This window comes from Rhinolophus sinicus, chromosome 5 (assembly GCF_057876585.1).
Source record: "Rhinolophus sinicus isolate RSI-liver-muscle chromosome 5, RSI-T2T, whole genome shotgun sequence".
NCBI classification, from domain to species: Eukaryota; Metazoa; Chordata; class Mammalia; order Chiroptera; family Rhinolophidae; genus Rhinolophus; species Rhinolophus sinicus.
This window is the reverse complement of record NC_142505.1, coordinates 47,418,549-47,556,250: the sequence shown is the minus strand read 5'-3', so window position 1 is coordinate 47,556,250 and position 137,702 is coordinate 47,418,549. Positions and strand designations below refer to the sequence as shown.

General features: G+C 53.2%; 6 protein-coding genes across 19 annotated transcripts in view; 3 read left to right on the top strand and 3 right to left on the bottom strand.

Moving 5' to 3' along the window:
• The window catches only part of NISCH (nischarin), a 31,913-nt gene extending 23,688 nt beyond the window's left edge, over positions 1-8,225 (bottom strand). For 2 of the 6 annotated variants that reach the window (XM_019724324.3, XM_019724325.3), the window contains exons 1-3: positions 7,999-8,225; positions 5,745-5,828; positions 4,858-5,040 (exon numbers count right to left, since the gene is read on the bottom strand). In XM_019724324.3, coding sequence (XP_019579883.3) covers positions 4,858-5,040; positions 5,745-5,828; positions 7,999-8,094 — 363 coding nt within the window. In that variant the 5' untranslated portion in view covers positions 8,095-8,225. The remainder of the gene's footprint in view (positions 1-4,857; positions 5,041-5,744; positions 5,829-7,998) is intronic. The other 4 variants (XM_019724321.3, XM_074313063.2, XM_074313064.2 and 1 more) reach the window with 4 other exon arrangements.
• A 1,370-nt stretch (positions 8,226-9,595) lies between these two features.
• On the top strand, positions 9,596-12,664 carry TNNC1 (troponin C1, slow skeletal and cardiac type). Its single transcript, XM_019724116.3, has 6 exons — positions 9,596-9,722; positions 11,235-11,265; positions 11,480-11,626; positions 11,900-12,014; positions 12,236-12,372; positions 12,456-12,664. The coding sequence occupies exons 1-6, from the start codon at positions 9,699-9,701 to the stop codon at positions 12,485-12,487; spliced, it is 486 nt and encodes a 161-aa protein (XP_019579675.1). The 5' UTR covers positions 9,596-9,698; the 3' UTR covers positions 12,488-12,664.
• Positions 12,665-18,463: 5,799 nt separating this feature from the next.
• Positions 18,464-30,017, top strand: SEMA3G (semaphorin 3G). 2 transcript variants are annotated; one of them, XM_019724327.3, is made up of 16 exons: positions 18,464-18,647; positions 20,387-20,547; positions 20,661-20,723; positions 20,951-21,070; positions 21,355-21,445; positions 21,560-21,676; positions 21,903-22,048; positions 22,253-22,367; positions 22,463-22,532; positions 22,837-22,981; positions 23,257-23,488; positions 23,583-23,674; positions 24,317-24,358; positions 25,067-25,295; positions 25,608-25,747; positions 27,065-30,017. In XM_019724327.3, the coding sequence occupies exons 1-16, from the start codon at positions 18,539-18,541 to the stop codon at positions 27,503-27,505; spliced, it is 2,313 nt and encodes a 770-aa protein (XP_019579886.2). In that variant the 5' UTR covers positions 18,464-18,538; the 3' UTR covers positions 27,506-30,017. The 2 variants fall into 2 exon arrangements, with proteins under 2 accessions (XP_019579886.2, XP_019579885.2); XM_019724326.3 differs by having other exon boundaries at positions 27,062-30,017.
• Positions 30,018-35,471: 5,454 nt separating this feature from the next.
• PHF7 (PHD finger protein 7) lies at positions 35,472-48,938 on the bottom strand. Of its 5 annotated transcripts, none has more exons than XM_088798451.1 (11): positions 48,136-48,938; positions 46,900-47,004; positions 46,049-46,101; positions 45,564-45,655; positions 41,595-41,696; positions 41,115-41,239; positions 40,470-40,629; positions 39,801-39,907; positions 39,207-39,323; positions 38,658-38,782; positions 35,472-35,609 (listed from the first exon to the last, which is right to left on the bottom strand). In XM_088798451.1, the coding sequence occupies exons 2-11, from the start codon at positions 46,938-46,940 to the stop codon at positions 35,545-35,547; spliced, it is 987 nt and encodes a 328-aa protein (XP_088654577.1). In that variant the 5' UTR covers positions 46,941-47,004; positions 48,136-48,938; the 3' UTR covers positions 35,472-35,544. The 5 variants fall into 5 exon arrangements, with proteins under 5 accessions (XP_088654577.1, XP_088654579.1, XP_088654578.1 ...); XM_088798453.1 differs by having other exon boundaries at positions 48,256-48,938; XM_088798452.1 differs by having other exon boundaries at positions 46,900-48,938.
• Positions 48,939-49,056: 118 nt separating this feature from the next.
• Positions 49,057-57,821, top strand: BAP1 (BRCA1 associated deubiquitinase 1). Of its 3 annotated transcripts, none has more exons than XM_019724331.3 (17): positions 49,057-49,236; positions 49,333-49,362; positions 49,465-49,519; positions 50,499-50,631; positions 51,000-51,119; positions 51,592-51,653; positions 51,737-51,879; positions 52,140-52,218; positions 52,670-52,793; positions 53,076-53,223; positions 53,698-53,882; positions 54,298-54,431; positions 54,972-55,450; positions 55,558-55,718; positions 55,978-56,070; positions 56,191-56,263; positions 56,477-57,821. In XM_019724331.3, the coding sequence occupies exons 1-17, from the start codon at positions 49,200-49,202 to the stop codon at positions 56,608-56,610; spliced, it is 2,190 nt and encodes a 729-aa protein (XP_019579890.1). In that variant the 5' UTR covers positions 49,057-49,199; the 3' UTR covers positions 56,611-57,821. The 3 variants fall into 3 exon arrangements, with proteins under 3 accessions (XP_019579890.1, XP_019579891.1, XP_019579889.2); XM_019724332.3 differs by having other exon boundaries at positions 49,088-49,236; positions 52,670-52,757; XM_019724330.3 differs by having other exon boundaries at positions 49,111-49,236; positions 49,333-49,519.
• A 521-nt stretch (positions 57,822-58,342) lies between these two features.
• DNAH1 (dynein axonemal heavy chain 1) lies at positions 58,343-133,566 on the bottom strand. Of its 2 annotated transcripts, XM_088798448.1 has the most exons (78): positions 133,487-133,566; positions 129,543-129,927; positions 128,414-128,486; positions 126,406-126,580; positions 125,821-125,977; positions 124,816-124,948; positions 122,057-122,218; positions 121,220-121,472; positions 109,153-109,310; positions 108,062-108,273; positions 107,061-107,359; positions 105,477-105,627; positions 104,496-104,689; positions 104,182-104,407; positions 103,455-103,574; positions 102,901-102,983; positions 101,763-101,904; positions 101,121-101,276; positions 100,500-100,698; positions 100,167-100,420; positions 99,372-99,584; positions 97,641-97,805; positions 97,030-97,151; positions 96,764-96,869; positions 96,028-96,207; positions 95,237-95,377; positions 94,458-94,621; positions 94,098-94,211; positions 93,171-93,359; positions 92,798-92,903; positions 92,012-92,125; positions 91,478-91,627; positions 89,912-89,998; positions 89,640-89,826; positions 86,866-86,957; positions 86,517-86,671; positions 85,202-85,379; positions 84,198-84,392; positions 83,989-84,108; positions 83,567-83,725; positions 83,319-83,426; positions 81,963-82,103; positions 81,665-81,825; positions 81,061-81,218; positions 80,556-80,729; positions 79,727-79,765; positions 76,868-77,046; positions 75,574-75,804; positions 74,693-74,889; positions 74,079-74,214; positions 72,938-73,146; positions 72,537-72,708; positions 71,549-71,740; positions 71,079-71,189; positions 70,140-70,325; positions 69,532-69,723; positions 68,159-68,326; positions 67,877-68,068; positions 67,550-67,681; positions 66,941-67,066; positions 66,181-66,300; positions 65,900-66,049; positions 65,615-65,775; positions 64,685-64,910; positions 64,357-64,552; positions 63,907-64,058; positions 63,274-63,470; positions 62,885-63,033; positions 62,471-62,625; positions 62,264-62,395; positions 61,760-61,930; positions 61,501-61,680; positions 61,255-61,431; positions 60,621-60,791; positions 60,318-60,448; positions 59,605-59,956; positions 59,049-59,283; positions 58,343-58,482 (listed from the first exon to the last, which is right to left on the bottom strand). In XM_088798448.1, exons 2-78 carry the CDS (start codon positions 129,891-129,893, stop codon positions 58,361-58,363), a joined length of 12,816 nt encoding a protein of 4,271 aa, XP_088654574.1. In that variant the 5' UTR covers positions 129,894-129,927; positions 133,487-133,566; the 3' UTR covers positions 58,343-58,360. The 2 variants fall into 2 exon arrangements, with proteins under 2 accessions (XP_088654574.1, XP_088654573.1); XM_088798447.1 differs by lacking the exons at positions 58,343-58,482; positions 59,049-59,283; positions 59,605-59,956; ... (4 more) ...; positions 61,760-61,930; positions 62,885-63,033 and having other exon boundaries at positions 62,471-62,629.
• Positions 133,567-137,702: the final 4,136 nt, after the last annotated feature.

Genomic DNA, 137,702 nt, shown 5'->3' with positions numbered 1-137,702 from the left:
TCTCTACTCTTTGGGGCACAGGAAGTGCAGGCTGCTGCAACACTATCTACTTAGTTCCCTAGGCTGACCTTCACCTTGGGAAACTCTTGACTCAGACAGGAATGAAGAAGTGCCTCAAGCTCTCAAATACAGAGCACTGCCTCCTCAGAGGAACTCCGCATCCTCAGAGTATCCTGGTTACACTGTGGCGTCGTGTGCACAGCAAAGGTGTGCAGTCAGGTCTCCCCCTTCCCCCTCCCAGCAGGAAGAGACGGGGGGGGGGGGGGGGGGGGGCGGGGGGGGGCGGAGGTGCCTCGGGGGCCCTCAGTCTAAGCTGCTGCAGATATTGCCAGGTGGTCACCTGCAGGGACAGGTGACTCCCCATACATCCCATCCAACCTGTGCTACAGGGACGTGAAGGTGCTTTAGGGTGCCACAAATGTCTGAATTATTTTTTAAAAGACATTCTTTATACTTCAAGTACCATTCTGACTGAGCATATGCGTGCACGCAGAGCCCCACAACCAAGTGCACCCCACAAAACCCACGCTAGCACTCAATGCATAACCCCAGGCCAGCCCGATGTCTCTGCTTGGCACACACTAGGCACAGAGTGCTGGTCAGCAGGGCATTCAGGAGGGACTCAGTTACACAGCACTGTGTGGTTCACATAAAGATGCTCCGCATGTGTGTCCCTAACTTCCATTTCCTGTTTGTGAGGCGGCATCCTAGCAGGAGTCAGGTATATTATGTGCCATGCAACCTTAAGTACAAATTCCCCACTGAGGGATTCAAGCCTAAACTTGAACTAAACAGAGCTACAAGACTGTAAATTGCAAAGAAATCTGTTACCATTTACAGCCTCAGTACATTGCAACTAAAACAAATGACCATGTGGATGCTAAGACTAATGTGGAGATGGTAACAGTTCCATCATTGCTCCTGACTTCTAATTTCAAAAAGCGTCTTTGTTCTAGCCAACTGGCTTTAAAATAAGAAAATGATATAAATGCTACCTTGGAAGAGAACTGAGGGCCTTTCCTTACCAGGACAGCCAGCACTGGCTGGCATCTGGTGTGCCTCGCCATGGGCCATCTCTCTTCCACTCTCTTTACCCTCACTTTTCTGTCTTCTAAATCCTCAAGGGCCAGGGTCATCACTCTCCAGCTCACAAAAGGAACTGGGACACAAAGGTTAGAATGTCTGACTTGGAATAAAACTGTTGGGAAGCAGCAGTGCTGAGATAAACTTGGCTCTGCCTGTCTCCCAAGTCCACAGGTAGACAGCCTACCCCAAAATGGGGTGCTGGAATTCTCCCTGTGATTCCACTTCACTGAATTTGAAAACCTCTGCTCTAGGGCTTGTGGGAGGAAGTCTACAACTGAGGGTCCAGGAGTATGGGGACACAGCCATCTGAAGAGAGACAGCACCGCAATAGGCCCAGTGCCTTCTCTCTGCAACCCGGAGCTACACGGACCCCCAGATTCCCCATCTCAGAGTTGGCTGGGAAAGGAGTGCTTTCTTTCTTTGCCATTAAAATCCATATTGCAAAAGAATGAAGTTGGACCCCTTCGTCACACCATATACAACTTAAAATGAATCAAAGACCTAGAAGTAAGAGCCAAGACTATAAAATTCTTAGAAGAAAATGGTTGTAAATCTTTATGAACTTGATTTAGGCAAGATATGACACCAAAAACACAAGTGACCAAAGGAAAAAATAGATAAAATGAACTTCACCAAGATGTAAAACTTTTGTGTTTCACAGGACACTATCAAGAAAATGAAAAGACAGTCCACAAACACAATGGGAGAAAATATCTACATTATCACGTTTCTGAGAAGGGTCCAATATCCAAAATATATAAAGAACTCCTACAACTCAACAACAAAAAGACAAGTAACCTAATTTTTAAAAGTGCAAAGGATTTGAATAAATTTCTCCAAAGACATGCAAATGACAATAAGCATGTGAAAGGGGGCTCAGCGTCCTTAGTCATCAGGGAAATGCAAATCCAACCCACAGTGAGCTACAACTTCACACCCTCTTCGATGGCTCTCAGAAAGATGGACAGAAACAAGTGTTCGCAAAGATTTGGGGCAATAACGTATAATTGCTGGTGGGAATGTAAAATGGTGCAGCTGCTATGGAAAAAAATTCAGCAATTGTTCAAAAAGTTAAACAGTTACCATCTGACCCAGTAATTCCCCTCCTACTATATGCTTAACAGAAACAAAAACAAATGTCCACACAAAACTTCTATATGAATGCTTATAGCAGCATTATTCATAATAGCTGAAAAGTGGACATAACCCAAGTGTCCCTCAAGTAATAAATGGATAAACAAATGTCCATAAAAGGACTGAAGTACTGATTTATGCTACAATATGAAACGACCTTGAAAACATTATGGTAAGTGAAAGAAGCCAGTCATAAAGACATATATTGTATGGGTCCATTTATATAAAACCATGGAGAGAGAAAGTAGATTAGTGATTGCTAGGGGCAAGGGAGGATGGGAAATGACTGCTAATGGGTACAGGGTTCCTTTTTGGGTGATGAATGTTCTGGAATTTAAATAGTAGTGACAGACACACAACTTTGTGAATATACTAAAAACCAGGCAATTGTGCACTTTAAAAGAGTGAATTTTATGGTATGTGAGTTATATCTCAGTTAAAAATACCCACACCTCAGCCAAATAGAGTTCCCTGGGTCTACCCTGTTGAATGTCAGCCCCACAAGAGGTGGAACATGTTGGGAACAATTTCAGAGAGGTCACTGATGGGAGAGGTTAAGAGGAATCCTTCTGTAAGAGCTCCCACCCTGTAGAAATGGCTGACAAATCTTTAGGACCTGTTTGTTCAAACTCATTTGAAGATCTAATCTAGTGGTTCCAGATCAGGAGCAATTTCGCTCCTCAGGGGATATCTGGCCAAGTCTGGAGACATTTTTGGTCCCCAGATAACTGGGTGACGGAGGTGTTCCTGGCATCTAGTGCGTAGAGGCCAGAGATGTAGCTAAACGGAGTAAAGAACAGCCCCCACAACAATTACTCAGCCCCAAATGTCAATAGTTCCACGGTTGAGAAACCCTGATTTAATTTAACGATGGGTCAATTAATTTTTTAACACCTTGAATTTATATAACCCAGGGACCTCTTTATAACTGTAATTTCAAACATGTCCATACTGCTCCAAGCAGTAGAGTATGACTCAAACCAGAATCACACGTGGGCCAGCTCCAGGCCCATCTCAGACAAACTATCTCCAAAGAGGAGTCCAGGCCTTTCTATGCTCAGAAATGAGAAAACCTGAGGTAGCCAGCGAGACCAGCTCCTCCAAGACCTGGGTCTCAAGCAATGAATCATACTTTCAAAGGGTGGCTTACCAAGTTTTATTCGTACATAGTTAATCAAAGCTTTCTTAAAGTGTGGTATTTCTTAAAATACTAACCAGTAAAGTTTGTCTGAAAGACTTGTGTAAGAAATGGAAATTTTTCTCACATAGGGACAGAAAATGTAAAAAAAAAATCTACAAAAGGAAACTGCTGCTAATTACATACATTGCTGGTCGATGCTAAATAAAACCCAAAGCATATATACATATTCCATCTGTAACTGCCATCCTTTTTCCCCTCGTGTCCCCACCACCACCCCAAAGCCTAGTGGCCCAACACTAGTGCTATTGCCCAAATATCCAGGCTCAATCTAGCACTCCAAGAAAGGTTCAGCTGTCTTACTCTGAAAACACTTCAAGAAAAGTTATGTTTTAAACACGTGTGGGCCTTTAAGACCACAACCCCGTAATTCCCTTCCTAAAAGGCAAGCCTGAAAAGGGAATGGATTCTTTTCTATCTTTGTCATATAAAGGAAAAATAATGAAATGTAAATTATCTAAAAATCTATCACCCAGAAATAACTACTACTAGTATTTTGATGTATAACCATCTAGAATTTTCCTAGACAAATATATTCATATAGACTCTTTTTTTAATAAAATGGGACCATACTCTACCTACTGTTTTATGGACTGTTCTTTTCATATAGTAATATACTTATTTTCCTCTGTCAACAAATCCACAGCCGCACCACTATTTCCCTAGCAGCACAATATCCAATTATCTGGGTGTATTCTTTTGATTGTTTTAAATCACCTCCTTTTGGGCTTTTGATTGTTTTCAGTGTCTTGCTACAATCCTGGAACGATCACCTTTGTACCTAAATCCTTTCTGCAGTTGCCTGATTTTTTTCCTTAGAATAAATTCTAAGAAGTGGAATTGCTGATTGTTTTTAATGTTCTAGTTTCACACCGCCAAACTTCCCTCCTTGAAGCTTGACGACTCACCCTGTCGCCAGCAGCCCATGAAAGCTGTTCCTTTATCTAGAAGGGAGTGCAGAGTGGCTCCACAACATACACTCCCATCAGAGGACGCTAACCACCCTCACTCACCTTATGTCCTGATGATGCCCAAGATAGCAATATTCTGCCAGCACAGAGTGATCCCTTCATTAGTCTTGAGCTATGAACAATAACTCAACACTAGTCTATGCCAGGTGTTAGCTGTTTCTCCTCTATCTCCATCCATTTGGACAGAAACCTAGCTTAAACACCCAGATGGTTTTTGGCAACCAAAATGCCCTGTAGTGGAGGAAAACCTCTGTATGGCCATAGTCTATCTAATGTAAGGCAGATCTGTCAATGAACATGCTTCTGCCCACATCCCATCCCTGCTAGGGTGATGTTCCTCTGTCTTCTTACCTCTAGATCAAACCCCAGCCCACCTCCCCTCAAAGCTGAGATCTACACTGGTTTGCTTCCTTGAGCTTGGGTGGTTGTGGGTTTATAGGCAAAAGAGGAAACCTGAGAGGAACTTACATAGAACTGAAAATGCAAGAAATGGGCCAGCACTCTGGGGGCCACGCCAGGGAAGGTAGCCAGGAGTGTCTGGAGGTAGACCTCCAAATCCTTCTCCCTCTTTTCCACCAAGCTTCTTGAGTTTTTCCCAATTATCTTTTTGGGCGGAAGCAGATTTTTATCAATCTTCTTCTGTGCAACAAGCTGTAAGAAAACATAAGCATGTCAAGCACAGACCAAGAGGTCCTGTGACTGTGCAGGAGCAAGACTAGGCAGCCTGTCATGAATTCCCCAGCCCCCGTGGCAGCACTACCAGGATTAGTGATCAAACCAGTGCCTCTGGGCTTGGCTGCATTAAGTTCAGTTAGTATCAGAAATACCAATACAATTCCAGACAGGGAGCTCCACCTGGAGACTCTGGATGGAGACATTCAAAAAAGGCCCCTAAAATCACTATCTTTTCCAAACCAGGACAAAAACCAATCAGGGGAGTGGTCTGTCTTTAAAACACTCAGGCTGCAAATGACCCAGACAAAGGTATCTCTCTCCAAAAGAAAGAAATGGAATCATAGCCAGTTTAAAGTATAGGCTGTGGAATAGCTGTAGTCAGGTCAAACAAGTTCAAACCTGTTCCCTCACTGGGAAATTGTCCCAGCATCTTACATCCAAGCTAGGATTGGCAATCTTAAAATTGAAGTTCAAATATGCTCCTTGCACACCGTCTCATGCTAGGGTTGAAATCCCAGAACCCACCAGTTTTTTTGCCAGTTACATTAATAAACTGGTTTATTAAAGAACAGCATAGGCATGGAGCCTGTTTTGCCCTGAAACTAATACACGGTACAATGAGAACTTGGCCTGAAAGCCCCAAACCCTGAGACTCAGGTCCCCCAGCTCTCAAGGGTTACCTTTTCATGCAGGTCATGGAAGTCACTGTAGCGGTGCTTGACTGTCCATTCATGATTGCCATCAGTGACCTGGATGATGTAAACCTATGAGGGAAAACAGGCAGCCCTTGCCGAGTCAGTAACAAGGAGAGCCCCACCCCGCCCCAAGCAATAGCTGCAGTATACCCAGACCCTCTCAAGCCACAAGACAAAGTTAGGCTGCCCTTCCCCACCAGCCTCTGCACCTGACTCTTGTTGCACAGCAGGGTCCCCTCTAGCCTCCTCCATGGCCCTAGCACTGTATCTGGCAGGCACACAGGATGTTTGTGGCTCTAGCCAACAGAGAGGAACGGAAAAGGTGACTATCATATCAAACCATCTCTTTAGATTTTTACCTCCAGTCTCCTGGTAATTCAATGCCCAATCCAACCTGAGCTGCAAGCAAGGCCATCTCTTCCGAGGGAGGCAGAACAGGGCCGGGTCTGGCAGGGCTAGCTTCTCTGTTGTATGTTTTCCTAGGTGCCCTGCCCGTATCCTGGAAGCAAACCCTATTCTAACCCTTTCAGCTGGATCACAGCTGCGATTTCTGATGCTGAGCCAGTAGTCAAGGCACCAAGAAGCTGATGGATGGGTGGGATGGGAGGATAGTGATGGACTATCAAGCCCTAACAGAAGGCAACATGACTTAGCAGTCAGGGGAATGGGCCTTGGGATCAAGGAAGACCTGAGGTCAACACGTGACTGCCATTGCCTGGCTGTGCTTATGGACGAGTCACTTATATAAGTGACTGGGAAGCCTACGTTTTCTCTGAGCCTCAGTTCTTCCATCTTAAAATCTGGTAGGTTTAAGAATCAAATAAGGTAATGCATGTAAAATGCTTTGTACAGGGCCTGCTACGCAGCAAGTGTTCAATAAAAAGTAGGTGTGTTAATATTCAGTTCAGCACACCCGGAGCCAAATGGAAGGTTGGCCTGGATCATCACATCCCCCACACCCATTCAGAGGAATGGCTTAGCCCTGGCCAATAAAGAGAGCTTTTGGAGCTGACCCTCCAACTGAATGCTGCCCATGGGTGATTTCCAGCCAGCCATCAGCTTAGAGACCTCAACCCTCATCTGGAGGAGGACCCCTGGTCCTAGTGTCCCGCCCCTCACTGCAGCAAGCAGGGAAGGGGTAGAAAAAATTAATCAACTCAGCTGAAGCCTCCACAGAGAAGCAGCCATTTCTCCAGGGCTGGCCTGTTGTTCCAGGATCCTCCCCCAGCCCCTCTTCCCAGCAAGGCAGCTTCCCTCCCCCTCCTGCCCAAGAAAGGAGAAAGAGCCAGAGGAACGACCCTCAGGAGGAGGGTTAGGATGAGGGCCCAGGGGGTGGGACGAAGGCAGGGCCAAAGACCCCCACCCTCTGGGAACAAAGAATAGGAGGCTGGGAGGTGTTCAGTACGCCCCCACCTCAGGACCAGACTCTGCCAGGCAGCCTACCAGATCCATAGGCCTGGCGTCCAACCCCATCCAGACCCAGGAGGGTTCCATCAGTGCCCTAAACTCTCCTCCCTTTCATATCCTCCATTTCTCCCATAGCCTGGGTGTGTTTGTGTGACTGTGTGTGGGAGGGGCTTGCTGCCCCAACTCGCCCCCAATGCCATGAAAACACCTAAGGTTCCTGGGTCTTGCATTTTCAGCCCTGAGCAATGCCCCCGTGTGTGGGTTCCACCCTTACCTCTTTCTAGTCTCGGCCTGAACCCCAAGCCGCCGGGCCCCAGACCTGGAGCAAATCTCAACAGCGACCCTAGGTTCCCCAGATCAAGGCCCGGCCCCCTCTCCTCTTTCGCGGCCAACAGGGCTCTGACCCTTCCCCCGATTCCATCCATCAGCGATCCTCTCTTTAATCCCCCTCTTCCCGGACCCCCTCTCCTATCCTCCCAGGCTGGCATCGTTCCAGGCCTAGAGGATCTAGAGGACCCTCCGTCTCGTCTAGACGCCCTCTCCTCCCCAGACCCCCTTTATCCCCAGATCCTCCCCGACCCTAGCCTCCTTTCTGAACACGTACGCCTTCTCCAAAAACCTCCCTGGGCTCCACCCCAGGGCCCTCTTCCTGGACCTACGGGGCCCAGATCCATTCCCCAGCAACCCCTATCCCCGGCCCCCTCCTCGAAATCGCTGGCCCGCTACCCATCCCTCCCGGGTCATGGAACCCGGACCTCCTCCCCAACCCCCCGACTCGGACTCGGGGTTCCAGCCGCCACCCCCAGTTCGGGCACCCACGGCCCCAGCACACCGTATACGTGTCCACAAGCTCAGAGCCCACGACGCGCGCTTCCTTGGCCGGTTCGGCCTCCCGCTCCGGCCCAAAGCTGCGCGCTACAGTCGCCATGTTCCGGGTTTCACCGCCTCCCGGCGCGGACTGGCAGCAGCAGGGGGCGGGGTCAGCGTCCCACCTTCCCCCGGCTCCCACCGTCCCCGGCCTTCGCCGCGCCCCGTGCCGCCATCTTGGCCCCGCCTCCTCCTCTTGTTTCCGCCCCGCCCCTCGCGCATAATTGACAGCAGCCACTCACGGCGCGCGTGCGCAGGCCTGTCCGCTTGCGTCATCTGTATCAGGTTGGTGCCGCCGGTCGCGCTCCTAGCAATCGGGGGGAAACTGAGGCCCCGTGCAGGTAGCTCTGGGCATTACCTTTCGGTGCCCGAGAGGGAAGACAGAAAGCTCCACACGCCCTCGCTACCCGGAGCTAGTCACTGCTCCGCCTGGCTTCAGTTTCCCTCTCCGAAAAAGGGAGGCAGTCATCGCGCTAGCTCTTAGACTCATTCTTTCCAGGCTAGAGAGGGTTGAAGAAGATATGAGCTGTGCGTAGAGCCTAAACAGGGACAGAGTAATTCTGGAGCAGTTCTTAACCTCTCCAACACTCGGAAATCTCTGTTACATGGGCTGCTGGAGAATTGAGTGGGTTAATTCATGCAGTGTCCGGTTCACAAGGCAGGGAGCTGGTGTGGTTTTCAAGACGGTGTTCTGCACGGTGGGCGTGTGACGGTGGAAGGAAGAGTTATGTGCTGGCCATTGGGCACAAGACATATGGTGACCTACTGGAGCTTGAAAGGGGGTGACAAACTAGCCCTGGACTCAGGAACTACAGTGCTGGAATGGGAAGCACAGGCACAGAGATAGAGCCCTAAGCCAGGGGAAGACCTGGACCTAAAAGAGGGAGTAATAGCCCAGCTGTGGAGGGGAAGGAGGGGGAGAGCCTGGCACAGACAGGGTATCTATAGGCGTGTTTGTTGGCTGACTGAGTGCAGCTAACCAAACCCAGAACAGTACTATGTGGAGATGAGGGGTCCGGGTAATGGCTCCTCTGGCACCCCTGGCTGAAGGGCTCTAGACCACTCAGTCCTAAGGTGGGTCAGTGACTTCTTTATCTACCAGTTCATAGCACTGTACTCAGAGCTTAGCACTCCAGGCTTCCCTTGGCAGGGCCCTATACTCCCAAGCCTCTCCTTGCATACAGCTGCCCTCCACTGCAGAGTTTAATACAAGGGCTGCCAAATCAGTCAGACCTTGGCCAAGTCACCACCCCTCCAGGATCCTCAGTTTCCTTATCGGAAAGTGGGAGTAATGTCACCCACCCCCCTGATTGGATAGGAGATTGAGCTGCTGTGTAGGGGCCTTGCCTGAGCCCCACTACTTTGCAGCTCCTGTCCTGTCCTGGGCTCATGTTTTCATTCATTCAAGAAAACTTTCCAAGGAGTCCCCTAGAGGCCATGGGGGAACAAAAGGAAAGAGACTTGGTCCTTACAGGCCTTCATCTCCTTGTCCTGGGCAGAGGACACAGGGACTCAGGCCAGTCTGAGATCACCAGGACCGGGGGAGGGGGTGGAGGATGCTCCATGCTGGGGTGGGCTGGGCCGGGAATGCAGCTGGGGCAGGGCTATTTAAGCCCAGGGCTGACTGCCTGGCAACCCCAGCAGCCTGCCCTGTGAGTCGCCGGCATGGATGACATCTACAAGGCTGCGGTGAGGGACTGGGCTGGGGGGACCCACTGGGGGCTCACTCATCTCAGAATGCGAGGTGGGGGAGGGCAAGGTCACTCCAGGGATGTGGTGGGGACCCAGGAGAGGACCCACATACTTTCAGCCCAGGGCCTCGAGGGGATGGTGGGTCTGGTGTTCTGGGTGTTGAAGGGGTTCAGGGACTGGAGAGGATCTGTCAGAGTGGGTAGAGGAGGAGGTCACACCTTGTAGGATCATGTCTGTCCCTGTCTCCAAGTGTCTAGTCTGTATCCACATCTGTGGTCTCTCAGCCACATCTCTCTGCCTTTGTGTCTCTGGTCTCTGGAGCTTTGCTTTTCTCAGCTTCTTCTCATCTTTGTTCCAAGCTGAGTCTGAGTCTCAGCCGCTGTCTCCCTGTCCTCACCCACATTTCTGCCCCTCACATTCTGCTTCTCGCACACTCACAATCCCCCCAGTCCCCTCCAGCCCCTTGGCTGGCTGAAGATGCTGTGGAGGGAGGGGGTGACAGGAGTTGTAAAGAGGGGGCTGCAGAGTCAGAATCCTGAGGTAGGGAAGAGATTTTGAAGTCTGAAGCAGGCAGGGAAGGACTGGGCATGGGGGAGAGCTGGGAAGAAGGAACAGAGAACTGGGGCCCAAGCCCCCATCTGGCCCAGCAGGCTCTGGGCTCAACGGCTTAGCCAGGGGTGAGGGCTGGAGAGTGGTTACCTCAAGTCCCTGCAGCCTTCTGGGGTCACTGAGGGGCTTCAGATTCTATTGTATTGGGGTGGGGGGGCTGGTTTGCTGACCTCTCCCTGCACCAGAGACAAGGACATCTGGTATAGACAGCTGTCCCCAAGGGAACCCCTCCCTTAGCCCTGGGATTGTGGTCCCACTCCTCGGCAGGGAAGGGCTATAGCTGGCTCTGGGGGCACCCCTTCCTATCCTGCAGTAGTCCATGGAGCTGGGGGAGCAGCCCTCCGCCTGTGCCCATACAAGGCCTGGCGGGGCTGGGGACTAATTTTGGCTCCTGAGGCACCAGCAGGCCAGGGGGCTAGATAACACTGCCCCACCCCCTGCATGCCACAGTCCCCAGAACAATCACCAGGTTTAACTTTGTCGCCCGTTAAAAATAGCCCAGTGGCCATGCCGGTCAAGTTACAGTGGGTGGCTTTACCTACCCCCACACTGGGTTTATTGTCCCAACCTGAGGGACAGCTGTCCCTCAGGCCACCCAGCTTGGGTTTCAGCAGGGGTCCAATAGGGCACTGAGTGGTCACTAACTATTGTTACTCAGGGTCACCTTGTCACTGGAGGGTTGCCCACCTGTCACCCTGGCCCTGAGCCCAATCTCGGTGAGGCCAGCTCGGTCACCTCAGGGTTTTGGGGGCAAGAAGGGAGGACTGAGGCCTCCACAATGTGACTAGAAAATGGCCCGCCACTTCCTGGCTTCAATCTTCCCACCTGTGGAATGGGTTGGTTTCCTCAACAGCAACTAAAACCTGGAGCCTGAGTCCTGAGACCTCTTTTCCTCTCTAGGTAGAGCAGCTGACAGAAGAGCAGAAAAATGGTGAGTACCCCAACACACATGTAGGGAAACAGCAGGGCCGGGCTGTGGGAACAGGAGGACCCCAGGCTGGAGAACAGAGGCTGGGGTCCCTCTCGTTGTGACCTCAAAGGCTCAGAGGGAAGTGGGCAGATTGGCCGTAGGGGTCTTGCCTTTTGGGGTCCTGGCTGCTGAGCCCTGGCCACTGTGTTCCCCACCCCCCCACCATCGGACACAGAGTTCAAGGCAGCCTTTGACATCTTCGTGCTGGGCGCTGAGGATGGCTGCATCAGCACCAAGGAGCTGGGCAAGGTGATGAGGATGCTGGGCCAGAACCCCACACCTGAGGAGCTGCAGGAGATGATTGACGAGGTGGACGAGGATGGTGAGCCCCTCTGCCCTACAGGCCCCGGACCCATCGCACCCCCAGGTCACTGGGGACCTGAATCCTGTGTCTGCCACTTATTATCCTGTGCTCTTGAAGGAACTGTTTAGCCTCTCTGAGCCTCAGTCATCTCATATATAAAGAGGACATAATGACCACCTTGATTCATGGGGTTGATGTGTGGATGCAGTGAGAAAAATGGGGTCTAGGGTCAAGGGCGATACCAGTCATTCTGACCATCTCTCTTTAATGGCCGTGTCACCTACCCCCCAGGCAGCGGCACAGTGGACTTCGATGAATTCCTGGTCATGATGGTTCGGTGCATGAAGGATGACAGCAAAGGAAAGTCTGAGGAGGAGCTGTCTGACCTCTTTCGCATGTTTGACAAGTGAGCATGTGACCATTGACCTCTGACTCCAGCTCTAGCAGAGCTGGGGAAAGAGAAACAGTCTTGTGACCTCCAGGCCTCAGTCTCCCTTTCTGTGTAATGGGGGAGTGGGATGTTCCATCTCTCAGTGGCCCTGCTTCCCTGGGTCGTGGGGTGGGGCTGCCTCTTCCCCTCTCCAGTCCATGGCTCTGAGACCCGCCCCTGCCTCGGACTCACTGCAGAAATGCTGACGGCTACATTGACCTGGAGGAGCTGAAGACAATGCTTCAGGCTACGGGCGAGACCATCACGGAGGACGACATTGAGGAGCTCATGAAGGACGGTGACAAGAACAATGACGGCCGGATCGACTATGATGGTGAGGGCTGATGTACCGGCTTTCCCACTGCCCACACCCTGCCAGCCCCCACCTCTGACCCATGCCTGCCACTCTCTCCACAGAGTTCCTGGAGTTCATGAAAGGGGTGGAGTAGAGGCCGACCCTCTCCCAGAGCTGCCTGTGCCACCTTCCAACTCCAGCTGGGCCCTGGGGTGGGGCAAAGAGCCGGTGTCCCCAGGATGTGAGCCTGGGCTTGTCCTTGACCGCAGGCAATCCCTGACTCCCTCCCCAGCCCTGTCCTAGGAATGCAAATAAAGCCATGCTCCCTGGAGGCCTGGTGTCTGGCTTTCATTCCAGCGGCTGTGGACTCTCTTCGTCAGGGTTACTCGAGCCCTGATGACTTTCGCTGTGCCAGAGCCTGGGCTCTAACCTCCCCTGCACGCCACCTTCTGCGGCAAGGGTTAGGCTAGATCAGTGACTCCCACGCTCCATATCCCACCTGCCCCCTTCCTATCTATAGTGATTCATCACTTGGAGTCTCTGGTGGCCCAGGAATCTACATTTAACAGGATCCTGGAGGCATGACTTTGGTCAGCCAGTTGGCAGCCAAGGGGTCCTGTACTTGAAGAAATAGCTGCAGCACCCACCTAGGCCCTGGATGCACTTGGCACAGCAGCTCCAGCTCCGTCTTGCTGCAGGGCACTTGTTGGAGGGCAACATCTTGAGCAGGGCACTGTGGGGCCTAGTGGGCCTGCAGCTCTAGTCCATCTGCCACTCAACTTGGATTTCCCACTGGCAACATTGACTCCCAGGGACCAAAGGGCATATCGCCTACTGTAGCTCCTTCACCCATTTGACAGGTGAGTAGCCTGGGGCCCAGAGAGGCACAGAGACCTGACAAGGTCCTCCAGCGAGTCAGGGGAGAGCAGAGCTGCTTAGCTCCCAGTGTGGGCTCTATCTGATGGACCAGGTCCATATGGGCATAATTTCTAGTTCCTGTGAACCTCAGAGGCTCCAGCAACCTACTTTCCTTCTCTGACAGGACATGGAGGCCCGAGGCCTGGTGGCTCTCAGGTTAGTGGGGGTGCCCAGGCCAGAGCTATAGCAACAGTGACACTGGTCTGGGGGGAGGCAGGTGCTGTAAGGACGTAGAGGTGTAAGCAGTGGTGCTTGCAGGAGGGACAGCTGCCATGTGCCTAGGCTCCCGTCAGAATGTCAGCAGCTGTCCTTGCTCCACCCAGCCACTCCACAGCCTCCCCACCTGTGCCCCAGCCTTAGCATTCCCCAGACAGGCCCAGCATTCCGGAGACAGTCTTGGAATTCTGGAGATGCCTCCAGTGGAGGCCAGCGCCTGCGGGAGCTTCCTGGTCCCTAGAGAGACCTGGGGAGGGAAGAGAAGGAGTCTTCCCAAGGGGGCCTGACTTCGGGAGCTGGAGAACTCAAGGACTTACGAGTGCACCCAAGAAAAATGACATCTCAGGAGAGGAGGCAGGGCCACTGTGGGCAACACCACCAGCCAGTGTAACATTCCATGGTTTAGTCACACCTAACATGTGCCTGGCACAGGCTGGATGCTGGGACCCTTTAGAGAGAGGCCCTAATTTAATGGAATTTACAGTCAACTCAGGAAGACAAAGAGGGAGATGGGAAACCAGCACAGTGCCGGAATGAGGATTGTAGAGGTGTGGTAGCCATGAGATAGAGTGGTCCGGGAAGGCTTCCTGGAAGAGGTGGCACTGAACTGAGGCTTGAAGTAAAACACAGGGAACCAGCCATGTGAGGGCATGGGGAAAGAGACTGGAGCATTGCAAGAGCAGAAAGGCAGTGTTGGGCCGGGAGCTGAGCCTCGGCAACCTTAGGGTGAGATGGCTTTGTGGTTCTCAGCACAGTGGGGCAAGAAGGGTGGAGGGAGGTGAAGGGATTCAGGGCATGTTTGGAACTAGAAGGCTTGAATGTGAGGTGTGAGAAAGTAGGGAGTCAAAGATGAGCTTTCACATCAAGGACGAAGCTGCGATTTCCTGAGCTGTGGAAGCCTGGGGGAGGCACAGGCTCTTGGCCGTGGGGTATTGGGAAGTAGAGGTTTCTTTTCTCCTTTAGATTTTTTTTTCTTCAGTTTCTAACTTTTCATTTTGAAATTCTAGGCTTGCAAAAATAGTACAAAGAACTCCCATTAACACTTTACCCAGATTCCCCAAATATTAATGTCTTAAATAGCCACAGGACAATGAGTAGGCCCAGGCCACTACTAACTCATCTGCTGACCTCACTCAAATTTGTCAGTTACCCTACGAATGTACTCTTCCTGGACCAGAATCCAACCCAAGATCACACACTGCATCTTATCATTCTATCCATTTACTCTCCTCCAATCTTTGTCAGTTTCTGTCTTTCCTCATCTTTCGTGACCCTGACACTTTTGAAAAGTACAAGCCAGTTGTTTTGTAGAGAATCTCATGCAATTTGGGTTTGTCTGGGGTTTCCTCCAGATTAAATTCAGCTTACGCATTTCTGGCAGGGTGATCATATGAGAGATGGAGAGTCCTTGGTCCATGTCAAAGTTGAGATGCCTCTGGATAGGACGGTGGGGATGTCAAAGCAAGGCTAGATCTAAGTGAGAGGGGAGAAGGAGAGCTATAAACTCGGTGTCATCAGAATAAGTGCTTCCCCAGGCCTGATCCTGGATGAGGCACCAGAGAGAGAGTGTGTAGAGAGAGGTGGCCCAGGACTGGACACTGGGCATCCCCCATAGGCAGTCTGGGGGAAGAGACGTGATCGATGAGGTGGGAGAGACCCTGGGTGAGTGAGGGGCCCTAAGAGCCAGGAGGGAAGAAAGGAGGCATGGAGGACAGCTGATGGTTCTGGGGATAAGGATCCTGGAGTCCTCTGAGGCCTTGGGCACCGGGACACGAGGGTTTCATCGTAGCAGTAGGATGGGAGCCCGGCTGGACAGGGCCAAAGGAGTAAGTGAGATAAAGGGGAAATGGAGAGTGTGGACAACACTGGTGAAGTTTTACAAATGCTCAGGGAACAGAGAGAAACGGACTGAAGCCAAGGGGAGATGTGAGCTCATTTCAGGAGGGAAATCAGGGAATGGCCTGATTGCTGATGGGAACAATTCAGTGAACATGGAAAAGGAGTGATGTAAGACGCAGGGCAGAGCTGCAGAAGGTAAGTGGCTACAGGCCTCTGGGCAGTGTTTTAAGGGTATGGTATAGCACTGAGCCTGGAGGCAAGCTGGGCGAAGAGAAAGGGGGCTCAAGGCAATGAGGGAAGAATTGTGGCAGTGGGGGTACCGAGTGCAGGTCGTGTGTCCAGAGGAAGGGATGTGCTGAATGCTGATACAGCAGGTCATATCCTTACTGGTGGAGACGGAGGATGGGTGGCTGAGCTGGGGGAAGGCAAGGACCAGGACCTGAGAGGCCAGGGGGCACCGGAGGCATGTGGGATCCTGCTGGGCTTGGGAGAGGAGAAGAGAGAAACCCAAGAGTTAAGCCCTCTGTGAATGAAACAGGAGGATGGCTGGGCCAGCTGTATAGAGGGCTGGGGTGGCTGGCTAGTGCCTTAAAGAAGAGGTTCAGAGGGAGAGAGCCCTGTGGGATTGTCTCAATCTCTCTGTTCCAGAATGAGCTTGGTGGGAGAGGGACTTCCTTCTAAGCATGCCCACCCCAGGATTCTAGCTGGGAGAGGCCAGGCTGTGACCCTCCACATACCCACCTGGTGGCACCTGACGCATCACACACGGATATGCCGCCAAGGGCCTCTAGCTCCCACCAGCACACGGCACTGCACTCCTCTACATACATCACCTAGTTCTGACTGTTTGGTTGCGGTCAGTCTTCTTCATTTCTTTCGGGCTGTCATCCTTTGCCTGGATAGTGCTTCCTTCATGAAGCCTCCCTTGATTTCCTCCATCAGGAGCAATCACTGGACCATCTCTCACTGCCCCTGCCTCTTCATATTATGGTTGGCTGTTTATTGCTCGCTGCCCCAAGAGGCTGCAGTTTCTCCTGGGTGGCCCTGCTGCCCCAACAGGTCCTGACACAGTGGGCAGCTTTGGGATCTCCTGCAGTTCCTACTTTGTCCATTAGATGGCCCAAGAAGCACGTGGCTTGGCCAATTGACCTGAGAAATCAGGAGCACCTTTGGGTCTATTTTTCATCTACAGTTTGCAAACGTGTCTTTACAGAAGATCCTTACTTTCTTCCCAGATGGGGAAACTGAGACTCAGAGAAGGAGAAGCCCTGCCTTAGGCCACACAACTAGTTAACCTTAGAGTTTGGACTCCCAAACTGTTTTCCTGCAGTGTGGACTGTCCCCCACATTCTGCCCCAGTAGATCCAGTCCTCCCCTGCAGCCTCAGCTGGGGGCCTGACTGAGCTGAGACCCCCAGGACGAGCTGGCAGGCTGAAGAGTTGTTTGGCCTGCTGCCCACAGCTGGTGGCCACATGCTGTCTGGCTCAGTCCCCAGGCGGATATTGGCCCCCGGCCTGGGGTACCTCTTGAAACATCTCTCCCTGGAGACAGAGGCCGAGGGGCTCTACCCCTCCAAGGGACCAGGATATAATCACCATCATGGCAGCTCCTGCACAAGCACTCCTGACCTGTTTATACTGCCTGTCACACCCAAGGCAAATGGTTCCTGGCCCTGAAAGGAGGAGACGGAGACTCAGAGAGGGAAGGGTCTTGGCCAAAGTTCTCCAGTGGAGTCAGAAGTGGCTAGTCATTGGCCTCCCTGAGCAGCCCCTTACCCAATCCCAGGTCAGCCACCCCTCTCCCCCCTGAGGAGATATATGTATGTATATATACATGTCAGAGGGAGGTGGGGACAGGGAGACAGGGTTCAAGGTCCCTGGGTCCTTCTCATACTGACTCAAGGGGCTGACTTGTTTCCCTTCCAGGGTTGAGATGGGGAGGGGAGGTGGGTTCCTCCCAGCAACCCCAGAAGCAGAAGAGAATCCCAGAAGGGGCAGGGTTGATAGGGTCTGTTCTTAGCCTGTTGTATGGCCTGGGCTTGGTCTTTCCCTCTCTGATGCCCCCAAGTTTCCTGACCACCATCTGAGGGGGCTCAATCTGGCCCATCTGGGAGGCCTAACTTTCAGGAGTTTCTAAAATCCTGGGCGCTCCAATTCTGGCTCAAAGTTGAAATCTTCTCAGCTCCTAGGACCTCAGATTCTACGTATAAGGATCTGGGGTGGGGTGGAGTGGCAGCTGTGTGTGTGTGGGTGGGGACAGGGGCTGCTGTGGGATGGGGCACGGGGAAGTCCCCTCACTTGACTCAGTTTAGCCCCTCAGTCTCTTCTCCTTGTCCCTCTTCTGTCGCTTTCTTGCCCCCGCCCCGTATCCAACGTCAAGGCAGAGTGAGTGGGGGTGTGAGAGCCCCCACTTTGGAGGTATCATAGATATAGGGCCTACAGGGCAGAGGTAGACTCTGGAAGAACCCACCACTCACTGAGTGACACTCTTGGCCCTGGGTCTCTGGGAAGACTTGATGGCTGAGAGACGCAGGATAACGGGAGGGTCCCCTGCCTAGTCAGCTGGGATGGGGCCTGGAGGCCAGACATTCATTTCTTGCCAATCCCAGTTCTGTGAATTATGGCAGACCTCAAGCCTGCACCCAAAACATGGAGCCCCTTGGGCTGGAATGACCCCGCCCCAGGTAACTTGGGCCCTGCCAGGGGAGCTGAGGAGCCAGGCCAAGGCTTCAGGGGGCTGAACCCTCCTGGTATCAGGGACTTAGACCTAGAGGCGGTTTGTGGGGGTCTCTGTCATGGGTGCTACAGGGTCAGGGAGCAAAGGAGAGCCCAGCCAGACCCACACCCAGCCCATCAACCTCTGATCTCTGACTTCCTACCTCCCTTCCAGGGTATCTCCCCCCTTGACATTTTGCTAGAGCCTGGGGACTTGGGTTTGTGGACATTTTTGTGTCAACTACCCACCCGCAGTTGGGAATGAGTCTTCCCAACAGTGAACTGTGAAACCAGCCAATCTGACACAGAGGCATCAACCGGGCCAGTCGGGAAAGAGGGAGCAGCTGCAGGTGGATGGCAAGGGCCCGTGCCCCTCCCTCTTCCTCCGCCTTCCTGGCCCTGGACGGGGTGGAGCCACTGCCTTATAAGTGGCAGGCCTGGCGGCAACAGAACAAACTACAACCAGCAGCAGGACTAGAGGCTGGCTGCTCGCAGCCTCGTGCCCTTGATCCCCCAGCATGGTCCCCTCGGCCTGGTCCATCTGCTGCCTCCTGGGGGGCCTCCTGCTTTGCGGGGGCAGCCCCAGTCCTGGCCCCAGCGTGCCCCGCCTGCGGCTCTCCTACCGAGGTACGGGTGGGTGTGCCCTGTTCGTGTGCATGTCCGTGGGAGCCCCAGACCCTACAGCACACCCAGCAGTGGGGCCCCAGCCAGTCCCGGGCAATCTGTTCTGCCAGCTGGAGGGATGCTGTCACTCTCTGCATAGCCCATGGGAAAGCCTTCTCAGTCATTCCCTGGGATGGTGCTCTGACTGCCACCAGCGGCAGGCGCTGCGGAAGAGGCCGGGGGGCGGGGGAGAGAGACAGGTCCTGCCTGGGAGGCATGGCCAGGGTGGAGGTAGGAGAGACAGAGACACGCAGGAGGAAAACCTGAGGGGGCTGCTGAGAAAAGGAGAGAGACAGAGGGAGACGCTGAGAGACCTTGGTACAGATGAGCAGAGAGCGATGGGGATGGGCAGACAGGGCACGTCTGGAGGTTCTGCACTCAGCCGGGGCTCCTTACCCAGGGCAGACAGCGGGGGAGCAGGCTCCTGCCCTTCTCCTCCCCGCCTGGCAATGGGGCCCCTCACCCTGTCCCCACAGCCTTGCCCCCCATCTGCCTCTTGCAGCCCACTTCCCAATGCTGGGCTTTCCTCCTCCTTCTTCAAAGCAGCCGATGAGGTTCCTCTGCATATCTAACCTGATGGGTTATGCCACAGCTGGCACAGGCCTCCTCTGAATCTGTAGAGATGGTACATGGGAAAAGGTCCCTGAGACACACAGAGTCTTCCACAGAGTCTTCTTCTTGGAGAAGCCAGAGGGGTGATCACCTTTCCCTGGGAGCCCCAGTCCAAGAGGGGAGACCCAGGCTTACTCTGGAGAGTCTGAGCGGGGAGACATGGATCCACTCTGGAGAGTCTGAAAATGGGGCCTGGGGGGAGAATGTGGTTCTGCCCTTGGAGCTTTGGTTTTGGGGGGAAGTCAGGCTATAAGAAAAAGCCCACATAGCGCAAATCCCCTCCAAAGTACTGTCAGCCATGGAGGGCTTCCTGGAAGAGGCTGTCAATGAATTTGGGGATGGAGTGGGTGCTGGGCCAAGGATGACCCCTTGGGCAGGCATAGGATACTCAGCCTTCCCAAGGTGGCCAACACCCCTTCTTACCATATCCTGCTGCCTGCCCCTTGCCCACCCATTACCTCCACCTCCCTAACCCAATCCCAAGGACCTATTCCATCCTTGACTCCTAGGACTAGCATCCCCAGGCAGCCATCCCCCATCCCTAGGGCCTAGGTGGGCAGGGTCTATGGAGAAGAAAATCCTCTTTAACCACACCCCTGGACTAGTGCCTGGAGCTCCGCCGGCCAAACCTGGCCTCTCCCATGCTGGGCCTTTGCCAGGTGTCCCCTCTGCTGGGAATGCTCTCCCCTGCCTGTCTGCCTATACACTGCTCAGGCTCACTCCCCCTTCCTCCAGGCTCTCTCTGCACTTTGCCCAGCTTGCTGCCATAAGTTCTGACAGTAGGGCCATCTTCCCTGGGGGCTGAGTAGAACATAGTGGGTCAATGGAAAGGAGAGGTTAACTGGAAGATCAAGGGGCTAAGGAATGGAGGAATAGGTGGTGGCCGCTGGGTGGGCTGCGCTGGGTGGGGGGGTCAGAGCTCCTGTCCCACCCACCCCCGGGAGCCATTTCCCAGAAGCCCTCCAGCAGCCCTGTGGATGGAGACATTTTCCAGATGTGAGTGTGTGTGGGGTGAATGCACAGCTGGGACCCTCCACCTCTAAACCTTGGCTGAGCAGCGGGCCCTGAACCCCTCCCTTGCTCCCTTGTAGACCTCCTGTCTGCCAACCGCTCTGCCATCTTTCTGGGTCCCCGGGGTTCCCTGGACCTTCAAGCTATGTACTTGGATGAGTACCGGGACCGCCTCTTTCTGGGGGGTCGAGATGCCATCTACTCTCTGCGGCTGGACCAGGCATGGCCAGATCCCCGGGAGGTGAGCTGGATTGCCTGGGGAGAGGGTCTGTCTGAGAGCCGGGCAACTCCAGATGGGGGGTGGATGAAGATACTCAGGCTGCGAGGTCAGGCGTCAGCCGGGTTGTGTTTCAGGTCCTGTGGCCACCGCAGCCAGGACAGAGGGAGGAGTGTGTTCGAAAGGGAAGAGATCCTTTGGTGAGTGCTGTTTGTAGTGACTGCCCCCAACCCTGACCAACACCCCAGAATAGCCTGGGCCACTCCCCAGGGTGCCGGTGCTGGGGGCATTTGAAACAGGTCCCGAGGACTTTCGCAGTCCATGAAGAATGTCAGCCTAGACCCCAGAGTTGATCACCAGGCAGGGCTGAGCCTTGGGCCCCAAAGGAACGGTGAGCATCCCTCATCTCCCGCCCCTCTGCCCCTAGGTGGAGTGTGCCAATTTTGTGCGGGTACTGCAACCACACAACCGGACCCACCTGCTGGCTTGTGGCACCGGGGCCTTCCAGCCCACCTGTGCCCTCGTGGCGGTTGGGCACCGTGGGGAGGTAAGGCTAGAGCGGGCCCCACAAGGGACTGGGAAGCAGTGACATTCCTCCAGGCTGCCTGAATGCTCCCAATTGAGCCTGGGTGAGGGCAGAGGCTTCAGGGGCCTTGAAAGGCGCCTTTGTGCCAGGGAGCTGACCCCATTGGCAAAGCCCTGAACTGAGGGCTTCTTCCACACCCCCTACCCCACTCTCGAGCTGCCTGTGATGGCCATTGCCTGGGTGGGGAGAGGCTAGTGCTGCTTTCCCAGGTGACACCCCTCCTTCCCTCCTTCCCTTTCCCCCAGCATGTGCTCCGCCTGGAGCCGGGCAGTGTGGAAAGTGGGCGAGGGCGATGCCCACATGAGCCCAGCCGTCCCTTCGCCAGCACCTTTGTAGGTGGGTGATGCCCAGGCCTGGGTGGCCACTGGGAGGATGGGAGCCTGCCAAGGTCTTTGGGAAAGGATGGTAAGTGGGCCCTCCTCCCCTGACTCTGTCCCCACCCTACCCCAGGTGGGGAGCTGTACACAGGCCTCACGGCCGACTTCCTGGGGCGTGAGGCCATGATCTTCCGGAGTGGGGGTGCCCGGCCAGCCTTGCGTTCTGACTCTGACCAGAACCTCCTGCATGGTGAGCCCAGGGGTTTCCTCAAGGCTAGGCTGGCTGGGGTCTGCCCCAGCATCGGTAGGAGATGGGAGAGCTGACGTTGGAGTGGAGACTGGAGGGGCAGCCCATCCCCACTCTACTCCCTGGGACTCCAGCCTGGGGTCCCTGTACCTCTCCTGCTACGCATTGACTTCCACCCATGCTCCCCCGTGAAGCTCCCCCACCAGCTTCCCCTGTCACACATCTGCAGACCCCAGATTTGTGATGGCCGCCCGAATCGCTGACAACTCTGACCAGAATGATGACAAGGTGTACTTCTTCTTCTCGGAGACTGTCCCCTCGCCTGATGGTGGCCCAGGTTATGTCACCGTCAGCCGCGTGGGCCGTGTCTGCGTGGTGAGAGCTGTGAAGGGGCTGTGAGGTTCAGGTCCTTGCCACACCCCTCTTCCCCAACCTGCCCCCACCCTCAGCAGTAGAGAAACTGAGGTGAGGGTGTGAAGTCCGTGTCCCTGCCTCTCCCCCAAAGGGTGAGGGTGGAGGAGCAGGAGCAGGGGCCTGTCCTCTGGGGCCCAGGGTTGACTCAGGCCTCCTGCCTCACAGAATGATGCTGGTGGCCAGCGAGTGCTGGTGAACAAATGGAGCACCTTTCTCAAGGCCAGGCTGGTCTGCTCCGTGCCTGGCCCCGGTGGAGCTGAGACCCACTTTGACCAGCTAGGTAAGGGCATGGCCAGGGGCAGGCCTGGGTACAAGAGTGGGGAGGGCGCAGAGGCAGTGAGTGGGGGACATTGGCAGTGGCTTTCTGTCTCCCAGAGGATGTGTTCCTGCTGTGGCCCAAGACAGGCAAGAGCCTGGAGGTGTATGCGCTTTTCAGCATGGTCAGGTGGGTACACTGCCTCCCTCCCCTGATCCCCCCCCCCCATCTCTGTATCCTGTATCCTCTGTTGAGCCTCTGCCTTCATATTCTGGCATAGCCATGGGACCCTGCCATGGGACAGAGTCCCTGACTCGGTGACTCTGGCTGTATTTTCTGTCTCTCTCTCTTTACCTTTGCCTGGGTGTCCTTGTTTTTCGGTTTCTCCTGACTCCAGGCACTGCCGCCCTCTGCCCTGCCCATACAGCCAGGCTACCCCCTTCCTGCCCATGACTGCCACGCTGGCCTGACTGGCCCTGTCTGCCCTCGGCAGCGCTGTGTTCCAGGGCTTTGCCGTCTGCTTGTATCACATGGCGGACATCTGGGAAGTCTTCAGGGGACCCTTTGCCCACCAAGATGGTCCGCAGCACCAGTGGGGACCCTATGGGGGCAAAGTGCCCTTCCCCCGCCCTGGAGTGGTGAGTATCTGGGGAAGAGGGCTGAGCAGATGCCAGGAGGGCTCTACGCTGGGACAGCATCACGTCCGCACGCAGCCCCACAGCAGCTCTGAGCTGGGGCTCCAGAGGGGCGGCAGGGGTGAGATGGGGCATCTGACCCTATTAAAGAGCCTCTCGTACCCCGAGCGTGGTCCTTTGGAGGTTGGTGTGCCCAGGCAGAGGGGCGTGGGAGCAGGCCAGGGTGGGGAATGTGTGAGCCCAGCAGGCTCCAGGTGCTCCCTTTGCTGCTGCTACAGTGCCCCAGCAAGATGACTGCGCAGCCTGGACGGCCCTTTGGCAGCACCAAGGACTACCCAGATGAGGTGCTACAGTTTGCCCGAGCCCACCCACTCATGTTCCGGCCGGTACGGCCTCGGCAGGGCCGCCCTGTCCTCGTGAAGACCCACCTGGCCCAGCAGCTGCGACAGATCGTGGTGGACCGCGTGGAGGCAGAGGATGGGACCTACGATGTCCTCTTCCTGGGGACTGGTGGGTAGACTGAGGGCAGCGGCCGTGCCAGGGAGCTGTGCAGGGGCCCTGGCTGCCTCTTTCTCTCCTGCTGACCCCGTCATCTCTGCCCCAGACTCAGGTTCGGTGCTCAAGGTCATGGCCCTGCAGTCTGGGGGCTCGGCTGAGCCTGAGGAGGTGGTTCTAGAGGAGCTCCAGGTGTTTAAGGTGAGTGGGGGACGGGGTGGCTCCCCTCAAGCCCAGTCACTGGGTCCAGGCCTGGATACTGGGAAGCAGGGGCAAAGCACAGGAGATGGGCCCATCTTGACTGGACTTGCAGCCAGTGAGGAATGAAAATGATGACATTCCCCACTGCAGAGGCCCTGCTGATGCTTCTGAATGGATGAGGGACCTGGGGATGCAGTCTGTAAGCTGAAAGTTGGGGGACCCAGGGAGGGATGGCCACGGTGAGCACCCCTTGACAAAGCCCTGACTGGCTCAAGTCGGGGGTGACTGAGAAACTAAGTGCCCAAGGGGTTCTGTTGGCCCCTCTATAGAATCAGACGGGTGTATCTGGGGGATGGCTGTGCCTTCAGACGTGGGATGGTGATTTGGGACAGCTGCTTCATTGCTGGGGAATAGGGCTGTGGGAGGAGACATTAGGGATTTGTGCTTTTAGCCGAGCCTCCTGCTTGGAGGCCAGCCAGGGCAAGGCGACCTTTCTTGTAACCTGACCCCTGGGAAAGACTGGCCTTAGCTGCCAGGACATGCACTGACCAAGGCAGGGGCTGAAGGATGCTGAAAGCAGGAATGCAGTGGAGGGCTCGCTCCACACCCCCATCCCCCACTGAGACCCTGCTCCTTCCCCAGGTGCCCACAGCCATCACTGAGATGGAGATCTCTGTCAAAAGGGTAAGAGCAGCTATGCCTCTCCCCACTGCTCCTTTTTCCCCTTCTCTGGCCCAAAGCCTCCTGAAGCCCTGCTGCTCTCTGCTGGAAAGCCCCTGCAGCAGGCCCTGGGTTGCCTGATTGGGCCCTGCTAAGAGGGCTGAGAGTCTAGCTGGGAGCTGAGATTCCCATGCATTAAACCAGTGGGCAGTGGGGAGCCCTGAGTAAGTGAGGCTGTGTTCAGGTAAGGGGAGATGCACAAAGGTTGGTGTCTTGGGAGAGGCAAAAAATGTGCTTGAAAACAAAACGCAGATTTGAAATCAAACAGGGGAGCCACTTCTTAGAGACCTGTGCCCTTTCGCAAGTGGCAGATACCATCTCCCCCAGTTTATGTGCCCAAGTTTATCTCTGGTACTGGGATTGCTTAAAACAGGGTGCACCTCTAAGGCAAGTCAGGATAAAGGCCATTGAGGTGGAGGGCAAAGGTCAGCAGTAGGGAGAGCCTGGAGTGGCTCTTTAGAGAAAAGATCTTGCATCTGCCCCTTCCCCTGCATGTCTTAGCACAGGTGTATAATGTGTGGGTGATAAACATTTTGTTTCTGTGAATGCACTCAAGAGGTTCTGGAAGATAGCTTGCAAATGGCAGGGATCTCAGGAAAGCCAAGGGGCTGCAAGCCCACCTACTTCTGGGGGAGCCCAGGCTCAGCAGGCTCTGCGTGTATCCCTCCCCAGCAAATGCTGTACGTGGGCTCGAAGCTGGGTGTGGCTCGGCTGCAGCTGCATCAGTGTGAGACTTACGGCAGTGCGTGTGCAGAGTGCTGTCTGGCCCGGGACCCGTACTGTGCCTGGGATGGTGCGTCCTGCACCCTCTACCGGCCTGGCACCAGCAAGCGCCGGTTCCGCCGGCAGGATATCCGGCATGGAAACCCTGCCCTGCAATGTCTGGGCCAGAGCCAGGATGGTAAGTGGCAACAGGCATGGGAGTGCCCGCTGGGCTCTCACAAGGGTCTAACTCACTCACCCCTGTGGCCTGGGCTCAACCCTTGTGAAGCAGGGCCTCAGACTGGTCATGTTGTAGCAAACAGTCCTCAGTTTCCCTATCTGCGCATCTCCTACAGGGTATGGGTATAGGATTTTTGGACAGAGTGACTGGCTTGGGTATTAACAGACACCTAGGTCCCTGTCATACTGGTGGGGGTTCCTGGGCTGTGGGAGTCAGCTGGCCCCAGGGGCCCATAGTTCCTAAGCTGAGCCCACCTCCACCTCCCTCCAGAGGAGGCTGCAGGACTCCTGGCGACCACCACAGTCTACGGCACGGAGCACAACAGCACCTTCCTGGAGTGCCTGCCCAAGTCTCCTCAGGCAGCTGTGCAATGGTTCTTGCAGAGGCCGGGGGACCAGGGGCCTGATCAGGTGAGCGAGGACCCTGCCTTCAGTTTGCTTGTGTCCTGAGGTCACATCCCGCCCTGAACCCCCAAGTCCTGAGCCCTAGGAAGGGGCTCTGAGGGGAACCTGCCAAGATCGACTAAAGAAAAGTGTGTATTAGGCCCCTGAGGTACCTAGAAGGAGGTGCCCCTGCCCCTGTCATCTGGGAACGCCCAGGCCAGATATGCCTGGAACTCGTCCAGTGACAGGGAGCCCACCAACTCCCAAGGCATTGAGCTGAGCCCTGAAAGGTGGGTAGCAGAGAAGGAAGAGAGGCAAGGGGGTCTGGGTGGTCACGAAGTCCCCTATGCTTACACATATGGCTCATTTTGAAGGGATTTTTCCCCAGGGGTTCTTGGTCCTCCTGTGCCCCAGGCCTGTGCTCCTGGCCTTCACTGCCCCCTTCCCTGGCCCCCCACTTCCTCCCTGGAGTCCAATTGCTTACCCAGACCCTCTTCTCCCCCATCTGGGAAGGTCTGTCAACCCGAGATGGCTTCAGTCTGGGGCCTGAGGATAGGCGTGGGTGTGTAGGGTGAAGAACCATTCTCAAGTGCTCCCACAGGCAGGGAAGGGGAGGGAGTGGGTTGATTACAGGAGGGGCTCTCCTTCCAGCTTGGGAACTGGGGGAGGCCAGCCTTGGGCCAGCTGTTGGGCTGGGTACTGAAGAGACTCCCCCAGGGGCCAGGGGCAAGGGGAGCAATGAGATGAAGTTACATAGCACTAACCGCCCAAGCAGGCCAGCCTAAAAGTACAGACATACAGACTAAAGCCCAGACAGCAGCCGAGCCAGAGACTAGCTGGGTCAGAACAGCACTCCCCTCCCACACGGTGATGGGCACTTGGCCTGCCTCTGGCTGTGGCTGTGGGCCCTGCACTGTGGTAGTGAACAATACAGACCATGTATAATAGAATTGAGGGGCATTCTGGGGCTGAGGTTACAGCTGCCCACTGAGTTAAAGCCCATAAGTACCCTCTCTGTTCACTGGGAATGTGTGGCAGCCCCTCCTCCAAAGCCACGATAGGTGCCCCAAAGCTCTGAGTAGGGAGAAACCCGTCAACCAAATCTTTGAAAGGCCCCCTCTGCAGGCCATGTCCTGGGTTATGGGAAGGTGAGGCCCAGGCTGCAATCAGGAGAGGCTGAGCCTGGCGAGCTGCTGCTCCCATCCTGGGAAGGAGAGAATGGGTGAGGGGAAGCGCCCGAGTACTGGGCCCTGCGGTGGCAAATCTGGAAAAGCAGGGTGCAGAGAAGTTGGTGGTGTGTGCCCTGCTCCACGGCCCCCTCACCTCCTCCCTTGGGTCCAGCAGGTGAAGACAGACGAGCGGGTCCTGCAAACAGAGCAGGGGCTGCTGATCCGCAGGCTGAGCCGCCTGGATGCCGGCACCTACACCTGCACTACGCTGGAGCACGGCTTCTCCCAGACAGTGGTCCGCCTGGCTCTGGAGGTGATCGTGGCCGCACAGCTCAACAGTCTGTACCCCAAGGGGCCGAGGCCAGAGAGGCCCGCTGCCCAGGGAGGCCTGGCCTCCACCCCACCCAAGGCCTGGTACAAGGACATCCTGCAGCTCATCGGCTTCGCCAACCTGCCCCGCGTGGATGAGTACTGCGAGCGCATGTGGTGCTCCTCCCGGAGCCGGAGCAAACAGGCCAAGGGCAAGAGCTGGGCGGGGCTGGAGCTGGGCAAGAAGGTGAAGAGCCGGATGCAGGCCGAGCGCAACAGGACGCCCCGGGAGGTGGAAGCCACATAGAAGAGGGTGAAGGAGGGTAAGGTTGGGATGGGCCAGGGGGCCCAGCATCAGTCCCCGCCGGTGTCTCCCACCCACCCAGCCAGGCCATAGGAGGCCAGCAGACCTGATCACCTCTCAGATGGGAGTCTCTGCCCCCCCAAACCCCTACAAGGTCCCCACAGGAAAGGCTCGGGGCCTGATGGAGGGATGTGTCTAACCTCTGCCCCACTCTGCTGTCAGTTCCAGTTGGCGCCAGCACCCTCTGGCCACTGGCAACCCCAATGGGCCTGCTATTTGTTTTCAGAGGTGGCCCCCAGAGCACATTTCCGGTTGTGCCCAGAGGGGAGAGGGCTGGGTGGTTCTTTCCCAGCTGCAGAACAATGGCCTTTCTGAGTGAGCTTAGTGTGGGTGTGTGGGTGCATAAGAGGAGGTGTCTGGGCAGGGGGCCCTCAGGCAGCCAGAGGAAGGTAGGCATTGCCTCTAAGTTAGTGCCCGTTAAGAAGACCTATACTGACTGAGTTTGGGATGGAAGGTAGAGGTGCTGAGAAAGTGGGATAGCAAGACCCACCTTCCCACTTTGTGCCCTGATATCTTGGTGGTCACCCTTCCACCACCCACTGCCTCTTCTCTATCTCATAATCACAGAAATGTAGACTGCTAGAGCACCCTGCAACCTGGGGGTGGGCTGGCCCTCCAGTCCTACTTCATAAACCGAAGGGGCTTCATAGCTGACTTCCCTTCCTCAGGCCCCTGAGCTGCAGGCCAGGTTTCCTGGGAAGCCCACCCCTCCTATGGGATGCCTCCTCTCCACCAGCAGGGTCTCCATGCTGATGAGCTGGGTGAGGGTGGATTCTAGGAGAATGTCATCCCCACCTCTGTTGACTAGAGATGGGGACAGGAGAACTGGGGAGCAGTGGGCCATCTTTTTCAGAGCAATGCAAGCACTCCCATAGCCTGGGAAGGTGGGAATGTGGCAGCTCTAGAGCAAGCTGCAGCTGGTGGGCAGGAGCAGGGGTAGGGCTGCGCCTGGGGACACAGAGGACTGAGAGGCTTTTGAGATGGAGAGAGGGTAGGAGACCCAGCTATGGGACCCAGGAGCAGGCATGCTCACGGACTCAAGATGGCATCAATTAGTTCAGCAGGCACAGGGAAGGCCAGATGTTTCCCACCCTGGATCCTTTGGTTTCTGCTAAATAAGGGTTGGTCATGGATGATGGATGATTCATTTATGAAGCTTTTGTTTCTTTTAAGGAGAAAAATATAGGGAAGAAAAGCTGCTAAGAACTGGAGGTCCTGCTGGCTCTTGGGGCTGAGGCTTAGGTGGCCAGAACCCATTCTGTCTGGGTGTGTAGGGAGGTGTTTTGCCACCAGCAGTAATGTCTTTCTTGGGCTGGGGAGCCCACAGGGGTGGGAGGAGGACTGAATGAAAAGTTGTTCCCAGTTTGTATATGAACGAGCTAGTGACGCACAAAACTGGCAGGAAGGAGACAAGAGCATCAGGTTTGAGATTCCCTCCATTAAAAATCCAAGATGAAGAAAGGAAGTAAAAATAGACAAGAAGCAAAACAGGACTTCCTGCCCCATTGAACTCAAACCCAGACTATCTGTCTTGGCTCCTGTAAGTGCTGCCCCCACTAGTCCCAGCTGGGATCTGAAACAGGGATCCTTCCCTCCTGTGACTGCACAGTAAGTGAACCAGAAGCACTGAGGTGAAGCTGACAATGCCTGGGGAAGCCGTGGCGTGGGGTCGCTATAGCTGGGCTGTCAGCAGGTAGAAGAAGAGGAGAGGAGGACTGTGGGCTAGAGGAGAAAAGGGAAGGGAATAGAGAGGCCGTGGAAGAGGGTGAGGACCGAGCGCAGAACCCCAGGAAATGGGTCAGAGCCACAGCCAGCGCTGCCCCTCTGTCCCAGGGAAATGACCAGGCCCCTCAGTGCCCTGTAGGCTGGACCCAGGCATGATTTCCCAGGCAGGGTCCTCTGGGGAAGCTACTCTGGAAAATGGAGGGGGGAGGAGCTCAAAATCCTCAACAATGAACACCTGCACTTAGAAAACGATGGACACTTCTACCAACTCCCCACCCTCCCCACCCCCATGGTACTGTGTGTTAGTAACTCCTGGAAACGCCGCTATGTGTGAATTCTATTTTTGTATTCATATGTTGAGATGGGTCTTGTGGTTCCCCCGTTTTCAGAGCACACTTCCTCTAATTACTTTTGTTATTCTTATTGTCATGACCGCCCCTGAGCTCTAGTGAGGATAGCAGAGTCCACCGCACAGAACATACAAGGAAAGAATGAAGTTAATATTCACACCACATAATTACATCATTCTTGTATCTGTGTAGTTCTGTACTGAATTGACTGATACCATCTGTGTGAGCTGGAAATGAGGAGCCTTCCCTGTCCATTCCACCAGGGAGAAGGCCACCCTAGGTGGTTTTTCCAGGAGGGAGGATGGGCACCAAGGGAAGGAAGGAGGCAGAGGGCGTTGTCTATGAAGCTGAGATTGCTCATTAAATTAGGAAAATCCTGCCTCTTGGGCTTCTGAGAACGAACTTCTTGGAACTTCAGGAGGATTTTGAGCCAGGAAAAAAACACACACACACAAAAAAAACATGCTGGCAGAGGGCAGCTGGGCATGTAGGCAGCCCTGCTCTTTTTCACAGTAACACTTGACATTTGTAACAGCAGCACTTGGCCTTGTGCCGTCCTCATCCCCAACCACATACCAATGTTTATTACGGCCACTGTGCTCTTGCCTGGGGGGCCGTGCTGTGCTGTGGGGGCTGCAGTTTCTGGGGAGGAGGGGAGGCCCCGAGAGGCTGGCCTAGGGCTGTAGAAGGCGTCTCTGAGGACGGCTCCCACTGCCCTGTGACCTTCTGCCGCTGCACAGAAAGCAGACCACGCTGGTGCTGGAGGGAGGTAGGGACGGACATCACCCCATCTCACCAGGGAGACTAGCCTCTTGCTTGGATGGGGCCTTAATCCATGCTACAGATTAGGGGGGCTTAACAGGCCAGTCATCAGTACCATCTTAGCCCGGGCCCCTCTTTTTGCCCTCGGCTCCTGCACAAACACTCAGGCCTGACAGAACCCGAAACCCTGTTGCCCCACCCCAGGCCACCATCACCACCTACTCATAAGTGTCATCAGGGCACCTACTTGGCACAGAGTGCTGGGCTGGGCAGGGTGTGCAAAGGCGACCTCCACGGCCCCTTCTCCCCTCGCACACTGCTCTCCCCAGGGCGCACAGTGCCTCTGTTCCCACTGCCACTGCCACCCAGGCCCTGAAGACTCCTCAGGTCTGGCCTCCCCCGGACCTCCCACTCCTACTCCTTCCTCCCATCCTAAGCCCTATTTCCTGCCTCAAGCATTGCACTGTATCTTCCTCTGCCAGCTTTTTCCTCTACGTGTCACACTTCCCCGGTCTTTGGGCCTCTGTTTCATGATTTCCCAAACACATTAGAGCTGGAAAGGGGCTTTGAGAAAGGCATTAGTTAAGTGTTTTCCAAAATGGTGTCCTGTGGAACAATTATCCCACACATACACACACACACACAAAAAGGTCAAGTAAATCCAGGGATTTCTGCCTCCTTAGCTCCCACAGAGCTATGCACTGCCTGCTTGCTTGCCCTGTGAAATCCCTGAGAAACCCACAATGATCTCCCATTAATTTGCATGCCTACTGTGTGCTACACAATTCTCCAAAACATTTGGTCCTCTATCCCTTTTTTCCCATGGAGCAATACCATCTCATGTTTCTAACGTTTTGGAGAGTGTACTTTGGGAAACTGTCGATTAGACTCTCTTAACATGTGAGATTAATTTATTAACCTCTGCCTCCTAAGCCTGTAAACTCTGGAGGCCCTGACCTCCCAGATGAAATAGCCACACAGCGGCTTCTCATGGCTGGCACCAGAGCAGGACCTGCGACCCCAGGGCCAGGCTGCCAAGCTGCTAGGCTGCTGACCCTTGGGCCTGGACATGGCCCTACCTCTAGCTCCAAGCCTTCCACACTCAGCCTGTCTCCCCAGCTTACTTCCTGCTCCTCCTGTGTCTGGCATGGTCCTCTGTGGAGGGCTAGGATTCACCCCAAGCCTGTGACTGTCCTGAAGGCCACAGACTAGTTTCTAAGGAAGGGTAGGGAGCATGGAGGTGGTACAATAAGGGAGGAAAACAGCCCTTTTCACTTTCTCAAATGGCTTGTGCTTCCCTTTCATTCAGCTAAGCTCCGCTCAGGTCCCAGACACCCCTCAAATCTCCCAAGTGGAGGAGTGTGCAGGCAGCAGCCATCAGGAACCTGGCCTGCCCCCTGCCAGGCTGACCTCTCCAGCTGGCAGAGGCCCTGAATGTATCTAGAGACGGCTGGGCCGCAGAGAACTTGCTTGCATGCTTCTGCCAGTCAGGCACATCTCCTTAGAACTAGGAAACAGTTGCTCAGAAAGTCCAATTTCCACCCCAGCTAAGGATCCACCCCAGCCTCACCCAAGGCCTGGTTTGTAGGGGCTCTTGCAAGGAGAAAGTTCAATACACACTAAGATGAAATCCCTAGGGTTTTCTGTGACTACAAACTTGGCCCTGGTGTGGAGAGAGAATGAATAGGTGGGGCTAGGTTTGGATACAATACCTGATAAGGAGCTCAGGGATTGTTGGGCCCCCACCCTGGCTCCTCTTCCGGACTCACCCACACCCCTGGTGCACAGGAGGTGAGGCAACGGCTGCTGTGGCCCTGTGCCTACTTCCCACTGCCCAGCTCCTGCCACCTTTGCCATGGGTACCGCTGCTGGGCCTCTCACTTAAAGGCTACATACATCTTAATGAAGACTTTCACTTTCCAAGCTGGATTTTCATTAAGGAAACTCCTGGTTCCTCAACACAGCCTTAAAAAAAAAATCATTCTCCACTAAGGATGGGAAATGCATTCTCCAGGGACTCGGAGGCTTCTTAATGGATGCCTGCCTTTATCCTCACACCAGGCCACCAGCAAGTCAGTCAGTAGCTTGCACTCAGGGACTCTGGGGACCGACCAGTCTTGACTCTTTCCCCCCAGGAAGGAAGATGACGAGAGTGTTCCCTAATCTACACCAGTGAGGTATATTTCACTGCCATGAGCATTCCACTGGGAAGAAATGGAAGAGCAGCGCAAGGGGACAGTTGTGGGCTGGCAAGGATTCCAAAGTGAAGCAGAGTCCAGGTGTCTGCCATCAAACAGAGGGCTAGCACTCGGCTTCCAAGCCCAGATTGGCCTGTTAGGAGGGCAAGGGGGACGGGGGCTCTGCCCTCACAGATAACGGTACAGTAGAATGATGCAGACCAGCAGCTTGCTGTGTGGACATGACCTCATCTGGTCACTCTGCCTGCCCACCCACCCCCAGCTGATAAGAATCTGGTGCTGTTTCCTGTAGTCCAAGGGTCTCAGACAATGGTGTGAACGGCTGGCCCTACTGGAAAGGACATTGTTCAGGGAACAAAAAACAACACACCACCACAAAGCTAGGGCAGGACCTGTCAAAATGTAAGGGCCTGTTTACAAATCCATGATTTTCAAGGGGAGTGACACAATGGGAAATTGTTTTTGCTCCTGGGGGCTGGGGATGGCTTTGATGGCCCAGACATGTCTCAGATGCTTCGAGAGGGATGGACACTGATGGCTCAATGCCTTCCTGTTTACCAGGGGTACCTGCAGGGCAGGGCAAGAAACAAGTTTAGAGCAAAGATGGGAGCAGCACCTGGGCCTCAGTCCTCCACCAGGGCCTAACACTACCCCTGCTCAGGGACCCAGGGCTGGAGGGGGTTTGCGTGGGACGAAGGAGCACAAGATTCTTCCTTTTCTGAAAAGCATCAACTCTTTGATTTATGGCCTCCAATTTCCATGTTGCCTTTGGGGGGGAATGTACAAGGTATGAGATGCATGCAAATAGCTGACCGCTCTGGAATGGTGCTCCCTGGCTTAGGGGAGCCTTCTCACACCCGGGACCCCATGATGCCGGGAATACACAGGGAGCTGATGCAGTGTCCTCGGGGTCACCCATGTAGGTACTGTTTCTCGTAACAACCTCCCACCCTGCCCACAGATCTTAGAGCTTTTAAACTGCCACCCAGAGGCCTGGTGCCAGTGCGCGTGTGCGAGGAGAGCAGGGCAGAATAGGAGCAGAACTGTGTCACCCATTCCCCTTGGCACCGAGTCCCCATTTTTGGGAATGGAGGAGGGCAGCTGGGGTTAGAAGGGCCACTTTGGATCTGGAGAGAGCACGGAGGCACTCCTGTCTGAGGATCTAACCTGTGAAGGAAGTGTCATTAGTAACTCTCATACTATCTCTAAACCCAACAGGAGTACACCTCATGGATACACTTGAAGGGTGTGCTCAGAACAAGTGAAGAATAGTAAATCCTGTGTAATCCCAAAATAGAAGCAAGATTTCATTAGCCATTTGCAACCTTCCAGGTCTAAGAGGTTATGGTCTTCTTCCTCAACATGCTAACAGTGCCCTCTGGTGTTTGAGAGCAAAACAACAGGTTTATGAATATACAGGGTATGTGCACATCCATCCATTCAGTAGACATTAAACTGTCTCTGAATGTGGGGTCCTGAGCGAGACACCACAAGGAGGAGAAAGGTTAATACGACAGACAGGTTCTTGTCTGTAAGGCGCTTCCAATCTAGTGGGAGAGACAGATCCACAAGTGTAGGACCAGATGGAGAATGATGTGGGCTATAATAGGGGTATAAGCAGAGTCCAGTGCGAGTACCTAGGGAGGAAGAAGTGGTCCTTATGTGGGGCTAAGCAGGCTGAGGATAGAGGTTCGGGCTCTCCAGGCTGTGAACCCCATGCTCAGGGCCTGGTATTCCTGGGTAGCCAGGACAGAGTTCTCGGAGAGGGGGGTGGTGTCCTGGGAGATACAGCTGTTGGGACCATATTTGTGGAAGCCCTTGGATGCCAATCTCAATAGAGGCCACCCTAAGTAAAGAGCTAACAGATATTTTATGATAATTAGCAGAAGGGAAAGGGGTGGGTGTGTCAGCAGAACAAGTAGACACAGTAAACCATGCAGAGAGAAGGCTTTTGCTGCAATCCTGTGAAGCATAAGGGTCTAAGCTGAGCACTGGCAATGGGATGGAAAAGAAGGCAAACATTTTTAAAACAGGCAACTTGACAAGAAAGAGGGTGCTTGAGTATAAAAGGAAGGAGGTTCTGAGGTTTCTGGACCTAGTTTATGATTCCTACGAAGGTTAAGAATTAGAAGAAGGACAGCAGGTACTTTGGGGAATTTTTATTAACATCTAGTTCTACCCTCTCCAACTGAATTATTTGTTCTAGGTCCCAAGCTATAAAACAAGTAATTAATTCTAATAGACACATCATTTATGAAAACAGATATTTAAAATATATAAGATGAGCCTGGAGCATATTGTAGTGCCAGAAAGTAACGAAGTATTCAAAAAACAAAACAAAACACACAATAATGAGGATGTGTGAAAAGGACACAGGAGCTCCCGATGGCCAAAGCTAGAACAATTTGAACAACAAAATAAATAAAGTGGTACTGGATTGTCACCCAAAGTAGACTATACATATCCATGAGTCCATACTGATATAAACAAATGATTGAATAAATAAACAACAGAGAGAGAATAGGTAAATTTCCTACGCAGAAGAATTTCAAATAGTTTATGTAGATACTCTGTCCTCAAGGAAGGAGGGGGCATAAGTCCCCACCCGTTCATTGTGGGCTACACAGAGTAACTTCCTTCCAAGAGGCAGAGCATGGAAAGGGGGCAAAGGAGTAACTTCACAGTGGAGAAACCTGACAAACACTACTTTGGTCAGATGATCAAAGTCAACATCAAAGTGATAAGTGATGCTAATAGTATGCGACTTTGACATATGATGAAAATGGCACTTAACTTGTGTGGTCTTCCTCCCCCAAACTCATATTCCTAGTCTAATCATAAGAAAAACATCAGACAAATTCAAATTGAGAGGCATTCTACAAAATACCTGACCAGTACTCCTCAAAACTGCCAACGTCATCAAAACCAAGGAAAATCTGACAAACTGTCACAGCCAAGAGGAACCTAAGGAGACATGGTGACTCAACGCAATGTGGTATCCTGGATGGGGTCCTAGAACAGAAAAGAGACATTAGGCAAAAACTAAGGAAATCTGAGTAAACTATGGGCTTTAGGTAATAACAACAATGTATCAATATTGGTTCATTAATTGTGACAAATGTACCACACTAATTAATGTAAGACGTCACTGACGGGGCAAGCTGGGTGTGGGATATATGGGGACTCTCTGTACTAATTCTCCAATTTTTCTGTAAATCTAAAACTATCCCAAATTAAAAGTTTACTTAAGGTAAAAAGCCCATTTAGTAGAGAATGACCAATTAGGCCCAGATGAAGAACCGAACAGTTCAAAGTTGGACTTTTCAGCCGATTAGAATGAGGTTACCTGTTAACTCAATGGACAGTAAAGATATAAAGATTAAGACATAGTTAATAGGTGTGTGTGTGTGCGTGTGTGTGTGTGTGTGTGTGTGCACCAACTATACACGGAGGTTGGGCAGATAAATATCTGGGTGACAAAAAGCACCCCTTATCTCCCACTACCTCTGCCACAAGCTTCACCTCCCACCCACAGCAGCTCGAGTCCAGAGGACACTGTTAGCGGACTACTACTTTCAGTTAAGATATTTCTCATACTTTAGTACACAAATGGACTCTTTTTAAAGGAAAAGATACTACCCCAGATGTCTGAGAATATACCTGGAGACCCAAGTGATAGAAACTCTAGATTAAGAAACTCAAGTCTTAATCTTGAAAGTGTCTTTCAGTTGTGAATGATCACAGCAAGAGTTGAATCTTTAGGAGAGGCAAAATATTACTTGTTTTTGATATGAAAATCCACAATTTAAAACTCTCTTGCCACTTGCAGAGATCTGACAAAGGAAGTGTCCTTGGATGCCCGAGTTACCAGGCATAGCACTGAGTCATCAAACCCATGGGAGAGAAAATGAAGAAAAAAGGTGTAGTGGTGGGGAGGCCAAAGATGACAGCTAGCTGCGTGGGAGGCCCGGGGAGCAGCTCGCCTCAGAAGGAGCAGGCTCTAGGAGGCAGCTCTTCCAGAAAAGAAGTGCCAATTACAGTGATCTGACGCTTACCCTCTGAGGAAAATTTTATTTTGAGGGAAATGATCATGTGGTACATTATCCATAGGCATGTAGCAAATGAAAAAGAGGTAGGTATTTATTTCAATAAAAAAATGTATAGGAGAGGAAAAATAATCATAGTATACTGCCTGGCTCAGTAGTAAACAGCATTTACATAGTCATAGTAACGGAAATGCTGAAGGCTAATTTAACAAAAATTGTGACGCAACTATAAAAGATAAAGAGAATGAAAATGGGAAGGTTTTAAAGGTGCTAGATCTTTTTGTAACATAATAGGAAGTCAATAATGTCTAAGATTAATAAATCAAGAAATGGCCAAAAAAGTGGAAAGTCATTGCCTTTAGGGATCAGGACTGGGGTAGGGAGGGCTGAATCAGGAGACTATCTTTCATTATAATCCTTTTAGAACTTTTTGACTTAAGACTTTTTAAAGTCTATATTTGTCTGTATACTTTGATAACAAAAAGATAACAAATTACAATCCCTCCTCCCGTGCCATGTGATTCCAAGTGAATCTGGTCAAATCTGAAGGCGATCACCATGTACAAATCGATTAAATTTTCAGGGGTCAGCAACATTTGAAACAAGAACCCTATCCTCTGCCATTGGTGACAATGACCCAGTGCGACTCTGAGAACTCAGTATCTGGCAATGGTCCTAAATTTCCCTTGCTAATCTGAATCCCACAAAATCACTAAAACAGACAAATGTGAGAGACTCGATTCAATTTCTCCCAAGACCTTCAGCCAGATTTTCATCCTAGATGCCTTGCTTAATGTAACTGTCCAGACCCGGCTCCCTTACCTGAAGGAAATGGCAGAGCCACCAGGCCACTGCATGGAGACACGTCTTCACTCGTGCTGTGGAGGTATACTGAAGACACACTGCCTGCAGAGCAGTTCCCTCTGCTCGTGTGAGCCCGGCAGTCCCTGGCCTGCTGGAGTCCAGGGCCCCAAGCTTTGAAAGAGTGGCCTATTCTCAGGCCAGTGTGGACTCCTTTGCTGCTCACCTCCCTAATGAGAACCTGTGTGTTTATTTGCACGATGATGAAATCTCTGTCCCCCGTAAAGTCCATTTCCCTGCAAACTGCTTCCCTCCAAAGCAACATGTCTATGTTCTCAGTTGAAAGTTCTACATTTAGGTCACTGCATTTTATAGATTAGAAGAGTGAGTTTTCCTGTTCCCTCAATCTCCCCTCCAGATTCCTTAGTGTGCTAGATAAAATCCAGAGTGAATTTATAAGGAGACACCAACGGAGAGCAAGCTTTTATTTGCATAACACACATGGGTGAAGAAAGAAGAGGCAGATGAGAACCAGATTAAGGTGGAAGACTCTCAGTAGAAGAAGAAAAGAAAGGGCCTCTGGGAATCAGGCAGGAAGAGCAGAGGCGCAGACGTAGCCACACACATTCCGCAATGGCATCTGGACTGCTCTGTCCTCACGCTCCCCCGGGACTTCTCTTTCCTTGGTTCAGTCTCACTGCTGGACCCCTTTCCTTGTCTCACAGTGTCAAGCTGCTCCTTCCCCCAAACCTAATGGAGGAACACAGCTTTGTACCCTGTGCTTGGCAGCAACTACCCAAAAGCTGTTATTTGAACTTTTTGTAGCTTTTTGACACCCTAGGGCCGCCAGGAGTGGCCCCTCCTGCCACCAGAGGACTCTGGTTTCTCTAATAAGGAAGGTCCTGGCCAATCAGTCCAAGAATGGCCCGGATTCTGTTCCAGGCTGGTGTCTCTGCAGAAATGCCTCCCACAGTAGAAGGTGCTGCTGCAGCAGGGGATGTCACCTGAGTTTGCAGGTATGTGGTGAAAGAAAGGTGGCAGGAAAACTCAGCCTTCTGTCTCTCCCAGGCACAGATCCTTAAGCCCCTCCCTAGCCACTCTCCTTCCCGAATTAGAGTCCCCATCCTGGTGGCATGCCCTCCTCCTTTCCCAGGCACCACCAGGCCCGGCACCCCAACCGCGCTTCTTAGACCCGACCCTCCCTCAGTCCCACCTGTGGCTTCAGCCGAAGGTGCACACTCCTCACACTCCCATTTCTTATTGTTGGATCTAAGAAAGGAGCAGTCCCTGTGGGTTCCGTGGGATCCGCATGTGGCACACAGAATGAGACTCCACCTCCTACAAGAAAACAAGGCAGGGTTGTGGGCACAAATATAACACTGACTAGCACTTTCGGGGTGTTAGCTACAGGCTAGGCCTTTGCTGAGGGCTTCCCCGGTATTCTTTACTGTCCATTTTACCCATGACAGATGTGTGGCTGGGAGCTGATCCCAGCACCCCACCGTCAGGCACAGACACCTGAAAGGCGGATTTGGAAAGGAACTGGCCACTCTTCACTGGACACAAGGAGAAGCAGACCCTGCAGAGACCTGATCACGTGTGAGTGAGTGAGACTTGGGCTGCTCAAGAGTGGGACTTAGCAATTGTGCCCACCCTGAGATCTGCAGACAAAAGTGCATTCCCTGCTCCTAAAAATTGTGCCAAGCTCTAACCCTAAGATGGCACGGAGGCGAGATCTTTCTAGCTGGGAGCCTTTCCCTACCCTTCGTCCTCAAAGCTGTCTCTGCCTTGTTCATGCAGACAGACGGGGGCGTCACAGTGCCGATAGCGCTGATACAACTCTGAGAAAGCCCCCGGCTCAAGCTCCCAGGCAGCGTCTCTGCCATGGAGAAGAAACAGCGAGTAAAGGACACATCATCCATCGGTGAGACCTTTGTCCACCTGGGAAGAACTAGGAAGAACGCAAACTAGCACAGCAGAGTCCAACAGGCTGCCTCGATAATCTCAGCAAGGCTGGGCGGGCGGCCTGGCATTGGGAGCGGGTTGAAGCGGCACGAGTGGAATACGGGGCTTCCTTAGTCTCACACTGGGATTCAAGACTCCTCCCCCACCCCACCTAGGAATTCCCATCTCCAAAGTATCCTTGTCAGAAACACGCCTGTCCTCCCAACCCTTATACTCCTCCCCTCCTTTTCTTTTGATAACTGAAAAGCTCTCCTTCCAACCCTTCCCTCTTCACCGTGTATCAAAGCCTTGGCTGCTTCTTTTTTCTCTAAGCATCCTCACACTCACCTCCTCTCTGGAAATCTAGGCAACCCACTCCCTGGTTCATTTCCTACTTCAGAGTTTTTACTACCTGTCTGGAATATGAATCCCCATTCTTAGCATTTCTTGAGGAAACTCTTCTCGATTGTTACAATGTGGACATTTGAAGAAATGCTTTGCTGATGTGTGGGCATATTTCTGTAAGAGAAACATGGAAGAGCTTTGTTTGAAGAAACACTATCTTCGATCACCTTCTTTCCAGCCCTACCCTCACCTCACAAAGAGGACGTTGCTAAGGAAGCTTGACTGAGGGTTGCAGGAAAAGGAGTTTGGGTGAGTTAGGGTGAGGCTGCAAATCCAGGTGCCAGATCAGGGACAAAAAGCTCAAGAGCGCTCCAAGGAGTGCCTTAACTGTCACTTCTGGCCATGGGGCTTGGCAGTTCAGACCCAGTTGGGGCTCATATACCTGGAAACACATTTCCCTTTCCTTCCATCTCAGGAAGCAAAGCTGATTTTGAGGCTACTTGATTCATTCTGGGATGAGCTCATTTACTCTAGGCGTCCTGAGGATTTTGCTCAGTCTAAATCTTATCATGAATGCGGTGTTACAGGTCAAGGGTGACCAGTGAGTGGGCTAACTTTCCTCTGACTGCCTGGAAGCAGTCCTGCATACCGGCCTTCAGCAGAGATTGCCTGAGCATTCCCAGGGTGCTCTGAACTAGGGCAATTGCAGAAGGTCCCCAGGGCAGAGAAAGCCCACCTGTATGCACGTGCGGTGGTACACAGTTTGACTACAGCATGGGCTCTGGATGTTTTCAACACTTGCTTGGGATAACTCTTCACAACACAAGACGCAGCTTTCCTCCCCCACATTCCCCTGTTGGATGTCCTGTGTTGGGCGATGTTTTTCACAAAATGATCTGTGGCAAAGTAAATAGACTTGGTTTTGATTTGTCCTTGATGCAGTTTTCCAGCTGCTGGGCCTAGGGAGGGCAATCAGCTGCTCAGGCCAGTGCCCAGCGAACCTCCATGCTCCTGAGGAGAAGATGGAGGAGGGGGGGGCGGGGGGGGGGCGGCGAACAACAGCCACATGCCTTCTCACAGCTGCTCTCCCACTGAGCAGAGCTTGGGGACTATCTCTACAGACTCCAGTTCCTGAAAGCCCCACTTGGCCCTGAGCAGCTGTCGAAGAATGGCAGCTGTTTGTAATTTAAGAAGGGGATGGGAAGCAAGAAGTAAGCCCTGTGAAACTGCCAAGTTAAGATACTGTTTCTCATTATTGAATGGAGAGACAGATTCACTGGTGAGTCAAAATAGGCCCGTGAGAACCAGACTCTGATTTCATTAGTGGCTAATTAATAGCAAATTGCCAAAGGGCAGCCTGATTTACCCCTTCATCACTCACTTGTACTCTCCAAAAAATTGTGAAAGGCAACCCCTTTCTTGGCCACAAGGAAGATGGAAGTTTTTGATGCACTGATCCTTTTGGCACTTGATGGCAGCTCCCTTTTTCTTGCACACAAAGCAGATCTGCAAATGAGATCCCAGACAGTGCTCAGGGTCCCAAGACAGACAGACATACATTCTGGGGCACATCATTCTCTGGAATGTAAATTCTGTGAAGCAACAACCATTCCCTTTCCTCAGTGGACTTGACAGCTCTTGAGTTCCAAGCAGCATTGAATTTTTTTTTTCCCAGGATGTTCCTCCATCTCCATACTTAGGACACTACACCCCAGAGAAGCATGGAACTTAAGAGAAAGACCAGTTGGGAAATCCAGCAGTCCTTTGACTTCTAACATAACAACTAGGGAAAAGAACAGAAGCAGGGATGAACAGAAGCAAAGAGGCCTTGCCCAAAGCCCCCATTCCAGGGGATTCTAACCTTCCTAGAAGCCCGGGCTGCCTCCTTTTTGATGTCTTCAGGCAGGAATCCATGGAAACCTCTGTTGGACTGGCCCCTCTGAGGCAGCTTGCTAGATAGGATCTGGGGGTGGGGGCAGAGCAGAAATAGAGCTTGTTGGGATATATATGCATTTATAAGGTAATTTACTTAACGCAAAGGCTTACGTAGCACTATGTGCTGGGTGCTGTAAGTGCTTTCGAAATATGAACTCATTTAATCCTTGTAACAACCTAAAGAGGCAGGTACTATCATCACCCCCATTTTATAGGAGAGATTATGTGACTTGCTCAAGCCCACAGAACTCCAGAACCTGGGCTCTTACCCACCTTTGTGCCACACTGCCTCTCACTTCCTGAGGACTGCTTTTGTGTGCTGAGTACTTTGGGGAAATACTCCCTGTATATTGACTCATCTTATGCTCACCAAACCCTGTGATACAGATGCTGCTGTGATCCTCATCTGACAGAGGAGGCCACTGAGGGACGGACAGCACAGTAAGTGACAGAGCTGGGATCACACAGCAAGGAGGCAGCAGAGCAGGCACTCACACCCAGGTCCACAGACCCACACTCGTATACTTCCGGCTGTATTGCTCCCTCGGTACAGAATAAATACTCTTCTCAGAGTGTGTTCTCTATACGAAGGGAAATGTCCTGACTATAGCCGTTCTGCTTTATGGCGGAAGGGGAGGAATTGAACTTTTATTTAAAAACACACTTTAAAGGGCCTTTTGTTTCTGAAAAACCCCCAAAGCAAGTCTGGAATGAGAAATCAAGGGAAAAAAGCTAAACTGTTATGTACTCATAAACAGTATATGTGTATATACATTGGAAGAATGTCAGCATCCCAACTCCACCCCAAGAATTTTCCAAAAATATTGGGGAGGGTGCTGGACTTTCTTCAGTAATTACTTGTAATGTGAATGGGGGCCCAGGTTATTTTATTTTAACTTGATAGAAAATGTGACCTTACAAGGTTAGATAACTTGAGGACACTTGGATTACAGCTGTATGTTCCCAATGTCTTAAAACCTATCTATTTTAACACTATCTCAGGGCTTTAGGACTATATGAGTGATTTCTATTTTATTTGTACTTTTAAGTAGTATTGTTTTCTATAATCAGCATGCATTATTTCTATAAACAGAAAAGTCATTTGTGAAAGATTAGAAACGATCTAAATAGTCTTTAATAGGCATTTGTTTTAATACTCTTTGGCATACCCATACCATGGAATACCAATTAGCTATTAAAAAGAAAAAATGATCAGTATGTTCTATGTGGAATGATCTCCATAAGTATATGATGGGGAAAAAAGCACAAAATACAAATACAAAACAAGGTGTATAGTATGTTTATTTTTATGTTGAAAATGTATATGCCTATAAATGCACTGAAATTAAGACCTGACACCAAAACCAGACAGGGCTTATAAGAGAGGAAAATCACAGACCAATCTTTCTTATGAATATAAATGTAAAAAAATGAAACAAAATATTAACAAATTGAATCCAGCACCATATAAAAAGAATAATGCATTATGACCAAGCAGAGTTTATACCAAAAATGCAAGGTTAGTTTAACATTAAATAATTCAATTGATGTAACAAATCACATCAACAAAATTAAGAGAAAAAGATCATGATCATCTCAATAGATGCAAAAAAAAGCATTTGACAAAATTTAACACACATTCATGGTACCCTCAGCAAACGAGAAATAAAAGGGAACCTCTTCAATCTAATGAAAAGCATCTATGAAAAACCTATAACTAACATCATATTTTAATGGTGAAAAATTGGATGCTGTCCTCTGATGTTGGGAACAAGACAGGAATATTCACTCACATGACTTCTATTCAACACCAGACTGAAAGTTCTAGCTAGTACAATAAGGCAAGAAGAAATATTTAAAAAAAATAAATAAATAAGGCAAGAAGAAGAATTAAAGATCAAAAAGGAAGAAGTAGAACTGTCTTTATTCATACATGACATGATTGTGTACACAGGAAATCCTAAGGCATTCACAAAAAACAACAACAACAAAACTACTAAACTAATAAGTGAATTTAACAAGATTGTAGGATATAAAATCAATGTAAAAAATTCAATTCTGTATACCAGGAACAATCTTGAAAATGAAATTTTAAAATACCATTTATAATAGCATAAAATCATAAAATATTTAGAAATACTTTAACAAAAGATGTGCAAGTCTTCTTCACTTAAAAAAGAAAAAACATTGCTAAGATATATTTTAAAACACCCAAATAAATGGTGAAATACATCATGTCCATGGATTGGAAGATTCGATATTGTTTTTCCTTTCTTCCCAAACTGATCTATAAATTCAATTCAATCCCTATCACAATCCCAACAGGCAATTTTTTAAAAAGATAAGTTTAAAGCTAACTATAAAATTTATATGGAAAAGGACCTGATAGCCAAAACAATCTTGGAAAATATTGCAAAACTTACAATACTTAATTTCAAGACATTATAAAGCCACAATAATCAATGTATTGGTGTGAGGATTGATGCACAGATCAATGACATAAAATAGATCATCCAGATGCACAGATATATGGTCAATTGATTTTGAAAAGGCAAAGATTTCTTGGAACACACAAACAAGCCCTAATGACAAAAGAAAAAACATAAACTGGACTTCATCAAAATTAAAAACTTTTGTTCTTTGAAAAACATCATTGACAAAATGAAAAGGCAAGCCACAGACTGGGAGAAGTCACAATACACATATCTGAAAGAAAGATTTATATCCAGAATATATAAAGAACTCTTACAACTCAATCAGACAAAACAACCCAATTTTTAAAATGGACAAAATATTTGTACAGAGACTTCATAAAAGAAGATATGTGAATGGCCAATAAGCACATGAAAAGAAGCTCAACATCTTAAGTCATCAGAGAAATGCAAATTAAAACCACAATGAGATACCAATACACACCTAGTAGAATGGCTAAAATTAAAAAAGACTGACAATATCAAGTTCTGACAAGAATACTGTGCAACTGGAACTTCATAAACTGCTAGCGGGAGTGTAAACTTGTACAACCACTTTGGAAAGTGATTGGGCAATTTCATGAAGTTAAATATATAATTAGCATATGACCAGTAATTCTACACCTAGGAATTTGACCAAGAGAAGTGAAAAAACATGTTTACAAAAAGACTTGTGCGTGAATGTTCACAGCAGCTTTATTGATAATAACCCTCAAATGGAAACAATTCAATGTCCATACACAGGTGAATAAATAAGCAAATTATATTATACAATAGAATACTACTAGGCAATAAAAAGGCACAATCTACTGATGTACGCAACACAGATAAATCGCCAAAACACTGCGTTGAGTGACAGAAGCCAGACACAAAAGAGCCCAAACTGTATGATTCCATTTATATGAAGCATAAGAATAGGCAAAAGCTATCTATAGATCAGAACAGTGATTATCTCTGAGGGTATTGACTGGAAGAGGGCAGGAGGGAACTTTCTAGGGTGATGGAAATATTTATGCTGATTTGGACAGTATTTACATAGGAATGTATACAGTATGTCCCCATGATATATGTTTATCAAAACTCATCAAATTGTACACTTAACATGGGTGCATTCTACAATATGTAAAGTATACCTAATAAAAAATATTGGGGGGAAAATAACTGGAAAGACTGTTGATAAAATTTGCTTCTGTGGAGAGAGAGAAGGATGGAGAATACTGTTTTTATTGTAACTACTTTATACTGTTAGGATTTTATACCAGGTATGTATATTACTGTTTAAAAATTGGATTGAAAAAGAAAAATGCTATTAAGGAAAACAAAAAAATAAACAGGGCTATGAATCTGAGGCTGGATGTAAAAACGGAACAGACTGTACAGCAAAAGCCATGAGACATTCAAAGCACAGGGAGCCTTATACTCACAAGACAGAAATAGTGCACGCTGAGATTGTCTTTCTGAAGAAATTCCCCTAATTTATCAGGGTCCCCAGGTTCGCGAAGGCATAGCCGGCATACTGGAAGAGAGAATGTTAAGAATTCACTTTGGGAGTGTAACCATCCCTCTAAGTACAAGGAGGAGTACAGCATCGGGAAGAGGGTCATTTTGACAAGGAGGGAGGTTGGGATGAGGTGTTATTTGGTATCAGTTAGGTCTTTATATAATTTTGGCCACATTTGCAGGAGTTGGCTGCAACTGCTCACTTCATATTTTTTTGTCTTAAATGTCCTTGTTTCTTGAAATTTGGACATGACATTTAAAAATTACAGACCCTGAGTTCTTCACCATCTTAGAGAATCTGAGAAGGAAGTAGGATTAACAGTGAGAGGAGCAAGTTTGCTGCCCTACACAGGTGGTCTTTGCTGAGGTTGGGAGTCAGTGGCCAAATAGTACCTCTAGTCTTTCTTACCAGGCCCTGAAGATGGCATCCTCTGGGTTACCCTCCTTGTCTTGGCAGATTTTCTATACAAGAGAAGGAACAAGTACAAAGTGGTCTTTGAGGACCCTGTCAACATCCCTTGTAACATTTCTCTCAAAATGCCATGGGTCTGATGAAGGACCAAAATATCAAAAGGCTAAGACATCAGTTTCTTTTTTTATTTCATATTTTTTGAAAGCATAAAACATACCCATTGAATTGTCTGAATTATGTGAGATCAAAACCATCTTTCTGTTCCGGGTGCCTATATTGACTGTGTTGACTGAATGAATGCAAAAGCAAACCCCCTTTTACTCTTTTACTGTTTCTTCTGCCACCTACTCTGAATCACAAGTGGTACCACGTTCACAAAAAGACTTTCCTATTGCTAGATATTATTCTTTGCTCTTTACATGTATTAACTCAATGAATCTACAGAATGTTCCCAACAGTGGGTGTTATTATTATGCATATTTTTCAGATGAGGAAACTGAGGCATAAAGAAACGAAGTAAAACGTCTAAGTTTTGCTTTGTCTTGTGCACCTGAAACTAATAAAAAAAGAAAGAAAGAAAAAAAAAAGAAACGAAGTAACCTGTCCCAGGTCACCTAGTTTGCAAGTTTTAGAGCCAGGATATGAACCTGGTCAGGAGGGTTCCAGAGCCAGCACTAGGGACAGACCTGGGAGGGCTGGTTACTGGGCAGCTTCCAGGGGACCACTGGTATGTGCTTCTGCGCTACCCAACCCTAGCTTGTGAGACCATGCAAGGAGGAAAAAAGTGCAGCATATACCATAGGCTATTGGATAATTTCTCCCAAACTCCCTTGTGTCACCTACTCTACCTTAATCTTTGACATTCCTTCTTTGCTTTTATAGTCTTCATTCGCTGCTTCCTGTCTATCTTGATTTCTTCTCTACTATTACGAGGACAATACAGGCTCTTCCAGCTGTAAAAATAAATAGGGCTTGATCAGCAATTTAATCCTACAGTTGGCTATCAAGTTTCACAGGGTCAAAGCAACAGTGCGGTTCACCTCCCAAACCATATGACAGAATATAAGGGACCCACCCAGTATCAATGCTACCTAGTAACAGCCAATAATTATTAAATTGTGTCAAGAACTGTTCTAGACATTTTACACCTGTTAACTCACAACCCCCCCTCCATGCAGTAGGTGCCATTATTATCTCCATTTTCAAGATGAGGAGACTGAGGCACAGAGAGGTCACAGAGATGTACTTGCCCAAGTCAGAGGTACTGGTATCACACAACAGTGTAAGAACCTGGAACCACTGCTTGAACTGGCTGAACAGTTGTTTTCTTTGTGCCTACTAAATGCATGAGGTAGTACTCAGGAAAAAAGGCTTCTTTTGCCTCCAAGTATGGGTGCCTTGATTCTACCCAGTAAAAGCTACATAGCTAGTTCTCCTAGGAAAAGGAACTTGTGGGATTTCTGCTGCCTAAAACAAGAACTCCCTCTAGTGAGAGATAACTGGCAAATCACTCCATGGCTCCTGTCACTTCTTTTCACCAAGCTCAGAAGGCCATTGAGGCTTGGCCTGTTTTCAACCTTTGTCAAACTCTCCAAATATGAAAACACCCTGCCACTCCTCCCCTCGCCAATGTCAGCAGACTACCAATACAACATACAGTTTTCTTTGGTTGGGGGGGGGGGGACATCCCTGAAAGAGAAGGGGGACAAAAGAAGTTAATATCCACTCCTATGAAGGGAGGACTGTGTTTAGTCAGGGGAGAGGATAGCATTTCCTAGGAGAAATGAATGAATCAGGTTACTCCGGGGACAACCACTCCAGCACCCGTGTCCTCACTGTATAGCTGGAAAGGGTGAACCTCTTCAGGGACTTCAACTGCTCTGTATGAATACAACCACTAAGGCAACTACCAAGGCTATACCGCCCTTCCTTTCTTTATGCTTGCTCCATCTCCTCTTCTAAACCATGAGTTGCACCTGCAGAAGCAATGACATTGCAGGGCTTCTTACTCAACAAAAACACTTGGACAGACTGGAAGAGGATAGAGAAGGGCGTGCACTAGGGGATCCACTTGAGCTAAATACCGAGCGGTTCCGAGTTGTTGGGGGAAATCTCGATCGTCTAGGACTAGAAATAAAAGCTTGAAACGTCAGTTCTTTGCATTGCTGGATCAAGACGTTCCTTGAATGGGGTTCTGTGCGCACCGGCAGTTACTGGAAGCCGCAACAATCTTCAAAGCATTTGAGGAGGAACGATGCGAAGGCGGGCTTCCACAAGCGGCTCAGTCCGAGATTTCCTAACCGAGCGATTTCCCAATCTTGAAATGGTTACCAAGTTGTTTCGCGGGATAGATAAGTGCTGGGTCAAAGCTTGTTGAGAAAATTAAAAATAAAGAAGCGTGTTCGGCCCCGCCGCCGCAAGAATAAACAATGATTTATTTGGAAAATAAGTGTCGGTGCGGCCACAACCGTCCCCCCGAGGTAAGAGCCGGAGAAGGGGCTCAAGGAGCATCCCGCGGATGCCAGACCAGGATCATGTCGTGCCTGCAAGGAGGCTGGTGCGGGGCCGGACCGGAGGTCGCCTGCGCCGCTCGCTCCTCACGGCAGAGCACGGGGTCGCCAGCCCAGTTGTAGCCGGGGGCGCCGCTGTTCCCGAGCTTTATCGTTGTAGCTACCTCACGGGAGGCCGCCCCGCGCGGTGACTGCGCCGGCGAAAGGGGCGAGCGCGCAAATGGGGGCCAGGTCACGCGGTGCGACACAGAAACACTGCGGCCACGGGGACCACCGCGACCCTGACCGTTAGCAGGGCGGGACTGCCGCGCGCTAACGTCCACGTGCCCACCCTCCCTTTCGCCCCGCCCCTTCCCCTTGCGCCACTAACACTTAACTCAGCTCCCTCCCCTTCCTCTAGCCACACCCCTTTCATTTCGCCCCGCCCTCCCGCGCGAACCCGCGGAAGACCAGCTCGGAGGCGGGGCGGAGACCGTCGCTCTCTGGTGACGTATATCGCCGGCGCGGGCGGGTGACGCAACGGGCCCCGTTGTCTGTGTGTGGGGTTAGGGGCCCCGTGGGCGTCGGGGGCTCCCGGCGGGGGCGGCAGGTGGGTGGGTGGGGCCTGGACATGGCGCTGAGGGGCCGCCCGCGGGAAGATGAATAAGGGCTGGCTGGAGCTGGAGAGCGACCCTGGTGAGGAGTGTGCCGGCTCGGCGGGGATTGGGGAGGCAGGGTGGGCCCGGGACGCGTCTGCCTGACCACCACCCGCTCCTCTTGTCGCCCCACCAGGCCTCTTCACCCTCCTGGTGGAAGATTTCGGTAAGAGCCTCTTCTACCCGTCGGACCTGGGGGCCCAGTCCTGCGCCCTCGCTGCACGGCAAGGGACTGCCCTTCCCAACTTCTTTTCTTCCCTGAATGCAGGTGTCAAAGGGGTGCAAGTGGAGGAGATCTATGACCTTCAGAGCAAGTGCCAGGGGTGAGTGGTTTGGCAGCAGGACCGCCCTTTACATGTACCTCGAGGGTTAGGGAAGGGCCTGGGTAAAAGTCCCACTCAAGGACGGTAGTATCAGGAACCCCAAATTTTGTATAAATCTTATTTAAGGTAGCATCCCTCCTTTTTGGGTGCTCTCCTGATCAAGCTGATATTTTTGTTTTCTCCAGGTCTTCTTTCAGCACTTCCCTTTATGTAGTAGCATCTTTTCCCCAATACAAATCTCAACCACCCTTTGGAGAACAGTTCAGCTGTCTTTTCTGTTCTTGGAGCAGGAAGCCAGCCCCTTCCCTAGACCCAGGTCACACAGTGCCTTTTGTGCAGCGGTAATTTATTAATTACTGCTGTAATGTGCCCGTCTGCCAGTGCCTTTAATTTCCACATAAGGGTCTTGTATCAGTAGGTTGGTGTGTGGCATCTGCAAAGCCTCTCCTGAGTGACCAACCCCAGGGTCTTGTTTGGTAGTCCTGCAGAATAGAGGTGTGGAGGAACGGCTACAGTGACTGAACTGAGAAATATGCTTTTATTTCTCAGGAAGGAAAGGGCTGATGTGGGCGTTCATTTCTTTCCTTGGCTGCATTAGGGCCCAGACCTTGGGGTCACAAGTGAGAGTTAGTGTAGAAATTCCTCATCAGAGTTTTTGTTGTGTCCTCATTTTCTGTCCCTATGCTGTTCTGGGCCATTGGTTCCAGCTTTCCTTCTCTTATCCTAGAACCTTAGGCTTTATAAGGACAGTTGGTGGACACCTGGAAGCACCACAGCCAGATGCTGATGCTTGACTGCCGGCGGTGGGCTTCTGGGGTGTGAGGGCTCAGGGCAGTGTTAGGAAGAAACCAGGGGAGAGGTGGGATTATGGGAGGGGCGCCTGAGTGGTAACAGTGCAGCGGAATAGGGGAGGAAGAAAGGGGATGCTGATTGCCTTCCCCCACTTGCATGGTCTAGCTCTGCCCCTTACTTTCTCCAGCCCTGTGTATGGATTCATTTTCCTGTTCAAATGGATCGAAGAACGCCGGTCCCGTCGCAAGGTCTCTACCTTGGTGGATGATACATCTGTGATTGATGACGATATTGTGAATAATATGTTCTTTGCTCATCAGGTCTGCTGGGTTCTGTGTTCCGTCTGGAGGGTGGGATGCTGCCATTTTCTTTGCTGGGGAAGTAGAAGTGGGGGAAGGCAGGAGGAAGAGAGAGGCAGATATCAAGGATGGTGGTTGTAGAAGTCCCTCGGCACAAGGAACTGAGCTGTTCATTAAAAAGGGGAGTATAGTATCTTAGAGCAGTGTGGGGTCTGAGTCTACTCTCTTATGTCCCCAGACATCTGGTGGGTATTCAACTGAATGAACAAATGTTGGGCGAAGATGAGGGTTGTCCAGATGCGATTGTCCCTCTCTGGGTCCCCATTCCCAGTGAATATGGGCTTTGATTGAGGGATGCTGTGTATGGGTGACTGTTCTTGGTTTCACAGCTGATCCCCAACTCCTGCGCCACTCATGCCCTGCTGAGTGTGCTCCTGAACTGCAGCAATGTGGACCTGGGGCCCACCCTGAGTCGCATGAAGGACTTCACCAAAGGCTTCAGCCCTGAGGTAGGCCACGCTGCTGTACTCCTGGCTCACAGCTGGCTGGGCAGGTCTGACATCCAGGGCCACTGGTGATGCCACCATATGACGTTTGGCACTACGAGGCTTTTTCCTTTTCAAATGATTATTTAAATTACCTTTGACCCTTAAATTAATTGTGTAAGGCAGTTAGTTTTAGGCCCATTTGTCAGGGAAGGAGACAAACATAGGAAGGAAGGAACATTCTTAATTGACACCATTTTAGGACGTTGTTTTCAGCCCTTTATAGGCCATGTTGCTCCCACGTCCACTGATTACTGAGCAAAGCCATTAGAGCCCATCCATTTGGGGCTCCAGAGTTCTCTTCTGCTCTTCAGGAGAGTCCACCTGTGCTGCTTCAGGTTCCTGGGACACCTTCAAGCCTGTTTTCCTGAGCTTTGTTTCCCACCCAGCGGCTCACAGAAGTTGTTCTGATGTGGCCTTATTTTCTTCCCTTTAGAGCAAAGGATATGCGATTGGCAATGCCCCGGAGTTGGCCAAGGCACATAATAGCCATGCCAGGTGTGTGGGGACTGTAGGGGCTGACGGGGCTGGGAGCGAGGAAGGGCTAGCCCATTCTGGGCCTTGACTGTGTCCTTCCCCAGGCCTGAGCCACGCCACCTCCCCGAGAAGCAGAACGGCCTTAGTGCAGTGCGGACCATGGAGGCATTCCACTTTGTCAGCTATGTGCCTATCACCGGCCGACTTTTTGAGCTGGATGGGCTCAAGGTCTACCCCATTGACCATGGTAGGCATTCTGAGCTGGGCCCTTTGGGTTTTTCTGCTTACCTCCTGGGGAGCTGGGGCCAGGGTCCTCAGGTGCTTGGGACTCAGTGGTGGGCGGTGGGTTTTGAGGACATCTGGCTCTGGCTGGATGGCACCCTGCACTGCATTGCCTGACTAGCCCCTGACTCCCTGGTGTGACTGCTCTCCATCCCACCTCCCACTCTTGGCCTGCCCATACTCCGGGCTTCCCACCTGCTGACTCCTCATCTTGGTCTTCCCTAGGGCCCTGGGGGGAGGATGAGGAGTGGACAGACAAAGCCCGGCGGGTCATCATGGAGCGTATCGGCCTTGCCACTGCAGGGTAAGGGCCCTGTGCCTGCCCTACCCTCTGGAGCTGTGTCTGCATTGGGAGGGACACAGAAAAAGGAACCAAGGCAGAGAGAGGTCAGATGACTTGTATAAGGCCACACGGCGAATCTGGCAAGATCGGGCTTAGATCTTGGGTTCCCACTTCATTGCCCTATTTCCTGCCCAGGCTCCCTGTGGCCTGTTTTGGGATAGGCTGCGGAGGGGCGGGCCTGGGTGGCCCAGGTGTGTGGGCTCACTTCCTGCCAGGTCCCTCACAAAGCTCGTTGCCAGGCACAGTCTCTAAGGTACCTGGCGTGCATGGCCAGCTGCTGTCTGCCAGTTGTGGTGGGGTCCGGAACAGTGGCTGGAGGTGTGATTTAGGGAGCCCTGCTGGGATCACGTGCCTCAGCTTGATGGTGGAGCTGGGGCAGAAGCTGCTCTCACAGCTGCTGCTGTGACTGCAGGGAGCCCTACCATGACATCCGCTTCAACCTGATGGCGGTGGTGCCTGACCGCAGGATCAAGTACGAGGCCCGGCTGCACGTGCTGAAGGTGAACCGTCAGATAGTCCTGGAGGCCCTGCAGCAGGTGGGGCCCTGCCCAGCCATGCCCTCCTCCTCTGGGGCATCTGTCTCTGATTCCTAAATCCTCTATTGCGGATCTTGGCTTCACCTAAACCACTTCTCTCCTTTGCGTCCTTGGTGGGGAAGGTGGGACTTGGGGTAGGGAGGGAAAGTAGTTTCTAAAAGGAGGTTTGGGTTTGGCTGTTCTATTTCCCTCTGAGGGAATGGGTAGCACCAAGGCCCTTAGCTGTTGAAGGTAGAGGCTGGGACCGCCTTCACTGCTGAGAGCCTTGGATTCTGTTTTCAGCTGATCAGGGTAACGCAACCAGAGCTGATTCAGACCCACAAGTCTCAAGAGTCCCAGCTGCCTGAGGAGTCCAAACCAGCCAGTGGCAAGTCTCCCCTGGCTCTGGAGGCAAGCAGGGCGCCAGCGGCCTCTGAGGGCCCCCACACAGGTACTGCGAGTCTAGGGCCTCTCCTGGGCCTCAGGTCCAGCACGGCATAGCTTCGCCTAGGAGACCCAAGCGGAGCAAGTCTTGAAGCTATGATGGCACTTGGTCAGTGGTGCAGAGGCTGCTGTGGGAGGCCTCCAGCCCAGTGCCTGCAGCCCTCCCATTGGAACGTGGAGGGAGAATCGCTTTTTCCTAAAGAAAGGCACTGCTGAAGGGCTGCCGTTACCACAGGCGCGAGCCTTCTCTGTAATGCATATTCCGTTTCTGGTTATCTTAGAGGCTTTTTTTTTTCTTTTTCCCCCTCTTTTTCCATCTCGTCCTTCTGTCTCATCGTGGGCCTGTTGACTTCCGTCCTGCCAGCTGGCTCTGGGAAGGGACAGGGAGGAGTGCTGTGTCACGAATGGGGAGACAGTGGGCTGGGGACAGCTTTTCCTGAGGCTCTGGCTGAAGGTCCTGCCTGTGCTCTTTTCCTCTCAGACGGTGTGGAGGAGGTGGCTGGGTCATGCCCACAAGCCCTGACCCACAGCCCTCCCAGCAAACCCAAGCTGGTGGTGAAGCCTCCAGGGAGCAGCCTCAATGGGGTTCCCCCTAACCCCACTCCCATTGTCCAGCGGCTGCCAGCTTTTCTGGACAATCACAACTATGCTAAGTCCCCCATGCAGGTGAGCTGGGAGTGTCTCCATAGCATTCCCTCCAGGATTCCCTTGAGAGGCTGCCACAGGCTGTTTCCTCAGGTGGTTTCCTTGATGTTCACCCTCAACCCGGGCCTGGTTCCTTTGTCTGATACTCAGAAGCCCCCAAAGGCAGGGGCTTAGGGAGGCAGCAAGAGCTCCTCTGGCTTTAAATCCAGCCTCGTGGCTGAGGGGCTAAATGTTTAGGTGATGTTCCTTGGTACAAGTCTATGGGTTGGGTTCTGCTGGCAAAATAATAGCACTTGTTTCTCTCAGAAGCCCTGCGTGGGCAGGTCGTGAGGGTGGGTTCTGGAGCACCTGGAGAGCCGTGTTGCCTTTCTGGCTGGCTGTGCGTGCTGTGCCCAGCCTGTGCTGACCCCATGGCCGCCTTGGGTCTCTGTTCCAGGAGGAGGAAGACCTGGCAGCAGGTGTGGGCCGCAGCCGCGTTGCAGTCCGCCCACCCCAGCAGTACTCGGACGACGAGGATGAGTATGAGGACGACGAAGAGGACGACGCGCAGAACACAAACTCCGCCATCAGGTCCGCCCTGCTCTGGGGGCTGCAGGCGCTGAGGGCTGCAGACCCTGTCTTGACTATTCCAGCCTGTGTCTGAGCATGCCCTTCAGCAGATAGACTCCACTGAGCACCTGCTGAGTGTAGGGCAGGGGCGGCTGGCATGAAGGGGCTGATTCCAGGTCCCAGGTTTTGGGAGGGCTGAGGGGAGGGCTGAGCATGTTTAAGCAGACATCGAGACATGTCCTGTTGGGAGGTGGCCTTTGGCTCGGCCTTGAAACATTGGATGAAGCAGGGATGGAGGAGGTGGGGCAGGGGTAGTTTTACTGGAAGACATGGCATTGGCGAAAGGCCAGCAGCTAAAATAGCGACAGTGCCCTTCAAGGATACCTGTCTACAGCGTAGGGTGCCAGGCTTGGTATGGCCAGGTCAGGCTGTTGGATTGAGTGTGTGGAGCTGCAGTTGTCAGTCACTGGATGCCAGGATATGTTCAGACAATTCTGGGCATTGCTGGGTGTGTCATCACCTAACCCATTCCCTTGGCTCACCCCTCCTTGGGCCCCACAGGTACAAGCGAAAGGGGCCAGGGAAGCCAGGGCCATTGAGTGGGTCCGGGGACGGACAGCTTTCGGTGCTGCAGCCCAACACCATCAACGTCTTGGCTGAGAAGCTCAAAGAGTCCCAGAAAGACCTCTCAATTCCACTGTCCATCAAGACCAGCAGCGGGGCTGGGAGTCCAGCTGTGGCAGTGCCCACGCATTCTCAGCCTTCACCCACCCCCAGCAATGAGAGCACAGACACAGCCTCTGAGATTGGCAGCGCTTTCAACTCACCGCTGCGCTCGCCCATCCGATCCGCCAACCCAACGCGGCCCTCCAGCCCTGTCACCTCCCACATCTCCAAAGTGCTTTTTGGAGAGGATGACAGCTTGTTGCGCGTGGACTGTATACGCTACAATCGCGCTGTACGTGACCTGGGACCTGTCATCAGCACGGGCTTGCTGCACTTGGCTGAGGATGGTGTGCTCAGTCCCCTGGCTCTGACAGGTGGGCCTTGGGCTGGCTCACTGTCCATTTGGTGTACTAAGGAGGGAGGTGGCCAAGTGACAAGTGTCCTGCACTCTGATGGGTCTTCTCATGCCTTCTTTTCCCAGAGGGTGGGAAGGGTTCCTCGCCCTCCATCAGACCGAGCCAAGGCAGCCAAGGGTCTGGCAGCCCCGAGGAGAAGGAGGTGGTGGAAGCTGTGGATGGCAGAGAGAAGCCGGGGCTGGTGAGGCCTGGAGAGCCCTTGAGTGGGGAGAAGTACTCACCCAAGGTAAGCCCCTGCAGTTCTCTCTCCTAATCTCGGCAGAGGCAAGGGCCTGGGGCACTGCTGCCCAGGGCTGGGTTCTTGATTGGAGTGCAGGCTGGTGGCTGAAGCTATGCAGCAGGAAGCCTGTCTGGGTTAAGCAGTGGCAGGGGCCCCGGTAAGCTCCAGGCGCTCTGGCTGCTTAGCTTTGCGTCTTGCTGCCTCCTGGTAGTGTGGCTTTGGCACCGGCCAGCCCCCTTATGGGTGCAATGGTGGATTTTGGCAGGAGCTGCTGGCATTGCTGAAGTGTGTGGAGGCTGAGATTGCAAATTATGAGGCCTGCCTCAAGGAAGAGGTAGAGAAGAGGAAGAAGTTCAAGGTGGGTCCTCTCTCCAGCTGCCTGGTCCTCTGCCCGTCTGCCTTCCCAGAAATGCGACCTCCCGAGGTCAGCTGGTGGCAGCTCTATGGGCTGCAGTGCCCTCATCCTCTTTTCCTGCAGATTGATGACCAGAGAAGGACCCACAACTACGATGAGTTCATCTGCACCTTCATCTCCATGCTGGCTCAGGAAGGTGAGGGGACTCACTGTTGCATCTTATCTGGCATGCCTGCTGAAGGCCCTGTCCCTCAGGTACCCCCTGTCAGGCCTCTGCTGGAGCTTGAGCAGACGGTGGGGCTCAGGGAGGGCTGTGACACCCTCAGCTCCTGGCCTGACGCTGTGGCCTATTGAGCAGGTGGCTGCTGGGCAGCGAGCCACCTGCTCAAGGGCCTCTGTCTCTCTGCAGGCATGCTGGCCACCCTGGTGGAGCAGAACATTTCAGTGCGGCGGCGCCAAGGGGTCAGCATTGGCCGGCTCCATAAGCAGCGGAAGCCTGACCGGAGGAAACGCTCACGCCCCTACAAGGCTAAGCGCCAATGAGGACTGCTGGCCCTGACTGCAGCCCGCTCTTGCCGTGTGGCCCTCACCAGGGCCCCTTCCCTGCCCCACTCTCCCCTTCCCAGTATTACTGAATAGTTCCAGCCAGAGAGCCCAGACCCTGGGGATGGGAGCCAGGCTGGGATTCCCTGCATGGTGCCCCCGGGCCTGGTATAGCAGGTCAGCCCCATAGCGCTCAGGAAGCAGCAGCTGGAGCTGGGGCACAGCGAGGAGCTGCAGCTTCCTCCACAGCCGGCTGTGGGGCTGCAGGACCTGGCCTTTCTGCCTGGGCAGCAGAATATATATTTTACCTACAGAGATGTCTATTTTTCTGGGCTCTGGCCCACCTTGCCACCACTGTGTTGACATAGCTGGCTTCCTGACTCTGCATTCTCTCCTAATAGCTGTCATCGTGGTGGGGCCTGGGTGGGCATGGGCCTGCTTCTCTAGCCCTAGCCGCCAGTTTCTGTTGTGAGGAATCCAGGTCTGCTCTTCGTCCCTCCTGGGAGCACTCCAAACTCGGAGCCGGCTGCTTGGCTGGTCTGGGAGTGGGGTGTCCCAGTGGGGGTGGGGTGAGCTGCCTGCCTGGGGTCCCACAGCCTGAGCAGAGAGGAGTGTTTGAGCTGTTTGGTGGCTTCTAAACTCCCTGGCTCCAGTGGGGCTTGTCAAGTCTGCTCTCTGCGGCAAGGCTCTGGGGCTCTTTGCCTTCAGTGTTGTGGCCCTGCCAGTGGGCCTGCCTCGGGCTCCTGGGCTCTGTCCCTGGAGCCTTGGGCTCAGAGGAGCCTCTTCCCAGCCCCTCAGTATTACCATGTCTCCCTCCTCTTAGGGGTAGCAGAGACAGGGCTGCTTGCGGGAAACTGGCACCACTCAGCTTTCCCTGCCATGCCAGCTTCCTCAGCGTCTGCAAGGCACTCAGGGTGGGGGAACAGCAGGACCAAGACAACCAGTTGGAGCCCCAGTGTTCCCAGAGGGCGTGATGCCAAGGGGTAATAGGCCCAGCACGGCCTCTGGAGCTCAGGCCCCAAACAGCCCCATGGCCTCTGCCAGACGGCTTTGAAGGTGATCCACGCAGGCCCCTTATCTGTACATAGAGATGGGGGCGAGGGACAGCTGGCAGGCATGGCAGTTGCCTGTCTGCGCTGAGCACAGCCTGACCCCTCGAGCCCCTGTAAATATTGGATCAATGAATGAATAAAACTCTCCTAAAAAATGAACCTTCCTGTGGTTACTGGCCTGAGGTTTGCAGGCTAGGCTGAGATCGGAGTGAGGACCTAACCAGACCTGGGCTGAAGGCCCCATGACAGAGGGGAGGAGTAGGCATGCTTAGGCATCCATCTTTCTGCGGCAGGTTCTTGGGACCCAGAGCCTAGAATTTAGGACCTGAGCTGAGGAGGAGCTTTGGGTGGGCTGTGGAAGCTGAAGAGTTGTGTAAGGTGCGCTTGGGGAGGAGAAGGCCATGCCATGTGGAGAGACGCTGGGGCTCTGGGTTGAGGAGGCAAGGCTGCCTCTAGTCCTACCTGGTGTGCTGTCCTTGCAGGGCTCACTGCCCCTTACTGCACTTGGACAGATCCAGCAGGTCAAAGCTGCCACCTCTGCTACTCTTCCCCCTGCTAACCACATTCTCGCTGCTGCAGCCCCTCAACCCACTTTCCCCGGCAGTGAGTCCTACAGAAGGGGCCTGATGTAAGCAGGTAAGGCTCAGCTGGACTGCTTAGAAAACTCAACTTTAATGGCCCCCACCCTCTGTCGGAGGCTAGTAGTCCAGGGCACAGATGAGTGCCACACCACGCTTTATCCAGTGTCGCTGGGGCTGGGCGGAGGGGATCTCCACAGCAATGATGTAGTTGGTGGAGTGGCCTGTGGTTGACAGCGTTCCTAGAGCAGGCAAACAAAGGGGAGGGTTAAGTTACCTGCTACAACTAGAGCAGGGACAGGGTAGAGGCAACGGGTTTGGCAGACTGTCGGGGGCCAGGAGGGGACCCTGATCCAAGAGGAAGCCTGCCTGGTGAGAAGGTCTGGTCAAGGCTCAAGCCTGCTCAGGGTTAATGCATTGACCAGTTGAGGACAGGTGGCAATGGGAGAGTTGCTGCCACTGCTTATTCCCTGTTGGACCCAGCCCAGGCCCATTCTCCCCTCTTTAGTCCCCAGTTGCCCACTCTGAACCTCCATTGTCAGGCTGGGACTCCCAGGACCCAAGGTGGGTCTGCTGAGGGAGGCAAGAAGATGGTGAGCTCAGAGGCTACTCCCCACAGACTGAGCCCAGCCTCGCATTAGTGTGCCTGCTGCCACCAAGCTCTGTCCTTACTCCTTTGGTTTTAGGACTGCTGAATGATCTTTGTCGGCTATCTTGGTCAGCTAACCTGGGTCAACCTAACTGGCTTGGGCTGGTCCAGTCCTGGGCCCCCACCTATGGTGTAGGCTCCCTGCCCTGGGCCCTGTACCAGCACGGGTCAGTGTCTTGTAGATGGGACACAGGTAGATGGCCTGGTTCTGGATCTTGCGGTTGGGTATCGGCAGGAGCCAGATAATGGCCATCTCTGTGTAGAGCTCCTTGGGCCGAGACTCAGCCAGCTGGAAGGCCATGGGGTCCCAGCGAGCACCTTCCAGGAATAGTCCATGGATATAGCACCCCTCTTCGGGCCTTTTCTTGAGCTCCGACACGGACTGGCTCATCACCTGTGGTGGACACAAAGACACGCCCCACACTTATCAGAACCAAGAATCTGGGTTAGAATTTGGGTCCAGAGGCACAAATTCCCTCCTGAGAACTCGGCCTGACTGCCCATCACTCACCTGCTGTTTTAGCTGGTATCCTGCAGTCTGCGTTCTGCCTCTAGGGATTTCCCTGGGGCTCATGGCCTCTTCTGGCATGGCTTTCCTTGTCCCCCAACCCCCGCTCAGGGGTCCCCTGACTGTCAGCCAGCTGTGGCCTCAGGCTCCTCATGTCTGGCCTATACCCCAGCCTGTTACCTGACCTGGCCCTGGCTGGGTTCAGACCTTGAAATCGAAGGAAATGGTGTCGATGGAGATGACAGACTTGCGGGCAAAGTTCTGCAGGGTGCCTGTCAGGAAAGCCTGGGGGAAGAAGAAGCCACTGATCCAGAAGACAGCCGGGATGCCCCCTTGGATCCAGGTCTGCAGGAAGTCCAGGCGCTGCAGCAGATCCATGACCCACGAGGACAGTGGCTTGAGCGATGGGTAGGCCTTGGCGTTCCAGAGCTCAGGCACAGTGTTGTTATATAAGCTGGCAGCCATCAGCTCCAGCTGCAAGGACATCACGACCAGCCCCTTGAGTGCCTTGAGCAGGTCTCGTAGCGTCTGTGTGATCACCTGCAGCAGCCGGTTGTACCTATGGGGCCAGTGGCAAGGAGGCAGACAGTGGGCCAGGGCCGTGTGGCAGTATCTACACCCCCCCACCCAGTTGTAGGCCATAGACAAAAGAAACAATGGCCGAATAAACATAGGGGCTAAGACAATAGAGCTGGTTGGACAATCTGGATATCAATCCCACTCTTAGCAAATGTGTGACCTTAGTTCACGTAACCTTTGTGGGCCTTGCTCATCTGTAAAATGGGAATAAAAATATGGTTGAGTTAGATGATGAATTTATAGCACTTGGCATGGCACCTGGCCCACAGTAGCTCTTGCTGTTATTTCTCTACAGCCCAGTGACCTGCTGACTACAGGGCTGGGCGTGGCGGGGGGATTACCGAATGACTTCCTGTATCAGCACCGTGTTCATTGACTCCTCATACAGCACAGGGTACTTAGTCATCACCAACTGTAAGTTGGTGGGCTCAGGCACCTGGAGCAGAATGTTCTGGGCCATGTCCTCTACTATCTGTCAGGGCAAAGGGATACTGGGGGTCAGGGCTCTATTCCATCCCCCCACCCCACCCCCCACACAGGATTCCACATGCACAGAGTTCCTACCCACAAGGAAGCAGGCAGGATGGTGGGTGGGAGATCGGCCCTGCCCAACCCTTGGGCCCCTTTCCCCTGCTGCCACACACCTCCTCCCGGCCCTGGCCACCCACAGAGGTTGATTTAGGTTGCAGCTGTATGATGGCACCGAGCAGGGCATAAGTTTCATTCTGGGCAAAGGTGATGTTGGCGTTGTCATGCAGGCCAAAGATCTCAGGCATGTCGTTGAGCGGGAGGCCCTTGATGTAGGAGACGTAGCCCTAGGGGACAGGAGGGCGTAACTGAAGCCCCTGCCTGGCTCTACCCCCAGCTGTGGGGTGGCCTTCCCATTGAGCACATCCCCTACTCGTCACCCTGGTTGTAACCCTGCTGTTTTGGGGACTCCATGGCCTCTGCCTCCCTCCCAGTCCCCTTCTCACTGCCATTCAGCTCCGTTACTTCATTTGGCTATTCAAACCTGTCACACTCCCTCCTTTACACTGATGACCCACACTCTGGAATGCCTGACTGCTCCTCTCACATCTTAGCTAAAGCAATGCTTCCTCAGGGAGCTCTCCCTGACGGTGTGGGCTGGCTCGGGGTGCCCTGCCTCTGCTGTGCCTCCCTGAGTGGGTGCACGCAGGCAGTGGTGCTTGTCTTTGTGGGATGGGTTAATCAACGAGAAGGAGCAACTGAAGGGCAGGGCCCACGTCTTCTCTCAACCAGCGCCCAGGGGGTGCTCACGTTGAGGTCATAGGTGGGTTGGATCTGGTGGTAGATGCCAGAGGTGCTGTAGCTGTGCTCAGGGGAGAGCACGGCAGGGCTGTAGAAGTCCTCCAGAATGTTCATGACACAGCGGCGGTCCCAATCGTCAGTGACACGGCCCCCGTAGTTGATCTCCCCTGCCGTGTACTTGAGGACCTATGGGGTGGGTAGGTGAGGGCCCCCACAAGCGCCCAGGCCCTTGCCCCCGGCCTGTCCCCAGTTCACCTTGTAGGGGATGTCATCATACTCGTCCAGGAACATCTTGAGCTGGCTGATGCATATACGCAGGTCCCCGTCTGTGAACTCGTAGGGGATGTTGAAGCCCAGGGGCCCAAACTTCCGGCGCTCCAGCGCGTTCCCATGAAACAGGCACAGAGACAGCAGCAGGGACTTGAACTCCATCACCTACGAGAGGTGAGGGGGCAGGGGACATGAGACGTGAGGATGGGGGCAGGCAGGGGGGGCATTGCCAAGTGCGCCTTACCTTGTGACAAGAGTTAAAGAAGTCGTCGCTGAGGCTGCTATAGGACTTGAGCAGGTTGGCCTTGACCCCTCGTGGCGGCTCAATGGTCATCTTGGAGCCATTCTGAAGGATGGACACTGGGAACTTGTTGCTGGGCAGGCTGGTGAGCCACAGGCGGAAGTCCCGGTGCACCTGGTAGCCACGCTCCACGTGAGCACGGAGACCCATACCTGATGGCCTCCCCCACACCAGGCTCCCTCCTACCCGGGGACCCTCGGCCACAGATTAACAACATGAGCTTTGATGAGTCCCAGGGTCACTGGTCTGTGCTGGGTGGCCTTGAGCAACTCACATCGCCACTGGAAAGAGTAACCTGGCGGGAGCCGCTGTCCGCGCCGCATGTTCCCGGGCACTGGCTGTGTGCCTGGGCGAGGCCGAGTGCTTTGCGGGAGGGAGCACCTCATTTAGTCTCCCAGTCCTGGGTGGACACATTAGTACTCCCTTCAGCAGAGGAGGCCGGCGCACCTTGTCGGGATTGATGTGCTCGATGAGGCGCTCTAGGGCTGGCATCCAGCTCGGGGCCAGGTGGCAGTTCTGAAAGAAGACCCACTTGCCCCTCTCTATGGAGCTACGCATCATGGCTTCTGCCCGAGGGCCCTGTGGGGGCGGGAGTGCTTAGTGGCTGGGACCAGCTGGCCTGGCCCCCCATCACCCTCCTGGCCCCACTCTTACCTGGCCCTGGCCCAGGGAGATGGCAGAAAGCTTCTTGGAGAACTTCATTTCTTCAGCAAACTTGTACAGGTCGGCAGCAGGGTCAGTGCCAGGTGACAGCACAAAGATGAGGGGCGTGGTGGAGTTGGAGTCTTTAAACACCACTGATAGGTTGGCTGTCTGCAGGACAGGCAGAGATGCTGGGGCCAGCTGGGGCTAAGGAGGCTCAGGGACCAGAGCAAGGGAGGGCGATCTTGGGGTTTCCACAGAGGTCCCAGGGGGCTTCCTGGGGGGGGGCATGGAATGTCCCAGAGCCTTTGGAGGGGTGGGGCTAGGAGTTCCTGCCCCACCAAGGCTGCAAAGTGGTCTGTCCAGGTGCAGCCAGGGCCCTGGGGCCCAAGGTGAGGCTTAGCCTGGGACACTGGCTGGCAGCACTTGCCTGGGGCTCAATAAAGCGTGGCTCCAGGTTGGTGGCCACAAAGTCCTGCATGGCATTGGTAACTTTGTCCCCACGCAGGCAGCGCAGGACCAGCAGCTTCTGGAACTGGTCCAGGTACTGGTTCCAGATGCCAGGCAAGGGCTCCCTGCAACAGTGCCCATGTGTCCCTGAAAGCTGACCTGTGGGAGGGCACTGGCCACAGGGACTCTGCCTGATGGATGGCAGAGGAGAGTGCGGTGTCCAGAGGGGTACATGGCCAGGGGCATGGAAGAGATGAAGCCACAGCTGCAGAGCAACCCTGGGTGGCCCCTCAGAGAAGGCTCCTGTGTCTGGGGTCTCACCCCCTTGATGTGCCCACCCTGCCATGCCCCGGGGCTCAGCTCACCGGTGGGGCTCGAGGCTGTCGAAGATGACCCGGAATTCTGAGAGGTACTTCACAAAGTCAATGGCGAAGGAGGAGAAGGCTGGCAGGTTCGAGAGTGCCAGGATGTCTCGCCAGGCCCGCTCTGACAGCCAGTCCACTGCAGGGTTCTCAGTCATGACCTGGATGGAGCCCCCGGACAGGAGGTAGCGCCACTCGCTCTGTCAGGGGACAGCGGGAGGCTAGTTCTAGGCCCTATGTGCCTGTGAACATGCCAGGCACACAGTGAGGGCTCGAGCCATGGTTGCTGTCACTCTCACTATCGTGGCAGTATTTCTAACACACCATGAAAACATCTGGGGCTCATGAGGGCGTGAGCTGAGAGGCTCAGGCCAGCCTCTGCGCCAGCAGCACACTCAAGACTCTGAGAAGGCCTGTGCTCACGGCTGCTTGGGCCTACCTCACCCAGGGTCTCCTGGCCGTTTTTAAGCAAGGAACTGTGTTTCCTGAGGCCTCTGCCCCTTTGCTCTTGCTGTGCCTTCACACCTGGCCTTCCCTTTCCTTCCACCCTGTTCTCCCAGGCCCTGCAACAGGGCAACTCCTCAGGTGGTCTTTCCTGGGTCTCTGCGCCGCCCAACTGCCTCTCTGCTCATGCACCTGGTCGATCTTGTTGTCATTCATCATGATGCGGGCACAGAGCAGGAAGGCGAACATCAGCTTGTGCTTCTCAAAGAGGCTGCGGCAGACGTTGCTGTAGAGGCTGTAGGTCAGGTAGCGGTTGATGTTGGCAATGCGCTTCTTCAGGTTGTCTGCAGGGCAGAGAGGTGATAGCAGCACACAGGGAGAGGGCAGGGAAGCAAGAGGCCTGGGGCTCAGCCCAGCCCAGCCGGTCTCCCCAGCATCCTGAGGGCAGTCTGGGCCTCCCACTGAGGCATTTGGAGCTCCCAGTAAAAGGGCTCCAAGGAAGGTAGGAAGGGGTGTGTGTCTGAGATGAGAGCATGTGTGAGGGATGTATGTGCCCACTGTGGAAGTGTGTTAACATGTGTCCCATCTGTGCAGGTGGGAGCCTGGTGTTTGTGTCAACGTGGGCATGTGTGCCATGGCTACCTGCCCTCTCTGAGTTGGCGATGCCCGAGAGGAAGATGTTGAGAAACCACTCGAGGGAGTACTGGTACATGGGGTCCACGTTGGCCAGGTCAGACACGCAGAAGAAGAGGATCTGGGTGCGGACGGCCACCGGTATGTACTCCATGCGCGTGAGGTCAATGTCCTTCTCTGTCTGCTCTGCAATCCTGACCTTGGCCTGGGGATACCGTGGGGGGTGGCGGTGAGGCCCAGGTATGCTGGCAAAGAGCAGCAGGCGGAGGTGGATGGGGACAGGGTCAGGCCTGGGGCAGGTGGGGAGAGGCAGCAGGGTGGGCAGGCCATCGCTAACCTGGATCTCCGCAGCCTTCGTCTTGGAAGCCTCCAGCACCTTGATGAGTTCCATGTCATCCACGGGGTTGCCCTCGGAGGAGCTGAGCCGGTATAGGATCTGGTCTTCAATGTCCTTCAGCTCCTGCCGCATCTTGGCATTACTGACAATCAGCTGGTTCTTGGCTTCCTCCAGGTCGGGCCGCTCCTCAGCCACTACCTGGCCCAGCAGCTGGTCCTCTAGGCCACTGCCAGGGGCCGGGAACACCATGTCTGTAATGCCTGGTGGGCCCTGGAGGGCCAGCCTTGAGCCTGCCCAACCCCCCACTTCTGTGTGCTCTTGGGGCTCCAGGAGCACGGAGTCCCTGCTGGTGTCAGCCAGGAAGGCCCAGCTGGTCTCAGACTTCAGGAATAATGCGGAGCCTGCCTTCAGAGGGACCAGTTCTCAGTGAGACCTCGGTGGCAACCTGGGATTCCAGGAGGGGCTGGGAAGGTGCATGTGTGACCTGCTAGGGTCTCGGAAAAACTCTTTCTCAGCAGGAGGAAGCAGTGGGTGACAGGGAGGGCCAGGGACACCCCCTGCTCTGTGGAGAGGTTTGTAGTGGCCCCTGACATGAAGGCTTAGTATGGAGCAGGCCTGTGGTTCTGTAGGCCTGTGAGGTCTGTGTGAGTGGCCAGTAAAAGCCACAGTGCCTGGGCTCATGGCTATAAGGGCAGGAAACGGCTTGGGTTCAGGGGCCCAGAGTGTGCCTGACTCAGGGCCCCAGGATAGCTCTGAGGTGAGTGCACCAGGGCCTGGAGTGGGCTGAGCTGCAGGGCAAAGGCATCTGCGCAAGGCGGTGCTAGAGCCTCCGAGTGGGGTAAAAACCCGAATCCCGGCCTGGGGGTAGGAGAGGGGCAGCTGGACAGGCCGAGGCAGAGCTGATGCAGGAGCCTGCGGGCTGGCGCTCACCTGGGCGACAGGGTGAAGTTGATGAGGGTGAGTTTCGTGGCGATCTCAGGTGTGTAGTGTGGGTTGGGCAGCTTGGTGGTGATGTACATCTTGAAGTCCTCGTGGTAGGGGATCACTGTATCTCCCAGCTTCAGCACCGTGTTCCCCTGCTGCTTGTACGTCTGTGGGGGGTGGGAGGGGCAGGTGCTGTGGCCTGAGCTTCACCCGTGTGGTAGGAGCGGGGGGCTGCCCTCTCCCCGGTCCAGGCCACAGTCCACTTCCCATCCCCCACGGCTGCAGGCTCACCTGCTTGAGCAGCACAGGCTCTAGGGCTGGGTCCAGCTCCTCACCCACGTTCTCCAGAAGGCAGGGCTTGCCAAAGCGGATGGCATTCTCCATGCTGCGCAGGAAGTCACGGTCACTCAGCTTGAACACATCCAGCCCATTGTCTTTCTCCTGTGCGGGTGGGGTTAAGGCAGAAGGTAGGGGCTGTGGGGGCTGTGGGGGCTGACAGCGAGGGGAGCTATTCCCCTCGCACCTGCTAAGCCTGGCTGGGTGAGGTGGTGGCACCTGGCAGGTGGGCTCACCATGTTCTTGATCCACTTGTTGGCCTGGCCCTGAGGGTCAATGAAGTGGGTCCAACGTTGGGAGAACTGGTTGATGACCCCATTCTCCACTGACAGGGTGTCGTTGGGGAGGCCAGCAATCTGTGGGGGACCAGTGCTATACTGGGTCGGGGCTCTCAGAAGGAAGAGGGTCAGCTGGGGCATCCGCTACTCCCAACCTCATGCTTCGGCTGTGGCGTCCTCTCCTTATTGCATCCTCTTGGAGGTGGGGGGGAGGCAGCAGTGTTTCCTAGGCTGGCTCCCCACACCATCCTCCATGGGGCCTCTGTCTCTTTGCCTACTGAGTCCTCGCTCAGTTAGACCATCTCCACAGAGCCCACAGCCCATTGGCCCTCCTGCTCTATGCTCACCTTTGACTTCTGCCTGTAGCCTCTTGGTTCCTTCCCTGTGCCAACTCTACCTGTCCTTCGGGGTCCAACTCAGACACGACTTCTTTTAGGAACCTTTCTTAACGCTCACTCTAGACACTGCTCCCCCAGACTCACCCTCACTCTTCAAGCACCCCTTGATCTCTCTGCCCACAGTTGGGTAGCATCTGAGCCCCACTCCACTCAGCTTTCTCCTCTCCTACCCACACCCTCTTGCTGGGCCCAGGTGGGTTCCAGAGAGGCATCTCTGAGCAGACCCAGGAAAGAGGTGGGAGAGAGGCAGGAGGCTCCTGGCCCAGCTCAGACCATGCCACAGGCCCAGTCCAGTCACTCCAGCCCCCCGAGGCAGGTACCTGCCATGAGCGGATCTTCACAGGGTTCCCCAGCGTCCCGATTAGTGTGGGCTCGGAGGTGTGTGGGATGTGGTGCATCATGAGCTTCTTGACCCAGAGGCTGTAGAGCGCTGTGCGGTACTGGCCCTGGGGAGGTGACAGGCTCAGGTGCGACACCCTCCCACCTCCCCTGCACCCCACTGCTCAGCAGTTGTATAGAGTTCAGAGATGAGATGTGGAGCTAGACGCCTGCGCTCTAGTCCCACTGTGGGCAACTTCCTCAGCCTCTATAAACCTCAGCCCCTCATCTGTGAAACAGGTGTAATGGTACAATGCCCACTTGTCAGTGCGTCTGTGAGGACAGAGTGACACGCACACAGCAAGCCCAGAAGTGCGAGCTCATGTTTCCCACTAGAAAGCCAGCCCTGCCAGGGTGGGTTTTCTGGCTGTTTCGTGCACTGCCATAGCCCTGGTTCCTGAAATAGCACCTGGCTCAGACAGGGCACCTGATAAGTGTCTGTGGAATGAATGAATGAGGGGAGAGTTGCCCTGCAGGCTGCCCCTCGTGGAGGTGAGGCCTCAAGGTAGTGGAAGGTGAGGCTGTCCCCATCAGGGCCGGGGGCTCTTTACCGTGAAGGGGCCCAGGTAGGCCACGAAGCCAGCAGCCACCAGCACGTCACCGAAGACGTTGTGAAGCATGTGTTCCAGGTTCTCCACTGTCTCTTGCCAGCGCACCCTCTCATCCGACAGACCATTGATGAGCTGCAGAGGCAACCCCATGTGGTGGGCTCTGGGAGACTAGGCCAGGGGCCTGGGTGTCCATGCCCACTGCAGTCCCTAAGCTGCTGGGAAGGGGTTCCAGACAGCCACCCCAGGGCCCTGCCACCACCCAGATCCTGCCAGCCCGTATCTGGGGCAGGCCATGCCCACAGGGCCACCCCGGAGGGGTGTGCACACCTTGTCAGCTCGGCCTAGCCGCTGCTCACACTGCTCACACTTCAGCTCCAGCTCCTCCTTCTTGGCGATGCATTCTCGATACCTGGCCTGCATGGTGGCAATGCCATCCTCCACCTCCTGCAGGCGCTGCTTCGCCTCCTCCAGGATCTTCTGTGTCACCTCCAGGTCTTCCTGGGCCTCCCGCAGGGCTTGCTGCAGGCAGAGGGAACAGGGCCAGCTTGTTGAGTGCCCTGGGGAGCCCTCTTCCCCCTCTCCAGCCCCCCAGTTATACCCAGCCCTCACCCTCTTGGGCTCCACAGCCTTGGCCACGAAGTGGTACTTGTGCATGGCGCGCACCCACTGGCAGATGGAGGTGCAGGCCTTGGACACCTTGGCGATGGCGGCGGGCTGGAACTCTTCATTGTCGATGTATGACTGGATGGCTTTGATCACCACCTCCCCAATGTTGTCCTGGACATGGGAACCATGGGCCTCAGGGGGCTACTTCCCAGGGAGGACGAGGCAGTGGGGCTTGCTAAGGGACACCCTGACCCTACTTCTGTGCCCCATGCCCTGTGCAGGCCTCAGTACAGTGTCCTCTTAGGGACTAAATATGACCAAGAAAGACTGGCCAGGAGAGGAATGTCTGTATCCCATGCTTTCAGATAATACGATTGGAGATTTCTGGAGAAACAACATAGCCTCAAGATCTGGTAATGCACAGGCGCCATTTAAAACTCATTTAGAGACAAGGGCCACTTCCTTGCAGGTATGGAAACAAGTGAGTGGTTCTGGTGCCCAACCAGGTTCATGTTCAAGGGTAATAATCCCTACACCTCTGGGGCTCTTGCCCTTCCCTGAGAGAGTCCAGCTCTGTAGTTCAGGATGGGCCCAGGAATCCATATTGTTCATGAGCTCCCAGAGCTCAGAATCTGGGACTAGGGGAGCCTGAGTGTTGGCCGTGAGCACTCCTGATTTGGGCTTACTTAGGCCTGCGGGGCCTCTGGTTTCCAATCTGATGGAAGAGGAGGAGGAGGCATGGAGAAGCCCACAGGGGATCCAGCTGCATTCCAGTCCCATCTGGGAAATGCCCGGGACCCCAACGTCAACATATGGTGGTGAGGGATAGTCCACATGGGATAGGCATTGCCCTTTAGCCAATTTCTGGGCTGAAGAGGGGCTTCCAAGAGGGCTGTGGGCTCGAAGAGCTCCCAAGAGAGCACATGCCCAAGGACGATGAAAGCCCCAGATTGACAGGCAGAGAAACTCAGAGACAGACAGGGGAAGCTGAACCTCAGGTGCTGAGGCCATGGGAGAGGCAATGGTCAAGTAGATGGTGAAGGTCTAGGCCAAGGCCATGGGGGTTGCAGGGAGGAAAGGGCATGAAAACCTCTAGGCTGCAGAGCCTTGAAGTAACTGTGGGTGGCATCCTGTGGGCACAGGGGACTGCCTGGGTCCTGACTCCCTCAGTACCCATATGTTGGGTCTGTCTAGCATGCCCACCACTTGGAGAGCCTCCTCCGGGCCAGGATCTGCTTCCTGTCAGCTCTGTGTGTATTGCAGGCAGAGGGAGACAGGGCAGAGACCCCAGTGCTATGGTGGGGAAGGCTTGTCTCCCCACTTCCCTGCCTGGCTGGGCAGCCCTCACTGGCTGGCCAGGTGCCTGGCATGCTCACCTTGTCATACTTGAAGAGGCTCTCGAGGAATCGGCCAGGGTCCTGCAGCAGCCCCTTGCCAGGTTCCCAGTAGTCATCCACCTTGGAGCCAGGCTTCTCCCCAGGCACCTTCTTGGGCTTAATGCCCTTCATGATGCACACAGCTTCTATGACTAGCTTCACACCTGGGGGTGGCCGTTGCATGGCACGCACCTGTGGGCCAGGCCAAGAGTAGGGAAGGGGGAGGTCCACTGCTGAGTGGGTACCCGTGGGTAGAGACAGCTGCCAGACAGAGTAGGCCCCACCAACCAAGTCTCTACCACTATAGACAAAGGGTAATACCTGGAGACCCCTAAGGTCAGCCTCAGCCTGTGGCTCCTACTGCTCCCCCATGTACCCAGGCCTGGCCACCAAGTCCTGTATGTTCACCTCTCAGGGCCCAAAGCCCTCCCCATGCACCTGCTTGGGCCCTGGGGCTGGTATAGGAGGTAAGGGCAGCTAGCTAGGTTTGAGCCCTATTTCTGCCCTCACCTCTGGGTGCATAACTCCCAAGGAATATGGGGGCCAAAACCCAAGAGGCACCGGGAAGACGTGCCAGGAGGAGCTCTGGGAGAGGCCTGGCCACCAACCTCAGTCACGTCATTCTTGTTGAGGTTGCGCAGGCTGGCCAAGGCTGCGTCCAAGGCAGGTAGTGCTTCATCCAGATCTTTCTGGGCATCGTCGGCAATAGCTTGTGCCTTCCTGGCCTTCTCATTGGCCTTGATCTCCTCTGCCTGCACTGATTGCCGGGTCTCCTCAGCAATGACTGTGTCCGCCTGGGGACCGAAGGCAGTGAGGGCCCAGCTGGTGGTCAGTGTCAGGGACAGGTGTGCCCTTCTCCCCTTTCTCTTCTTTGCCTCTCAGTCTCCCCAGGTGGAAGGAAGCGTGGGTTGGGATGCCCTGTTCTCCAAGGGCCCTTTTGGCTGTGACAGACCATGGAGATCTGAAATGCTAGGAGGCCCTTCCAATCCTGAGTGTTCCCTGTAGCCAGCTTGGGGCCTGGCCTAGGGCTCGGGCTTTACACGCTTGAGCATAACTGCCCTATGGGGCAGGGCCCCCTAAGCCCACAGGCGCCTCTCCCAGTCACTGTCTTTCCATCTTCTGGAAAGTTTTCATACACTGACTTTGTAGAGCAGGGCACAACTGCTTCTGGCAGAAGCAGTCATAATGAATACGCACATCTGCAATGTCTGCTGGGGTGGGAGGTGCTCAGAGGATCTGAGAGAGAAACTAGGCAGATTCTGCATGGCTGCCTGTGGCAGCCCTGCAACCAAGTCCATGCTGTGATTATCAGAGTTTGAATTTGTCTGCCTTGCTCTTTACTGTATCCCTTGCCTAGTGCAGTGCCTGGCATAATAGGCCCTGACCAAACACTTGTTTAATAAACAAATGGCTACTGAATGAGGAAATGGCACAGAGAGGCTCAGCAACCTGCAGAGGTCGGGCAGCTAGGGATCCTGTGGTTGCATGGGGATGCCGAGCATCCTCAGAAATAGTGAGACACCTGGGACAGACCAGGGGTACCCTACCTTGATCTGCTCCATGGTGAGCAACGTGTCCTTGGCAGCTTCCTCCAGCAGGGGGCGCATAATCTCCAGCTCTTCCTGCATCTTGGTTACATCCTCCGAAGTGCGCAGCAGCTGGGGGTGGGGGACACAGAGAGAAAAACAGGTGTGACAGGGGACCAGCAAGAGAGCCGGGCCTGGAGGGAGTTGGGGAGAGGGCCTTGTAGGACCATCTTCACTCATGAGTGAGAGGCAGTGGCTGGCAGCTTCAGTGGCCCCCAGTTGTCCAGTGGACCTCACAGGAAGGGAGCAGTCTCCCGAGAATCTGTGGAGTAATCTGCTTTGGCCTTGCCCTTGGCTGGCAGCTTTTGTTCTTTTGATGAGGGAGGAAGCCACCCATTTAAACACTGGGGGCTGCCTTGGATCAGGGCTAAGACGGAGCAGGCAGAACCACAGGCAATGGGCCATTGCTCACAAGCCCCACCCTGGCCCACCTTGTCAAGGCCACTCTTCATACGGTTCTTGGCAGTTTTCAGCTCCTGTTTCTTCTGCCCGATGAGGATAGAGAAAATATTGAGCAGCTCCAGGTAGCTCTTGGGGGTCACGTAGTTGTGGCGGGCCAGCTCAGCCAGGTACTCGACACACTTCCTGGCCACCGACTGGTGGATATACACGCACACCTGAATCTGTAGGGGTAGGAGACCACTGATGGCATGATGGCAGCTTTGTAGAACTTCCAGCAAAGAGGAGGCACCAGGGTGCCCTTGAAGCCTCTGTAGCCTTCTTCTGAGGAGGGAGACATGTTCAGGAACCTCAATGCCCCTCACACTCACTCTCTCCTATGACCTCACAACCTCCAGGTCAAGGTCATCTGTTCTGCAGATGAAACCAACCAGAGAAATTAAGGGGCTTGTTTAGGTTCTACAGCTGTCAAAAGCAGAGCTGGCTTTAAATGTGGACCCAGGTATCTCCCAGCTCTTGGCCCAATGCCGTTGTCATAGCCCACATGACCTGCCTCTCTGTGAGAGCCCTAAGGTGGGCCCCCCCTCACCGGGAGGTTGTGAGGGAAGGGAGCACGCAACCGCTTAGCATAGGTGAGGGGAAATGGGAAGTTGGCTCACTCTAGCTCTTAGCACCCGAATGACCATCACTCTCTCAGGTTGGACCAGACAAATCTAGCTCCCCCCTTTTGTGATCTCTGGGTTGTGTCAGGTTGTTCTTTAAAGAAAGCTGTCACAAAACCCTTAGGGAATAAGATAAACAGTGACTGTGTAACTTTGTACCCAATATCCTACATCACTGTGATGACTTTGTGGCATTCCCATTATATAGATGAGGAAACTGAGGCTTAGACAGGTAAACCAATCTTCCCAAAGGCTTACCATCGGTGATGGGCCTAGGACTCTCACCTGGGCCTCAGTGACCCCAAGCCCAAACCTAAACATTTACCCGCAAAGTCTTGCTCCCAACCAAAACACCTACCAGTCCTTCAATTACGTCGGAGGTAACTTCCAGTTCTGGGATCTCATTCAGGAATGTGGTGGCCACAGACTCCAGGGCCTCTGCTGGCCACTCGTTAAACCAGTCAATGGTACAGCAGTTGACCAGGGAGGGGAACTGCCTCAGTCGAGCTCGGAAGACTTCTCCAATGGGGCTGGAGGGCCAGGAGTCCAAATGAGGTCCTGAGACACTGATTTACACCCCCAGAAATCCAGAACCAGGGCCCTTCCACAGCCCTGTGGTCTGGCAGCCAGGAGGCAACAACACAACACCCTGAGCCCAATGGCATGGTGGCCAGGCCTGGGCCACCTCTCCTCATGGCAGGCCCAACTATGCCCCCAAACACCCATGCCATCCCTGAGTGCCATGACAGCTGCCTGTACCTCATACACAGCACCATGTGGATGTTGCTGCGCACGCGCCCCGTGTAAGCAGCCATGAGGTTGGCCTTGGTGGGCTGGAGGCCCTGCTCCTGGATATAGGGCCGCATGGTGTTGACAATCTGGTCCTGCTCGTCTGGGGTGTAGAGGTTGGGAATATCGCCCGAGTTCAGGACATTGTTGATGTCCTCCAGGAAGGACTCGTTCTTGATCTGGGGAGGGATGGGGGTGGAAGAGCTGAACCTTGACGATGCCCCTGGGTGTAACACTCCACCACCATGGTGTCACTGGACCTTCACAGCAGCCGCATTTCATAGACCACGCCACCAAGTCTCAGAGAAGTGTGGGGTGACATGAGTGACCTCACAAGTTGTGGTCTAGGACTCGCACCCAGGCCTGCCCTACAGCAGAGACCCTGGACATCACCACTGGGCTGTGGAAGGGCCCTGGGTCCCAGGTGGCAGATGTGGCATCTTCTTCCTCATTTTGCAGGCCTCTCTATGCTTCAGTTTAGTTACAGGAGAAAACCAGGCCACAGGCAGAAATGGGTTCTTGCCCAACTCATATGGTCAGGGCATGGCCAGTACCAGAGGGCACCCTCACTTGGTTGACTCCGTGCAGGGAGCACAGGGGTAGAAGCAGAGGGGTCTTTGCCAGGGTGGGGCGCATTCCAGGGCTTCGGCCTCGGCCCAACCCTAACCACTCACTAGGTTTAAGCTCTGCTCTATTTGTATTGAGGCCCCAGAACCACAACCTCTCCTTCTCTCAGACATATGGGGAGAGGCCTCATGCATAGAAGAGCTCCAGAGGGAGCAGTCCCCATGAGGGGAGCCATGGGCACAGCACTTTGGCACAAGTTCTGGGGTCCTTGTGGTGGGAAGCTGTTGGCCAGTAAGTGGGGTGCTGCTTGTGGTCAGCCATGGTGTCAGGGGCCTTCTTTACCCTTGGTGTTTAGTAATGATCTATGTCCTTAGCTCTAAGGAGCTGGGTGTGGCCCCACACACCTGACCTGCCCATCTGTGACCCCATCTGGTCCCAGCTGTCCCTCCCAAGATCCACTCCACTGACAGTGACCTGGGCATAAGGGACTGAGCACCTTCCAGGATGGCCCCCTGGACCTGCCCACTGCCCATGGTGGTGGCACCTGAGTGTCTGAGAACAGGAAGGTGATGGGCAGGTTGTGCAGTCCAGCCTTGAGCAAGACCTTCTTGACATCTTCACGCCACTCAGTCATGCCGTAGTTCTTGGACAGCTCAATCTGGAAGCACTCATACTCGGCCCTGGAGACAGGAATTGGGAAGAGGCCTGACAGGGCTTGGGGCCAAGCGCTGAGGTCCTGGTGGGTGCCCACACCCTACCCCAGCTACCCAGAGTCTTGCTCCCACCCCGGCCAGATCTGCAGACTCTCCAGGCACTGACCTGCTCTCTTGCATCCAGACCTTTGCTCAAGCTGTTCCCTCAGCTTGGAATGCCCTTCCCTTCTATCCTCCCACCTCTGATTCTGTGAGCAGGCCCATGGCCGCCTCCTCTAGGAACCCCTCCTGGATGCCTGCAGCTACACCCCCTTCCCACAGCAGCACAGGACACTGCTGCTGCCTCTCCTTGGATGCCAGGTCCCATTCCCAGCCCTTCCAGAAGCCCATGGGCTGGGAGAGACTAGCTTGGGGTGGGCCCAGGTTCCCAGCACTGTGGAAAAACATGGATGGAACTGACAGTCTGCCACCGGCCACCCTACCCACCACGCCTGGGGCCCCTCACATGTGCGAAGCGAGCCGTGTGAGCGAGCTGCGGCCACTGCCGCCCACACCCAGCAGGAGCGCGTTGCCCAGTGCCTGGCGCAGGGTGCGGCTAATACGGCAGATGTGGCTCATGGCGTCCATGAAGAGGACCAGCCTCAGCTTGGCTGTGTTGATCTGGTTGTAGTCCTCCATGTACTCCTCGATCACCTGCATCATCTGAGGGGTGGCAAGAACTGGGTCCTCCCTCTGTCCCTGTGCACCTAGACTGCCGACAGGAAGCACTCCCCCCACCATGGCTGGCTCTGCTCCTCTGTGTATGGCAGGGTGTTGGGCCTAAAGAAGCCAGGTCTGCCTGAATGAGGCCTGAAAGTGAGGGTCAGAGCCCTGCTTGCTCCTCTTGGGGCCCACCAGGATGTACTGACCCGGACCCTGGTGGGAGCTCCTCGGAACTAGGAGAGGGTATGTGTGGCGAGAAGCCATCAGGTTACTCCCTCCAGCCACACAGCTCTAAGGCCACTGACCAAGGCCTCTTCCTGCTTCCTTGGGGTGCTGACCCAGACTTGTAGCCCCAGGGGCCCTGCTGGCCCTCCATAAGTGGGACGAGAGCCCCTGAAACCAGCACAGCATGTCCCTGTTCACAGAGCCTGTCTCAGTCGAGCCATAGGCTTATCCTCAAAGATGGGTCAAGCAGGGCCAGGTGTAACAATTTGACAGGTGAGGAAACGGGACTCAGAGGCAAAGGCTAGCCTGAAGTCCCCAAGATGGACTTCTAACCCAGTGTCCTGACCCTCTGGTCATCGCGTGGCGGTCTGTTAGCATAGGCCGCAGAGGGCCTGAGGCCCAGGGATGCAGAATGAAGAGGCCCCCACCAGGGGCAGGGCATCAGCCGGGCCCCCTTACCTTCTTCTTGTTGGTGATGAGCTCGTAAGACTTCACGTCAGAGCCTGGCGACATGAAGTCCCCGTAAAGGATGGGCTGGAAGGGGCAGACCTCGTCGAAGGCCACCTCCCACTCCTCCATGTGGCTTTCTAGGAGCTTGTCGAACCAGCTGCGGTCCTCCTCGTTCACCAGGCGGTCACGGAACACGCGGCAGCTCTCATGGTACCACAGTCGCAGCAGCTGCACCTTGTCCTGCAACCACCACAGCGTCAGTGCCTGCCCTTGGCCCTGGGCCACCTCTTGAAGCACCAGGAGTGGGCTGGTGGGCAGAAGCTACAGTTCCCGGGCTTGCTCTCCAACCGAGACCCAGCCAGGGCCATGTGCAGAGGCTGCTGACCGACTGAGGAGTGAGTGCTGCAAAGTGTTGCCTGGGCCTCTCTACCCGCAGCGCTCGGCCCAGATGGCCAAGCTCCTGGGCACCCAGATCCATTAGCTGGTTCTAGAGTCTTCCCTCTAATGGCCCCCATGGTTCCTCAAACTCTGAGCTCAGGAGGAATGCCTGATTCTTTTTACACCTTCCCAATACCCCACATCTAACTACTCAGGAAACTCCACTGATTTGACCCGCAAATCCCCTCTGTCTCTGCTCCCATCTTTGTCTCTGCTGCCACCACCACCCCTGCTTCCCTGCCTGCCCCTGGGTGATTGGACTGCCCTCAGGGAGCCCCCAGGCTCTTCTCTCAACTCCTCTGGCTATAGCTTAACAAGGCCAGGGCAGCTTTGGTCCTATTCACCCTCTCTCCCTGGCTCTGGGCTACACACACACTGACCTGTCCATTCCCCATTCTGCAAACCTGTCCTCCACCCACCCCACTGGCTCCCCATCTCCTTCAGGATGCTGTCCCCTGGGCAGCCCAGAGTCTGCCTGAGCCTGCCTGGCACGTGATACCCTGCTAGACTTCCTGCTCCTGCCTCCTGCGTGCCTTTCATTCCTGGACGGCATCCCATTCACTCTCCCCACAAATCTTCTCAGGGCCTCCCTCAGGAAGCTTCTTTCTCCCTGGCCTGGCCCTGGGTCCCCCTTCTGTGTGGCCCCATTGGGGCCACCATTCTAGGCATGGGTTTGACCTATAAGATGGAGATCAGCTGTACGGAGGCGGGGCTCCTGGGGGCCTGGCTCCTATGTCTCTAGCCCCCTCAAGGCCTGGCCTGATTAAGGCTGGGGAGTGTTTGGACAGGAAGGCCTGAAACTGAGGGGTTGGGGGGGACAGTGAGGGCAGAGTGGACACTGGGGAGGGGTCTGCCAGATCCTCACCTCAACCTTGGCTGGGTTGACCATGAGTATGCCCTGGAAGACCTTGGAGAGGTCCCGCAGGTTGAAGGTGTAGTGGGACTTGGCTGGGGTGGGCAGCAGCTGGGAGGTGATGGTGGAGTACACCATGATGGTCGCTTCCACGAGGGGATCCGTGAAACTGGCAATGTTGGGGGCCCCAGCTGTGGGAATAGGAGTGGGCTTGGGTCACACAGGCGGGCACTCCCTGTGCAGCCTCTGCAGATCCTAGCTCCCTGCCCTTGCTGGTGTCACATTCTACTCCAGATACCCCTTCTTCAGGTGGCATCCTTGGATTTCACCTACTCTTCAGCTACTCTCGGACACCATCTCCTCCACCAAGCCTTCCTGATGCCCCCACCTCAGGGTGAGGAGTCTCCTGCTTTGAGATTCTTATTACTGGCATAGCCTGACCTTGTGTTGCGGCACTGGCATGCATTCATGGAATTGGGGACACTATTGGGGTCAGTGCTGGGCAGGGCAGTCACTGCCTTGCCCTATGGGGCTGTGTCCCAGAACTGAAACATGCCAGCTGTGAGCCATGCATGGGGAGGGTCACATGGTCCACATGGGCTTGGGACTTCACAGTGGACGTGGGGGCCTGAGGATCAGCTGTGACCTTGGAGCTGCTGCAACCTCCAGCACGCCTCTTCACCACGAACATAACCTACTTGCTTGTTCTTTGAAAACTAATTCTTGTTCTTTGAACTACAATTCTGTCAGCAGGACTCTGGGGCAGAGGGAGCTTCCAGAAGTGGAAAAAAGTAAGGATGAGGCAGGCGGGCTCGTGAGCTCCAAAGGGGGCTCTTCCATGTGCTCAGGCGCTGCTCCTGGCCCTGGCCATAGACCTCCTCTCCTCAACAAGCAGACAAGCTTGTGAGAAGACAGACTGTGACAGACCCACAGGCAGTGTGGACAGTAAACAGGTGACAAGGTGCTGAGGAGGGACGGGCAGCAGGAGAGAGTTTGGGGACAGCCAGGTGCGGGGATCTGACACAAAGTCCTCACTGAGGACACGCACTCAAGCAGAAGCCCGAAGAAGTAAGGTGCAGGAAGGCCCAGAACTGGAGAGCGTGTTCCAGAGACTGCGAGGGTGAAGGCCTCGAGGTGGGCATGCCTGGCATGTCAAGGCCTGGCAGGAGGGGGTGAGAACAGGGAGATGATGAAGGGCTGATAGTGTGGCTTTACCTGCCACTGTTGGGGTTTGGGCGCTTGGCTGCATATGAGAGAGAGAGAGAGAGAGAGGAGGGGAGGGAGGGAGAGAGAGAGAATGTGATCTGCTTTAACATTTGAATGGGTCCCTCTGGGTGCAAGTGGAGGATGGATGGACAGAAAACAGATGGATGGACACAGGGGTGAAGGCAGAAGTGGGGAGACCAGGGAAGGGGCTGCTGCTATGGCCAGGTGAGTGAGGACGGGCAGTGGCTGGAGTGGTGAGCAGCAACGGTGATTTGGGGGAGTTCTAGAGGGACAGCCAGCAGGACCTCCTGACAGACAGATGTAGGTGTGAGAGAAAGAGGAGCCCGGACGATTCCAAGTCTCCGGTCCTGAGTAACAGAAGGACACAGCTGCCATCACCTGAGATAAGAGCAGCACGGGGTGGCGGGGGGTCAGGAGCCTGGTTTGACATGTTCAGTCTGAGATGCCCAGTGGACATCCGAGAGGAGAGGTGGGGGCGGGGGTTCCGGGGAGAGGTCTGGACTGAAGATGTGGACTTGGACCTCATCAGCGTGAAGCTGGGCTTTATCGCTGGGGCGGGATGAGATTGTCTGGGGAGAGTGTGGTTAGAGGGAAAAGAGGCTGGAGAGCAAGCCCCAGTCAGTCTAGCAAGGGGTGCCTAGGGGAAGGAGACCTGGGAGAAGCAAGGGCCAGCTGCTGGGTCAACACTGACGACAGCCAGGGCAGGTAAGGACTGAGAGCTGACCTTTGGTCAGGCCACACAAGGTCACTGGAGATGAGAGCACTCAGTGGAAAGTGGGAGGAGAGAGGAGAGGAAGAGACAACACTTTTCAGGACTTTTGCTGTCAAAGCAAGCAGAGAAGGGGAGTGATGGTCCAGGGTGGGTGGGAGGGGGCCAAGAGAAATCGGGACATGTTCGTACACGGATGTACCGGCCTAGTGGAGGAGGGGCTACTGGTGACGGGGGTGGGGTGGTGGTGGAGCCATGTCTTCAAGCAGACAACAGGGAATGGGATTCAGGCCTAAGAGGAGTACTTGGCTTAACCCCGGAGCAGAGAAGTTGATTTCTCAAAATAGGAGAGAATACAGGGCCCAGGGAGGCCAGCTGCAGGTAAGCTGTGAATGCGGAGGCCTAGAGAGGGCGCTGTCTTCTGATGGCCTCTTTCAACTGATGGGGGAGAAGAGATGGGACGAGGGGTGGGGTCGGAGGTCTGGAGTGGCTGGCAGCCCTTCTGCAATGACCCACCCTGTCTGAAGCTACTACATGTGGGCTGCTCAATCCCAGCAGCAGCTCATCCATGGATCTCACGCTCATGCCTACTCCTTGGAAAGGATGGCTCTTTGGAGCCTCTGCTTCTTCACACAGGGTGGGAGATTGTTGGATTGCTTTGTTCATTCATTTAACTCAAATTTACTTGGCTTCTACTATGGGCCAGACACTAACCCAGGCTCTGAAGGACTGGCAGCTGTAAGAATGGGCAAATGAGCCTAGAGAGGCGGCTGGCTCCAGTGATAACGCAAGGTCCCCACATGAGCCTGAGGATGGTTCACTGTGGCCCCTGGTCCCCATCCTCAGCCACACCCAACAGGAGCCCAGGGCTCACCCTGGAACCAGTGCTCCCTCCCATCCAGGTCCTCCCAGGCTCTGTCCAGGCCTGTACTTACGCACGGGATCCCGGTAACTTTTTTCTCCAAGAAGTCCATCTAGAGGGTTGAGGAAGACACATGGGGTTCGGAGTTAGGTGTGCCCCTTGCTGTCCACCCTGGCAGGTTGTGCCCAGCTGGGCAGCTCCCAGAGCAGCCACTAAGCCCCCCCCAACCCCTACCGCCCAGAGCAATGTGGCCCCCACCCATAAGCAGGGCGTGTAGGCAAGTCTGGCTTATAGCCCCTGGGTACAGGACAGGCAAAGCCAGAGGAGGGAAGGCCTGACTCCCATCACCCACAACCTAGCACAGTGCCAAGTGGAGTTTACAGGTCAGAGTGTGTGTTAGGTGGGCAGTGGGCTGGGGCGGTGGGGGGAACTCCATCCTGGGGTAGACTTTTTCCCAAGCCCCATGGGGGATTAGGTCCACTTTATTCTATCTATCTTGGTGACTTTTCCTGAGTTCCATAAGTAGCATCCTTCCAACAGAGTATTTGGGCAAGTACTAACAGACACATGGGTACTTATGCAGATAAATGCATATGTGTACATACGTATGTATCATATTCAGCAGTCACCACCTGCCAGGCTTCATGCTAGATACTCTATTTGAAATGTTCTATTTAACCTTCAGAACTTTGGGTGGTAGGCACTAGTATTATCACCCATTTTACAGGTGAAGAAACTGAGGCTCAGAGAGATTCATACATTTGCCAAAGGTAACACAGCTGAGTAAGGGGTGAAGCCAGGTCAGGGGTGCAGCCACCCTACCCCTTCCAGCGGCTGCCCCTCTTACCTGGCCTGGGCTTCTGCCTTTGCCATGGATTCCCCTACTCCTGCCCAATGCTCACCCATCCAACTGCCCAGGATGGTGGAAAAGATGCGCTTCTTGCTGACCTCGTCCATCTCAGTAAAGGACAGGTAATTGAAGTGGCGTGTTAGCCGAGGGGTGATGGCATTCCTGCCTCCTCCTGGGGGGCCCATGGCACAGACAAAGTTGATGTCTACCAGGTTCTTGAAGGCTCCTGGAGTGGGGGCAGGAAGTCAGGAGGGGTCCCTGCCAGGGCTGCAGGGTGACTTTCGTGGGACCTAGGCACTTTTGTCTTATGGGCCTCCTCCTCCATCAAAAAAAGTATTAAAAATTATAACTTACGACAGTATTGACATAGATATATTAATATTACACATTAAAATTTTTCTTTGAGCTAAAAGTTGATTTTCTCCCTGATTTTAAAAGAAATTAAAACATTTCTGTGGACCCCCTAAAAGCGCCGTGGGCCCTAGGCCCTGTGCCTCCCGTGCCCTGCCCTGCACACCCAGCCTGCGCCCCACGGGCCCAGGCCCTCTGGCACGCACCAATGATCTTGCGGTCATACCAGCCGCCGTGGTCCATCCACTGGCGCAGCAGCTCGACAGGTGGCTGGGCACCGTACGTCTCCAAGGCCGGCATGTTCAGGTCATCGATGAAGAAGATGAAGGTGCGCCCCAGGGGTGGCCCAAACACCCCCTTTCTCCTGCGGGGGGGGGGGGCGTGTGAGCCCAGCACCCATGAGCCCAGGTCCTCTGGGAACCCTTGCTAACTTCGGCCCCCTCTGAATTGCTTGTCCCTTGTCCCATCCTGAGTGTCCTGGGACATTACACCTGGCTGCCCTAAGTGTGGGCTCCCTCAAGGTGAGTCTTACCTCCCAGGCATACGGATGATAGGCCTCGCCCCAGTGCCCAGCCCAGGGCGGGCACCCATGGGAGGGGTCAGTAGGGACTTCCTGATGGCACAAAGCTCCAGACAGTCTTCAACAGTCTTCAAGGGATCCTAGGGTCCCCCTGGGGGGTTTCTGGCAAACCCAGGAGCATAATTTGGTGGTGGTGGGGGGGGGGGGGGAAGGGGAGGTTGATAAGCCAGCAGCTGGTTCACCCAGGCCGGGGGGACACTGGGGCCTAGGAAGGAATGAGGGGTGCTTGCCTTTTGTCCAGCTTGCTGTCGATTAAATCCTGGGTTTGGTTGGCAGAGGTACGGGCGGAGAAGGTGAGGAAGTGGCTGATGTACTCCAGCGGCAGGTTTTTGAGGAGCTTGTCAGAGATGGTGAGGGTCTTCCCCGTGCCTGTTGGCCCGATGCACAGCACCTGGGGGGTGGGGTCATGCAGCTAGAGCTCTCCCACAGGCCCAGTGCACAGTTGGAGCTGTCACACTCTCACAGGCTAGCCACCCCCCCGACCTGGGCTCTGGTGTGGGACAAGACAGAACGTGGTGAGGCACTCACGGGCTTATGGCTGGTGATTAGCATGCCCAGCAGGTAGGACATCTGCACGGTGTCCATGGTGGGCACGATGATGTTGCAGTAGTCGGTCTCTGGCATCATGGTGAATGGCGTTGAGGAGTCCATCCACTTCACCCATGCAACCTGGAACCACAGGTGGCTCAGGGGTGGCCTGGAAACCCCTCCCCACCCTACCCCTGGCCAAGTGTACCAAGAGGGCAAAGAGCTACACTTCTGGGCTTTGGTAAGAGGGCCCAGGTGAGGGGCTGCTTCTGGTAGAAATGGGAAACCCCAGGCTCTGCTCTTTGCCTGGGTGTTGGACTCCCAGAACAAACCACCAGGAATGGGGCGCTCTCTGCCCATAGCTGCTTCTAGTGGGAAGCTCCCTAGTGACTGACAGTCCCCGGGTCGCTACATGAAAGAGGTGATCTGGGAATTGGATAACCCAGAAGGCAAAGGTCTTTGCTACTTACTTGCAGGCTACCCAATAGTGTGGGCGCCAGAATCATGGGTGTTGGCACCACCTGGAAGCTCAGAGGCCACCTGGCCTAGCCTCCCCCACAGTCCCCACCTGTATTAATCACTTCACCCACAGCCCTGATCCAGCTTGCAGACCTCCCTTGATGGAGGGGCTCACTATGGTCAAACCAACATGTCCCACTGGGGACAGCTCTGACCATTAGATTCAGATGTACCCTATGAGAGTCCCAGTAGGACCCTGCACAGTGACCATTTCTGCAGGCAGCTCTCTGCCCCTGCCTCCTTCTGGGCTGGGGTCCTGATCCTGGAATGAGGTAAGGATCATGGAGTCCTTGCTGGCTGATAGGAGGGAGGGGGACACTAAGGCAGACCATGGGGACTTTTCCATCCTTGGAGAGCCCAGCCCCTGGGAAAATGGGGCTTTTATTTTATTTTTTAATATTAGTTTCAAGCATACAAAACAACATAATGATTAGACATTTACACCCCTCACAAAGTGATACACTGCCCTCCACCCCCAAGTCTACTAAGTAGAACGGAGGCAGCCAATCCCTGGGTTCAGCATCAACATGGAGGAGGCAGGCGTATGGCTGGGAAGGGAGGTGCTCTGACAGCTCCTAGTCCTAGGTTCAAGTCCAGCTCTGCTCGCACTAGTTGGGTGTGACTGGTCAGAGCCTCACTCTCCCTGTTTGGGAAATGGGCACAGTCATAACCACTCCATGGGTCTGTGAAGATTCATGAGATAATGCACCTAACTCCAGCCTGAGACCTGTGGCCATCAATATGGCCTCCTCTCTGCAGTCATTATTCATCAAGGAGGACAGCTACCACCCAGTGGGGCCCTCCTGGTCCTGTCCCTCAGGGCAGGCCTGCAGTCACCTGCTTGCCCTCCTCCTCTTCGTCCTCATCTTCATTGGTATTGCTGATGCCAGCATCGTCTAGCCTGTAATCAAACACCAGCCCCTCCTCTGGGAAGTGCATGGTCAGCTGTGAGGAACCAGAGGAAAGTCAGGTTGTGAGGCCTAGCAGTTTGTCCCTGGGGGCCTGGGCCTGGGGGATGGACCCCGAACACCCAGCATTCAGCATCCCAGACCTGGGAGCCCAGCCTGAGGGCTGCCACCTCTCACCTTTTCTGTCTTCATCATGGTCCTGAGCCAATGGCTGAAGCTGATGCGGCTGGCATTGTCCCCTGTGGCGCCCACACTCCAGATCAGGGAGAAGATGAACCAGGGCTCGATCAGCTCTCGGATGCGACTCAGCTTTTCGGGGGGTATTTTCTTGAGGCCCTGGAAACAGAAGGGACAGCATCAGGCTAAGGTAGGAACAGTACTGAGTGGCCTGAGGAAGCTGGCAGGTGGGGGACATCCGCTGGCCTCTGCTGCAGAGTTTTGTGTCTACAGCAGAATGGACGGGGTGTTCCCATGATCCAGGTGAGCCAATCCAATTCTTTCTTCCAGGAGGCTGGATTGGGATTCAGGGCCATCAGGCAGCCCAGGCAAAGAGGAGGGGGCCGGGGAGCAGACACCTAGCCCACTGCTTAGAGCCGCACCTCTTTAGGCAGAAAGGGCTTGAACAAGCAGTCCAGCAGCTTGAGGAGACTCAGTGTCAGGTTGCTGTTGGTTGAGGCGATCACCTCCTTCACGGAGGAACGGACGAAAGCAATGGACTCCTGTAGGGAAGGGGCACCCAGCTCCTGTGGCTCGTCACCACAGCACCCTAGTGCCCCACCCATGCCAGGCACACTGTGGCCTCACTTACCTCCAGGAAGCTGACAAAGAGGGCCTTGAACTGTTCCTCATAGGGCTTGAATAAGGCAGGAAGCCTCTTTAGCCAGCACTCGACAAAGGGCATGAGCCCCAGGATGCTGGGCTCCAGGTACACCATGCCACAGCGGGACACCGTGGCTGGGGAGGCCACTGCCAGGTCCTGCACCTCAAACATCATGGTCATCTCCTGGTGCCAAGGGGAACTGCATGAATGGGCGCAGTGCCATGGGAAGGGGTTGCTCACCCATAGCTCTGGGCAGGCCTTAGGGGCCAGCTGTGAGCCAGGAGCAGTGCTGGGGTAGGGGGGATGCAGGAACCCCTTGGCCCTCAGCTGATAATGTGGCCCTTCCTGGAGCCTGAGGAGGAACATGAGTCAGGAGATCCCTGGCAGAGATGAGGGCATCTGGGGACCCCTAGAGCCCTGGGAGCCGTGTGCTGTGCTCCACAGCCCCGTACCTGTGTACCTGAACACAGGTTCACATTGACCTCCAGGCATTCTCAGAAGGGCTCAAGAGATCAGCTCAGTGCAGACACCACCAACTGCCCTTATGTGCAGGTGATACCCCTCCTCTGAGAACTGTCCCTCACTCAGGCAGGTGTCCCTGTGGCCAGTGTGCCACTTGTTCCCCAGACTCCAGGCACACTGCATGATGGTGACTCAGACGGGGACAACATGGCTGGAAGTGGGCCTGGGAGGCCCAAGGCAGTGTCAGCTGGGAGCAGTGCAGTGGTGTGCTGGCCCTGGGCTCAGCGCATCACAGAAGGTGCGTCTGCTGAAAGGACAGCATGAGCAGCTATGCTGGACATGGCTGAGGTTCGGGAACTTGGGGACAGGGCGGGAGGTTAGGAGCCGGCTCCTAGGTGGGTTGTGGTGACTGACCTGCAGCTGAGGCCCAAGAGGGAGGAGTGGAGGGGGACAAGGTTTGGCCAGCACTCTGTGGCTGTCGGGCCCACCCCGCTGCCCAGGAGAGCAGGCGCGTGGACAGGTGGACGCACCTCTGTGAGCTTGATGATCTCCCCAGAGCTGAGGCACAGCTTCTTGTTGTCGTCCAGGACCGTGTTCATATTCTCAATCCAGACGGCATCCACCGGCCCGTCGAACATGTACCACTTCTTGTTGGTGTCGGAGGTGATGACCCCCATCCGGATGAGGGAGGGGAAAATCCCATCTGTCCTGTAGCCACCAGGGAGGACAGCGTTGTAGGCGCTGGGCAGGCAGGGCGGCAAGCACAGCTGGCTCCCAAGGAAACCTGCTCTGCTTGTTTATTTTTCTTTTTCAATATCTTCATTTAAAAAATGTAATAGGGAAAATAGGATCTTTTTGGTGTAATATGGTGTAATGAAAATGTGTGCTTTTATTCCCTCCCTGCTGAATCCCCACTAATGTTATATTAAAAGAAGATAAAAGATGATATCCTGAAAAGAAAAGGAAGTAAGGGAAGAGGCAACAGCAGAAGTGGAGGTTCACACAGTTCTGGAAAATGGAAAGAGATGGAGAAGAAGGAAATGACCTAGCAGAGAAAGCAGGGCATGGGTCATGACATATATCTAGTTCCTACTGCAAAACCTGGAAGGGCTCAGATTTCGGAGGTACCAAGTGCCAGAGAAGGGGTGGCTAGGGGGTCATTTTCCTGGTCTGACCCCAGCCCCCCATCTGTCTACACAGGAGCCTAGAGTAGGTGTGGGTGAGACCCACACCAGAAATGGAGGAAGCAGGACAGGCCTGCATTCGGAAAGATGGGTGACTCCTTCTCCAGTGCCCATTCCCCACTGGGTTCCCAAAACACTAGAGCTAATCAGACATCCCCAGCAGGAGACTATAGACTACTTTGGTAGGTACAGAACTGCCCCAGAGAAAAGATCCTCAGGTGCTGACATGTGGAGGATCTCCATCCAATTGCCATTCTCCCAGCTCAGCCCCCTTCCCCTAAAATGTACGCCTCAGCCTGGGAGCAGAGGCCCTGAGAGGGACCACCAGCCTCTGCTGGGGCAATGCAGAAGTCAACGTTTACTGAGCACTTTGTGTGTGCCATAACATCCAGGTATCTTCCATGTGTTAAGCTCATTTTCTCCTTACCATAATAATGGTGCCATCATTCCCCACACTTTGCAGATGATGGGACCAAGGCCCAGGGGGTGAGGAAGGTCACTCGGCCAGGAAATGTAGTGGTAGGCAGAGTCCCAGACTTTGGGCTCCAGAGCCTGAGCTTCACACCTTCCTCTGGGCTGGGGGAAGGAGGCGGGCCCTTGGCCCACAGTCTCGAAATCTGGGAGCAGGGCTATTACTGGAGGGGGGTCATGGGCTATTTACCACTCATGGGTAAGCAGGTCAAACTCCCCATACAGCTGACCCATCGTGATGGACTTGGGGTTGAGCACATAGTAGTTGACAGCCTCGTACACGCCGCCGCTGATGGATGGCTGTCCTTTCAGTGACGTCATGGCAGCTGCCAGGATTCTGTAACACTGGGGAGATGGGCACCTGAGAGTGAGCCTCCTGGCCCCCTGGAGAGCTGGCTGTAGTGGGCAGAGGGCCACAGGGGCAGGAGGCGTATTCTAGAGGCCCTGAGGTGCAAATGGGGACTAAGATCCCTGCTGAGGCTGCACCGCCCTCAGGCCCATTGTCTGGGCCCTGAGCTTCCGGGCTTGGCTGCACTTACATTACTCTTGCCAGAGCCTGTGGGCCCAACGAGCATGAGGCCGTGCCGCACCACTGTGGTCTCGTAGAGCTGGATGCACTTGGTCAGGAAGCCTGTGGGGGACATGGCAGGGGAGCCCAGGGGTCAGAGCATGGGCTGGCGTCCTATCTTCTCCACTAGCTTTCTGTGTGACCTTGGGTGGTCATCTTACTCCCTGAGCCTTAGTTTCCTCATCTGTAAAATGAGGCCACATAGGTCCTTATGGGCAGGGGCAGGTGAAGCCCTAAGCGTGGGGCGTGGCACAGAGCAGAAACTCCCTGCTAATGCTCAGCCGTGGTTTCCACCGGGACTATTACTTCCTAACATCCATTGCTCGGGTGGCAGACTGCAGGGGCCTGCTCTGTGTCAGCCGTCCCAGGCCCACAGTCAACTCCAGCCCCAAAGCTACTGCCCAGATGGCTGAGAGCATTGCCCTGAGTAAGTGCTGGCCAAACATTAGGCAAAATCCCAGGGCCAGAAGCTGACGGTCAGTCAGGAGCTTTGACTGACGAAGACCAGGGCTGTAGGGACAGATGCCAGCTGCAGGCAAAAGGCCAGACCCAGATGAGTAGGAAATGAGAAAATCATTTTGGCCCAAGAGTGTGTAGGCAGGGAGCTATAGCACAGCAGGTCGGGGATACTCGCCAAAGGGACGAGGTTTCCTGGCAAAGGCCATGACCCAAGGCCAGGAGGGAGAGAAGAGTTGATGCTCCATTCAACAAGCCTGCTGGAGCTGGGGGGGCGGAGGTGGCAGCAGAGCCGCAGGTAGAAGGAAGAACAATGGAGGGCACAGGGGACAGGCTTGCAGTATGAGCACATCCGGCCTCAGAGGAGGGCCCCACATGGTCAGGCTGGCAGGTGTGACTTCCTGGATGAGAATCCCTCTACTCCCCACCAAAAGGCCCTAGAGCATCTGCAAGGAGGAGAGGGCAGGCGGGTTGGAGCTGAGGGGACAAGAGCTGCTTGGCCACGTGGTAGCAGGGCTGAGACCTCCACCTTCTACCAGGAAAGGGCATGGGGGTCATAGGGAGTCTAATTGAGGGTGGTGTCCTTGGAGCTCTTCCAACTACATGGTGGGCTTTGTAACAAACCAGTTCAGTAAGAGCCCAAACGCTCAATGTGACACAAGGGCTGTCGCTCCACAAGGAGTTTGAGCAAATCCTGCAAATGGGAGCAACACGCTTGGCTTGTGGATGGAGCCCTTGTTCCAAAGAGGGGAGTGTTGGCAGGAGGGAAACGGGGTGGAGGTATGAACAGGCCACAGCTCACCCCAATCATGGCATCAAGTCTAATCATGGACAGGGCAGAGGAGAGCTTCTGTCAGGGAGGAGCAAGGCTCAAGAGGGTCCCAAGTGCTGAGACTGCTTCTCACACAGGGAAGAGGAGCTACAGCAAGAGGTCAGGGGAGGGGATTCCACCTGCTTCCTTACTGTGAAATAATAAGTATATATTGGTCTCTGTCCCTAGTCCTTGATACAGAACTCCTCAAACTCTTGTAAATAAGGATGCAAAGAGAATCTTCTTTTCTAATATTTAGTCTTTGACCCTAGTTTCTGACACAAAGCTCCTAGACGTTTGTAATTTCCTGACTGCTAGTAGGAATTCTTGTTCTAATGAGGCAATTCTTTTTTTTTTTTTTAATTTACTAGGGTGACAATTGTTAGTAAAATTACATAGACTTCAGGTGTACAATTCTGTATTACATCATCTATAAATCCCACTGTGTGTTCACCACCCAGAGTCAGTTCTCCTTCCATCACCATATATTTGATCCCCCTTACCCTCATCTCCCACCCCCCTCCGCCCTTACACTCTGGTAACCACTAAACTATTGTCTGTGTCTATGAGTTTTTGTTTCTAATGAGGCAATTCTTGATGCTGGGCTCCTGGGAGGGGGTTGGTCATCAGAACAAACATGCTATAATTAGAAGCTTGGAACTTACAGGCCCACCTCACCATTTCCCAGAAAGAGGAGAGGAGCTGGAAATAGAGTTAATAATTGATCATGCCTACATGATGAAGTCTCCATAAAAATCCCAAAAGTACAGCATGTGGAGAGCTTTCAGGTTGGTGAAAACATCCACATGCTAGGAGGGTGACACACCCCAACTCCATGGGGACAGATCTCGCCCTAAATATCTCTCCATCCGCCTGTTCACCTGTATCCTTTATCATATCCTTTATTATATAATACACCAGTAAGCATAAGGGTGTGTTTCCCTGAATTCTGTGAGCTGTTTTAGCTAATGATCAAACCTGAGGAGGGGGTCAGGGGGTCATGAGAACCTCAGATTTGTAGCCAAGTCAGATAGAAGTTGTGGTAACTTGGGGACCCACTACTTTCAATGGACGTCTGAAGTGGGGACAGTCTTGTGGAACGGTCCCTAAACCGGGGGGTCTATGCTAACTTGGATTAGTGTCAGAACTGAATTAAATTTTAGGACACCCAGCTGGTGTTGGAGAATTGGTTGGTGTAGGAAAAGACCCACGGATCTGGTGTCAGAAGTATGGGTGTGAGAGCGAAGGAGTTTTTTACAGACACCAACCACCTGAAGGGTCCCAGTGGAGACAGGGCTGGGGGCACCTGCCCTGCCCTGTGGACTGCTTGACAGAGAGCCCCAGCCCGCAACACCTTTGGCCAGGCATGAGGGTCCCTGAGGCTGGACTGCCTGTCTCTGTCCCCCTATCCCAGGGTGGCCGGAGCCAGCCCTTCCTCGCACACCCACAGGACTGCAAGGCAGGGGCCAGGGACTCACCATCCACGTCCTTGAGGTTGTTATTCTCGCAGGCCCTGCGGATGGCCTTGTCCAGGAGGCCGTAGTCAGCATCCTCATCCTTGATGGTGGGGAACAGGTCGGACACGATCCCAGAGAATAACTTCAGGTCCTCCTGCAGGAACTTGGGTACGTTCACGTCACGGATGGCCCGGAGGCAGATCAGCTCCTGCAGCGGAGGCCAGATGCCCCTTCAGCCTCTGCAGAACCCTCCTGGAGCCCTGCTCCCAGGTACCTCTCAGGATGGCACTCACCTCATCCATGCTGGGATTTTCTCGCTTGAGGTTCCCAGCAGCCGAGATCACAGTCTTCACAGCTCTCATCCCGAAGTCATAGTGATCCTATCACCACCATACAGATGGAGGGGTGGGTGGGCACTGCCCCTCTTGGGGCTTCTGCCTGGAACACTCTGCCTCCCACCTGGTCCCTGACTCATCACCCAACTTGCAGCTCAAATGTCACTTCCCTTGCAGGCCGTCTATGACCACCTGCACACTCCAGCCTGGGCCAGCTGCTCTCCTTTGGGCCCCTCTGCCACCCTCTACTTCACCATCCCACTGGCCCTCTCCTTTTACCAGGTTACTTATTCTGTGTCCCCTGCTTGACTGTTGGCCCCTGACAGCAAGGACTCTGCCTTGCTCAAGTTAAATCCCTGGACAGCATTGAGAGCAGGGAGGCACTCGAATTTTGTTCACAAAGTGAACAAAGGAGTTTCCCATCTGTGCCACAAATGGGCTGGCCTAGATGGCCTTTGTGCTTCCTTCTAGAGTCTCTTCATTACATTTCTCCAGACCCACTCTTTTAGGCACACCACCATTGCTTTTCCTGATGTTGCCACTGGTTCTGTTTCTCTCCATTATATAGCTGGTGTGTTGGGAATAGTTAAACTTATCACATCACCCCATGGTACCAGACCATGAAAAGTACAGCTGGACCAGCACATTTCCCAGGAATCTTGGACTTGGATGAAGAGACTGGGCTTGACTTTAGGTCACTGCCATTTGACAAGGGGTGAGGGCATTTCCAGAACCATGTGGGGATAGTTGCTATAATGGATGGGGAGTGGGTAGTGAAGGGAGAGGAGGGAGAAGCATTTTTGAAAGTGGATGGTTAGAAAGAGGGTGTGTGGAGGGGCTGGCAAAAACAGTGCACTGTGGTAGTCAGCTGCTGTTTTTCCCAGTAACAAATTGCATCTCCTCCAGCCCATGGGTTTTGGTGGGCCCCACCTGGCCATAAACAATAGGATTTCCCCCTGGCCACAGTGACTGGTATTCATGCATAAGCAGGTCACCCAGAGAGGGCCCATTAGGGTGACACCAGGGACTTTTTCTGGAATTATTAGAAAAGAGAAACTAAGCTAGTAGCACGTGAGCCCAGACAGAGCTGGAGTTCATCTCTGCCATTGCAGAGGGGGAGCCTGAGAATGGAGCCAAACAGGAAAGCTCATCCAGCAGCAGTGCTGGAGCCGGGACCAACCACATCTATCCCTGGAACATGGGCTCAGCACGCTGAGTGAAAGGCCCATGGTGCTGGGAGGCTTGGGTGGGCGACTGGGTGCCCTTGATCTGCAGCCCTGGGTTGTGTGGCTCTTGGTCTCCTAAAGGTTGCCCTTCCCTCGCACCTGAACTAGCTCAAGTGGGCATCTGTTCCTGGCTCCTACTGTAGCTCACCTGTGCACTGCATGAGGCTGGCTAGTCTCTTAGCTGCTTACAACCTCAGCGTCCTCCGCTGAGAAAGGGGATGTAATTCCTATCGCATGGGGTTGCTGGGGGCAGGCAGCAGCTCTCAGAACCTGGAACCTGGTTGGGGCAGGGCCTCACCTGAGAGCTGAGCTGCTCAGAGGACAGCTTGAAGGTGGTTGTGATCTTCTTGGCCAGCACACTGGCCTCATTGAAGCCGAAGGAATAGAGAGAGATCTCAGCGATCATGGCGTAATCTGGAACCATCATGGCCACGGGCCGGAAGAGCGCCTGGGGTCCGTGGTGTACATGTGAACGGAGAGGCGGACCTCCCCTCCCAGAGCACCCAGCTGTCTAGACTGTCTGGTCCTCAGGAGGCCGCCACTGCCCTCCTGCCCCACGGATGCTTGGATTCCCATCTGCAGCACACCTGCCACAGCCGAGGCTTACACTGCCCTGAGGCTAGACCACTCTGCCTACTAGAAACTAGACAAGCCTGGGGCCTCCTCTCCAGGTCTGGGCCTCAGGACCCTGGGCAGGAGGGCTGCCTTGGGGAATCACAGTCCCTGCAGTCCAGCGGTTGTGTGCCTTGCATAAGTGCTTTAGCATCTCTGAGCCCAGGCCACAGCTCCAGTACCTCCCAGTGCCCTGGGCAGTCTCCCAGCCTGAACACACCTTCAGATTATCGGGCAGCTCGGTCCGGCCGGCGTATCCTGGATTCATGGTGATAAACACTGCGCAGGATGGCACGAGTGGGATCTCGGCACCCTCAAACATGAAGCGTTCCACCTAGGCAGGGGGTAGGGGTTGACTCACCTGCCCCTTGTCTGGATGGGCCACATCCTCCGTTGATCCCCTGTCCTCGCTAGAGATGGTCAACCCAGACTGGACCCCTGATCATGAGCTGACTCCTCTCTCAGGATCTGGTCTAAGACCTCCAGTCCCAGTGGGTACCATGGCCTCCCAGGTCCAAGCTACCTGAGGTCTTCACGAATCTCCTACCTCCCACTCCTTCCACCCCCACTTCTTCCCATGGAATCTCATCAAACTCAGTTCTGGGCAAACTCAGTTCTGACTGGGACCCAGGGCCCTACTGGGGTGGGGTTAAGGCACCTGCCAGCCTCCCAGATCTTGTCTCCAGAAGACTCCTGGCTACTCTGAACAATGCTGAAAAAAGGACAGATGGCTAGGGCTTTCCATAGGGTCAGGATATGGCAGGGATCACTTTATCCACTGTAGCTTGTCCTGGGAGCTGCCCCCACAGTGGGGTAGGGATGTGGGGCTCCCTGACTGGCTATAAACCCCCCCAGGGACAGCTCTCCAAGGAGGAGGAAGAAGTGCCCAGTCCTCTGTGACATGAGAGGCTGTGTGCCTGGCTTCCCACCCTGCAGGGTGGGTACGGTGGGTACAGATGAAGTGCTGAGGTGCTGACTTGGGGAGGTGTGGAAGAAGGTGGCTCACCCGCTGCTGCTGCGCCTTCTGGATGGTGGTGATCTGCTGTGCCACCACAGACAGCACCTCAATATCGATGCGATTGAACTCATCGAAGCAGGCCCAGGCCCCAGAACTAAGCGAGGTGAGAACATGAGGGGGATAAGAGTTCAGAACCCATCTGGCATCTCCAAGGCCTCCGCTGACTTCGCCGAGGAGGAAATCCTCAGTGGTGATCTCTGTTAGCTCAGCTACAACCCCAGCACCCACAGGAGCCGAGCCTCTGACTCCTGTTATCCCAGCCTGTCCCCTCCAGCACCTTGTGAGGCTGCTTTCGGGCAGGGTCCCTGTGAGAGCTCAGCCTTCCTGCCTTGTCCTGTGTCACCCTCACACCCAGCCTCACCTGGCCAGGCCCTTGAAGAACTTGCCCATGGCCATGAAGTCAAGCTGGTCGGAGCAGTTGAACACAACGGTCTGGATGGCCAAGGCCTTGCCCAGGTCTTTGGTGGTCTCGGTTTTCCCTGTGCCAGCTGGGCCAGCCGGGGCGCCCCCAAACTTGAGATGCAAGGCCCCGGTCAGGGTCAGGTAGCACCTGCAGGAATGAGAAGAGGTAGGCACCAGCCATGCAACTTCCTCAGGATTCCCAGACACAGGCAGAGAGAGCCTCCCCTTCTCAGGCCCCATGGATGAGCGGTTCTTGCTCCTCCTTCCTCTCCCAGCCCAGGCCTGGCTGCTGGGGTCAGGACTGCCCCTTAACCACCTGCACAGTGCTTCCCCACCCCACCCTGTGGCCCTGCAGAGCCTTGCTCAGAAACCCACTGCGAAGGCTGAACTGTGGCCACACTTCACTTCCCTTACTCAAAGCCCAACTTGAAAATCCAGCTGCTACTATATACTGTTGGCAAGAGGAAATGACTGATTGCTTTAGAAGAGAACTGTTCACTTTATAAAGGAACTTGCCCATTATTTCTCTCATGATCAATTCTTCTGGTACATTGAAAGCATGATCTAACTAATAAAAAATAGTAAGGCTCACACCCATTAGAGAGCTATGAGCATTACGTATCAGCTCATGAAATTCTCATAATCACCCTGACGAAGGCACAGAGAAAACTGAGGCACAAAGGGTTGAGTCACCTGCCTAAGGTCACTCAGCCTATGATGGGTACAGCCAGTGTTAAACCCAAAGCCTGTGCTTCTAATGCTGCGAGCTCTGAGGGACTGGCTCGTTATGGACTGGCTACACCTTTCAGTCCCTGCACTTCCGGGCCAGCCAGGACTGGAGGGAGGGTCCCAGTATGGGAGGGCATATGGGGAGAGGGACTCTCACCTGTCTGTGAGGGGAGTGATCACCAGCCTCCCGCTGTTGCCTAGGTACTCGTAGCCATAGATGAACTCGGCATTCACAGCTCGGATATACAGGTTGTTATTTGTCCAGTAGTACCTGGCATTGCAGGGAGATGGGTTCACAGGCCATGGGGACCACGGGCTACCAGGCAGTGTATACAGTAGAAGAGAGGTGGTTCTCTTGGGGAATGAGGGCATCAGGAATCCCTGTCCAGCTTGTCCCAGGGCTTCAAGGGCCAGCCAGGACCAGCCTACTGCTGATTGTCTCTCCACCCTCCCTGGGCCCCCACCTGCAGCTGCTCGGGCCTTGGGGTGGCTGGGCCAGGGCCCCTTGCCTCCTCACCTCAGCTGTGAGATCCACTCGAAGTCATTCACACTGACCACATTCTCCTGGATCAGCTTGTCCACCACATCCTTGGCATGGACCTCAATGACGATTAGCGCCGATAGCACAGCCCGCTGCATGCGGGACAGCTTCCCCCGTACCAGGGCCACTAGGTCACTGAGCTGCAGGAATGGGGGGACACTGTCAGGCATGGTCATGCTGGGAGAAGGCTCTCTCTCCTTTGCACAGAGGGTGGACTTCTGGCAGGAATAACACCTCTATTCTGGTGGCTTCTGATGGTCTGGGATGGGAGGGGCACAGGGAGGGCATTGGTCACACGAGAAGTCTGGCAGAAAAGTACACAAAAATGGAGGCACGTGCATGGCATTTGTCTCCCTGTAGTGTACAGTGCCACCTGAGCCTTCAAAGGCCAGGTGGTGGAGCCTGGTGAGGAGCTCAAGGAGGGAGTGTGGTCAGGAGCCAGTGCACAGAGCAAGGAGAGCCTGCAGGATGCTGCAGGACGTGGCTCCTTCAGTGACCACTGGGAGAGGGGCACCTGCCTGGCTCAGAGCTCTCCTTAGACCCCCCGGAGTCCCAGGGGTCTCCTTAGACCTCCAGTCCCCCCTGCTGGGGGCCAGTCGTGAGACACTCAGTTCTGGGGTGTCAGATCTTCTGCTCTTTGGAGCCAACCCCAGGCCTCTTACAGGCTCATTACAGGAAAAAGCTCCGGGAGGGACTGGACTCCCCTGGGTCTGGGGTGTATGTGGGGAGCAGATGATGACCCCCTTGACTCCCACCTGCTGGGCAAGCTGGGGGAACAGCTGGTTACTGAGGTTGTTGGCCTCCAGGGCCTCTGCCACTTCCATGGTCCAATAGGTCTGGCACCCGGCGATGGTCACCTGGCCAGGCCAGTTCAGAACCCACTGGGTCCTGGGCATCTGGGAAGATAACACAGTCAGGGCTGACCCCGGTAGCTGCCAGCCCTGACCCTGCACACTCTTTTTTTCTTTAAATATCATCTGTGCTTCTGCCTTTCAGACTCTAGAACCAAGTTGTTAATTCTACCTCAAAAGCAGAGAAGCCATTAAGCTTTCGGCTTCTTGGGGGTTGGTGGGGTCATCACTTCCTCAGCAGAGGAGACCCTGAAGCAGAGGGGTGGGAGCCCAGAATCAGGGCACACATAGCCCTGAGTTCAAACCCTGGCTCTGTCACCTGCAAATCACAAGCATTTGGGCAGAAAATGTCTCTGAACTGACTTTGTAGGATAAGGCTTAACCTCCAGCTCAGCTGCTGACTGTGGGGCTGAGTGAAGTCCTAGCCCAGGCCTGGCACACAGTGAGTGCTTGAAACATAACAATGGTGACTGATGGTTTCACTTTCTGAAGCATGTTTTCAGACTCCTTAAGGACCCCTGCCCTGAGAAGCCCTCAGCTGACTGAGGGCAGCAGCAGTCAAAGCTGCAGCCTGAGGATGAGGCAGGCAAGCAGCCCAGCTACTGTGATGGAGCAGAGAACACTGAGAAAGGAGCAAATGGAAGGACGACCAGGCTTAGAAGCTGTGCTGGGGTAAGAGGAGTGCTGGGGCTCACCGTAGGGTAGGTCTTGATGGCCCTCTCGATGATGTCCCGTATGCTGGTCTTCATGCTGCGTTCAACTTCCCGCAACCAGTCCTCCACGTTACTGGATGGGTAGATGGAGAAGGACAACTGTACCTCCTCACCCTCTGCTGAGTACATGTGTGTGATCTCCAGGTCCTCCTGGAACAGCAGCTGTGGGAAAGGTGGGCAAAAGTCGGGGTTACCCCAGGTGTGCCCAGAGGCCCCACGCATCACAGAACCAAGGCTGACCCACCTGTGCCCTTCACCTTCAGAAGAGAGCTCTGCCTCAGGGGGCCCCTCCTGAGCATCTATCTGGGCTGGGTCTTCCCTGACTACATTTGAAAAGGAGTCAGGGAAGGAAGCTAACTAACCCTGTTTGTGAGTACCCACTCCTGTGCAGGCATGTGCAGCCTCCTTTGTAGGCGAGGATGAGGATGAGGAGAGGTAGGAGCCTCTGGCCTCGTGTGTTTCTTGACCCAGCTAGCACCTCAGTATATTGGGGGGACAGGACTCCCCTGGATGAGTTGGGAGCCAAGAGCCCCCAGCTCAGTGTTGGGGGTTCTGCAGCTGACCTTCCTCCCATAGGCCCCAGGTGCATCTCTGAGGGCCAGGAATCTCACTTGCCACCTCCTTTCCTGCTTAAAGGACTTGGGGTGAGAGAAGAGCAGTTCTATTTGGGAAGAAGTCCTAGTGCTCCTGGCCCTGAGCTGCAGGCCCAGTCACCCACCCGGGCAATGTTCTCGAAGCACTTGCGCAGGTGGGGTTGCACAGCAGTGGGGTCCTTCGTCTGGGACAAGATCTCAAGTAGTTCATCATCTGACAGGAAGTAGAATCTGGAGAATGGGATAAGGGAGTGGGTCAGGCAGCTCCTGGGTCCCAGCTGCCCCAATATCACTGACACTCCTGCACCCACCCCAGCCTGGATGTGGCACGTGGTGCCCCAGCCTTGCAGGCAGGCACTGACAGAGTGGACATGGGTTGGATGGTGCTCACCTGGGGAAGGCACTCCGCTTGGTCTCCAGGTACTCGCTGAGACCCTTCTGTACCATGTCCAGCAGCTTGTTGCAGTCCCGCAGGCTGTCCAGCAGCCTCTGATCAGAGCACACATTGATTATCTGTATGACCCAGACCAGAGAGAAACTGGAAGTGAGCATGGTCCAGCTGGGAGGCAGCAAGGGGGTCTCAGACAACACCCACACTGGCCAGAGACCCTCAGTGGGGCGTGGGAAGGAACAGGGGCAGGAAAATAGCCCTGAGCTAGGGGTTGCATCCATCACCCCTGTCAGTCCCACAGAAAAAGAGTCTATGGTCAAAAAAATTAGGGTTAAACAAAGCCAAAGGTTTTGATTTGCTGCAGGACTTATCAGGGACTTTAAAATGCTAATGTGAACTGCAAATTTCCAAGAGGAAAATCAACTATTGTTTCCGAGGAGCATCTCTCATGATGAGGAGCTCACTCATGGGGACACAGGCCAAGACCAAAGCCTTGAACTTGTCCTCCAATGTTTCTTGCTCAGGGAGAGATGAGACCAGGAGGCTCCCAACAACGTGACCAGGGCCCATGGAGGCCCCAGCTGCCCCCTCCCATCCCCACATGAGCTTGCCTCCCGATTCTCATAGGCGTTTTTCATGATCTTCCTCCAGATCCTCTCCATTGTCTGGTAGCGCTTGCTCTCCACGGGCAACTGCCGGGTGATATCCTCAGAGCTGAAGATGGGCTCCAGGTAGAGCCAGGACCTCTGACAGTTCAGCCACTCCTCTAGCACCTCCTGGGCAATGAATGCATGGACTATCAGGGCCCAGAGTCCAAGTTGGAGTGGGGTCTTGCCCTCCATGACCTAGACATTTCACCCCACCAGAGTGCTGAGCAGAGCACAGGGCACCAGAGCCAGTGTCTGTGCAGAAATTTCTAGATGGCACTGTCAGCCACAGTACTCCAGGGAACAAAGAGGCTGCATGGATGCCTGCTCTCCAGAGAAATCCCAAGATCCCCACAGGATGTCAGAGCCTCCAACAGAGACGTGCGAGCCATCTTTCCCTACAAGGGAATGGCACCCAAACCACCAAACCCTGAAGTAACAGGAAAGAGCCCCAGTGCCTACAAGACCAAACCAGACTCCTTGCCTGGCAGGACTTTGGGTCTATGACCCAAGGATTCTGAGGTGTATTGGGACTTGAGCTTGAGATCCCTAAAACATTCTCTGAAACATGAGTCCAAGAGTGAGACATCTTCAAAATAGGCCACCTTTCTTCAAATTCTATCTCCAAATTTCCCTTTCAGGATTTATCTCTTATCTTTCCCCATCAATGTAAACTCATTCATTCATTTGTTCATTCTCTTCCTTGTGAAATGTGTGCCATGGTCAGCTCTGGGCCAGGCCTGGGTCGGGCCCATGTGGGCACCAGGAGAAATAGAGGGGAACAGGATGTGGCCCCTGCCCATGATGAACCAACAGTCCACTAAACAGCAGTTCTGCCTCTAAATCACCAAGGGCCTGACATGGGTGATGGGCTCTGTAAGAGGCATCAACCAAGGGCTGCGGTTGGGAACACTTTGCAAGCAGGTATGAAGGAATCAGTGAGGGCTGCTTGACACTGAGCCTTAGTGATGGAAGGTTGGAGATAGAACTCCAGGTGGAGGGGACAGTGTGAGCAAAAGAGGGAGACCCAGGGATAATGCTGACCAGCTCAGGCATCTCTGGGTGGTCCAAGGAGCACACAGACAAGCCCTCCTCATTTCGCTCTGGCCTTTACTAGAGGTTTCTGAACAGCTCCCAGGAAGGCCCCAGGGAGGGGCTGTCAGAATCTCACTGGTAGGCCTGAGGCCTCTGCGGACAGCCCCCGCCTCTGGCCTTGAGACCCCTGAAGAGAGGCAGTTCTCAGTGCCCTGGGGCCCTCATCTCACACCAGCTCCAAATGAGACGGAAATGGGAGGCTCAGGATAGAGCGAGAGAGGGCGCTGAGGAACCTCAGGGCCTCGTGGTATCCAGCCCAGAAAGTTCCACAACTGGAGGTGCTAGCTGTCCCAAACCCAGGCAGGCCTCTGGAGTTCTGCTGGCAGCTTTCATGGCCCTCCTCTGCCACAGCTCCTGACCAAACACTGGTCCACCCCCCCGCACTGCCTCCTCCAGCAGCTGAACTTCAGAGACACAGAGCACTCTTCTAGTTGCCTTCCTCTGCACGAGGGGCCTGTCAGAACCAGGAGCTGTGCAGACCTGGGAAAGGCACACCACCACTTCAGCCCCCTCCAGGCACCGTAAAGAGCCACCTATGGGACAGGGGGCTGTGAGGGTGGGGGCAGTGGGGGTGGTAAGGGACTCCCAGGGAGGGCCCACCTGGGTCAGCTTCAACTTGTTCTCCCAGGCGCTGATACGTTGCTCGAAGGGCTTCTTGTAGGGTGAGAAGGACATGCTCTGGGTCATGACGATGTGGTCATCGAGCAGCTGGGAGGCCTCGTCGGGGCTCTTGAGGATGTAGGTGTCCGTCTTCTTGTAGGGCAGCACGTTGAACTGGATGGCTGACCACTCCTTCTCCATTTTGTCCAGAGCCTAGGTCGGGCACAAGCCAGGCTGCGTCCTGGGAAGAGGCTGGCCCGCACGCTGTCTGACCAGCCCTGGGCAGGGAAGAGCAAGCTCTGCCCGGCCATGATCTTCACGCGGGCCCCTCTGCCAAATACTTTCTGCTTGTCTGGTCAACAAATCCCCCATGGGCTCTCATCTGAATTCAAGGCTGACTGGCTCTCACACGTGGCTGTATGTGTACAACGTGCATGTATACATGTGTTGGGAGGCAGCCACGGTGCTGGTTAGGAGCTCTGGTCCCAGTTCCAGCCCTTACTGGCTATGTTACCCTGGCCAGTTGCTGAACCTTTCTGAGCCTTAATTTACTCATCCATTAAATGAAGGTGATGCTATCAGCTCCTTCCTGGGACAGGAAGTAACTTGAGGAGTCACTGAGTAATAACAGGGCTGGTGCCAACACTTCACATACCTTACTCACTCACGTAACAGAATGCACCTCAACCCCTGGGCCTGGTAAATGACCCCAGGGATGGGGCCAGTGCTGTCATACTGCCATGCCGCCGGGCAGGGCCTGGGTGGGGTAGGGTGGGCCTGCTGGTGGCTGCCCACCTGCTCGATGGCGTACTCCTTGCCAGCCACCTCGGCCACCTTGCTAATGCTCTCAATGTGGTCCTGTAGATTCATCTCGAGGCAGCGGGTGAAGGTCAGGTTGGCCTTGGGCTTGACATTAATGTTGATCTCATTGGACAGCAGCTCCCAGTGCCGATTCCGCATCCCAGGGTTGCGCAACCCCTGGATCAGCGGGATGTACGGCTTGAACTCCTCGATACGAGCCTGGATGTCCAAGGCCACGTCCTGGCAGGCTGCCGGGCAGGGCAGGTGGGCGTGAGACGCAGCCAGCACAGGCAGGGAAGCAGGGGATGGGCTGGCTTGCCCGCCTACCTGGGATGTCCTTGAACTGCTTCACGCACTTGTGCATGGTCTTAAAGGACTCAATGACATTCTTCTCCAGCTGCTCAGCATCAATGGCTGACAGGGGGTCATTCATCCAGCTCTCGGACCAGCGCAGCCAGTCAGAGGCTGTGGTCCAGAGGTCCAGGTAGGGCTGGAACTCCTTCACCATCCTGGAGAGCTTGTCGTACTGCAGGGACAGACAAGTCAGGCTGCTTTGGGGTGCTATCAGGTCTCACACACTGTTCCTTCTTGGGCCAGGTCCTCTCCCCATCCCAGCTCCTGGCTGCTGTCTCTGATCCTGTCCCCGTGGACTTGGGCCCTGCTTCCCTTCTTCCGACCCCCACCCCCAACCCCCAGGCTCTGGGCTTTGAGTGGCTGAGCAAGGCCTGCACTGACCCTCAGGCCTCCTGCCTGGCTCCAGCCAGCCTCCTTGCCCTGCGGGCCAGGGGTGGGTTTTCTCTTCTCTGTAGCCTGCTCAGTCCTGCAATCCCCTCCGCCAAATGCCAGGGCCCTGCCACCTGGCAGCTGGGTTCTGATGTGGCCACAAATGCCCTGGGCTAGTCCTCAAGCCCTGGGGGTTAGGGGACGGTGTGCCCACAGGAGGCCTACGTTGGTGACGGGCAAGCTGAAGATGCGCTCGCGGTTGTTGTAGAGTGTGGCCAGCTGCTGGCAGTCCTTCAGCTGCTTCTTGACCCGCCGCACCTCGTTGGCAATCTCATGTGCTCGTGTGATCTCCACGTGGGTGGAAAAGCCAGCTACCACCAGCTGTGGGCCAAAGAGCAAGGAGTCAGAGGCCTGTGTGGCACCACCCACATGTCTCCCCACACCCAGGGATCTCGAGGTTCCTGGGCATCAGCGTCTCCAGGTTCTGAGGACACTTCCTTTGGGAATGAGCAGGCTCCTGGCCCATCACAGGTAGCTGACACCCCCCCCCCCGCCCCATAGTAACATAACAAGGTCAGAGGAAGACCCCGTCCCCTGGACACGGTGCCCTTTGCCCACTGGGGCATAAAGGACACAACGGAAGAGTTGAGGCTCTTTGCTACCCTGAGTTCCTCTGGAGCCTGCTGCCAGGCACCCTCTGGCCTTCCAGCTCATTCTCTTAGCCATGTGTTCATTCATCTACCAACTGGCCCATCAAACATCGACACAGCAACGCCTGAGTCCAAGAGGTGAGGCCTGGCCCTGGCGACCTTTGTGTGTATGTGTGTGGTGGGAGCCAGTCCCGGCAGAGCCTCAGCCGAGCCTCACCTGCAGCCCTTCCAGCTTCTCCTGGAAGTTGTTCTGATCCATGATCTGGATTTTGCGGAACTTCTCCTCATCCTCGCCGTGCTGCTGCCGCACCATCTCCATCTGGTCGAGGATCTTAGAAGGCCAGTAGCTGGCAGCCCATCTGGATGGGGCAGGGATGGGCATGGGGGGGATGTCACAGCGAATACCATGGGTCAGGCAGGCCAGGCAGCGGCACCCAAGGTGAAGGGAACAATGGGGAGTCCAGGTGGAGCTGGAGCCAGCTAGGGTCGCACAACTGGGAAGTAGAAGTGAGTGGGGAGGTGGCCACTTCTTGGGGTATGGGTCTGCCTGGCAGGGGAGGCAGTCCCTGCCCTGGGAGTATGGTCTGGGAGCTGTGGTCAGCATCCAGGGAGATGCAGATCTAATATTCCCTGTGCAGTGACAGGGCAAGGTGGGCAATGGTGCTGGAAATGAGAGGAGTGACGCTGACGCAAAGTGACAGCCTCTAGTCTGCATTTCTTTGGTAACTAACCAGGGCCACCAGGTCACCATCCTTCATATCAGACCAACTCCCTCTGCCTGGCTGCCATGGGGCCCTGTGGGATACAGGGATTCTGTTGGCAGCTGGTCTAGAGATGCCGACCCTGGGGGAGGCCCACCTGAGCACCAGGATGCCCTCTACAGCCAGTGCCTGGGGCTCCTGGGCAGGGCTCCCAGGAGACAGTGCCAAACTCTCCTGGGCTCTAACGTCATGGAGGCACCCCCAGTCTGTGAGGCAGGGTGGGCAAGGGTTCTCTGGAGGCCTTGGTAAGGCAGCCCCAACCTGAGGCAGTTTCCCACGAGGCTCTTGAGCTGTCTGGGGACATGTGCTCCTCCCCAGGGATGCCCTGTGACAGGCTGACGATGGAATAAAGAATGGAGACAGGGTGGGGGGGCAGCAGGGTCCTAAGACCAAAAGGCTCAAATGATTTCCTTCTGCCCCACTGGCCACCTTGCATTGGCCCTGGCCCATGTGAGCCATAGCCTCTGGCATCTTGGCAGGGAGTTTCTGGTGTGACGACACAGCCTATGGCCATCGGGATATTGGAGAGTCACTGTGGCTCAGCACCTCCTCCCCTACCTCCCCACATGGGGTGGGGACCAAGCTCCCGCTCACTTGTCATTGAAGTCATCTGTGTTGAGGTTGTAAAGGAATTCATCCATGACCTGGTAGTCACCCATGACCTTCACGATCTGCTCCTGCAGGGACAGGTGGTGATGAGAACGCACGTGTGCCTGGTGAGGGTACGTGTGTGACTGGGACCAAGGTGGTTGGGTGCTATGGGGAGGCTGCTCTCTTCCAGAGAGGGGAGGCCTGGGGTGGGGGAGGCGGCATGGGGTGCAAGGGCAACACTGGGGCTCAGAGCTTGACCCCAAGGACCACGGCTGCCACACCTCCAAGTCCAGCCCCTGACTCACAGACAGCACTGCTCTGAACCGCCACTGTACACCCAGCCTCCCAGCACCTGAGCCCCAGCTGTCCTCTGTGCATCTACCTCACCTCCAGCCTCCTGGTTCCTGATCTCCCAGATCCTGCCTGTCTCCAGCCCTCGGTCTCTGTGCAAGGGCTCTGTGCCTCCCAGGCCCTCGGCCCCACATGTGCCCCACCAGGACCTCTAGCTCCACCAGGCTCCTGGAAACTGGCCCCCATCCCTCATGTGTGTGCCTCACCTCCAGCTCCACCAGCTTCTCGGGGATGCCCTTCATCCACTCGCGAAGCTCAGCCAGCTCCTCGATGCTGTTGGGCTTCTCATAGATCTTACGGCTGATGCTGCGGAACTCCTCACAGATCTGGTGAGGGTGGGGAGGACTCTGGGGAGGCTGGTGCCTCTCCTTTGCTGTCCCTGGGGCCTGGTACTCCTTCTTTATCCCCAGTATCTCCAGACAGGTAACTGCCCCTCCCCACCTGACCACGTCCTGCAGCCAGCTCACTGGGGAGCTGAGGCCTTGCAGTGGGGCAAGGTCTGTAAAAGCAGAGCCATCATCGCCCATCGTACTTCACCCTCCCCAGCCTCCTGCACCAGGCCCACACACACACACACACGCACTCACACACACGCATACACACAAGCACACATACATGCACACACGGGATTTGTGAGGCCTGCACTTGCACACCCTCAACTCCTAGAAATGATCCATCTCAGGGAGTCCTTTGGGAGGGGTTTCTAGGTTGCCATAAGTCTAGAGAAGGAGGTTGTAGCCCCCCCTCCCTGGGATACCCCATATGGGGCAGTCCCTGCAGGGTCAAGGCAGAGTGACTTCTAGCTCCTCCCATTGGCCTGGACAGCTGCAGATCCCCTGACCCTGCCTGGGGCCATCTTGCCATGGGAGGCCCTGTGCACGTGAGGGTATGCGTGCTGCTGCAGGCCCTGGGGCCAGGCAGGGGCGCACGTACATTGTCCACCTCCTTGTGCAGGTTCTTGGCCAGGATGTCCAGCATGGAAGTGGCCAGGGCCTTGTGCTTCTTGGACAGGCTCTGCTTGACGTTGTCGACGTTAATGTAGAAGGGCCCAATGATGATGCTGCTGGGCAGCGAGCGGTCCAGGATCTCTTTCTCGCGCAGGTGGGTGAGCACCACCTCCCGCACCTCCTCAGCTGATGGGCAACGGGTCTGGTAGGCCCTGCGGGCACACGTGAAGGGCAGAGGGTGGTGAGAGTGTGCGTCAGGGTCACACAGGCACAGACACACACTCAGACGCACACACGCACTTAAGGAACGTGGCGATGTCATTGTTGTTCAGCTCCAGGTATTTCCTGTACTCCTTGGCGTAGGCCTGCAGTGGGACCGTGGCCTTGTGTATGGCGTTGGCTATGGTGACCCGCAGTTCCTCCACCAGTGGCTCGTGAAGCCCCACTGACTCCAGCAGCGGGTTGCCGCTGATAAAGAGGTCCTCCATCACCAGCTGTGGAGCAAAGGGGTGTGGGCACAGAGCTGGGTGAGCCATGGGGCAGGCGGGCAGAGGGGTTGGAGATATGATCCAAAGACTGAGTGGGCAGCAGTGTGGCCAAGCAAAGAGCGCATGGTGGGCGTGGGGGCAAGGGTTGGGGCTGTGTATCAGCACAAGGCTGGAAGCCCCAGGAGGTCTGCCAAGGGGCAGCGTCTTCCTCTGTCCATGCCTGACTCAGCCCATTGTCAAGGAAAGGGACAGACAGGACAACCAGGTCACTGATGGTTCTGACTGACCAGCGAGGAAGGCAAGAGGGGACTGGAGTTACAGAGGCTGTTGGACCACGGGTTTGAGTTGTACACAGCTCTGGTGATGACGTGGGCACTTGTGACTAGAGTGTGGAGCTTGGCCTGTGTCCACATCTTAGTGAAACAGAGAGGTCAGGAGCTGGGTGGGATCAAGAGGGTGGGCGGGATGTGGGTCACACACGGCTGTGGCAGGAATGTGTTAGCGAGCCCCAGTCACCCACTCCTAAGTGCAGGTCAGACACTTAGCAGCTATGTGACCTTAGGTTAAACTCCCAGCCTCCTGAGAAAATGGGAATGTTAATGGTTCCCCACTCAGCTTCTGGTGAGGATAAAATGAACTACTCAAGAATTAAAGGGCTCAGCACACAGAAGCCAGGTAGGAGGCCCAGGATAAAGTCCAGCCGCTCTAATAATTGGGGCAGAAGCCTGTGGTTCAGGTGGCCACCGGAAGCCAGGGCAGCAGGTGCCCCCTGGGCCTCGAGCTGAGCCTGTACCTTCTCCAGGTGGGGTACCACATGGGTGGCCAGGATGCCCTTGTCGAAGAGACTGAGCAGAGATGTCTCGAACTGCTCCAGTGGGGTGCTGTAGTGCACCCCCGAGCTGTCCAGCACCAGGTCCACAATGAACAGGGGATTCTTCCGGGGCCTGTGGAGCAAAGGCCAGGCTGACTGTGGGCAGGGCCTGAGGAGGCCTGCGAGCAGCAGGCCCCGCCCTCTGTCCTTCCTGCCAGCAGCATGGCCCCTGAGCTTCTCTATGCAGGAGACTTGCTTCCTCCCACCTCCCAGAAACCTCCAGGTTATCACACAGAAACATCCAGACTAGCCAGATAGGCTCCTCTGTTCTTGCCACTTGCTCAGAGGTCCATGGGCACTCCATGGGGAGAGGGAGGACCCCCCCCCCATATGGTCCTGAAGTCATCAGGGCAGGTTGGCAAGACACTGGGCGCTTGCAGTCTCCTGCTCTCCCTAGGAGTCCACTAGCCTTGACTTCAAATGCACACTACACATCTGCCAACAACCCTTCAACCTGGATCCCAGCAGGGCCACCTCCCTGCATTCTGGACTGCCAACCACCCACCCATCTGGACTTCTAATGGCATCTCAAACATCCTGTGTTCCCTGACTCCTGCCAGCTCCCTCCAGGGATCCATCCTAGGGGTAGAGCCCGGAGTCAGCCTGTTTCTTCCTCTCCTCTCCTCCCCCTACACATCCACCTGCAGCCAGACCCCAAAGCACTTCTGTCCATGCACTGTCCCAAATCTGCCCCACCAAGTCCCAGCCTAATAAGCCCTTGTCTAGACAATGGCAAGAGCCTTGGTCTGAATTCTCTTCTGCCTCACTTGTCCCCACAAATCCAGAGCTTCATTTTGGAATGTAAATAAAATCATTAACTCCCCTCTGATGGCTGCTGACCACATTTAGAATAAATCTAGCTACAACCGTGACTCCAGGAGGCTCCGTATAATCTGGCATGGTCCCTGCCACCTCTCCCATGTCACCCTGACCAGCCTTCCCTGCCCTCCCCACTCCAACCATACCTGCTGGCCTTTTCTTCCTTGACTACCCTAAGTTCTTTCTTCCCCCCAAGTCTGTACCTGCTGGTCCATCTGTCTGCCCTACATCTCCTTGTGGCTGGCTTCCTCTCAGTCTCATGCTTTGGCTCAGATGTCACCTCCTACCTGACCCCCTGGGTCCATCACAGCCCCTGCCAAGAGTGGCAATGACTGTGTCTACTCATTTGTTTTCTGGCTGTCTGTTCCCCTGTGAAAGCAAGGGCCATGCCTCTCTTGTTCCTCTAAAACCCTGCCTGGTTCATGGCTCAAAGAATATTTCTTAAATGAGGAACTCAATGACTGACTGAGAGAATGCAAGTCACAGAAGAAATGCAAGCCAGGGCTCGTGGGACATTCCCCAGAAGCCCGCACAGGAGGCAGGCGCTCCCGGCTGTCCAGGATCTGGCAGAGCTGGGGACTCTGGCCCTGACTGCCCTGGTCCCCCCACTGGCCACCACTCTAGCCACTGGGGCCTGGCAAGGAACAGCTGTGGTGTTGACAGTTGCCTCCGCCCGCCAGGCCCCACCTGTAGGGGCTGTTTATCAAGTCTTCGCCCCAGACCATGTCATCAGTGCAGTCAAGCACACTGCAGCAGGCGTCACTGATGAACTGCGAGAAGCTGGTCAGCGAGTCCTGCACCAGGAAGCGCAGTGTGTCCTGCAGCATGTACTTGATCTGCTCCATCAGCTTGCGCAGCTTCGACATGAGGTACACCTCCCAGCTGGTCTCGTAGAGGTTGTACCAGCCCTTGCTCATGTCACGCAGGCTGCTTCGCATGGCCACCTTGAGCGTGCTGATCCAGCTGTCCTTGAGAAACATCTGCACCTGGAGTGGCCACAGGTGGCATCACACAGCCACCTAGGGACCTCCTATCCACAGCCACCATGCTCAGGAGCTCTAGGCACCAGGGCGCTCGGGTGGCCTGAGGACTCAGATGACCATGCGTATGGCGTTGGCTATGGTGACCAGCCCCATACGTACCGCCAGGCCCTGCCAACCAGGGCTGCTGGGCGAAGGAGGGAGGGAGGGGAGGCAGAAGCAGGGCTTTCCCTCCAACCAAGGGAGAGAGAGACAGAGACAATAGGAATGGGGGAGAGAGAAACACAAGGTGGAGCAGAGAGAGAGGCAGAGAAGGAGCTTTTCTCCTAGGCCATCTGGCAGCTGTCTCCTGTGAGTTTGTACCCCTTCTCTCTCACATCCCAATCCTCAGGTAGATACAGGGGTCCAAGGGGTCCCCACTCCCCTTTCCATGACAAAGGTTCTGCTTCAGAGGTCACCAGGGTTGGGATGGAAAGTAACTGTTCTCCTTTTCCCTCTAAGGTGAGTCACCCCGCTTGGTGTCCCCCCCACCCCAGCCTCCCACAGGTCTAAGAAGAGGAGAGGCCTAGTTTTAAGGAGAGCAGAGGGGCTCATAGCCTCATTGCTGGCGATCGCCCCCAGGCTTCCCCAGGAGTGACGGGTCTGCACCTGTCACCTCCAAGGCGCTGGCCTGCATGCCACTGCTCTATGCCCTGGATGCCCACGCACCTGGGAGAAGGACTGTGTCTGGATCTGCTCGAACTCTTCCAGGCGGCTGTACTTAGAGAGGGTCGAGTGGAACAGGGACATGGCGGTCACCTTGTTGCACTCGGCCCGCACCTTGCTGAGGGCTGTGATGACCTCTGGCCGTGTAAGCAGGGACACGAAGGTGAAGTTTTCCTTCTGCTCCTGGAAGGGGTACTTGGGGACACGCACCAGACCTGTGGCGGGGGGATTGGAGGGGGGCAAGGGCCAGTGTCAGACCAGCCTGGGACACACCAGGAGTCAGGACAGATCTACAGGGTGTCGATGGAGGGACACAAGTCCTGCCTCCTCTCTGGAAGAGACACACTGCCCCCAGAACCCCTCTTTTCCGATAGCCTGTCAGAGTAGCGCTAAGGCCTCACAATGATGTGCCCATTCTGGGGTGAGTAAATGAATTTCCTCCAGGCCCCTCTGGGTCAGAGACCCCTTTGAAGTGGGTGAGAACTGGGGACCCTCTCCCCATCCACTCCCACCTACTCTGCACACAAGCCCTGAAGCCCATCTGGGGCCTGCCCTGGACACCAAGAGGGGAAGATATGGGCACCAGGGCCCTCGGAACACCCACTGTTCGTGCCTGACCCAGCTTCCTGGGCACTTCACAGACATGGAACTGGGTCCAGAAAACGAAATTAGCAGGGATCGAAAGGTCAAAGCAAACAGAGCTTGGGAACCTGGCATCCTGTTCTGAGACTCGGTATGCCACCAACTCAATGGGGCTACAGCAGTGCCATTCCACTCTTGCTACTGGAGGCAGAAAGGGCCATATGTCCCTAGGTCAGACAATCAGAGCCCGTCTTCATCCACTTCTGAACAACCGCTTTCCTAGCACACGTTTACCTTGCGACTTCTGCACTACTCAGACTACTATTTTTAAAAACAACCTTCATCTACCATCCCCACCCCCATCCCCAGGTCTCCAGGCAGTTGGCGAAAGGCGGGGATGAATGCTGGAGACAGGATAGGTAGGCGCAGGTGAGTGTCAGATTTACAGATGGGGCAGGAGGGGCTCTGGCTAGGTGGGTGGCCATTAGGCCTCCTTTGCCCAACACCCTCACCTTGCTTGGGCACCTTCTCCTCCTCCTTTTTAGGAAGGGTCACATAGGAGAACGTTTGGGGCTTGGAGGAGACAATTTGGTCAAAGTTGATCTTGTTCATGCTGCGTTCGTACTCCAGGTTCACTTCTCTGGAGAGATTGCTGAGGTGCTCCAGAACCCTGTCCGTGGGGAGCAGAAAGAGGGGAGTTGGGAGGCTCCACACACCCTGGCAGCCCAACGCTGCGGTCTGGCTGGGGCCCAGGCTCTGCTCTGGCATGTGCCTGGGCACATGAGTTTGAGGTTTCCCCTCTGGATTCATGGGCCCACCTCCCACCCGGACTCTGGCCACTGACCTCCATCACCTGTCCCCAGCCTCTTTCACGCCACCCTAACCCCTCATATCAGTCCCTGACTCTGCCAAGTTTGCTTCTCACTTCTCAATGTCATCTAGTGCAGGCCATCCTCTGCTTGGTTCCCTAACTCCCACCCTTGCCCATTCCAATCCACTCCTCACAAAACTCAAATCTGCTTATGTCCTTCTCCGTCTTAAAAACCATCTCTGGGTTTCCTGGATCCTAGGATAAAGCCAAACCACCTTCTAGGACCCAAGAGGCCCTTCTATCTGGCTCTGACCCCCACCTTCCTCTCAGACCACTTTCCCTGCCCCCACAGTACAGCCACAGGCAGCCCCTGGAGTTCCTGTAGGCACTGAGCTCTCACTCGCCTCAGAGCCTCTGGCAGCCACACCTGACTGACCCCGTGCCTACTCCACCTGACCAGCTCAGCTCCTCCCTTGGGGTTTCTGCCCTGGGCATATTTTGCCCTCTCTAGATGAGGGCCAGCCCCATTTATGCTCCCAAAGTGCTTCCCCTGTCTCAAGACTCCTGGTCCCCGCTGGTCAGTAAGCACAGGGTGAGGGACAGTGTGTACATGGGGCTGTGTCCAGCTCATGGTCATTTCTGCACAGCCTTGCACAGGGCCTGGTATTCGAAGGATTCCCAGTACACAGGTGTTGAGTACACACATAAAGAAATGAAAAAGCATGTCCATGGCTCAGAGCCCCATGTAACCAGCAGTGAAGTCTCTGGCAGGAGGTGGCCCAGGCCATCCAGGAGCCTTCCTCTTTTCCAAGGGTATCCTTCACTCAGTCTGTGGCCTGTGGTTCTCTTTCTGTGCTTCTCTGCTTCCCAGACCAGCAGGCTCAGCTCAAGTGCTGCTTCCTCCAAAGATCAATGCAAAGATATAAAATTAAGCTCCCTTGTCCTGTCTCCCTCAGGACAAATGCTGTGGTGTCACTTATGCTCCAGAGTTCCCCATGAGATCAGAGGCTAGATGTCTCCTAAATTCACATTTTTGCCTAGCTGCTTCCTCTACCATATCCTGCCGTCTTCACTCCCTTACAGATTTCTCCTGAGGGGACTTCATCAATAAATCACTTATGCAGGAATTCCCAAATCAGACTTTGCTTCTAGGGAATCTGATCTACGGCAGGACTCAATGGACCCAGGACCTGTGCTTCTGAGACCGCTGCTGCCATCCTGCTCCAGGACGAAGCCAGCATACACTGGAAACATACCAAGCCCTGACGTACCAAGCCTGGGACTTCCTGCGTCAGATTTCTTGTCACAGGTAAAACGGTGCATTTCCCTACTGTCTTAGCCAATCTGAGCCCAGTATCTTTGTTACATACAGCCAAAATATTCTAAATAATCGAAAATGCAAGAAATAGAATTCTGGATGAGGTAAAGGTGCCCACATCAATTCAACTCTCCCAGCACACTCTCAAAAAAGAAAAAAAAAGAAAAACAAGAACAAATGACACTACCAAAACCCATAGCTTTAGCATGATTAGAATAAAAAGAATGTCCAAACTTCACATTATCTTTAAGTAGAAAAATAAATATCAACTCCCAGTGAGCTACTGCTCACACCCTTACTACATGCTTCATGGAGAACAAGGGCAGACTGAGAAAAACTTTGCCAAGAGGGGAGTGGCAGTAGCCCTAAGATTTATCTAAAATCCTGCCAGAAAAAGAAAGTCCACCCCAACTGCAAAAATACTTAATAAAAGTCCTGGCAAATCAGAGCACTTTCTACAAGGAAGGGACTGACGTGCATGCATTCGAGGTAGCATTCTTTGAAAGGTATGACTTACGAGGGGGAAGATAAAAGGAAAAAGAGGAGTTCTTTAGAGATTGGAGGGTGATGGAAAAAGAAGTAAAAATGAAAATCAGAGTCCTGAAAGACAAGAGAGAACAAAAAACTTGGAGGACACACACTCTTCTTCCCAAAACACGTGCGGGCGCTCCAACGGAGCCATCCATTAAAAAAAGAAAACTAGTTTGCTACACTAACAGAAGAGGGCATCCTTGAACTAAGAATCTTGTAAACCATCCCAAATCCTTGAAATTAATAAGTGAAAGTAAACTACATTTATAAAAAGACAAAAACAAAAACAAAAAACCCCTCTAGGAATAAAAGCTACTATAAAAATAAAAAGAGAACATCTTGGGGCAGCCGGATGGCTCAGTTGGTTAGAGCGCAAGCTCTCAACAACAACGTTGCCGGTTCAATTCCCACATGGGATGGTGGGCTGTGCCCCTGCAATCAAAGATTGAAAATGGCACTGGACTTGGAGCTGAGCTGCATCCTCCATAACTAGATTGAAGGGCAACTACTTGGAGCTTATGGGCCCTGGAGAAACACACTGTCCCCCAATATTCCCCAGTAAAATTTATTAAAAAAAAGAAAAGAACATCTTAACTAGTGAAAAGTCTCACCTTCAAAAAAGAAACAAAGACAAAGAAGAAAACTTACACAACACTTCAAACTGAGCTAAATATCTTAAAACAAGTATTTGGGCATATGAAAAAACACCTTGAATAAGAAATAAAATACAGAAATAGGCAAATAACAGGAAGAAAAGATATTTGATTGAATTCAGAAAAAAACGGAAGAAACAAAATTATCTCAGGAAGGAAGGCCAAATTACAAGGTGCCCTGAAGAAGAGGGTCAAATAAAAATGTAATAAAGTATAGGAAGAAAGGCAGGAATATAACCAAGAGAATGAAAATGACAAAAAGAAAGAGCTAAAAAGGAGCAGAGTGTGGTTGAATCAGAAATCAGCAAAGAAGCAAGATAGATAGCTAGATAGATAGAAGATAGAATGGAATTGCTGATGAAGAAAAACAAAACAATAGAACAGAACTAATATTTAAAATTATAATTCAAGGGGCCGGCCCAGTGGCTCAGGCAGTTAGAGCTCCATGCTCCTAACTCTGAAGGCTGCCGGTTCGATTCCCACATGGGCCAGTGGGCTCTCAACCACAAGGTTGCTAGTTCAACTCCTCGAGTCCCGCAAGGGATGGTGGGCTCCGCCTCCTGCAACTAAGATTGAACTTGGCACCTTGAGCTGAGCTGCAGCTGAGCTCCGGGATGGCTCAGTTGGTTGGAATGTGTCCTCTCAACCACAAGGTTGCCAGTTCGAGTCCTGCAAGGCATGGTGGGCTGTGCCCCCTGCAACTAGAAACGGGAACTGGACCTGGAGCTGAGCTGCGCCCTCCACAACTAAGACTGAAAGGACAACAACTTGAAGCTGAACGGCACCCTCCACAACTAAGATTGAAAGGACAACAACTTGACTTGGAAAAAAGACCTGGAAGTACACACTGTTCCCCTCCCCAAATAAAATCTTAAAAAAACAAACAAACTAATTCAAGAGAAACTTCCATAAATAAAAGAATATCTGAATCTATGTATTTGTGTACTTGGGAAAACTGACCCAGAATAATCAACCCTGAGACATACCCTACTAAAATGAGTAGGCTTTAAAGATTAAAAAAAGTCCCCAAGGCCTCTAAGCAAAAAAATCAAACAACTTGTAAGGGATGTTAGTTAGACTGGAATCAGACTTCTCAAAAGCAACGACAGAGCAAGGCAACAAAAGAACAGCATTCAGAAAAAACAAAAACAAAAAACTCTAGGAATAAAATCATGAACCAAGTATTTTATATCCAGTCAGGTTGTCCTTCAGGTTTTAACATGCAAGAGCTCTAGGAATGCTATACCCTTGAGCCCTTATGAGGAATCCACTAGAATAGGAGCTTCACCCAACCAAGAGATTTATGGCAGTCAGGACATACTACCCCCAATTATGGCAGGTTGGCATATTGAATGTTTTAAGCTGAAGGAATTTGAAAAATGGCAGGTGCAAAAAGGACCCTCTGACCTTCTCCTGTAGAGGTCATAAGACCCTCTGGTGAGAGGTGCTCTCCTTACACCTGGAAGAAAGAGACATCCGCGGCTCTAAGATGGGGCGATGTCATGAGGAATCTGAAGGAAAGTCCTGCTAAGGGTTCCCCAGTTTATTATCCTCAGGCTCATATCCTTTTGTCCTGTCATGCGTTCCCACAACTTTCCACTTCTCATCAAACCTAGCATAAAAACACTGGGTTTAATCTCTTCAGGTCTTCATTTCTTTTTGAAGTCTCCCATGTCAAGTAAAACATATTAAATAAAATGTGTATGCTTTTCTCTTGTTAATCTGTGTGGTTTATTTTTATTTATTTATTTATTTATTTTTTACAGAGCTCTAGCCAAGAACCTAGAAGGGTGTAAGGAAAATGAACTTTCCCCCCCTCCCTTACAAGATGGTGGGGGAAACTTCAGAAAGAGACTGATATACTTAACATATTTCATATATATTGCAGATTTAAGACTAAAACAAATATAGAGTGGAAAATATTGTTAAAATATTAAGTAGAAAAAAGCAACTAAAAATGGGAGGAGAAAGAAATGAGGAAAGAAAAGGATTGAAGATTGTTGCATAGGAACTAGAAGGGAGTTATAGGATACCATTAAAAACTGACAAGCCAGATATTAAAAGCTTAAATAGGAAAGTGGGGAGTTATGGGCACCACTAAAAGAGACAAGTATGAAAAAAAGAACAAAACACTAAAATGAAGCTACAAACCTTCCTAAATACCAAAAGAAATTTCAAAAGTAAAAGAACAAAGAAAATACATCATGTAGAGAAAGAAACACAGCATTGTATTATAATACTCATAATAATTATAACATGAAATAATGACAAAATTAAGATCAAACATATCAGCTATATCACTTATTACAAGAAAAAGATTTTTAATTTGACTCCAATGTAAGACCCAACTATATGTGTATAACAAGAGACCTACCTTCAACAAACTAATCCAGAAAGGCTAAAAATAGAGGAATGGGCAAAGATGCATCAGGAAAATGGAAACAACAAAAAAGGCAGGTTATAATTCTGATATCAAACAAAGTAAAATTCAGGTCAAAAGCATTAGACCTGATCAAGGACACTTTTTAATGCTAAAAGCTGCTATTCATAATGATAATACAATACGCTACTCTCAGTGGACAAAAGTGAGGATATGGAAGACATAAACAACATTATAAATAAGGTAGATTTTATGGAATATATGTATATATGAAAACTTTTATACTCTAATAATAGAAATACACACCTCTCCTCAAGTACAAATGGAACATTCACAAAAATTGATTATATATTAGGTCACAAAGAAAACATCAGCAAGTTCTATAAAATAGAAATACTATAAGTAACACTGATCTCAATGTAATAAAACTAGAAATTATTAACAAAAAAATTTAACAAGAACTTTCCATAAGAAAAAACTTAAAATCTTGTATTATATTAAACTCTTTCATGAAATGGAAAATACAAACCAAATATTTATAATTAAAAAAACTTTAAATACTACATATCAGAATTTGTGGTCTATTTTTAAAGTAGTTATCAGAGGAAAGTTCATAGCCTTAAACACATTTATCAATAATAATGTAAATAAGTGAATTAAATTCCTAGCATGAATACACACATACAAGCTATAAACATAACAAAACATAAGTCAAAAGAAGGCACAAGAAGGAAATAATAAAGTAAAAGTAGAGATTAATGAGGTAGATGTAGAAAACAGTAGATCAAATTAATAAGTCTAAATCCTATATATTTTTAAATTAACAAACAAAACAAATCACTAAGTAACTTAATAAAGCAAAAAAAATAAAGGAAGAAAGTATAATTACAAAATAAAAAGTGAAAAGGGGAAGTCAACGTTGAAACAGAAGAAAATTTTAAAATCATATTGTAAAATTCTATGCAAATATACTTAAAAACCTAGATAACATGGATAATTTTCTACAGAAAAAAGTATACTGAAATTGACCTCATTATAAATAAGAAAGCTTAAACAGACCAATGGTTTCAAAAGGGAGTGGCCAGGTAACCCCAATGCAACATACATTGTTCCAGAGTATTGAAAATGAAGGGAAATGTCAAAATTCTTTATATGGAACAAGAATAACTTTACTTCAAACTTGATAAAAACAGTACAAAAAAATTACAGCAACATCATATGCAATGCAAAAAGTTCTAAACAGCATATTAACCAACAGAATCTAATACTACATTTTAAAAAAATGATACACTATGGCCAGGATGGATTTATTAAAGGAATGCAAAGCTGTTTCAATATGAGGAAATCAATTAATATAATACACCATATTAATATATCTAAGGAGACAAATCATATGATTATATCCATAGGTTCTTAAAATGCCTGTGACAAAAACACTTAAGAAAGTAGACGTCAATGAGCATGTTACTAAATAAATAAAGTTCTAAAGAGCATTTTCTTAAGAGGGAAACCCTAGAGATCTTTCCACGAATACTAGGAACAAGGTAAGGACACCTACCATCTCCCCTGCTATTTAATATTGTACTAGAGGTATTAGAAAATGTAATTAGATAACAGAAAGTAATTAGAAGAATAAGAATTGGTAAAGAATAAGTAAAACTATCTCTATTTACAGATAATGTGTACTTAGAAAACCCTAGAGAATCAGTGATAAAACAAAACAAACTCAAACATTAAATGATTTCGGTTAGCTAACAGGATATATAATTAGCATAAAGATATCAGTAGACATAATAATAGAGAAAATCCCCTTTATAATAGACACAAAGAACATAAAATACTTAATAACAAATATGCAAAACTTATATGAAAAAAACTTGAAAGCACTCCTGAAAGACACAGAAGTAAATGAACAAATGGACAATATGTTCTTGGACAGGACAATTCAAGATCCTAAAGGTATCAGCTACACCTAAGGTAATTTTAAAGTATAATGCAATTCCAATAAAAATACCAAGTGTCTTTGAAATAGAGCTAGACAAGTTGATATGAAGGCTCACATGAGAAAATAAACATGCAAATCCCTATCAAAATCCCAGCAATGGTTTTTGCAGAAATAGAAAAATCCATCCTAAAATTCATATGGAATCTCAAGGGACCCCAAATAGCCAAAACAATCTTGAAAAAGAAGTACAATGTGGGAAGACTGACATTTCCTGATTTCAAAACTTGCTAAAATGCTACAGTAATCAAAACAGTGTGGCACTGGCATAAAGACAGACATATAGACCAATGGGCCAGAACAGAGAGTCCAGAAATTAATCCTCGCATATACAGTCAAGTGATTTTCGACAAAGATGCAAAGACCATTCCATGAGGAAAAGACAGTCTTTTCAACACTTTGTGCTAGGAAAACTGGATATCCATACGCAAAAGAATAAAGTTGGATCCTTACCTAATACCACATGCAAAAAATTAACTGAAAATGGATCAAAGATCTGCATGAGAGCTAAAACTATAAAACTCTTAAAAGAACACATGGAGGAAAGCTTCATGACATTGGATTTGGCAATAATTTCTTATGTATGACACCAAAGGCACAAACAATAAGAGAAAAAAATTGACAAATTGGACTTCACCAAAAGCAAAAACTTTGTGTCCTAGTGACACAAAGGGCACTATCAACAGAATAAAAAGGCAACCCATGGAATGGGAGAAAATATTTGCAAATCACGTATCTAAGAAGGGATTAACATCCAGATCAAGAATATATAAAGAACTTCTAAAACTCAACAACAAAAAACAAACAACTGAATTCAAATATGGGCAAAGGATTTGAATAGACATTTCTCCAAAGAAGGATATACCAATGGCCAATAAGCACACGAAAAGATGATCACCGTCACTAATCATGAGAAAAATGCAAATAAAAAGCACAATGAGATACCACTTCACATCCATTAAGACAGCTATTAGAAAGAGAAAAAAATAACAAGTGCTGGTAAAGATATGGAGAAATTAGGACCCTTGTGCCCTGCTGATGGGAATGTAAAGACGCTATAGAAAACAGAATGATGGTTTCTCAGAAAATTAAAAATAGGGCTTTGCGGACACCGCTGTGCCACCCAGAGCTGCCCCACGCCACCCCATCACCGTCAACCCACAGGGTTCTTTGACATGACTGTCAACTGTGAGCCAGCCCTTGGGCTATGTCTCTTTGAAGCTATTTGCAGGCTAAGTTCCAAAGACAGCAGAACATTTTAGTGCTGTGAGCATGAGAAGAAAGGATTTGGTTATAAAGTTTCCTGCTTTCACAAATTATTCCAGGGTTTATGTGCCTGGGTGGTGACTTTACATGCCAAAATGGCACAGGCAGCATCCCATCTACGGGGGGAATTTGATGATGAGAATTTATCCTGAAGCATATGGGACCTGGCATCTGGTCCATGGAAAATGGACCTGACACAGACAGTTCCCGGTTTTTCATCTACACCACCGAGACTGAGTGGTTTGGGTGGCAAGCATGTGGCCTTTGGCGAGGTGACAGAGGGCGTGAATAATGTGGAAACTATTGAGCGCGTTGGGCCCAGAAATGGCAAGACAGCAAGAAGCTCGCCATTGCTGACTGTGGACAATTGTAATAAATTTTTTTAAGCAACTTTCTTAACCATTCCTTCTCCCATCTGCTCATAATGGCCTATAATCTTTGTGCTCTTACTGCAGTTCTTTGGGTTCCACATTTTCCTTATCTCCCTCTAAGTCTAGCTGGATTGCAGAATTAACTTTATGATTACGAAATAAAAACTCAACAACAAGTAGAATTAACATATGATCTAGCAATTCCACTTCTGGGTATATTCCCAAAAGAATAGAAAGCAGGAACACAAAAAGCTACTTGTACACTCATGCTCACAGCAGCATTATTCACAAGAGATGGAAGCAACTCAGTGTCCATTGACAGATGAATGGATAAGCAAATGTGGTGTATATGTACAATGGAATATTATTCAGCCTCAGAAAGGAAGAAAATTTCACACAATGTGATATATAGATAATGTATTATAGAAATTGTAATTGAAACCTATGTAATTTTGAAACCTATGTAATTTTACTAACCATTGTCACCACAATAAATTTAATTTTAAAAATACAGCAAAAAAAAAAAAAAAAGAAAAGAAAAACAGCAAAAAGGAAGGAAACTCTGATGTGCTACAACAGGGATAAAACTGGAAGACATTATGCTAAGTGAAATAAGCCAGTCACAAAAGGACAAATACTGTATGATTCTACTCATGTGAGGTACCTAGAGTAGTCAAATTTATAGACAGAAAGTAGAATAATGGTGGCCAGGGGCTAGGGGGAGAGGGGAATGGGGAGTTAGTGTTTAATAATTGTAGAGTTCACTTTGGAGGATGAACAAAGTTCTGTGGATGGCTGGTAATAATGGTATACAACAATGGAATGTACTTAATGGCACTGAGATGTATGCTTAAAAATGATTAAAATGGTAAATTTTATGTTATGTATCTTTACCACAATTTCTAAAAATAATTAAAACAAACGAACATGTAAGAATAGCCAGGAAAACACTAAAAGGGAAAAGCTACAAAGGAGGACTAGTCCTGTGAGACATTAGAACTACTACAAAACACCTATAATTAAAAATGTAGTACAAGTGCATAAATAGATCAAACAGAACAAGAGAATAGAACAGAAAGCCCAGGACTATATCCAAGCACATATGGACATTAGTAAGTGGTAAAGGTGGCATTTCAAATTGCTGGCCAAAGATGGAGCTTTCAATAAATGCTGATGGACATTTAATAAATACTAGTTAGCCATTTGGAAAAAGATAAAATCTGTATCCATACCACATACTATACATCAGGATGAATCAAGGAATTAAAAAGCAAAAACATGACACCATACAAGTATTGGAAGTATTAGAAGAAAACTGTGATATAGGGGAAAGCTTTCTAATTATGAATCAAAATCTGGATATAATAGAAAAAATGATTAATAAAACAGTTTACATAAATATTTTCACAACGTATATCACAGATAAAGGACCAATATCCCTAATATATAAAGAACTCTTAACATTGGGGGGGGGGGGGAGGGGAAGTCCAAACACCTGAGAGAAAAAAAATGGCCAAAACACATGAATAGGTTAAGTCACAAAAAGATATAAAAATTGCCCTTAACCATATGAAAAGATGGAAAAGACGTTCAGCCTCACTTACAATACTTACAGACTTACTTAACTTCCAGACCAGCAAAAAAATTAAATAGCATAACAACACACTCTTGGCAAGGCTGTGGGGAAACAGGCACGCTCACACGCATACAGAACGGCACAAGCCTTAGGGAGGGAAATTTGGCAGACCTAACAAAACTACGTATGTACTTATCTTTTGACCTAGCAATCCTGCTTCTCAGAATTTACCCAACAGCTATACCTCCATCCATATGAACATACAAATGCACAAGGTTATTCACTATAGCATTGTTTGTAATTGCAAAATACTGGAAATCACCAAAAAGCCTGTGTATTAGAGAATGGCTGAATAAACCACGGTGCATGGTACATCCACATAACATTACTATGCAGCTGTGAAAAAGAATGAAGGAAATCTCAATGAACTGATATGATATGGATTGATTTCCTGGGGGTACTGTAAGTGAAAAAGGCAAAATGTAAAAGAATAGTGTGCTACTCTTCACGGAAGAAAGAAGGGGGTATAAGAAAATATGCACGTGTCTGCTCATTTGTGCAAGAAAAAATACAGAAAGGATAAATCAGAAATATATATATATATAGGGCCAGCCCGGTGGCTCAGGCGGTTAGAGCTCCATGCTCCTAACTCCGAAGGCTGCCGGTTCGATTCCCACATGGGCCAGTGGGCTCTCAACCACAAGGTTGCCAGTTCAATTCCTCGACTCCCGCAAGGGATGGTGGGCAGCGCCCCCTGCAACTAAGGTTGAACACAGCACCTTGAGCTGAGCTGCCGCTGAGCTCCCAGATGGCTCAGTTGGTTGGAGCGCATCCTCTCCACCACAAGGTTGCCGGTTCGACTCCCGCAAGGGATGGTGGGCTGTGCCCCCTGCAACTAGCAATGGCAACTGGACCTGGAGCTGAGCTGTGCCCTCCACAACTAAGACTGAAAGAACAACAACTTAAAGCTGAACAGCACCCTCCACAACTGAGATTGAAAAGACAACAACTTGACTTGGAAAAAAAAGGCCTGGAAGTGCACAGTGTTCCCCAATAAAGTCCTGTTCCCCTTCCCCAATAAAATCTTAAAAAAAAAAAAAAAAGAAATATATATATATGTTCCCCCCCCAGATTTTTCTGGTCTAAGCACCTCAAAGCAATGATTTTCCAGCAGCAATGAGCACATCTAATGCCAAGATCTCAGCTTCTAAATACCATTCCCCCCTAAAAGGAACCAGGACTCTTTGGAGACATAACTGATTTCAGGGCTAGGTCTGGGAAAATACAAGATGAGCCCAGAACTTTTTGCTGCGCCAGAAAGTAAAAACATGCTCCAAGAACAATAGGAACATATCAGAAGGACACAGGAATCAGTCTGAAGAGGCTCCCCCTGGCCAAATCTGGGACAATTTGAGCATCAAAATTAAAAAATGGTGGTAACAGATTATAACCCTTTGAATAAAATAAGAATCCATGAGTCCATGTTGATAATGAGAGAGCTAGAGATGAATCAGAAATTATTTGGGGTCCAAGTCCATGGTACAGTGGGCAAGACAGCCCCAAACAGAGAAGTGTGGAGGGAGCACGACCCCTGGGCAGCTCTACTTCCCCACAGGAGGGCTTCCTGGAGGCTGGTGTTTGGGCATGGGGAGGGTTATGGAGGGAACTCACGAGGGCCCTTTGCGCATCCGGGGCGTGCTCATGGCCCGCTGCTTGATCCTGCTCAGGCTCGGCTCACTGAGGAGCCGCTGGCCCTCGCAGGGCATGCAGTCCACGTAGAGGTTGTACAGCAGCAGTGCCTCTGTGTTCTTGCGCAGGGCATTGGCCTGGACCACACGCTGCGTGAACACGCGTGGGTCCTCAGCGCAGAAGAGAAGCTGGATCCGTGGTACCCAGTACTGGCAGATCAGGAGGGGTGGCCTTCCTGGGGCCGGTGGGAGAGAGAAGGGAACACCCAGTGGGGCTCTCTGGGCTGGAGCACCAGGTTCCAGCCTGGCTCTGAGGCTGATGCATGGTAGCCCTGAGAAAGTAGTTTCCCGTTCCTGACCCTCCATCCCATCTGTGAAATGGGTATGATGACACTGCCTGCCCTGCTCACCTCACAAGTTGTCATGGATGGATGCAAAAGTGCTTTGTAAATTGTAAAGAGCCTTACACAAATGAGGAGTTATACAGGGTGGCTGTTCACATGCCCGTTCCTCAATGCCACCCCAGCACAGACATCACGAATTGATGGGCCCCACACTCCTTCTCAACATCACGCTGAAAGTGCCACTGTCAGCTGCTCAGAGCTGGCATAGCACATAATGGCCATTTGCCCTTCCCGGGGTCTCTGAGTGATGGGTCCTCTGGTTCTCACGGGTCAGGGACAGACAGCCGCGGGACGGACAAAGGAAGGCAGAATTCCAATCTTAGCTAGCTGTGCCCTGGGTGGGGGTTGGCCTCAGTCACAGGCCAGGCCCAGCCTGAGCTGGGGATCTGCCTGGGTCAGGGGAGGAGAGCTTGTACCTTCAGCAGTGACCCCTCCATTCAGGATGGGCTTCCCCATCTCGTCTCGCACCAAGCCATTCTCGTCTGTCTTGTGTACCAGGTACAGCTTCTTCTCCTCGTCATAGTCCAGGACACCGACACCGCACCATTTATACTTCAGCTCCCGACTTTTGGGGTCCTCTGAAACAGGAGGGGAACCCACCAGTGCTCCCTGCCACAGGGTGAGTAGGGGCCTCTGAGTGTGGACAGCAGGTACTGGGAACGGGTCTCAGGGGTCTCAGGAGTCTGGACTCTCTCACATCAGAAAGACTCCCTCTGGCTCCAGCAGAGTGGGGGCCCTGCTTCCTCCCAGCTAAGCTGACCTCTGGGGAACCCCAAGCAGCAGGAGGAGCCAGAAAGACCAGGCCTCTTACCCTGTGCGCTGTATGACCCCATCAGGGCAGAACCAGAGACACAGACTAGCAGGGCTGAGAAACGAGGCAGGAAAGCCCCAAACAAACAGAGGCCTATTGAGGATCTGGTTGTAAAGGTCATCGTGTCTGAGCTACACCCCTTCAGAGTGACCAAGGCAGAGTGAAGCCCTTCTCATCGGCTGCCTGTGCCCCTGGGCCCTCATTATCAGGACCGGTAAGGGCAGGATAGAAACTGCTGCTCTGCAATGGCCGCAAAGGGTGCCTTAGGGCCTATTTGGTCTGGGTGGGCCTCCCACACGCCCTGGGCTGAAAGCCATCGCCTACTTCTCTAGCTCACCTCCTGCCACTGCACCCCACACTCATTTCTCTCCAGCCACACTGGACGTCTAGCTATTTTTATGACTTTGGAGCTTGCTCCTGCCTTTGTATTGGCTATGCCTTCTGCCTGGAACAGTCTTCATTCGGGTCACCTCATTGCTGGTTTGTTCCCTGCTCAAGTAGCTTCTCCCTGCTCAGAGAAGCATCTCTGCCTAAAATAGTGCCCTTCACCAGGCCCTCTCTGACTTGTCACCCTGCTCGTGTCCCTCCCAGAGCTAGTCGTACTGTATATGCATTTTCTCCGGGCTCTGGTTGGCCTCCTAACACCTGGTCAGCTCCCCAAGGGCAGGAGTGACTTTGTCCCATCTTGATGACAGCTGCATTCCTGTACCTACAATGGCAACTGGTACGCATAGTAGGTGCTCAATAAACTTTTGTGGAAGTTCGACGCACATGGCACGGTGCCAGGCAGAAAAGGACTCAATACACAATGGCTTAAAACAAACACGGGTAATAGAGAGGGGGCTGAGGAAGGAAGAAGGGCTGGAATTCCGAGGAAACACTCCCTACGGGTTGATACTGGATAGATGAGTAAAGGAGGTCGTTGTGGTATACCTCACCGGCTTTGGTTATATTTGGCTTTTCCCTTCCCTTCCTAGTAAGTTTCCTTTTTGAAAATGCTGATGCTGTCTCGGCTCAGCTTAGAGAAAAAGATATCACAAGAAGCCCCCAGCAGAAAATGAGAGTTCTCCGGCAGAAACACTCCCTGCCAGGCCCTTCCCCCTGGCACTACCACCCAAGGCTAGGGCCTATGTGAAGGGGTACAGACAGAAGCACTCCATGGAGGCTGGTACTTGGTGCAGTTAAGGTTAATACCGCTCCAAACGTTCTGGTTTTATCACCAGGAATTGCAGATCTGGGAACAATTGAGTTAAATTATTTTTGCAATTAAGTCCACAGTAAAGGGAACATTCTGGGCTTCTTGTCTAGTTCGGAGAAATTGATTCCCACATTAACCTGATTTTAAATCGAAACATAAACTTAACCGCATGCTCAGTGGACTCCCTGTGGGCCCCCTGGAGGCTGAGCAGCCTTAAAACCAACATGGCTCTCACAAGCCTACCTGCCACCTGCGCGCTGGCCCACCTGGCTCACTCCTTGCTCCACGGTGACTAGTCCAGCCACTGGGCAGGAGCAGGGCAGCCCTCAGCCCTGCACAGGGGCATGGCCACCTCCACCCCCCACGCCATGACCCAGGCCTTCCTGGGATGCCTGAGGAGAGATCAGCCGTGCAGGCCAGGGGGCAGCTGTGGAAACTCACCCTGGCACTGCTCCTGTCAGCAGGAAACTGGAGGGAGCCTCCACGGCCCCCAGGGCAGATCTGGGGCCAAAGCAGAGGTTGACACAGGCAAGCTGGAGGAAGCCTGGCATCAGTGCAGGGATGTGTGTGGAGGGAGGAAACAGTGGTTGCAAAGGGTGACGCTAGGGCTGAGCGTGTGTTTACGTGATAAAAATGTGCCTGTGAGTGCGACTGTATGTGTTTATGAGTGTGAGGGACGGTGTGTGTGACAGTGAGCATGCTTGTGAACATATGATGGTGTGTGTGCGTGTTTGCAAGCATGTGGCTGTGTGTGATAATGTGTGTGTGTTGTCCACATAGAGGAAAGTCAAGAGGCCACAGCTAGAGCTGGAACGACGGGGATTTCTGGGCGGTGCGATGGGAGGGCTTGAACATACTGTATCCCTTGTGCACATTTGAACATCTCCAAGAAACGTCTTTTTTTATTACCAATAAAGAAGGTTTTTTTAAACACTAGACACCATCCAGCTGTCCCTTCCCCAGCCCTCCCACCAATGTCATCCCTGGTCCCTGCATTTCCTGTCTCTGTGAGGTCAGCCTTTTGGCCTGTATCCCAGTGGGGCGGCCTCAGCTCCCAGGGCTGCCAGGCCCTAGGGCCGCACAGGAGTCCACAGCAGGGCTGCTGCAGCTGGGATGGGATGATGCAGACCAGGATCTTGCCCCCCACCCAGGCTGGCCCTGCTCACCATGTCCCAGAAAGTCATCGGTAGGCAGGAGGGCTTTCCCTGGGACCGGTCTCCTGTCCTGAGACCCGGGCTCCAAGCCCATGTTGATCCACTCGGTGGGGGTCCGGCAGTCAAACTCCTCATTATCAAACACCTGGAAGAAAACAGCAGCCATCAGGAGGAGGCTGGCATGCCAGAGGATGGGGCTGCCTATGGAGCCTCCTCCCCTGAGACAGGAGGTGCAGACTGGGCACCAGAGAGCCGAGCCCCTCCTCTGCTGCTCACAGGGGCCCCTGGGGTCTGGCTCTGTGAAACCCTGAATCCCTGTCCAGCCCAGCCACTGTGAGGTTTAGGAAGAGGGGTACCTGGAGAGGGATATGAGCTCTTTCTCCCACTGCCCAGAATCATCCAGCTCAGACCTGAGGGCAGAGGTGGCCCTTGGATTTTCCTGAGCACCCCACCCAGACTTGGAAACGATGGCGATTTAGGGTTGTCGAGAGGCCCCCCTTAGTAGGGCAATGTGCACATGGATTCAGCTCTGCCTCCGCACAGGGACCACCAGGCAAGAGATAGCCATGGAGAGGGAGGGTGGGGGGTGAAAGGCAAGGCAGACTACCCTCCCTCTTTCGCCTCCCTGGACCCAGGGTCCCCAGTGAGGCCCCGAAGGGGCTGCAGTGATGCCCTCCTCCACTCCTTGTCTCCCCATTTTGGTGAGCCCAGAGTTGATCAGGGAGGCCTGTACACACTCCACAGTCCACCTGGGCTGCTTCTTGGTACCTGTGGGTGGGGTAGGGCAGGAGCAGGCACACAGGCTGCCCAGGCTCCCAGGGAAGAAGCAGAGAATCAGCGTCCCAAGCATCCTGGGACCTCGCCTCTCCCAGCCTAGAATACTTAAGACCCCTGGGGGCTCCAGTTATGCAGTTGCCCTGTGATTTCCGTGGGGTCCCCCTTCCGGTCTGACCCCTCAGCTGAGGTCCTGCACCCCCACCCCCAACCACAGGCCCCCTCCATGGAAGTTGGGCTCACCTTCAATGGGAGATAGATGGGGAAGAGTGGGTCGTGGCCCTGCTCGATGGTCTGGGGGTGGTTGGGGTCTGGGTGCCTGGGCATGAGCTTGTTGGAGTCAATACCCTCGGTGGCCAGCAACTGCTCGATGTCCAGGCTTAGGTACAGCCGCTTCCTCCTGGCAAAGGAGGGTGAGGGGAAGGTCATGACGGCTGGTGTGAGGTGGCTTCATGGGTGTCAGCAAAAGGGCCCCAGGGTTGTGGGGCAGGGGTGTGGCCCAGGGAGCCCTCCAGGACCCTCTGCCCCTCTCATCAGGAGGCAGCATAGTTGGAACAGGTGTCCTAGGCTCCAACTGCCCTTCTGTCCTGCGGGGCAGTTCTACTACATTACCCACAAGTCACCCTCCCGGACTCCATGGCAAGAAAGCAATTTGTTCCTAGTAAGACACCAAAGGGCTAGAGGGTTTGATTTGAACACTTGCACACAGACCCAGTTTCGTAACCTCTGCCGTGGGGGTGGTCATTCGTTGCCTGCTGTCCCTCACCCCTTAGTTGGGCACTGCCACCTCCTGGAGGACCGGCTCTCCCACAGCCCACTGTTTCGTACCTCTCAATCTCAATCTTGCGGGGACACTGGCCTGGCAGCACCAGGAAGGGCACCTGCACCTTGGGCTCATAGGCCTGCAGTGGGAAGTCAGCCTGGGCGAGCGACTGGGTGGTGGGCCCAATGCGCTGCTGCTCCAGGCGTTCCTCAAAGTCCTCAGGAACCTCAAAGCTTCTGACTGCAGGGAAGGAAGGGCAGGAGCTGCAGAGGCTCAGGACAGGGTCCCATCCCACCCCCCTCAAGACAGAGCACCAGGCAGGTACCAGGCAGTGGTGGGGAGAAGCTAGATGTGGTACCAGGCACCCAAGGGAGTGCAAGCCTGGAGGGACTGGGGACTGTTTTGTCCTGCTCTGCCTGCCCAGAGCCAGCATGCTCCATCTTTCTCCTCCACGCCACCCATGACCCCAGCAGTGGCCACTGCTCAGCCCAGATGCTAAATCACACTATCGGCCAGGATGACAACTGGCTAGGAAGGCAAAGTGGTAACTCTCTGCACATGTAGGACTGGCTCCTGCCACCCCTACCCCAGAGGCCCCTCCAGCATATCAGAGTCTGAATGCCATTCACTCCCTGGGACCATTTGCAGACTCAAGGCATCCTGGATCTGTAAGATCAGGGGCCCTACCACCTGGGCCCTGGGGGACCTTCAAGTCACAAAGTGGCCACCCCTACTTAGACACCCAGGCAGACAGAGGCTTTCATTCCAGGTCTTCAGGGAGGGGAGCTAGTGGACACACACCCATCGACAGCAGGACCATTTCTGTTTGCCCAGGAGTGATGGGTTGCCCAGGACTCAGGCTGTTACGTGGAAAGGAAAGTCCCAGGAAAACTGAGACCATAGTGGTGGGAAACGAGGTGTGAGAATGTGGTTCAGGAGATGAACCAGCGTCCCCAGGGGTTGGATGGGCATAGGACAGCTCAGTGATAGCCCCCCCCGCTCCACTCTCCTGTGAGGCCCTGGTGACCCCTTTGTGCCTCACCACTTCTCTGGGGTCAGAGGTATCACACTGCAGGAGGGCCCACCTTGGGGGTAGACTTCGGGGCCCCAGAGAAGCCTCCAGAGGCTCAGCAGAGGCCACCCGCCTTCAGCTGAAGTTCATGCTCTCACCAAAGCTGCCAGGTGCTTGGGGAAACTCACAACACCAAAAAGGCCGGGCCAAGAAGGCAGTTTTCAGACCTCTAGTCACCTGCTCTTGAGCCAGTGGGTCCATGACACCATTCTACTCTCAGAATCACATACTTGTAAGACTGTCAAACACAATTGTCTGGATGGATCCTCAAATCACAGCACAAATGAACATGCATGTAATGTTTCCTGTGCCACTTTTGGGGTTTCACAAACCCCATGATGCCAGTGGTCCCCGAGAGGACTAATCTGGGGAAGGCCAGCAAAGAGCCAGGCTGCTCCTGGAGTTGGAGAGGAGGGGCAGACATCTGGGATCAAGGGGCATCGGTGCTTGATAGAGAGGGAGTACTGTCTGCCAGCCAGGGAGCAGGGCCCCACCTAATTCCTCACTGCCACTCAGGGTGCCATCCTGCTCACTGCTTCTGTTGGAGCCACTTCTCCTATTCTTCCCTCTGCCACTAGTGACCGCCCCACTCCCTACAGACCTGTCCCAGTCCGTACAAGCCAGGCCCTGTTCCCGGTGCTGGGGCCCTAGCAGGGAACGGCTCAGACATAGTCCTGGCCTCCTCCAAGCCCCATTCCGGGGGGGGGCAGAAAATACACCCCTACCATCCTCAACTAGGTGGAGGGAATTGGAGCGCGGGCCCTCAGCAGCCCTGGCCCACCATGGGGCCTTGTCCCAGCTCTGCTAAGAGAAATGATAAAGCAGTTGTGGTTCACTGAGCACTCGTCATGGGCTGGGCCCTTGCAAAGCAATGTATCTATTGTGATCCCCATTTTACAGTTGAGGAAACTGAGACCTTCGGCCAGGAAGAGACAGTTTCCCTGAGGCTAGAAGCCCTGCTTCTAAAAGCACCTGCCCACCCAACCCTCCTGGGCACTCACCTTTTGGGGTGAACTTGTCAAGGTCGGCCTGCCGCAGGAGGTTCTGCTTCATGCAGGGGCCACGGCATACTTCCTAAAATCAAACCCCAGAGCCTGAGGGGGGCGTAAATATCCCGGGACAGGCAGGAACTGGGAGGGACCCTAAGGCCAGGTGTCTCCCCCAAACCCACCAGGGAGAACCCCAGGGACATGCGGGTGGGGCAGAACCAGTGAGTTTGCATAGTTCCTCATTCAGAGGCTATGGTAGGCCACAAGTTGTGGCCCCCTGGGACACTCCTGGCCCTAACCTGTTCTGGTCCTGCACTCCTCACTCTGAGAATACTTCTGGGGTGTGTTCAGATGCTGAGCCACAAGACAGAGGTACTGCAAAGCCAGCAGGAGTCTGTGCGGACCTCCCCTCCCAAAGGCCACTCTGGCACTCCGGGCATAGTGGGTCATCAGTGGGTCCTTGTCCTATCACCTGTGGCCTTTCCACTGCCTAAAACCTTCTGAAGTTTGTCTCATACCTATATCCCTAGTTATCCCCTCTCCATCCTCCCCCTGTCCCAATCCTCCCTCTTTCCCCTCACAGTATAACCTCCTCCTCCACATGTGCCATGGATTCTGTCAGGAACCCCAAGCCTTTGTATCTTCTGTTTCCCCTGCCTGGGACACTCCCCCCAATCCCCATCTTACCATCTCTTAGGGCTCAGCAATACGCCAACTCATCCAAGGACCCCTCCCAAACCAGAGCTGAGGATGGGAGAATTCCCCAACCAAAGCCATTGCCCCATGACAATAGAGACATGGATATTTCATCTTCACTGTCTCTAGTGCTCAGTCCAGGGCCTGTCACACAGCAGGTGCTCAATAATGAATTGCTGAATGAATGAACAGATAGAAGGATAGACGGATGGATGGTCAAAAGGATGGAAGACAGGGTGGATGAGTAGGTGGATGGAAGGATGGACGGATGGACAAACTGATAGACAGATGCACAGATAGATGGATTAGTGAACTAATGGATTGATGGAAATATGGATGGATGGATGGATGGATGGATGGATGGATGGACGGATGAAAGGAAGGATGAGTAAATGGAACCTATAAGGAGGGCTCAGGCTTTGTAGGGGATGGCTGCCACACTCACCCCAAGTTGATCCAAAGTTCCAGGGCTGAGAATGTCAGAGTAAAACCCACGCTGCTTCATCAGGGGGTACTTCTTATCATTGCTTGTCAGGGGCAACTTCTGGGGCTGCCCTAAGTCTGAAGGCATGGGTGTTGGGGGCGGGGGCAGGGGAAAAGCTGGGGGCTTGGGGTCAGGGTGTGCAGGAGGCTTCTCCGACCCAGAATCTGATCTCAGAAGAATCCTCCTCAGGTTATGCTCTAGGCCTGCGTGAGTCCTCCTCAGACTATCCTCTTCTCCCTCAGGAGTGCCGCTGCACTCTGGGCCCTGAGGGGCCCTTCCTGGGCTGCAGTCTTCTCTGTTAGGCTGTTCCATGCTGCTTTACAGAGCGATACCCCAGCCAGAACTCCTAGGAGAAGATATCAGCATTATTGGGCCCTTGCCAGCCTCTGCTTAGTCCCTAGGGGCACCATGATACAGATGCCTTATCTGCCACCCGCAACAAGTGCAGCCACCTCACCTATGCATGGATAATGGAAGAGGGAGAGGGGGTGGGTAGTGGTATCCCCTTAATGTGGACAGACACAGGAGACAGGAGGCCTTCCCTGCATGCTGCATGTGAGAAATGAGTCCCCAGAGTTAGGGCTGAGTGAAGGGAGTCTGGGAAGCTCTGCAAATGCCCCACCCTAGTGCATCCTTCTGCACTTTCCCACCCTTTCTCCCCCATATTAGAGAGCAAGACCTGGCTTCTCACAAGGGGAGACAAAGCGGGCAGCCCAGAGCTCACTCACTCAATAAAGGGCCCTGTTGGTTTTCCCCAAAATGACTTTCACCCAGAGGCAGACCTGGAGTCCCAAGCCCAGCCCTGCGGGATGCTCTTCCTCTCCCCACGTGGGGCACTGGGCCATGTCCTGCCTCCCCCCACCCAAAACCCCCCAGCCGCACCCCAGGAGCCAGAGGACTAAATGGCCTCCACGGGGGATCCGGACCCTCCACTGGCTCACAGATCCTGGGTCCAGCAACTGTGCTTGGGGTCGGCCCACGTTAGGAAGCATACAGCCTCCTCTCTCCCCAAAGGGAGCAGCAGATGTGCCACTGGTTTGCGTGCTCATCCACCATCCCAAGGTCAAAGGTGTACAGAGTTTTCATTGTGGGGAGAGCAAGACCCTGCCAAGCCACTGTTGCTTTTGGCTACCTCAAAATGCATCACCAGGGCAACTCCTTGGTCGGGGGAGCATTATAAGAAACTAGACAAAAGTATGGGGGAAGAAGAGGTTTTCATGTAATGCTGATACAAAAATAAAAATGGAGTAAGTCAACAATTATCTCAATAAAAATTTCAGTTAAAAAGGGGGCATCTTAACAAAAGGAAATAGGGGACTGGCCCAAATAACACACCTCCTTCTGTCCCTCCAATTACCCATCCCCTGAACGCTGGGATGAGGCAGCCAGGAGCTTGCAATACAGGCTGCTCTTTTGGCTGGGTGTTCCGTGCTCCGTCATTTCCATTTTAGCTGCCAGTGGGACTAGCCGGTGTAGACCTTGTGTAGGGTCATGGCAGAGGAATCTTCCCTGGGCTGACCTGAAAGGTGGGCGGGCAACGGGGCTGCCTAGAGCAAGCTCCCCAGCAATGCTGAAGCAGCCTGCAGCTGCTGAGTCCATTTCTAAGAAAGGGGTGGTAAGTTGGCGAGATCGCTTGAGGGACTGTGAAGGGGATAGGACCCGCTGGCAGGAGGCCCTAACTTGGAGCCTAAAGTCTGACTGGCTTCTAGCCAGTCAGGCGCGTCCCACCAGAACTCTGCTCCCTGAATTCACTCTCTGGTGGCCAGCTGCCTCCCCAGGACAGGTGCTGGAAACAATGCTAAGCTTGCTCCACTTGTCTGACAGTCACCAGCCGTTCTCAGAGCAGCCTGAAGGAGAGAGGACCCACTGGGGAATCAGCCCCATCACGGCAGCAAACCTATGGATGTCTGTCTGCCCTATCTTCGAACAAAATCGACAAACAGAACAGGCCTTGGAGAACAGGAGAGCATTCCATGACCTGGTTTCTCCAGCTCTCAAATGGGCTTGAATATGCTCAGCTGCTTCACTATTATGTTATAAGGATTGATGGAGATAACAAGAGCAGAAATGTCCAGGAAACCGCAGTGTCGCTGGGGGCAAAAGGAGTCTGTGATAGGGGAATCCACTGCACCTGTGAGCCATTTCCCTCTGAGCAGGGTGGCAGTGGGGGCATGCAGCCAGGCATGTCCCCAGAAGGAAAGCGTGAGAGTGAGCTGCTAACTCAGAGTCCTGTTTCCTGTCTGTCCCTCCGCCCTTCCCAAGGATCCACAGCTCCCTTCCAGTCCCACCCCAGCTCTGGGCATTTGTACACTGCCAGCGTGCAAGGACCTGTGACAGACAGACAGACAGAAAGACCTCTGCTTCCTGTCACAGCCCCACGGGAGATGGCAGCCTCTGCATGAGTATTCTCCCTTATTCGTGCGGCAGGTAAGGGAACTGGCAGGTAAGATGCCAGGGGTGGCCCAGTGTTGGGAATAGTGGATATTATTAAGGGGCTTAGATGTAGTTCACACATCATCTTGTTTAAACCGCTGAGGTGGGAACTGAGACTATCCTCATTTCTCAGAGGTGGGGAAAACAAGTCTCAGAGAGATTAAGTGACCTGTGCAAGGTCACACAGCCAGCAAGAGGCACAGTTGGAATTTGAACCCAAGTATTCTTTCTCCCCAGTCAGATCACCTGGAGCCCCATTGGCTTGAGCTAGACAAAGCTTCAGGTTGGGCTCACTGACATTTAACTCCATGAGACCCACCCACCCACCAGGCACTGAGTTGGACGGATACAGATGAACTAGGGTATTTGAAATGCACAGCAGGTACTACTACTATCACCAATGCACAAACAAGGAAACTAAAGTCTAAAGAAATCAAGAAACTTGCGAAGGAACCACAGCAAAGAAATGGCACAATCAGAGTGGAAACTGACCTCTGGCTGAGCCAAAGGTCCATGTCCCTAGTACCACAACAGTGGTTCTCAAACTATGTCCCAAGGAACCCTGAGGTTCTGCAAAGTGAGTACCTGTGGGGAGCACGGAGGGGCTAAGCAGGAAGGCTTCCAAGCCACCCACCCAATTCAACAAGGACAATACACCTTTATTTGTCTCACATACCAGGGTTCTGTGTGAGATCTCATTTGACAAATTGATCTGTGGCTTAAGGGATTTTGGAAGTCTCTGTCTTTGTGTCGCTACCTGGCAAACAACACTGTGGGTGCTAATAATCCCCACAAGCTTGGGGTTCTCGCCATCTTTTTGGAGCGCTCACCTGATGTGACACCTCTCTATGTTCCCACACGTCAGGTTCTTCCCTCCAGTTAACATCTCCCCTAGCTGGACATGAGGGCTGCAAATTCAGGAATTTTCAAGTAACATTGATCTCTAGAACCTTGGCACCTCGCACGGGACTGACACACGTTTCACACACACTCAGGTGCCTAGAAAGTGTTTGCCTAATAATTGTGTGAATGAATGAATGAATGAATGAGGTGAGTAAAGGGAGGCAAGTTGATCTCTGTAACAACTCATTGGCAGCAGTACTCTGCCAACTTATAGATGGGGACACTGAGGACTAAGGAATTAGACATGGTGGGGATCAGGAGAGGAACTGGGTGGCTCATGAGGCCCAGAATCTCGGCTCCTTCCCTGCCTGGGTCTTTCACGGTGGAGGGGGGGGGGGGGGGCGAAACACCTGTCTGGGAAATACAGGACTTAGTTGCGTGGTTGTTTAAAAATACGCACCACTCCTTTCCCACTGGCCAAGGCTCCGGGAACTGCGCGCAGACTCGTGGACAGGGATGTGGACCCTGGGCCGAGAGGGTATCCGCCTTCCTGTACACTCGCCCTCTGCTAACTTATCGAGGGCCCCTGCCCATGCTCGCCCCGCGGTGCCTCCGCCCCGCCGACCTACCCGCTCCACCGCGCAGCGTTGGGTCTGGCGTCCCGTCTCCAGGGAAGGAGGCTCGGCCGTTGCTAAGGGGTGGGACCATCCGGCACCGTGGGGCCGGAGCTTCCGTCGGAACCTACCCAACATCTGCACCGGCCTCCCTCACAAACTCTGGAATTTGGTTCCTCCCGCCTCGGACTCGCTGCTTTCCCCTCCCCGGCCTGGGCCACCTGGGGGTTGCGGGAAAGTGTCAGCCCTCTAGGCTCTCAAATCCAGGCTCCATTATCCATCTCCCCTCCCAGGCTCTTGTAGAGTAAGAGACAAAGCAGTCAAATTCAGTGCGAGAACTTTGACTCCTGGGTTTTTTTGTGTGTGTCTTTTTTTTTAAGCTAAGTAAATTGGGGAGAATAATTGGAGAAATCTACGAATTGGAAGTTGGTATTTTAAGCCACAGCTGCGAGAGCCATGGTCAGGTGACTGCTGAAAGTGTCGCTTCTGGTTTTCCGAGCATCAGCTTAACAGCCACTCCCCCCTATCAGGGTGGGCAGTGGGTGCACCTCCATCCCCTACCTGGTCTCAGGCGCCCATTGCTCCAATGACCTGGCATGCGTACAGGCTTTGATTCTCCTGCCTGCCCTAGATATTGATTATGTTTAATTTTCTTGTCCTTGTCTTAGCTGATGTGGACCAAACAATTTCAGGACAAATGTCAGGATGTCTGCTGCTGCGACTTCCTTTCAAATGGTGCAGCACAATTGATGTATAGATAGGAGATAAAGCAAAAGTACTCCAATGCAAACAATTGGGGAATCTGAAGGTTTATAGATGTCCACTCTACCAGTCTTTCAATTTTTCTGTAAATAGGTGGGTTACAAACCAAAAGAAAATTTAAAAATTATCCCCCACCCCAACATGAGAACACCTGCCCAGAGCCTTTTCAGAATTGGCCCCATTTCATAGGAGGGGAAACTGAGGTTTGGTAAGACAGGTTAGTATTGAAAGAGATAATAGGACCTCATGCTCATTACATAAATGTCTGATTTTATTTGACGTTGGTACCAGGCCTCTGCTGGGCACTAAGTGTCCAGATTTGAACTGGACCCCATCCCTACCATAAAATGTCTCTGAGAGCCAGAGAGTCCAGGCCACGAGGAACCCAGAGACAGGGTAGAAGCTGTGACTAGAGAGTGACATTTGGCTTTTGCACAGGCTTCTGCGTCCTCTGTCCAGAACATCTCTCTCCACCAATTCCTACTCCTGGCCAACTCCTATTCATCCTTCAAGACCCAGTGCTGATGAAACCTTTCCTGAGCCCCAGCCATGGTTTTATTTGCTTTTCTTGTTGGCATTCATGCAGTAGGTAGTCAGTGATCATTGCGGAAAAGAGGAAGGAGTATGAGGGGGATTGGAGGCAAGGGTGGCCAAAGCTCTTCAAGGGGACAGAGACCCCCCAAAGCCCTGTTTTGGGCAGCCTGGCTCCTCTGTGGATCTGGGAATAGGATGTATACCCCACTCGGCCTGTGGAGAGGGACCTGCCACCCTGTTTTTGCCTGGCACTTCCCACACTAGGTACAGCTGTCCAAAAGGCTGCAGAACCCATCTGGTTGCCAGGGCAACATCAGCCCATGGTGGGACGTCAGGGATGACAGGGGCAGAGCACTAATCCTGAAAAGTTGCCAAGCAACACAGTGGACTGGTGACATCACAGGTGCAATAGCTGCTGGATAGACGGACAGGTCACTGTAGAGAGGGTCCACTCTCAGGTGGTCCAGCTCACAGAGTCACTTACCCTCTACTATGCAATGGTGACTGCTGTGTCCCTCAACTGGAGGGTAAGCTTGAGCAGTGGAGATGGGTGGGGTGGGGTGGGGGAACGTTGCTTTTCCTAGTAGCTCTGGCAGCTCCACCTTACCTTTCTGTAGGTGTGGGCAGTAGATGTGACTGTTTCCCTCCCTCCCTGGCAGGAGACTGTGGGTCAGTCCATACTCTCCTGGGTCTCAGATACCCACCTTCTAATGCCCCCATCTTCTCCAAGGCATTGGATCTGGCTTTGATGCCCCTGCCCTGTCCTGGAGGCCATCATATCTACCTGTTCCCTGGGAGAGGAACAAGAGGCTAAGCCATGAGCCCACCCTGGGCTCCTGCCCCTCCTTTGGTGGGAGGGCAGTGTTTTGGCCCATATGGGCTAGAAAGGAGGTCAGATTTGCTCTTGTTGAAATAAGAGGAGACCGGGTTTCTGCCAGAGTTTGTGGGGGGAGGGGACAGTTCTCTGCCCATCTCTGGTGGCCTGGATGCTCAGGACTTGGGAAGACAGGCTGATTAGGGTGCCCTGGCTCAGCCCTATGCCTTTCAGGCGAAGGGTGTGAGGGCATGGCAGATCTGTGCTCTCCCTTCCTGTGACATCTTGCTGGCAGCGCTGGGTCAGGAGCACTGCTCCACTGACTGCAGAGATGAAAACCCCGTGTGAATGGTGGCAGAACAGACCATTCATGTAGCCGGTCAGCTGGAACAGAGAGCAAAACAGAGAGCGACAGGCATCTAGACATGTGGCTGGAGCTACCCACTCCCCACCTGCCCCCAGCTGGCCTCTTGGGCCCCCAGGATCTCCCTTTGGCTGGCTAAACCAGGGCCTCTGAGCTGCTGCCAAGAGAAACTAAGTCAGGCATGGGGGACTGGGAGAGATCCGAGATTTACCCTCTCCCCAGGCCTCCCCTGACCCTGCCTCCTCTGCCATTGGCCAGCTGGCCTCAGCAGCTCTGACCAGAATTTTCTTTGATGAATAAAAATGGAGACAAATTCTCCTTTGATTCACATGGGCAGCCTGACAGACAAGGCCATGAAAGCCCAGATCACAAGGAGGAGTGGAAAGGAATTCCTGGAGGAGCTGAAGGATGGAGGATCACTGGCCCATGAATACTCAAGCCTCATCCCAGCCCCCAGTCCCGCCCCCCAAGCCCATTCCCACCCCTACTCATGTGGAGCTTCCCAGCTGTAATCTCCTCCCTCTTTGGGCTTTTCTACAACTTTCCGTCATATCTCACTATACCTCCTCAGGAAGTCCTCCCTGATTGCCTCAGCTGGCAGAACACACACACACTCTCCTCAGGGGTCCAAGAGGACCATGGTCAGTACAACTGGTAGGCAACTACTGTGTCCCCCAACTGGAGGGTGGGCTTGAGCCGCAGGACCAGGGGGAGCTGCTTTTCCCAGCAGCCCTGTGAGTCCATCATTCCTAGAGAGACCTTTAGGAAATGACTAGGAGACAGAGTAACCCACATGGCGGCCACCATCCTGAAGATGACCCCACCTTAATTCCCTCTGCCCCAGCGTACCTCCCTCTGATCTGCAATTCCAGACCATGCCAGGGGACAGGGTCCAGGATGCTGAGGCTCTGCTCTCCAGAAGCAGCTGCCAGAAGGGGATCTGCACCAGCCCCTACCTGCCTGGGCCAAAGTTCCAGGTGACAGGCCACCAGACAGTGATGTCTTCCACATTTCCATGTGGCCCCAAGGAGCTGCACAGAGAACTGTTCATCATAATTAAGCTCTAAATGCCCCAAGGAGCTTGGTGAGCATCGGCTGAGGGATCTCTTGGCAGAATGGGGAGCCTTGTCATCACAGTCCTTCGATCTGCAAAGTATCTGCACCCCAGCTCTCCAGAGAGCCTGAACTTACTGAGTCTGGGGACCAAAGTGCCATTCTGACTTTATGCCCACCTCTAGAAAGGTTTGTGAACAGGGCAGGCATGGGTCCTGCCGCCGACTCACTGGGCAAGACTCTTCCCTTGCGAGGCCTCAGTCTTTCCATCTGCACAGTGGTGAATACAAACCTTGCCCAGTGCTGTGCTGAGTGGCCCAAGGATACCAGAACTCTTACCCTGCCCCCAAATGCCTCCATTCCTGGCAAAAGCTTTGCCCTCTGTGATGGAGTGTGAAAGAGCCTCCAGGTAGGTCATAATGGATTGTTTTTTCAGGAAAGGGAATTCCTCATTATCAGTGGTGGGGCAGCCAATGGCCTGCCGATGATGGCCTGGGGGTATTCAAATAGATGGGGCGGCAGCCGGAGCTTCCAGGCTCCTTGGCAATCTGCTCCCACAATCCAGGTTGGCAAACTGAGGTGGCAAGAAGGGTGGGACCTCACCAAGGTCACAGCAGAGTAGTATGGGAACCGGGGGCTGTCCTGCAGGGTTTAGAGAGCAGCTAGAATATGGGCCACAAGACAAAAGACCAGTTGCCATGGGA

Bases quoted from the DNA above. Each gene is read 5' to 3' on its own strand.
- TNNC1 (XM_019724116.3), top strand. From the start codon at position 9,699: ATGGATGACATCTACAAGGCTGCG. The intron at 11,627-11,899 runs GTGAGCCCCTCT...CCTACCCCCCAG, and splicing joins TGACGAGGTGGACGAGGATG to GCAGCGGCACAGTGGACTTC. The intron at 12,373-12,455 runs GTGAGGGCTGAT...CTCTCTCCACAG, and splicing joins CGGCCGGATCGACTATGATG to AGTTCCTGGAGTTCATGAAA.
- SEMA3G (XM_019724326.3), top strand. From the start codon at position 18,539: ATGGTCCCCTCGGCCTGGTCCATCTGCTGCCTCCTGGGGGGCCTCCTG. The intron at 20,724-20,950 runs GTGAGTGCTGTT...CTCTGCCCCTAG, and splicing joins GAAAGGGAAGAGATCCTTTG to GTGGAGTGTGCCAATTTTGT. The intron at 21,071-21,354 runs GTAAGGCTAGAG...CCTTTCCCCCAG, and splicing joins CGGTTGGGCACCGTGGGGAG to CATGTGCTCCGCCTGGAGCC.
- PHF7 (XM_088798449.1), bottom strand. From the start codon at position 46,166: ATGTTACAAGGGATGTTGACAGGGTCCTCAAAGACCACTTTGTACTTG. The intron at 39,324-39,800 runs GTAGTAAAAACT...TCTCCATGGCAG, and splicing joins GGGATTCATATTCCAGACAG to AGACGCTGCCTGGGAGCTTG. The intron at 38,783-39,206 runs GTAGGGAAAGGC...GTTTTCTTGTAG, and splicing joins GACAGCTTTGAGGACGAAGG to GAGGTGGAGTCTCATTCTGT.
- BAP1 (XM_019724330.3), top strand. From the start codon at position 49,200: ATGAATAAGGGCTGGCTGGAGCTGGAGAGCGACCCTG. The intron at 51,654-51,736 runs GTGTGTGGGGAC...GTCCTTCCCCAG, and splicing joins GCACATAATAGCCATGCCAG to GCCTGAGCCACGCCACCTCC. The intron at 54,432-54,971 runs GTCCGCCCTGCT...TGGGCCCCACAG, and splicing joins AACACAAACTCCGCCATCAG to GTACAAGCGAAAGGGGCCAG.
- DNAH1 (XM_088798448.1), bottom strand. From the start codon at position 129,893: ATGGAACAGCCTAACAGAGAAGACTGCAGCCCAGGAAGGGCCCCTCAG. The intron at 109,311-121,219 runs GTGAGTTCCCTC...CCCCACGGACAG, and splicing joins CGGATGCGCAAAGGGCCCTC to GGTTCTGGAGCACCTCAGCA. The intron at 72,709-72,937 runs GTACAGGCAGCT...CTGGCCCTCCAG, and splicing joins CACATGGTGCTGTGTATGAG to CCCCATTGGAGAAGTCTTCC.